This window comes from Argiope bruennichi, chromosome 10 (assembly GCF_947563725.1).
Source record: "Argiope bruennichi chromosome 10, qqArgBrue1.1, whole genome shotgun sequence".
Classification (NCBI taxonomy): domain Eukaryota; kingdom Metazoa; phylum Arthropoda; class Arachnida; order Araneae; family Araneidae; genus Argiope; species Argiope bruennichi.
Genome location: NC_079160.1, coordinates 50,030,938 through 50,160,537, shown reverse-complemented (window position 1 = coordinate 50,160,537; position 129,600 = coordinate 50,030,938). Strand labels below are relative to the sequence as shown.

Here is a 129,600-nt window from a genome sequence, read left to right as displayed (position 1 = left end):
GCAATTGAAATTTAGGATTAAATGTTGCTAGTTCAGTAGCCTTCCACAACAATAAAATAAATAAATAAATAATAACACCTTTTTGTGCAAAATTAATATAGTGTAACTACAGCTTCAGGTGTATAGCAACTGGTGTGGTTGCAGTTTAAATTAGGTGACAGCTCTTGCCAACTTAATAACAGATACTTTCTTTTCTTAAGGAATCTAATAAATTAATTTGAGTTGTCGATATTAAAATTTCTAACATTTCAGACAGAATAAATGATTTTGAGAAGTGTTAAATTGAATAAAAACATTAATTCCTTCTCCCCCTCTTTAGTATGGTTAGCTCTTCCTGTGATGTTTCATTTGAATGGTGTATAAATATTATAAAATGAGTACTGTAAAAACGATAATTGAAGGGAAAGATCATTTCTTATTTAAAGCTCAAAACATATTTAAAGTATGATTAAAATCGAGGGAGAGAAATTCCAAATACTAAAAGACCAAGAAAGTGTCTTATGGTTAATGACTAAATGAATCATTTAACTAAATGCTTGCATCCTCAAAAGAATTGTATCTGCTTAGAAGAAACAAAAATTTTAATAATGAACCCTTCTGTTTAATATAATCTATGACATAATTCTTTTTATCATAATTTTAAGTATATACAGAAAATAAAGCACACAAAAGAAATAAAACTAATAATAATATTGTGGACGATTAAAATTGTGGCAATTAAAATAAAATAATTTTTTTTAATATATATATTGAAATTTAAACATTTTCTCGAATTTTGAACGTTTAGACTTGGAATTTTGCTATGATCGACAAATTAGAATTTTTTTTCATACGATAACTTTTCAAATGTGACAATTTAGACATTTCCAGTTGCACCCTGAAAAACAAAAATTATTATTTTTAAATTTTAGATAGCGGAGTCTGATAAACTTGGCGACAGATTTTTGTGTAATTCAATCTGGAACAAATATACCATTGTAATATTTAATTTAATTTTAAAGATTTATGTTGGAATTCCGCGAATCGTTTATCTTCCTATTATTTTAATACTTGTGTATAGATCCCATGACATTGGCAAACATTGCTATCACTTTATTCATAGCAAAATTCGTTAAATTTTAACTATGAATAAAGTGACATCTTTAGCGTTGTTTGACGTATAACTTTGGAATGCAGAAGTACCTTTAACTTTTATTTAATTATTAGAAGGAATGTATTTATTTAAATTTATTATTTATTTATTACAAAAAGAAAATCAATTTATTACAAAAAGAAATCAAATATATTCCCAAAGAGGCATGCATTAAATGTACTTATTATATGCTGGAAAAAGTTATCTCTAAAGAAATATTTTCATCAACTTTAATAGTTTTGAATCTCGCTGTACATGGTGAAGTAACAAATTGATAGATAATTTATAATTTGTTGAAAATCGGTAGACTTAGAAAGGAGTACAAAAAAAAAAAAAAAAAAAAAAAAGTTAAATTCGTTTCTTATTGATTTATTTTTGAAAGTCCATTTAATTAATTGAGTAATATGATAAATGATGACCACCGACTATAATGGATAGTCTGTATATAATGGAGATCATAAAATGTTATTTATTTCTTTAAACAAAAATGCATGTGAAATTTTGGGACGCATTTTTTGCTAAAAAATTTGATATAATGCATTTTCAAAGCCCAGCAGTAAATAGTTTATGGAAAATTAATCGAATCGTCCATCCACGCTATCTAACCGAAATCCTTTACTTCCCATGAATTTTTTTTCTTGCTTCCAGTTTCTCTCCTGTGCTTGTTAATATGGATTCTTTAACAGGTATATAATATTCTAATGGAAAGAGTAAATAAAAAGCAATCATTTCGCTGAAAGTGAACTTTCATTTATTAACTAAGAAAAATTCTTAAAATTGTCTAGCAGGCACTGTTTAACCTCTCTAAAGAAACCTGATTTTAACGATAAAATTTTTAAAAAAATGTTGAGAACACGATTTTTAGTAATATTGTTAAATGATGTAAGAAATAATTATTGTTGCGGAAAATTCCTTACAAAATCTGTAAAACCGACAATCAAATAGGTTTAATGTATGATGAAACAGTCCACCAGACTCAATAACAAATAAGACGATTATTAAATAAGAATAATCAAGCAACAAAAACAGAGTCGACACGAACAATAAACAGTAGCTAATCAGTAGCACAAACCACAACAACATAAATCGCAAGACAGAACTCAGTAGGTAGAGAGATTTCACATAACTATTCACGCCCCTCAAACGTCTGCTATTCTTTACTGTCTCCTCGCTTTAGCTGTACTCAACTGCCGACTCGACTATACGATTGGCTTCTCAGCACACGACTCGAAGCTGCTTCAATACTTGACTCCAAGATTCGGCACATGGCTCAATCCTCAACTCACTAATCGCTTCATTTCAGATTATTCAAAGCGCTGAATCAGCTGACTTGCTCATTTGATTACCCGCTTAATACTGCTTCATTTTCCGGCTTTTTCTAGTTTTCAAGGCAGGACAGAAAAGGTTCTTGACAGATCAATATAAATCACGATCTCATGGACCTGATGATTTCAAAATCTTTTAGTTTGCTACCATGTCTGTCGGCGCTGCCGAGCCTTCTCAATTTCGATTTCTCATCTGGAAAAATAAGTAAGGCAAAGACTGCCCTTTTCATTAGCAAATGTAAACTAGAATAATTAATATGACGCCAGATTCAATTTTTTAACAACATTTAATTGACATTCACTTAGGACAACACATAACATACAAGAACAATATAACCGAATTTAATAGAAGAACAACATCGAGCTCCAAACATCAATTTTTTCTCTCAGCACCGTCTCTCCCGCGGTTCAACTCCTCCACTCTCTTCCCTTCAGTTCGTTTTCTCATTCTCATAATCATCAGCGCCCTCACAATGTCACCGAATGTTCGCCAAGCCCGGGGATCATTGATCCGGAATCTGTTCAGCATCCAACAGAGCTGTTCGTAAAAACATCTTTACGATGGAACTATCTATACTAGGAAGCAACATTATATATATATATATATATATATATATATATATATATATATATATATAATATATATAAATTGAAGAAAAAAAAAACTGTTTCTATATTCTGCAGTAAAGCTACAAAGTTTGGAATATCACTATTTTAGGACAATCAGCAATTTTATTATCTATACTTATAAAAAAGCTCAATGTGTGTGTGTGTGTGTTGGCGCTCTACAGGCAAGGTCATTTGACATACAGCTATCAAATTTGGTACTTGTATACCTTAGAGGTCGGGAATATGCACCTGGGGTCCCTTTTTTGAAATTTTAATTAGAATTTTAATTATTAATTAAAAACTAACTTTCCCGCCAAAAAAATCTTCCATTTTCCCCACCGCCAAAAGAGTAAGGCTTCAGTTTTTTTTTTCTCCCAACAGAAATGAGGCTAGGGTTAACGTTTTTCGGCGGATTATTTCAAAAGATTCTGCTTATTTTCTTAATGTTTTATGCATTTAAAATTAAACATTGTTAATTAATCCATGTTTCAGATTCATTCTGAAGTACTTTTGAATTAAAATAACACAGAATAAAGGAAATTAAAAATGTATAATCTGCATAGCGTTACCCCAACTGGCGTAGAAAAATTCACGCATTTGCGTTACCGTAATTGGCGAAGAAAATTCACGCATGCGCATTCTGTTACGATTGTTGCCATGACAACCATTATCAACGGACGATTTAAATTATTTTTAGATTAGTTGCATGCTTTTGTAAGTAAATTGTATTTATGTTAGTTATATATTTTTTGTATATGCTTATAGTTTTAAGTACATCGTTTTTTAAGTAGTTTTTTTTAACCTGTTTTCAATGATTTAAATTATTTTTTGGTTAGTTGCATGCTTTTGTAATTCAATTGTATTTATGTTAGTTATATATATTTTTTGTATATGTTTATAGTTTTAAGTACATCGTTTTTTAAGTAGTTTTTTTTAAACCTGTTTTCGACCGATTATTTTAAACGATTCATTTTATTTTCTTAGTGTTTGATGCATTTAAAATTAAACATTGTTAATGAATCGATCTGTTCATGATGAATCTGAGAAAATTTTGTTGACAAATTCTTGAGATAATACATAAATTAAGAAAGATATTCTTTAGTGCCCATAAAGTTTAAACGGTCAGTGACTCTATTATCAGTAATCATATTATTAAAAAAAATGCTTTGTTTCAGTAAAAAATATTATTATATTAATTGCAGATTAATCATTTACACTTTAATTTAATGTAAAGCATAAATTCTACGGGAGCTAACAGAAAATTAGAGAGATACAGATTACGTTATGACTGAAGGTCTTTATAATATTATGAGTGAATTGAAATTTGAAATTTTGAAATATTTTAATGAAGAAGCTATTAAAGTAGGAATTACATAAAATATTTAACTATTAAAATTTTAACGAGCATTAAGATTGGCGAACCGGCTGGTCGCCAAAGGCGGCTAGTTATTAATAAAGATAATCAGCTTTGGTGAAATTTCGGGCGCTGACTGGCATATTTTCTTTGAGATAGACAAAGGAATGGTCTAAAATGGCGCGTCTTTAGAAGATAGCGAGATTTAAATTTTTATAACTCACCTAGTTTTAATCGTAATGGAGTGGACCTTTCTTTTTATTTAAAATGTTAGTGTCTCAAGAACGTTTTACTAAATGTGATTTATTGAGTAGAGGATCTGTATAAAAATATAAAATTTGTAATTTATCAGAACATTTATTGACTCAAACTGCATAAAATAAAATTCTTTATTCCATCCAGGCCATTTTTTTCTACTGGATTTATATGACTAATACTAACTGTTTAGAAATTAAAAGCTGCGACCCGATTAAAGTGGACATCCTGCACACACACACAAACTATGTTTGCCTTAATTGTTACAATTGAATTTATAATATAGATATTCTAAAAGTTTATAGAAACTTTTTCCTTGTATTTGTCTTTTAGAAAACATCCATTTCATGTTTATTTCATTTTTTTACAGACATGTGCTCGAAATTACGCTTTTCTCGGATAAGTTTGCAGTAAAAGTTAATTTGAGCTTTCGTCTAAGTGAATAACAATACGTTGATAAAAGCCAATTTTTATCGTGCATGTGTAATGTGCTCATACATGTTAATTTTTTTTGTTTGTAAAATAAATTATGGGAAAATAAGCTTACAATATTTTTTAAAAATTGATTTAAAATAGGAACTAAATTTTATGTTAAAAAATTCGTATCAATGAAAAGATATTTTTTTGAATTTTAAGAAGATGCAGAAATCATTTTTGTACTGCAGAATTTTCATAAGTTACCTTTGAAAAACGCAAAAATTTCGCTTAATTTTTAATTAATAAAATTCTAAGTAAAATTAAAAAAATAAGTCTGAATTTTAATTTGCACTAGTTTTCCAGATTTTTAACATGGAGTTACAATTACCCTGCCACAAATTTTTAGTTAAAAATTCTATGAATTGAATATTTATTAATTTTTTATATAATTGAAAAAAATAAATTGTTATTGCAAAATATTGAAGCATACAGTTTTTGAATTTACAAAAAATGTATACGATCAAATAAATGAATACATTATCGTTACTGAAAAGTCACGAGATGAAATACAGTATCACGAATCTGTAATAGTGCTTTCCTGCGCAATTAGTTTGTGGTAAGTAAGAGAATTTTACAGATATTTTAATGAATTATTATTTGGATCGATTCTATTTCGATTACAAGAAATTAAAAAAATTAACGAAAAAGCAATTACCCTCTAACTTGATTAGATTTTGAATGCTTCGAGCGAAGGCCAATGATTCCCGACCAATGATTTAAAAAGCAAAGACTGGCAAATCGAGATCCGATCGGAAAATTAAGAAACGACAACGTTCACCACGTGACAATGACTTTGTCAATTTAAGGTAATGAATGCTTTTTAGACGTGTAACACCCGGCCACATTTGAAAAATTAATGGAAACAGTATTATGTGGACTTCCGCCTGATACCTGTTTAGAATATCTAGATAATATTATAATAGGAACGAATATTTGAAAAGTATCTAAATAATATTTCGTAAAGTATTTCAAGGACTTCAAAATGCTAACCTTAAGTTAATCCCGAAGAAATGCGGATTCTTTCGAAAAGAGGTTGCTTATCTTGGATATATTTTATCAGTAGAAAGATTTAAAATCAATCCAGATGAAACAAAGGCAGTAGTTGATTTGTATCAGCTTGAGAGTGCTTGATTTTCATAGTTTCCTGGGTTTTCCATCTATTATCGTCATTTAAAGTTTCTTCTGGAACGAAACTTTTCAGCAATAGCGAGATCTCTACATAAATTAATCAAAGTTAAAATTAAGAAAATATGAAAAATCTTTCAATTATTCAAAAAAAAAAAAAAAAAAAAAGCTTTGACATTTTTTGCTTTTTTGACCTATTTCCGAATTAAATAAGATTTTATATTGAATACGGATGTCAGTTGTTGCGTTGTGACTTATGACACTTTACAAGCCCGTTGACTGTTATCTGTCAGCGATTTAAGCCGAGTGAGCGCCAACTAGGGCCAAGAGTATGATTTAGCTACTTCATGCGTCACATTCGCTTGCACAACCCTTTTTTACAGAGGGGCACATTCACACACCTCACAGATAGAATACAGAAGAACAACCATGCCCGAACCGGGACGCCCAGATCACGGGGAAGACGCGCTACCCCTACTCCAGGACGCCGGCTACGGATGTCAGTAAAAAAGAAATAGGAGCCATATTCTCCCAACTAATCGAAAACGAATAACCTGTCATAATTTATTTCAGTAAGAGCATGGGAAGACCTGGAAGAAATCATTGTGTCACACATAAATAGTTGTTAGCCATGCTAAGTCGATAAAACATTTTTATTATTATTTGTGTAGACGAAAATTTCTACCCCAGGCCGATCATGCTTACTAGGCTTTTGAATTTTAAGGAAACTAAATTTTTTCCTTACATGCACAGTGATTTCCGCATGCAGGTTCTGTTACAAGCAAGGTTCTGTTACACAAATATCTGTTGTGCTCACGCATTTTATACATGTAGACATTGTTGAAACTGACTCTTTTAGTGCAGTAATTATATTTTTTTAAAAATCACTAAGATCCCGAGAGAAATCTGTTTCCTTGAAACTAGTAGACTTGAGCAATTAGCGTCTGCAATATTCAAAACAGATATCGTATTACTTATTTATATGCTCTTTATTATGTCTATAATGAAATTTCGTCTACACAAATAATAATAAAATGCACCGAGTAATCTACGTCAATTTCTGTTTTATTTTTTTATTGTAGGCCATATTTTGAAATCAATAAATCAGTGCATGGGTTTTGAGGGGGTGGACTTGGCTCACAAATATGACACACTTGCTTTTATGAGTCATATAAAATATTAATAAGCTTAATGGATCACTTTTCTTAAATCTGTTCTCAATCTCAAAGATATTTTCATATAAATCAAGTAATTTTAAAGGGTTTATTATTCCGAAACAACAGCATACTACTGTGAAGGGATAATTTACTGGAATTTTATAACTGTCAGATTGGTTTATAGAATAGAACATTTCATACACTTGCATATGCTACCAGATTAAACTAAATGCTTCATGGCCGATAGAAATTATCAAAGTAAGAAAATGTACTAGAGTTTAAAGTATTGATGGGATCTGCACTTTTGTCAGAATATTCTAGAATGTTTTCTTACGCCGTTCTGGTCATGGTGATATGCATCTCCGAAATTTTCTGTCATCTCATTTCAAATTTGAACTTTACTTTGAAGCAGTAGTAATTAAAATTCAATTAGTACAATAACTTTCTAACTAACTTTAACTAAATATAATCATTAAAATTATAAAGATAAGAAAAAATAGAATCTTCCAGCAATGAAATTTTATGTGCTGCAGAATTTGCTGCACAGTTTGCATTATTTCTTAGAAATATATTTGATTGTTAGTTGATATTAGTTGCAAATTAAAAAATTTTTCAAATATCTTCAATGTTGTAATAATCAAGACATCCGCAATCACACTAAAGACATTATGACATTAAAAATTATTGAAAGAAAGGGTTGAAGAGATTATAGTAAATCATCATATTACAAGAGCAGTCTTAAGTCACTCATTCTAGAAATATAACATCCAGAGGCGGCCATCTAGGGTGTGTGGCGAGTGCTATGCACCCGCGACTGAACGGGGCCCCACCGTGATTAAGAATTAATATAGTGTTCTGAACAATAATAGCGTTTACATGTACTGAAAGCATACGTTTGTTTCCATTTGGCTGGCTGAGCTTCGACTGACGCCGTTATTACGCAATGATCGCAGTGATACATATAAAGGAGGAGGGAGGAAGTTCATTTATGAATAAAGAAATCCCCTTCACACATGTTAAGACAGGACGGCGCAACTTCTGGGGGCTGGCGGCGGCTAGAAGTCGAGGCTGAGGCTAGGTTCAAATGGACTTGTAAATCATCAACTATCTACTTTTTTTCTATATCTAATGCAATATATTTTATGTGTGCATCTGTGCATATTTGTTTATATTAAGTTGTTGAAACAAAAAGTAAAAAGAAGATAAATTAAACGATTAAATCCCAGCAATGCACACTGCATTACTTCTTTACCGGACACGACGGGAATAAGAATTAAGGAAGAAGTTTAAATGGAGCAGTCGACAGATTTGGAAATATACGAAGTTTACAGTATATATTATAGTCTAATACAAGTGTGGAAATATTATTAATGTAGGACTCAGAAATCACTACTATTTTAGAACGCACATTTAATTACATTTAGGACATTTAGGATATATATACATTAACATAAAAGAATTGAACATTCAGTAGATTTCGTCGAATACGTCGCGTCTCGTCTTTACTTTCGTCCAGATCCGTCTGATCTGACACGTCTTTACTCTCGTCCAGATCTGTCTGATCTGCTCTCCGTCTAACAACCAGCAGATGGCGCTCGCCAATACGCGTTCGTCACTACATTCGGCGATCCTGACGTCTCTTTCGTCCTCGAAAGTTAAATCAAAGTAGAAAAATCTGAAAGAATAAAAAAAAAAAGAAAACAGTATCTGGATAAAACAATAAACATTTTTTTTTCTTTTAGTCTGAAGACCATGCTTTCATGAAATCAGCTGCTGTGGAAGTTGTATTTGATCCGTCATGACATCCAACTTTTTCAACGTCATACGGATCCTTAGGTTTAACCTTAACAATCCGATACGGTCCATGAAACTTTGGTCTTAGTTTGAGTCCAGTTCCAAACTGCGTCCGTTGTATGGCCACTAATTCACCAAGTTTGTAGATGCGCGCCACTTTTCTTCGTTTGTTGAAACTTTTGCGATTCTCTTCTTGCATCTTCAAAATGTTTTCCCTTGCTTCTTCTCTCATATTATTTCGATCTTCCATCATTGCTTTTGTGTATTCTTCTTCCAATATTTCCTTTAAATGTAAATCAGTTGTATCTTTTAATTTTACTCCAGTTAAAAGCTCAAACGGGGTAAACTTTGTACTCCTCGAGACAGTACTATTGATTATTTTTTGCACTGATGCAACATGTTTATACCATTTGGTAGGGTCTGTTATTGAGAGTTTTGATAAAATGGGTATTAAAATTTTATGCATTATTTCAATTTGCCCATTTCCGCGAGGAATTCCAGTGCTAATTTTGAAATGTTCAATATTTTCATCCTGATAGTATGTTTCAAATTCTTTTGAGGTAAAAGCTGAACCTCTGTCTGTTATTATTCTTGTCGGATTTCCAAAAGTAGATTGTTGAAGCTTAAGTTTAGTTATTGCATCCTGAGTAGATGTTGATTTAACCGGATACAACCAGACAAATTTTGTAAAAGCGTCGACTATTGAAAAAATATGCTGATAGTTCTTATTTGTTGAAAGCATAGGGCCAATGAAATCTATGTGATATGTACTTAAAGGCAAATTTTCTTTTGGGATGGGATTAAGGAAACCTTCACTTTTCCCACGTTTCTTATTACAAAGAATACACTCCACGCAATTGGCAATCACACTTTCTATTTTTGACCTCAACTTTGGTATGTAAAATTCCTGTTTTAAAATTTCTTCCGTCTTAGCCACAGTGTAATGTCCTTTATTATGAATTTCTCGAATAATTTCTCTTTGTAATGCTTCTGGGACTATTAGCAATTCTCTACCATTATCGTATTTGTATAAAACTCCATTTCTCACAATGTGTTCTTGCCGTCTTCTTGCTTATCTATCAAAGCTTTTAATTTCTTAAGGAATTCGTTCTGATTTTGAGCATTAGCTATTTTAGTGGTCTCTTCACTATATGAACGAGTGACAACAAGTACTGCGTTTCGACTAAGAGAATCTACGTGTGCCATTTGTTTTCCTGATCTGTGAACAATTTGGTAATCAAATTCCTCTAACTGTAAAGCCCATCTCGCGACTTTTGGTGTAAGATCTCTTTTACTCATAGTTTGTTGAAAAGCGGAACAATCAGTCACAATTTTAAATTTAGAACCCAGTAAATAATGTCTAAATTTTTTCAATGCTTCGATTACAGCCAAAACTTCTAACTCATAGCTACTATATTTTTCTTGTTGTGGAGATGTTTTTCGACTAAAATAATGAATAGGATAAAACTTATTGTCGGTTCCCTGTTGCAGCAGCACTGCTCCGAATCCCTGATTGCTAGCATCTGTATGGAGTTCTAAAACTGATCCCTGTTGATAGAGATGCAAAATTGGCTCCTGAGTTAAAATATCTTTAAGTTTTTGAAAAGCTTCCTTTTGTTCAGATTCAAACTTAAATGCAATGTCTTTTCTTAGTAGATCACTAAGCGGTTTTGCGATTTTTGAATAGTGGGGTATGAATTTCCGAAAATAATTAGTAAGGCCTAAAAAGCTTTGAACTTGTTTAACAGTTTGTGGTTGTGGAAATTTTTGTACAGCTACCGTTTTAGATACAGAGAGCTGTATAGTTCCGTTTTGGATTTTATAGCCTAAAAATTCTATTTGTGGTTTTAAAAACTGACACTTCTTAAAATTAAACTCCAAACCGTACTCTGATGCAACCTTTAGAACACGTTGTAATTTTTCTAGCCCTTCTTCTTCGGTTTTGGATGGTATAATAATGTCGTCCATATAAATCAGTACAGTTCCGTCTAGCATCAAATTCCTGAATATCACATTAATGTAACGCTGAAATACACTCGGACTATTGGAAAGTCCAAATGGTACTTTAAGAAATTCCCACTGGCCATGATGTGTTACAAAAGACGTAAATTTTGTGCTATCTTTCTCTACGTCTACATGGAAAAATCCGTTTTTCAAATCCAAAGTAGTAAATATTTTTGATTGCTCAAGTTTGTCGAGCAAATCTTCTATGAGGGGTAAAGGGTACCGATCTTTAATCATCTTTTTATTTAGCTTACGGTAATCAATGCATAACCTATAACTGTCATCCTTCTTCTTACATAAAACCACAGGTGAAGAGAAATTTGAACAACCGGGTTTTATTATCCCTTCCTGTAACCATTTATCAATCTGAGTTTCAACGAATTTTTGTTCTTTAAAAGGCAGCCTTCGAGGGTTATGACTAATCGGAATATCATCGCTCAATATTATTTTCATTTGCAAATCCGTACTTTTTGTTTTGTTTGGCGAATACTTATTTAATAGACGATTTATTTCCTGTCTCAAGGTTTTTTTTACATGACTCATGTCGATTTCATCATAGTTTATCGAATCCGCTAAATGAATGAAGAATGGGAGAGGATGTGTATTTATTTTATTGCCAGTCTCAGCAAAAATAGGTGCCTGATTGTCTCTTTTCAGCTCCGAGGAACGTAGTGATACGACCTTGACCTCGTTTCTCACCAGCCGGGTGTAATTTATTTGGGCTCTTTTTTCATGAATGATAATTTGATTTTCTTGGAATGAAAAGCTTAGGTTATTTAATACGTCCATGCCAATGATTATTTCGTGCGGCATTATTTCTAACACATACACATTAGTTGATATTACATATTCATCAATTAATATATCACAATAAAAAAAACCTAGAGGAGTAATGCTATCTCCACTTATACCAGCTAATTTCACATTATCAGTCGTTAAATTAGGTTTACCAATTTTCAAATAAAAATCATAATGAATCATAGTAATATCACTTCCAGTATCAATTAGTGCATCACAATTTACACCATTTATTTCAACATTTTTACTAAGCTTATTTACAGTTTTTGGAGAATTACGAGTAATACTTTATTAGAGAGAGACACTTTAAAATCTCTTTGCGGGCAGTTACTGGCTTTGTGACCAAAGTTACCACATTGGAAACATTTTAATCCTTTGTTTTTAAACTTGCAATTAATTGATTTATGACCAGCCTCATTGCAATTAAAACATTTATTATTACTCTTGTTATAGTAATTATCATCAGCATAATTCTTTTGAGCACGAACGAACGGCAATGGTGAATTTTTAGCTTCTTTCGCGATATCAAATTTACTTCTGTTTTCGGAAACACGCCAATTTCTGTTTGTTTCCTTTTTAAGGTGACTTCGTGCAGCTTCATATTCGTCCAGTTTATTAACCAAATCTTCTACTTTCTTTATTTTGAGCAAATCGTCGAGAAAATGATCGCGTACATCATTTGGTATTTTACTCTTTAACTGGTCAACGACCATTAGCTGCTTTAAATCTTCAAAATCGGTCATTTCTAAACAATTTATCCATTCCTCGAAAAAGTTATTCAGTTCAAAACCGAAATCCCGCCATGAAGAAGAAGAATCACGTTTGTGAGTAAAGAACTTCTGCCTGAGTTGTTCGGAAGTTAATTTAAATCTTTTAAGCAAGAATTTTTTTATGTAATCATAGTCATTAGCTGATGGACCAGGTTCGCGAGCAATTAAATTGACTATATCCAATGGTAATAACCCGAGTAAATAAGAAATCCAGTTTTCTTTTGCAATGTTAGCCCTACTTATTTGTTTCTCAAATAACGAAAGGTAAACACTTATGTCTCCGCTATTATCATAATTCTTTAGCAATTTTAATATATCAGTCTTAGGCATATCTGATACAGTTAAAGTATTTTCTCTACTTTTTAACTCAAGTTCTAACTTTTTCAAAGTATATTCACGCTCATTCTTTTCGGCTTCGGCTTTTTCAGCATCTAACCTTTCGCGCTCCTCAGTGATAGTTAAAAGTAAGTTTTTTACGAACTCTTCGTCATAGTCTTTCGACTCTGTTATCATTGTAACTAATTGTCGCACTTTGGCATCCTGTGGTGCCGTTAGTTCTAATTCGTCTACTAAAGTTAGTAAGTCGCTCTTTCGTGCTCGTGTAAGAAATGCCATACTTGAGAATAAATCAAAATTGTACTCACAATTTCTTCAACGCCGATCCACACTGCGTCAGTCCACAAGGAGTTGGTATCCAAAAGGTTTATTGTAGCACGTCAAATTGCTCTACGTCAAATTTCACTCCTGTTTGGCTCTTCTTTCGTCTATGTGCCGGTCTTCATTAATATCTCGGCCGAACCCCCATATTTGTAGGACTCAGAAATCACTACTATTTTAAAACGCACATTTAATTACATTTAGGACATTTAGGATATATATACATTAACATAAAAGAATTGAACATTCAATAGATTTCGTCGAATACGTCGCGTCTTTACTTTCGTCCAGATCCGTCTGATCTGACACGTCTTTACTCTCGTCCAGATCCGTCTGATCTGCTCTCCGTCTAACAACCAGCAGATGGCGCTCGTCAACAGGCGTTCGTCACTACATTAATATAAGGTAAGTGGTTTTACAGTCACTTATCTCATTTACTAGGTAATAGCGTATACTATAGCATATATTAATTTAATCATTCATTCTATAAACTGCTTAATACTGTTAGATATAACCATGTCCATGCCAAGGAAATATCGCTCTGGGTGTCAGAAAAGAAAATTATCAGAAAAAAAAGAAGAAGAAAAGATAAACTTCATAAGAAGTCACAAGTAGATCACTTTACTTGGTTTCAAAGTAATTCTGGAAAAGAAATTGCTTCAACTTCAGAAATTACAATTCAAACTTCAACTGGGGAAGAAATTTCTACTCCAACTACACAGTCTTGCAATGAAATGTTGAAACGGTGAAATTTGTTGAAAAATTGTGTGTTTATACAAATATGACCGAATCAGAAAATAATGACAGAAATGACAATAACAAATACAATCAAGAGAGTTTAAAGATTCTGGTTTATGGCCAGGTATTATAACTGATAAATTTAGAATGTTTTGTGTTAAAGCAGACCTGTACAACATAAGGGATTTTTTACTAAAAATGCTGAGGGTAGATCATTTTACACTACGTACTACTTTAAAAAAATGCCAAATGGTGAAATCCAACTTCGCAGATGGTTAATTTATTCAAAAACGCAATACACAGTGTTTTGTTTTTGTTGTATACTGTTTTCCAAAAGAAGAAGAGATAATCAAACTAGACCATTAATATGTGGCTATAATAACTGGAGGAAGCTGTCAACAGTAATCCAAGATCATGAGCGTTCTAGTTGTCATTTAAATTCATTTATTGCTTGGGAAGAATTTTTAAAATGACTAAATTTACGTTCAACTATTGGTGAAACAAATCAAGTTAAATGTTTCTATTTTTCTAATCTTCCACTTCGAGGAAATCGCGAAATAAAAGAATAGCCTATTAATGGAAATTTTTTATGTTTGATCGAATTATTAAGTAAATACGACCCTGTGCTAACGGATCATATAAACAAATAATAAATTCGAAAAATAGAATTGCGCATCATTTAGTACATAGTCCAAAAGAACAAATTAGGAAATGAATTCCTTAGCAAAATTAAACATGATAAAAAGCAGCCATGTACTATAGTATTCAAAGGGATTGTACTCCTGACATTTCCCATAAGGAACAAACTTCAGTTATTATTAGGTATGTAAAATTTGAAGAGAAAAGATTAACTATAAACGAGTCATTTATAGGGTTTATTGAAGTAACTGATGTGACTGGAGAAGGACGAACAAAAACTCTATTAAAAAGATTTATTGAGCTGGATTTAGATATTATGAATTGTAGAAGGCAAGCATATAACAACGGTAGTAGCATGAAAGGGAAATAAATAAAAAGTAGTGCAATCTAGAATACTTTCTCTAAATCTGCATACAATTTATGTTTCTTGCCTATCACATTCCTTTGATTTATTAATTTGTGATACCACTTCCACCAGTATATATATATATATATATAAACTTTTTGGGATATTATAACGTTTATTATGGTTATGGGAAAAATGGGATGGGAAATTCTAAAAAAGCATTTAAACATTACTCTTAAACCATTATGTGATACTCGTTGAGAAACCAAAATAGATTAGGTGAAAAGCAATGTATACGCAGTTTGAACAAACTTGCAATGCCCTAGAAGAATTTATTGATGTAAGTAACGATAATGCAGCGGCATTCGAAGCTAAAAGTTTATTAGATGCAGTACAAGAAATGCCATTTATTTTATGTTTAACAGTATGGTTTGCAATACTGTCCAAAATTAACACTATCAATAAACTATTTCAAACAAAAACAATTGTTCTTGACTCGGCTTTTAATTTAGACAATAAAATTAAAACTGAAATCCAAAATTTAAGAAAAAAATTTAACTCATTTTTAGACGAAGTGAATATTTCAGAACATTTTCCTGTAAAATGAATTCGAAAAAGTAAAAGATTATATTCCGAATTAGCGGAAGACGAAGTTTAAAAAACCCGATAGAGGAATTTAGGTGTTATTTTTTTAACACTGTAATTGATACTTTTATTGTACAAATAGAAGACAGATTTAAAAGTATACCAAATATTATTTCTTATTTCAAATTAGTCACTGATATAAAAATTTTAGAAAAACATAAATTAGAGAAATGTTCCAAAAACTTTGTAAACTTTTATAACAAAGATGTACATGAAAATCTAATCCAGGAAATTTGTTTGATACGGAAATTGATTTTGAATGAAAGAGATGAAAATAACGCAAAGACATATTGCAATGCATACTAAATAATAATTATAATGAGTTATTTCTAAATGTATTAAAAATTTTCTTTACGTTGCTAGTTTCTACAGCGAGTGCTGAGCGCTCTTTTAGCAAATTAAAATTAATAATTATCTTCGGTCAAGATGTGTTCAGAACGCTTAAATGCACTTGCTGTATTAAGCATCGAAAAAGAAATGGCAACAAACTGTAATTTTTCTAAAGTAATTGATGTATTAGATAAAAAAAAAAAAAAAATCATGCATTAATAATGTGTGTTCGTGTTTGCATTTTTTTTTTTTACTTCACAAAAAATTCGGGCCCCAAATGGGTTCTTGCATCTGGGACTCTTTATAGAGAAGGCCGGCTCTGATAACATCAACCGAATGTAAAGGAAATGAAGATTCGACTGATACATTCAATCCTTTCTTACACATGAAATTTGCAATAATTTTCAAAGCTAAATTTTTCACCTTTATTGCTGAGCTAATTATTCTGTTTCATGCTTTTAATTATTATATTGTTAAGTGGCATTATTTGATCAGAATTTTTTGTTTTTGAAACTGAAATCTAGATCTAGAAAAGTACTAACAGGAATTCTGATCCCATATTGGCTAAGATGATATCTAGATATTTTTGAACGATAAGTTCATATTATACGAATGATTTGAAAAACCGGATTCTTTGGTGTAAACAAATGTAAATAAACACATGATCATTGACCTTTCAGTAATAAAAATTGACCCCTGCTTTAATGGATCCACAAAGCTCATTAAATAAAAGAAAAACATAAAAAAGATAATTTTTCATATAATCAATTAAGATGAAGCACCATATTTTTGCCCTTCTCAAAATTCAACAAGAAAACAATTTTAATATATAAAATTATAAATAATGATTTAATAATTTACAGAAACAGAAATATTTATAAAATAAAATAAATAAAATAACAATTTCATTTGATTTTCATATAAAATTTCCTCCTGAAGATCAATATAATTAAATATTAAAATATATATTAAACATAAAATAGTTATTGATCTGTAAAAAAAACAAAAAAAAAACAAAAAAAAAAACAGAAATTTAAAAGATTAAAATTCAGTTTGTTCTTGTTTGTTTATTGTTTCATTTGTCTTACTTTCTCATTTGTCTTAATACTTTCTCATAAAGGATTATTAATAGGATTTTAGAAAAATGAATATAAGTACAAATGAATCTGTTAATAATTTTCAAAAGGGTAGTAATTTTCAAATTTTAATATATGTAGATACTTATAATTCTTTCAAGGATTGTACATTTGAGTTAAATAATCCTTAGAAGTAGAGAATATCAGGTTTTTCAATTTTTTTTTATGATCAAGTAAAAAAATCACGTAAAAGCTTTTTACCAGATTTGAAAAAAATATATGTTTATAAAGCAATTAGATTAAAATACATCATATTATAAACACATTTACATGTATGATAAAACCATTTATCGTGAAATAATTATAAAATTTAAATTCTACAAACTTAATTTCATTGTCTAGTTTCACTTTTAAGAAATAATTCAGTAGCTAGTCACAGCAAATCTTTGCTGACTGAAATAATATTTTTATATCATTACAGAAAAAAACTTTACTGGAGCATTAAATTATATAATCTACTTCAATTTGCTCTCTTTATGCTTTGATCTTCAAGAAGTGTAATTGTACTTCTCATGCATCTAAATAAAATAGCTCTTTTTAAAGATAAAATGCTGGATGAATTGCATTTCTTTTATTCCATAGATTAGTATTAATCTACATAACAAACATATAAATAAACCTAAGATAAGTAATCAGAAATTTGATACAACAATATCAGTATTGTTAAAAATGATTAAATAACTTTTGAACCAATCCGATAGCTTATTCTAGAAATATCATATTATATTTAAAAGAAAAGCAGAACCCAAAGAAACAGAAACACAAATTGTTAAATAAGGTAAATTTCATTTACAAGAATAAAAAACAAACAAACAAAAAAAAAAATAGCATTTCATAAAAATAATGGTATAGGATGTAAACCTACTATCATACATGAGATTTGCTAACATACATTATAGTTACAAAATCACTCATTAGTAAATTACATGACACAATTTTTTAAAAAAGTATAATGCATGGAATTTTGATAAAATATTATTTATTAATGCTATACTGTAAAGTGTATGTATAAAAAGATGACACACGGCAAATAATTGCAGAATAATTCATTTTCTGAATTAAAAAATTACAGACAATTTAATATATTGCAAAACGTCGTTAGTTTAAATTATATAACTTTTATATTAATTAAAAAGACACAAAAAAAAAAAACATTGGTACAATCACACAGGCGGAAATTGTATACTAAAGAGTAGAGAAACAGAAGCAGTAGTGGACTCGACCGAAGAAATGAACGTATCGTTCTATTCGAACACGTGAATTGATTCTCTGGCATCTTGCTACATCTAGTCGTCAGTGAATTGCCCATGGTTGGTCGGCTTTTTTGTGTTTTGAGTTTGTTGTACTTGAAAGGATTAAAATTTTGAGCAGAAATTTTTGAATTATATAAATATTTATTGGTGTTCATTTTTAAAACAGTAATACAGACTAGAATGTCTCGGAAAAAACCTAGAATTGATCTCGTAGATACTCATGTTGTTAGGAAGTAAGTAGTTTTTAACTTTCTTTTGGAAACATGTAATAGGCTTAGTTCACATATTTTGTAATAATTTCGTTATATTTTTCATGGTATATTTTTTAGAAATATAGTTTTAAATATTAAATTATTTCATTTTATGATGAAAATTTTTATTTTATTATCTCAACTGATTGCTTGAAAATTACCCGCGTGTTCTCAAAAATACGCAATTAAGCTAAAACTGAAGGTAATAAAAATGTTATGAATTTTTATTATTCCTATATTTTGTGACTTTACTTATAGTAATAAATGTGTTTAAAACTTGTATTCTAAATTTTGATGACAAACCAGCTTTGTTTATCGGTTACAATCGTGATGAATTCTTATTTGTGGTTTTTTTTAACGATATTTCTTTTTACTGCAATATATTCTGAGGAATTTCTTTATGTATTAGTTATTATGTTTTGACTTTATAAAATGATTCTGCTTATATCCTCTTGAAAAAGAATGTATTTCTGATCGAACATGGATTTTTTAAATATGAATAAACACTTAAAATGTGTTTGAATATAATCAAACTGTTGAATATATTTTAAAAATTTATTTGCATGTATAGCAGTTTCATTAGATGGCAAATTTAAAGAACACAGTACAAATTTTTGTACCAATCTCAGCTGAATTGTGTGAGAAAATAACAGGTGAATGTAGTTTAGATATAATTATGATTTAAAATTTTTTTCATGATTTGATTTAGAATTTTCCAGATCATGAGAAATATATCACTTGGGGAGCAATTAATTATACAAGTGATATTTTTTTATGAAATGTCAAACGTCATAGAATTTTAAATGTGTAGATGCTAGGCAACCTTTTGAAGTATTAATTTATCCATTGAGGAAAAGATATATCAAATTTATAGATCAATTATTTCTTCAAAAATTAGTAGCTGAAATTTTATTTATGATTTTATTTAGTAACTGAATAATTTATCAAATCCTTTTTCACCTATTTATTTTTCTGTAGAAGTTTCTGATCTGTAACAACTTGTGATAAGTCTAGTCATTATTAAATGTTTGAAGAGTTGAATGTAATAAATATCATTATTTTGATCACTCTGAGCTTGCAATTATTACAAAAAAAAATATTTATGTAAGAATTCTCATAATTTTTACGTTTTACAACTAAGTGATTAGTTGAATCCTCTAAAGCCCAAATTAATTAAAGTACAGACTTCATAATTTCTTTTGAAGTCATGTTATGGACACCTAGATTGATACATGTAAATTAAAATTCTGAATTTTTTTTCGGGAAAATTTATTATAATTGATAAAAAATGTCTTGTATGTCTTTTTTTATACTCGCATAATAAATTTAAAAAAAAATGTAAAATAAAATATATATATATTATTTTTGAATTTTTTGCATTATCTCAACACTAAATTAAAAAAAATGATTATACTTCAAAATCTGGTTAATCTATTGTATATGTCATTTGAAATCGTTTTTAAAATACGTATTGATTGGTTTGATATAGTAAAAAAAGAAAAAGTGGAATGAGGTAAATGTCAGCAATTCTCAACATTCTAATATTGCACTATAAAAGAAAGTTTTTTCATGAATTGAAATAATTTTATCCTGTGACAGATGGTCCATTTTTGTCGACCCCTTTTATATAAAATATAATTTTTTTTTATATAAAACATCCATTTTTTTTTGTAAAAAAACTGAATTAAGAATGATTCAATATCATTATTTTTCATCCATTTAATAACTTTCCATTTTCTCTAGGGATGATGCTTCTGATAAAAATCGCAATGAGATCGATGACTTGAAAAGGTATGCATATTATTTAAAAATTTACATTTTTCAGTCTTGAAGGCAATATCTTTTTATTCTTCCATGAGCTTTTACTTTACAGAGTATTATTCTCAGAATGTTGTAGAATTTATTTGCGATTAATATTTTACTCATTTGTAGTTTCAGATTGATAAGATCGTGAGCAGATAAACATTATTTGAGTTTGTTAAAAGTATTTATTACAACATTTATTTAAAATTATTGGTATTTTTAATAATCCCTTGGCATTAAAATATTGGTACATTGTGATAAAAATACTTTTAAAAAATTGAAATATTAGTGTAATGAAGATATAAGATATTAAAATATTAGTGTAATGAAAGACTTATTACATATTAAAAAAATTGTTAAAACTTGAAAAAGATTCTATTCTACTTCTGCCATTTTGCTAATATATATTTATTCATTAATGCATACATTCCCATACATTTGATTTTTGCATATGCCTTTCATACGATCTCATAATCCATTCGAAATATCATAGAACACAACAAAATATAGAAAAAATATATAACAGAAACTTTATTGACCTAAGTTGTTAACATGTATGGGATGGAGGGAGGAGAATTTTAATACATATTTTGTGCTCAAATAAAATTTTTTTAACCTTATAAAAATATAAATTAAATTTCTTTTATATATTTAGAAGATATTTAAAGTACTTAGTTATTAAGTTTTAAAGATATTTAAAGTAGTTAAAAATGTAATAACTTAGTTAGAATGAGAGAAAAAAAATATTAAAAATTTTTTTAGAGTGAAATTTTACTGAAATTTGTGTTATATAGAAAGAAATAACTGGTAAATTTTCAAATAGATGTTTACATTATTTTTGAAAAATTGGATTGTTGAAAAGAAAGTTATTAAAAAAAGCACTTTTTTTTATCAATTGGAATCTGAGGAGAGAAAAAGAAATGCTATTCTAAGCGTTCTACTACTTCAAATAATGTTGTAATGAATATTTTTTTAAACTGGCAAGAATGAAATTTAAAAAAGAAAAAATAAATCTTTGTGGTGATTGGTACTTGAAAAGCATTGAAATAATCCCAAGCATAACAGGAAAAATGAATTCAGACTTGATAACTAAAAATATATGTTTTCAAATTTAATATCACTTTTTTTTTAAAAAAAAAAGTATTAATCATTATGTTGCCATTTGAAGTTGTAGAATGATTTTTTTAGAATATCTTTTTCTTCGTTTCTTGTATTATACTGATAAAACAGTACTTTAAACAATTTTCCAACTATAATTTTTTTTTCAATTTTTAAAAAAATAATGCAAATATTGATCTGAAAATTTTACCTTCTCTATAATATGTGCTTAAATAAAATTTCATTCAAATAAAGAAAAAAGATAAATATTTTCTCCAATTTTGATCAATTTTAAATTTACTATGAGTATGTTTTATAGGTCTTCACAATAATTATTTTTTAATATCTTATTCCACTAAGTTTTTTTTTAAACATGAAAAACCAATGTTAAATATTATGATTTTTACATTAATATCTCCTGTTACAAACTTTGAGACCAGGTTTTAGACTTCTTATTCATCCACTTAAACCAATAAAATTGCTGCTGTTTATTTTTTTCAAAAAATAATTTGACCGAATTCGTTAGGAATATAAAATTTTACAGAAAGTTCCTTCTTTTTTTTTTTTTTTTTGAATGGATATACAAAGATTTGAGTTCCCAAATTTTTAATTAGAAGTTTGATTAAAAATTTAGAATAAAATTTTAATATTGTTTCTGCCATAACATCAAAGCTTATTGTCATACAAAAATTATTTTTATACCATTTTAAAGGTTTAAAAATGTGACTTTTCAATGATATTAATTTTGCTTGTAGGGATGTTTTTTTTAAATTGTAGTAATTTACTTGTAGGAATATATTTTTTAAAATTTATTAATTTTTGGAAAATTAGTTTTGGACAAAATTTGTTTTATTGTAAAGAATTTTAAAACAATGTCATTGCTTCATCGAATCATTGAGTCTAATTAAACATGTTAACGTTATGATAAAAAAATATTTTCTTTGTTTTAATTTAAAATCAAAAATTTTAAAGCAGTTCACTGAATAATACTCCTCACTTGTTGAGTGTTGTTAAATTGTAAAACAATGGAATATAATATCTTGCATTAGCTTGAAAAAATACTTTAAAAAAATGGCATTAATTGTTATTTTTTTTTATTTTCATTTTACTTCTCCCTACAGAGCTGGCATCTTTTTAAATCGAATATATTTATATATGAGAACTAGAAATTGTGAAATTATTTCTATTTCTTCATAAAATATATAATTACATTTTTCTGTTATATTTTTTTAAAGCTAAAGTAGAAAAATCTTATATGGCTGTAAATAACTTTATATTGCTTCTAAATTGTTAAATAGCTTAGGAGGAAATTTAGCCATTCCATCTCAACGATGTCTGATTGTATTTGTTGCTACATATATAAAAATCAAATACAAAATTTTTCCTTTTACATCAATGTTGACATTTTCAGAAATGATGTATTCATCTAAATTAACAAGTAAATAATTTTAAGAAATGTTGAAAAAGATCCCAGAATTTTATTGGTAATCTTAGAAAAGTTGCCATACTTCTTTTAGTATATATTTTTCACATTTATGATCATTTTTATGCTTTTCTAAAAACCAAAAAATTGTTTTGTAACAGTGCTTCTGCACTGTTGCATAAATAAATATTAAAATTTAAAAATGCATTTTAAATTAATTTTTTACACATTTAAAATTGAAAAAAAAAAGGCATTTAAACATTTTTGTCGATAAAAATAATGCATTATTATAGAACAGGAAACATTATATGCCTAGGAGATATACAGGTTTATGTATGCATGAATATAAAAAAGTGCTGAATTTTGTTGGATAAAGTGCTTAAAAGTACTTAATACTTGTGGCTATTTCTCACTATGCATCCTGGCTAAGAGTTTTTCCAATGTTTGCTTGGGGCTCTATACAGTCTATTACTGCTATTTTTCAGTGAAAATCCATAATAGAAAGAAAAAAGTTTTTGAAAGTTTTGGATTTCCATAGAATATACAAAACATCCGAACAAGTTTGGATGGTACATTGTTTACAACCTCCTATGATGTTTGAACTAAAGACAGTATCAGTTTTTGGGATGATGCTAGATCTCTTCTAAGAATAGGATAATGGCATTTTATTTTAAGTCTTTTAGTGAGCTGGGCTTTTCTTCCTAAGGTTGTGATACCTCACAGCTCTCTTCAGTAGTAAGAGTTACTTTCTTATTGGGCATAATTCAGCTTGTCAATGAAACCTTATAAACCACTTCCTCTGATGATTTGGTGAGCACTTTAGACCGCCATCAGTGGAGAGTGCTTTTATCGACATCAGACTTATGTATGTGTTACTCTCAGTTTAATTTTTTTTCATTCTAACTTATGGAAAACATCAAATCTGTTGTAAATAAGAAAGTAAACATTGTATGTACAAAAAATAAATTTTTATTACAAATTTTTTTTTTACATCTTGCATTGAAACAAAATATCTACTATGATTATCCAAACAGTTATATCTATTAAAGCATTCAATGGATTAAATGAGTCTCATTTTTATAATTTTGTTTTATTCTTTTCCAAACAAATGTAAAAATTACCATTACAAAATCAATACAGTTCTTTTTGTTTGATTTTTTTTCATTTTGATGCCATATCTATCAATATATATATAATATATTGTTTTCTGGTTTAAAAAATATCTATCTGCATGAAAGTCTTAATAGTAAATTCTCCCTCTCTCTCTCTCTTTTTTTTTTTGTATAACAAAGGACAGTTTATGGTAAAAAATGAAAATCAAATCTGAAAATTAATTCAATTGTAAAAGTTTTAAAATTGTCACATTTTCCCTGCCTGTCACAATCTATTTTCTTTCATTTATTTTCATTTAATTTATTTTCTCATTATTTATGGCAACAGCTTTTTTTGCACAATACCTTAATTCAATTCAAAAGTTTTATAAGCAATTTACAAAATTAGCAAACTGAATTATAGTATGAAAAAAAATCGCATTGTTTTGATATATACTCAGAAATTAGCTAATTAGGTTGCTAATTAGAATTATGCTAATTAATAAACAATTTGCATATTTTCTGTCACACGTTTATGCAAACTGTGCATAGTATACATTTTCTATAAATTTAAAATAATATTTGCTTTATGAAGAACTTTTAATTCACATTGATTTTAGTGAGAAAGATATTTTCACACTTATCAGAATGAAATTCAGTCTGTACATTGAAAAAATGCATTTTCTACACTGTAAAGAAATTAAAGAAATGCCAAGGTGGGGAAAAAAAAAATCGCACTGCTCTCGCTCTTATGCATTTGGTATTGTATTTTACAGTCTTACTTCTAAAAAAAAATACTTTGTTCAGTTTCAAATATGGTAACTATATTGAAAATGTCAAGTTGGCAAATGTATTGTACATTTTCTATAAAAACAAACAAACAAACAAAAAAACTGAAATTGCTATATGAGTAGTTGTACTGTATGATGATGATGATGAATTCCACGGCTTGATCACAAAAATAGCTAATGAATCAATGCCAAATAAAGTACTTTGCGGCGACTAAAATAAAAGGAATGCTTAAATTTGAATCTGAAAGCATGTAGTTGGCACTAATGAATGAAAAAAAAGTATCAACTCTCGTAGCTCCTACATTGCTCAATTCTTGAGGATTTTATGAATTTTGATAATTTCTATGAATAATCTAATACATTTTGTAAGTATAATTGTACATCATTGATGAAAAATAAATTTAAAATTAAGAAAAAAATTAGCAAAGATTCAAATTTTTGCATATGTCATGTCTGTTATGCTATTAAATATTTTTTTTATTTGTGTTTTAAACTTAACATTTAAAATTACATATCAGATTAAAGTTCTAATTGTGCAAGCTGAAATTTCCAAACTGTAATTTAAAATGCTATCACATTTTAGAATGATAATGAAGAGTCATTCAAAATTATGTCCCTTTCATATCATGCCAGTCACAATATATTTTTACCTTGTAAATTATTTCTTCTGTGATTGAAAGTTTTGTATTATTTGTATATACATAATATAGATACATCACACTGAATTTCATTTAAATACATCAATATTTTGTACTTAAAATTGGGCAGGAAAGTTATCTAAAGTCATGTTTGTTACAATTGGAATTAAACCACTGGAAATTCAATCAGCTTCTTTCAAATGAAACTTGCAGAAATGTTGACTGTGTATGAATATTTCCTCTTTTAAAAGTGCAAGCAATAAATACTGAAAATATTTGTTTATTTGATTTCTAAATAACACGTAATTTTTATATATTTTTATAATTTTTCAATAGTTCTTTCCAAATTGTTTTTCAGCAAAATATGTTTGTTATAATGGATAAAATATAAATATCTTTAAATTATTTTTTTGTATAAATTATGAAATATATAATTATTTTGCCATTTAAAGTAAGTTTAGATGTTATCCAATATTTATGAAAACTAGCACTTTCTTGTTTTGAAAAATCAAAGATCTTTTTACTTACCTAGTCTTGACTTTTTATCTTTTGATTGACTAATCTCCCTCCTTCCTTTCTCCCACTCTCTTTTTTGCATGTTTTTCTGAATAATTTTCATTTTGTTTTTTATTTAATATTTCTGTTAGAAAATCAAAGGAGTTTCAAGAACATTCTTCTAACAAAGTGAAGTGAGTTTCACTTTTCAACTATATTTATTCTGTTTTTCATTTTTGTTGTTGTTTTTCAGGTTTTTGTCTCTTCAAACTAAGAAATTAATAAGGTTTAATTAATTTCTTGTAATTGAATTTTATGTGTTTAAATCTTAATTTTTTCTTGTCACATTTTGTTCCATTTATGAATTTAAAATTTTATTTGAAAATTTTAGATTTACTGAAGTTTTTAAATATATTCAAATAAATTGTAGAAAGAACGTTAAAAATCATCAGAAATTAAAAGATGTTTTCAATTAAAATTCTAGAAAAGTATTACTTTTGCATTTAATTATGTCAAAAAAAAAGAAATGATTGAAAGAGATATCTTTGTAAAATAATTTCTAAGTTTGTTTGATAATATTACTTTCACATTTATGTTAGAGCCTATAATTTTATATAAAATATCAAAATTTTATTTGAAATTCATAGTTTTTTTTATTTTAAAATAAAACTAGGACACAGTATTTTTAAAAATATTGTAAGATCCTTCTGTACAAGATTTTCTCTTAGTTTTTTATAAAATTAACATCTTATCATGCTGAGTTTCTCCTGATATAAAATCAATACTTAAAATAAATATATGTTGTTTGATGAATTTTGAGATTTGAATGTTACTATGCACTCATTTTCAATACATATTTGTACAATTTTTTAAACTCTTTTGTATGTTAAAAATAAATTTAGAGTAATTCTGTCTTGCCGTATGATACTTGCATGTTTAATTTTGCATAATTTCATAGTTTATTTATACAATTTTTATTTAAATTAACTGAGTTTTGATTGAATTTAGAAATAATTAAAAAAACACCTTACATTCATTTATAAATATTGATTCAATTTCTTAATTTTTTTTTTTTTTTTTAAAAATAGTGAAGGTTAGTGATTATCTATTAGTTGTCAAGAAGCAAATATAGATAGAATACCTGTGATACATGATTTTAAAATATAAGAAATGTTGCATTTTTTACATCAATATTTTATTCAATAATTTTTTTAATTTCTTAATTACTTTTTTTGAAAAATATTCATGCTATCACATTTTAGAATGATAATGAAGAGTCATTCAAAATTATGTCCCTTTCATATCATGCCAGTCACAATATATTTTTACCTTGTAAATTATTTCTTCTGTGATTGAAAGTTTTGTATTATTTGTATAAACCAGAAAATAAAAAATAACCAGACTGTATCATTACCTTTTGCTTGTGCATGAAGCTAATTCTATCTTATTTTTAATGTAAGTTTAACAAACAGGCTTTATTTTCTATATATACAAGTGAAATAGTTAGGGAATTATGAAAAATTGTGACTTCAATAGCACATATTAATTAAATCTTTAGAAAAAATTCTATATTGCAAGAACAGAACATAGGCACAGGAGATTTAACAGCATATAAAAATAATTATGTAGATAGGAATGACTCTCATGATAAATGGGTTCCAGAGTTCGGAAATAATTTTTTTAAGAGTCATTTTTATGCATTGCATTGTCGAATTTACACGAGAGGAAGATGTATAGTAAGTAACGTGTGTGCTTAGATTTTAATGAAACAAATTGGATTTGTGGAAAATTGATTTTCCTTTTTTAAAATTTTCAGGACAGAATATGAAACTTCTGAAAAGAAAGGGCGTGTTGATGTTGATGATTTTAAAAGGTAAGCATTTAGATTTTTTTTTTCTGTATTGTTTTCTTTCTTTTTACCACCCAGAAAAATCTTTTAAAGTCCCCATTCAGTTGTTAACATTGATAAGTAATACTTAGCTCATAAATATCCACTTATTATGTTTCTAAACTTAATGCAAAATTGTTATATCTTTGCAATCTTCATGAGAACTATTGTCAGGTCAAAGATATTACATTCTTCTCTTTTTTACTAAATCATTGCCTTTATCTTTGTTTCTAATATTTTGCTGGGTGGGTATTTAGAAGTTTTAAACAATATTCAGCCATTTGATTATCATTAGAAAATCTTTTCAAATTATGTATTCAAAATGCCAATGACTCCTCAATAGTATGCTTTGCTTCTTTATATAAAATGATGTGTTAAATATTGATGATAATTTCTTTCCTCTTTTCATTGAAATAGTTTTCTTGTGTATAAGCTATTTTTGACTAAGTTACTGCATATGGGTTATTTGCAATTCATGATTTTGTTTGGTGACTTGGTCTTACTTGATTTCTGCTTCTGTCACTGTATAGATAATGATATGCATGCCCCTCATTTGTTAAAATATATGTTAATCTTTTGCATGCTTCAATAGTGCATTTTTGAGTTTTATTTGGTTTTCATTATAAACTTCTGAGATATTTGGTGTACTTGACTGTAAAACACTTGAAGATCTGGTATTTTTTTTTTTTTTTGAATTTGAACTTTGATGTAAAATAAGTTGCTTCCTAATTATATATATATATAATTGCTATTTTCTGTAAATTACATTTTTTTTTTACTTTGCAAGAAATGGAAAGAAAGCTTCATTCTGTGTTTAGCTGTCATCATTTTTGTAGACTAGAATGGTTGCTACTATTTAAAGAAATTTGGGTGTAGTTATCAGATATAATTTGTCAATCATTTAGCATAATTTATTTTAAAATTCATTATTTTATAATCTTTACTCGTAATCATTATGAGAATCCACTTTTAATTTAATAAATTTTATAAAGAATTGATAGCAGTATTTTGTACAATATTTATTGTTAGTAACATAAGAAAGGAATATTGGAAAAGGAACATTTATTTTATAATCAAGATGATTTTTCTATGATTAATGATTATATATTGGAAATTAGTGCATGTATTTGTTATGAAGGCATTGTTTCTAAAATATGTAATCACTTGACAAGCAATATCATTTATTTCAATTTTGTGGTTTTTAAAAGAGAAAGGAAGCTGAATTTTTTTCACCCAATAATGAATATTTGATTTTTTTTTTGTCTGATATGGATATGCAGTTTTATATTCATACTGGATATAGCCTCATATGAGCACAAGACCTTGACATGTTTATTCTGCACATTATATCTTAATATGAACATAGAAATAAGATTTTAAGTACATTTTATAGGTAGTGTATAATATATTTGTTTTTTTCTGCTGAAATCTGCAAAATTGATATAAGTGACTTTGCTTTTTAAATAATGATATCTTGAAGTTGATATAAGTTCATTCATTAGAACCAATTTATCCTAACAGTCCCATAACTTCCTTATAAAAAGAAGGAAGGAAAAGAAAATCATTATGCCTTATTATTATTTATGGAACTTGTATGAGCTTTTAATTAACATAATTAGTATGCATCATCATTGTGAGAAATTTCCCAAAATATATAAAATCAGTTTTTTTTTCAAAAATTTAAATACTATTTTATAAAATTTAGATTTTAAGTTAAATGCAAATAAATAATTGCTTTAAAAATGACGTTTATTTTAATTCCTTTTTTTCCTTATAGGTCTTTATAGTTACTTATTTTTAAATTATATTTATTAGTGAAATACACCTAACATATTTGTATTTTACCCATTTGTTTCATATTTTCTTTCATATTCCTTATAGGAAAAGCAGAGAACCTGATGATTCATATAAAAAGAATAAGTGAGTTATGCAAATTCTAATTCTATATGTCTTTGAATATTATTAAATTATATTTTTTATGAAAAGTTAATATTTGATAGGTTTTGATTCTTTTAACCTCATTCAGAGAATCATTTAAAAATTTATAAAATATTAACTGCTTTTGGCAACCAGTTGATTTGCATGGGATATTTACTGCAAAAATATTTAATTAAATCCTTTATACATTATCAATATCTTTCTCAGCAAAGTATTTTTAAACTTCAAATTTTGATAGAGAATTAATTTTATGCTCTTTATATAGTTTTACTCATTGTGCTATGCACCCATGCTATTTGCTGCAATTTCATATTAAATTCCAACTTTAATTTTAATTGGAATATAATTAAATTTCAACCAATTTAAATAAAATGCTTGCTGAATCAAAGTGCGCTCATAAAAAACATAAAATAGAATAAATTAGCATTGCAATCTTGTGCATTCTGTAGAATATATTTCATGATTTACATTATTTCTTGTAGGATTATTCAGTAAAAATTTCTTTGATTCATTAAAAAAAAAAATCATAATTCTATGATAAGAAAAAAAAAAAAAACTTCAAGCTAAAAAAGTGATAATGTATTTTTATACTTCCATTTATATTATTGGAAAGGTTAACAGTATTTAAAAATGAAACAAACAAACAAAATTTTCATTTTTGCTTATTTTTGTAATTGCATCAGATGTCGTGTATTGGGGGGAAAATATTTAAAGATTGTTTTAAATAGAAACTTATTCAATATTTATATTCACAATTTTTTGTACCTTGATCATCAACAATTCAAGAAAAATCCAGAGTCAATTATTTGTTGCAATAGTAAAATTGATTTAGTTTCTTCGTAGTTAAATATACTTAAAATGACCTTTAAAAACTTATTAAAAGTAGACAAAATATTGTATGACAAATGAATTGTTATGATTGCATACATAATTTTTTCTATTTTAGGATGGTGTAAAAATTGATTTTGATCTATTCTTTTTTCAGAAATTATTGAATAAAATTCTCAAAATTTTGCTTAATTTTCAATTAAAATAAAAAAATGTTCTGATGGGCAATCTTTTTTTTAGAATATATTTATGTCAAATTTGTCAGTTATATGTCTAATAATGTCCTATAGAGTAGTAGCAGACAGGACTCGCTTGCATGCATGTGCACACTTTTATTATTAGTAGAGATCGATAAAGAATTTTATTTTTCTTTGGAACTCAAAACATGCTTTTTTTGATTAATTGAAGTTTAATAAAAGCTAAGGATTTGTCACATTTAGTTAAAATTGCGATTTCTAAAATAAGGTTTCTTTTTTACTTGGATTTTTTTGATAAAAGAGCTAAATTTATATATATTTAGAGTGAACATGAGATTTCCTTTGAGGTCTTTTATCTGTAGAAATTAATTTAGCCAGTAATTTTAGATTTAAAATCAGATATGGTAGTTGCACTCTTCATCTTGCCGAACCAATATATTTCAAGTTTTAATTTTTTTTTACACCTGGTATCATTAAAAAAAAAAAAAATAAAATAAAATTCTAATAGGAATGTATTCGGATTGAAAAATAATATGAGCAAGTAGGAAATCATTTTCCCGAAATATTTTCTTAGACTGCCTTTTCTTTCCTTTTAAATCTCCAGTTAGGTATTGTTTTCTGTTACAAAAACTCATGTTATTTTATACATAGACTATCATTAATGAGTCTTTCCTGTAAATCAAAATAGAAATATATGAACTGAAACAGAAAACTGTATGCTCTTGTTCTATTTTTAGGTTAATCATTAGAAGTGACAAAGCAATATAGGCTTTTATAATAGATGTATTTTATGGTATCACATTTCTCTTGTTGATGCGTAAAAAATATCTTTTATTTTCATCTATATTTAATGCAATATCCTAATAGAAAGTTATGCTTTAAAAAAATAAGTTTTTATCTTTTAAGTTTTGCAAGATTTTTTTTGATTATTTCAGGATTTTACCAAAATTGACTTTTTTTACTGTTTTAATATTATGATATTAAACAATTCATATAATGAGTCAGTTTCATGCTTTTAATATACAACTAGTAACATGATTATTTTAAAATAATAGTGTTATTAACAAAACTAATATAATTATATAGAATTACTGCTTTTTACTTTAGTTAATACTGATAATTATTGTATTGATTTCAGTGACTTATTTCTGTGTATTTTTCTTTCTCATAGAGTTGAAAATAATGGTGAAGATGTAGATAGAAAAAAAGATAAAGAAATTATTAATAACTCAGTGTTCTTGGAACCAACACCAGCACCATCTGCTGGTACAATAAAAGTAAGTTGTCTATTTTGTTTATTATCATTGTTTGAAATTGAAATTAAAACATATGTTAGAATATGAATTCTATTAATATATAATTGTTTTTTCTTCTATTTTTAGTCCCTAAATCCTTTTAATGGATTACCTCATACTGCACATTATTACGAACTTTTTAAGAAGCGAATAACATTGCCTGTTTGGGAGTACAAACCAAAGTTCTTTGAGATGTTGAAAAAGAACCAGATTATGGTACTTGTTGGTGAAACTGGCTCCGGCAAAACAACACAAGTAATGCTCTTTATTATTTTTTTTATCTTTTATTAATAATTACTGTGAGGTAATTTTTACATTCTCTAAATAATATAATAGTTAATTGCTGGTATATCAATGTAAACTTTAGCATTCCATTGTTGCTATGGCCCATTAGCTATGAAAGGTTTTTTCCTAGTGAAATACAAATGTGAATAAGATCTCCCCTTGAAGTTCTCCAGGGTAGTAGCCTACCTTCATATATTGGAGTTAAAATCAGATTTGTATATCAAGCAATGTTTAGGTGCTCCAAAGTCACGTTGACTAATAAGAGTTGTTGCATTTCCTTATAACTAGCCATCTTTAACTTATGGATTTGTTTAGTTATGCTCAATTAGGTGGAAATTAATCATAACGAAATTAACTGCAATAGATATTATATATAAATATAAAATATTAGCTGAAATAAAAGTTAATAATAAAAAATTAATAAAATTTCAAATCTTAATTTGTATAAGTTAAATATTGCTGAAAAAATATGAGATAGATGAAAGAAATATGAAGCTTAAATTGAATGAAGTAAAACCAGATTGAAAAGAAAGGAATTTTCTTTTATATAACAATTTTGCAATACGATTGATACTTCGTATACTTTTTATACAAATTTATTCATTTTACTGTTGAATTAATTATATTCTATATATAGGTAGATAATAGATATAGGAATTCATAGAGTAGCACTGTGATAGAAAAATAAACTTCTGGACAATTTAAAGATTGAAATGTTTTTTTGTAAGAATTGCATTTTATGGTTATCACTATGAGCTACTCAAAGAAATTTCATAATTTTCAGATAATGTTAAAAAAATTTCAAAAATTTGTTCTAATTATTTAAATTACATCAAAGCTTTTTCTTATTAAGTAGAGAAATGTTTCAAATGTTAAAGAAATGAAAAAATTAAAATTTTCACACTAAGATATTTATATTCTTGAAAAAATCATAAATTTTTAGTGTGATTTTGGCAGAATTTGTCGGTTTTTTTTTGTTACATTATTATGAACTGTTCAGCATCATTGTATCACATTTTATTTTCTCTGTCTTTAATATGATTTATCATTGTATGAATCGTTGCTGTGAGCTCTTAATGTGAAAGTTATGCACTGCCATATCACTTATTTGTCCTATTTTTTTTGTTTAGCATTGAATTTCAGCTTCATAGAATAAATATATATAAAAAAGAAAATCAGAATTGTATAGATTTCTCACCCTTTTTCCTGAAAAAAGTATTTGAGCTGGTTGGCTAAAAAAATATGAAAGTGTGCTAAAATATTAGCATCTTTGAACCCTGCTAGAACTTATTATTTATTTTAATTGCTTATGGCATGCAAAATGAAACTTAGTACCAATTAACTAACATCTAACTTGGAACCAGAATTTATTAATTTTCTATATTTATATAAAATTAAAATTTAATTGAAGAATATCTAGTCTTAAAAAATATCTCAAATTAGTTAAGATGGTTTGTTAACAGAATTAATGTTTTTAAGAGTTATTTTGCCAGAAATATGTGTTTTCGGTTACTAGTAATCTCAGATTAAGTAATAATTTTATTTAGCTGTACTCCAGTAGTGTATTGGTGGATTTTAATTTATCCACCTATGTATTATAAAAAAAAGTCTTAATTTTCCCTCCATTATGTTAGTAAAAAGAAAAAAAAATCTTTATATATTAAACCTATGCTTACTATTACTTTTTGTGTTCTTGTAAATAAAAGCTTTAAAAAAGAAATATGTATGTAAGGGAATTAAACTCATTAAACATAGTTAAAGTTTTGGATATTTCTCTTCTATCAGAATTATAAATTATCTTGATAACCTAGTCTTTTGTCCAAAATATTTTTAAAAAAAATATTTGTGCTAGTTTGAATGTAACATTGAGATAAATACTGATGTTAAACATTTCATTTTATAGCAGTTTGATGAAAATCGTTTTTCTGTATTGCTTCAGGAGGAAAGCAGTGGCTATTTTTTTGTGTAGTATTATCAATAACCCAGAAAGAGATGGTTTTTCTTCATTCTTCTATGCTTTTTTGTTTTCTTTCACCAGATTCCACAATGGTGTGTTGAATGGTTGCGAGAGCAAGGATTGAGAAAAGGCGTGGCATGTACTCAGCCCAGGAGAGTGGCAGCTATGAGTGTTGCTGCTCGTGTTGCAGAAGAAATGGATGTCATGCTGGGACAGGAGGTCGGATACAGCATTCGTTTTGAAGATTGCTCATCTATGAAAACAATACTCAAGTAGGATTTAATTTTGTTAAATTAAAAAAAAAAATCTTATGTTTAAAGTAAACAAATCTACAGATTGAAACATGGTTTAATTCTTTAGCCATTAGAGATAAGTGGACAATGTGATTTGCATAATAATTCAAAATAAAGTACTGAATAAGACTGTGTTAATAAAAAAAAAAAATTCGATTCATTTTAAAAAAGTTAACATTTTTTAAATTTTTATGTGACCAATCTAAATAAATTTGGAAAGTTTTCCTTTTAGATCCAACAAGATCATTATTTTTAAAACCAAATGAGTTACAATACAGAAAAAAAAAAATGATTTATACCATTTTTACATTGTGTAAAACGCTATTTCTTCAGTGAAAATAAGGGCTATATGCAAATTGATAATAATAATTTTTAGATCAAAAATTAGATTTTTAGATCAAAAAAGTCCATATTGCCTTTAAATAAAACTTTAATAGACAGAGATAAACGATGGTCTGCCTATGATAGCGCAGAAGCTTTCTAAATGACTAAATTTGTTTAGAGGCGTCACATAAAAATTAAAAGTGTAACTTTTGAAAAATTAATGGAATTTTTTTTTATTAACATGGTCTTATTTCATACCTTATTTTGAAGTAAGTTGTAATTTATATTGCACACTTATCTGTAATTGGTAAAGAATTAAACAGCATTTCAATTTTTTTGGAACACCCTGTATAGTGCTACAAAATGACAAGTTTGGAAAACATACTAACAGAAATAATTTTTCTGGAATCCAAAACATATTGGTTGTTTTTATAAATGCTATAGAATAATACTTTATTATTTTCATTACTTATTAATTATAATTACAAATATTCAATGGATTATCTAATTAATTTTTATGTAAAGTTGGTTAGAACAGATGAACTTAAGAGTGGATAGATTAAGGAATGTATTTAGACAAGTTGCCAAATTTAGTTAATTGAACATTTTTTTAAACACAGGTTTTTTATTTGTTTTATTACATTTACTTAGTTTTTAACTATTGCTTAAAACATCTACTTAAATAATTTTGTCTACAAGCATTGATATTGGACAGTCATGGTTTGAAATAAATCGAGCACTTAGACCTTTTCAAAATTATTAAAATAAAAGAATTAACATAATATAAATCATTAACATTCATTTAGTTAAAAATGTTTTGAAATGTGAAACTAAATTAATTTATTAAAAGAGAAACCTCATTATTGATATCATCTATAGCTGCAAAATGCCTAAATTTGCCAGTGTGCACAGCTACTTTGATAGACGTAAAATTTTTTTGCTTAATATTAATATTTAACTAATAATTAGTAATAATGTTAAAAAATATTCAAAACGAGTCAGGTTTTTTCAGACCAAATACATGAAACTGAATTTCTAGCTTATTTTGTGTTTAATTAAGAAAATGTTAATGCTTCATTCATTTATTTTAATAAACATTTAGGAAAATTATATAAAAAAATAGTTAGTCAATTCATTTTGGCTTGAATGAAGATTTCAATAATGAGTAAATGTAAAATTTGCTACAAACATGTTTCATTTGTACAGTTATTTTTGTTCTTTATATGCATACAAACATTATGTACATGTTCTTTATATACAAAAGGTACTTTTAGAATATTCTTTTGCATTAATGATGATGATCTCTGAATTATTTATTTTTAATAAGATTTAGTTATAAATGCAAAATTGGAAACTGAAAGTCAAACAAAAAAATTTAAATATTAAATATTATTATTATTAAATAATTATTAAATTTAATTATTTTCATACATTAAAATTGTATTGATTACACATTAACTTTTACTCATTTGTGGGCAAGAATTTCCAATAAATTTATTATGGTCTCAAAACATGATATCATAATCATCATTCATACAGAAAAGCAGAAAGAAATTTTTTCCTATGAAATTTCGGATATGAATTTTTCTTATGAATTTTGCTGATAAAAATGTATCATTACTTTCTCATATTCTAAATATACAAAGAGAAAATATGTAATAATCTAAAAATTTGAACTGTAAGATTTTTTTAATGTCCATATTTATATCTTTCTAAGTCTAAAAAGTATATTTTCAAAATTGTCTGTCTGTTTATGTTTATATGAATATAACTAAATATTTGAACCGATTGGACTCAATCTATTAAAATGCTGACTACCTTTCATTGTATATGTGAATAGAATATTTCAAAAATGGAATGAAATTGATGTGTGATATTTGCAATATCTTTATACAGACATTATAGATCTGCATCAGATTTTTTTACAAATTGATCAAAATGAAGAGGTATTCCAAAATGTATATTTGGAATAACTCTTCATTTTGATGTATGGTTTAGTTCTTTATACGTAACTGTATAAAGAGCTAAACCAAAATGATGTTTATTATGGAAGTATGCTAGAAAGTCAAGGAAAAAAAAAAAAAAAATATTGCTGAAAAATATTTTTCCAATTCATTTTGTAATAATAACAATGATAATATTTTTTCTTAGATACATGACAGATGGTATGTTGTTGAGGGAAGCCATGAGTGATCCTTTATTAGAAGCCTATGGTGTAATCCTTCTTGATGAAGCTCATGAACGTACCTTGGCTACAGATATACTCATGGGTGTTTTAAAACAGGTGGTTTCAAGGAGAGATGATATGAAAATTGTTGTTATGAGTGCTACATTAGATGCTGGAAAATTTCAGGTAATTTGGATTTGCAATAAAATCAATATTTTAAAGCATTATAAGATAGTTTTTCTCTATTTTGTGTCAAATCTTACTTAATATAGACTATGATAGCTCAAACTGTAGCACATAGAAAACATTGCTTTATATATATTTCCATACTTCTTAGGAATACAGATGGAACTTATTTTATTGTGCATGATTTTGATTATTACTGTTTAAAAGTATTTTATTTACAAGTATATTAATTTTAATTATTTTCAAAGCTAATAACTGCATAATATTTTTTCTTATGGTCAGTTTGTTATTGCATACAGATGACAAATTGCGAGTTGAAACATTAAACATTGTATGAACTATTGATGACAAGTATCACAGGTTCTCGGCAGAAAACAGTGCTATACCTAAACTAATTTAAGGCATTTCTGCTTCTCTAAATTAAGATTATTTTGGATTCAAATAATAATTTTGATTTTTCATAATGAAATATAATTCAGTTTAGAAATACAAATTGTTGCTACGGCTTTTAATTTTTTCTCTTATGTTCAGTCTGTCAATATCTGTCATAATACATAGTCATCTTTTTGCATACACCCCCTGGAATTATTTCACCTACCCCATAGACTACATATACCACAAGTTGTAAAATGCTGCATTAAATTAAATGCATTATGTTCCTTGTAGATATTTCATTAAATAGGAATTTTTATTTTATAGCATTATTTTGATAATGCACCATTGATGACAGTTCCTGGAAGGACACATCCTGTTGAAATATTTTATACTCCAGAACCTGAAAGAGACTATCTAGAAGCTGCCATTCGAACTGTTATACAGATTCACATGTGTGAAGAAACAGAAGGAGATATTCTTTTGTTTTTGACTGGACAAGAAGTATGCATTTCATTATAAATTTTTAAAGGATTGTAATTTACCTAATTATAGTTTTATATATATAAAAAAAACTTAGTGTGCATTTGTGATTAGGCAGGTTATAATAATTTTTTTTATTATATTCCTAGTTTTATAGATGGTTGCGTAGCTGCACACTCATAAATTACTCTTTTACTAAATAGATTAATAGAGAATTTATTTTCAGTATTTTTTTTTTTTGCTATTTTGTGGTATTACATTTATTAGTATTGGAATCAGAATTAAGAGTTTGTGGAATTATCCATTGTTTATTATAAAATTATTATAGAAATCCATAGTTTGTGGGAGTTATCTATGTGATTATGACACTGTTTTGCTCTGTGGTGTTTCAATTAGAGTGATTGGCATCAGAAATACATGGAGATTTTGTCTTAGTAAAAATTTTGAATTAAGAAGAAAACATGTAATTAAACATTTTAAATCTTAAGTTCTGATATCCAGCTGATTTTAGAAGAATTTTTTCTTCTTTTGTAAATGTTCCCATAGTTTCATAAGATCTGCATAAATGCTGTAAATATTTAAAAATATGAATTTGTGAGGTTAAGATAATAATATTTGTCATAGGGTTCAATGGAAATCTTCATCAACAAGCATTACTATTATTTATTTATTTATTTATTTTGTTTTTTTGTTTCTTAAAATGAAAATTTCATCTGCATCTTGAGCCCATTTTAGTTTTTAATGTAAAAAGCAAATATTTAAATTGAAATACATTAAGTTCATTGAAAATGAAATATATTTAATGTATGCTATGTAATGTTAAGAACCACATATGAATGCTTTGTAAAATTTTGTTGTTTTTATGGAAATAAACATCTATTTCACAGGAAATTGAAGAAGCTTGCAAAAGAATCAAGAGAGAACTTGATTCTCTGGGGCCTGAAGTTGGTGAATTGAAATGCATTCCTTTATATTCTACTCTTCCACCAAACCTGCAGCAGAAAATTTTTGAACCACCTCCTCCTAATAAACCAAATGGTGCTATAGGTCGAAAAGTAGTAGTCTCCACCAATATTGCTGAAACATCTTTGACAATTGATGGTGTGGTTTTTGTGATTGATCCTGGATTTGCTAAGCAAAAGGTATTACTTTGTTATTTGAAAATAAATCCATTTTTTGCATTATCTTCTCACTTTTTATTAATAAATGTATATTTTTTATTATCCATATACAATATTATTTCCTAACATCAATATATATTGTCATAGAAATGGTGGGTATTTAAATAAAGTAATGAGGTAACATAAATATGAGATCACTTTTAAAAACTTATTTTAATGAGGTTCAATTATTAATAATTATTACTTGTCAAAAACAATTAAGGTTACAAATAATTTGTTACATTTTATTTGACATTTATTTATGTGCTAGTTGCTTTGGCGAAGATGGAAATGCATCTGGGGAGAAAAGCTCTGATACTTTTATCTTTTAAACAATCACTTCAATACTAACATAAATTTCTGTTGACAAAACTGCAAGGAAATCTTTACATACACAGATTAATTTAATGTATTTGAAATATAGCAAATTTTATATGTGATTTTGAAATTAAAATTTTAATGCTAATCATTGGTAAAGTAGTTTAAAAAATTATAATCTTTTGATAAGTATTTTTGCAGCACTGCAAATTCTTGAGTTTAACAAGCTGCCACTAAGTTTGCTTTTTATTATTTTGAACAAACATTTTTTATGCTATAATTTATGCAAATAATGCTTTAAACATTGTTATATGCATAACGAACCTACCTCTTACCTCTACCTCCTGCCTCTTTACCTAACGAACCTATCTCTAAAGTAATTTCAACATTTTTAATGAATATTCGACATTTGTAATTCCTATCAAATTTCTGCAAATTTCCTTAACATTTTTCAAAACAGTTATTTATATAAATTGTATAAATTGAAATTTACAAATCTATTACTAAGCATCTGAATCATATAGAATAAGATTGATTTTTTAGAATTATATACGTGACCTAGCTGATTTGTAGAAGCTCGTGTATTAAAAATTTTGTGTATTAATAAATAAATTTTTATTTAAAAATATTTGCATTTTTTGAAGAAAGTGATTTTACCATTTCATGATTATCTGGTGATTTGGTAAAATTATATTTTTCAAAGAATTAGAAATAAATTATCAGCATATCTATAATAAAAATTTATTTTAAATTACCATGTTTCGTCATTCATTGCAATTCCTGATATATCATTATAGTTAATGTTTCATTAAACATTGTATAGTGAAATATTAACCTATCATTTGAAATTGCATATTTTGTTTAATTAAAATTAGTAGGAAATAATTTGCCTTGTACTTTAAGCATAAACCTTATTCTCTGGGAAAACAGATTTGTAACATCCATGATAGTTTTTTGGACACTTAAAAATTTTTTGGGAATTTTTTTGTTTTCTAATTAATATTTTTAGATAAACAGTATCAGTGTATATATATATTTATTTTTTTCTTCATGTTTTCAGGTATATAACCCAAGAATTAGAGTGGAATCCTTGCTTGTGTCTCCCATTAGTAAAGCAAGTGCACAACAGAGGGCTGGTAGAGCCGGTAGAACAAGACCAGGAAAATGTTTCAGGTTATATACTGAAAAGGCATATAAAACAGAAATGCAGGACCAAACTTACCCTGAGATTTTGCGATCAAATTTAGGCACTGTTGTACTTCAGCTTAAGAAACTTGGAATTGATGATTTGGTACATTTTGATTTCATGGATCCTCCAGGTAATTTAACCAGTACAGTTTGTATTTGTATTAGTTCAATATCACCAGAAATTTATTTAATACACCAAATATTGCTGTCTTGCTTTTCTAGGCTTGCAATTTTCTCTCCCCCCCCCCAAAAAAAAACAACCAAACCTGATACTTGGTGATTGTTATTCAGCTCATAGCATTTTTTTTTTTTTACACAAGTTTTTAAGTTTTGGTTGGTTTTTAAATAATTATTTATATATACCTACCAATAGCTTTGGAATTTCTGTAGTTGTATGGAAATTAGGTGCAAACTACATGTTCTACATGTTTACTGATATAAAGTGAAAAACTATGGAAAACTACAAAAAATGCCTAAATTACCCCTTTTTGAAATCCCTTGGGGGGGGGCACCTCGTAATGAGGATGAGATGCTTCCAGCATGGTGGATGGATCTCGCCACCCTGGAGGGTACACTAATAGGTGGGGGATCTGGCTCCTCCCATCCATGGCAGGACGTACTTCCTTCGGGGAGGGTTGTACCGTGGCCGGTGATGGCTCTTAGGACTCAACCACAGTTCCCGCCAATTGCTGTTGTGGCGGTCCGGTCATTCAGTTTTTATGGTTTAAATCCGTGTGCCTTAGGGCGGGTCGGAGAGTTAGATGGTTGACTTACCCCTTTTTGAATTCTCACTCACAGCAATGCTGGTGATTAGTGAATTTTTTTTAGCATGGTGAGGGAAGGGGAGAGTTACATCTTGTTCCAACATAAATACATAATTATTGGAGTCACTTCTCATTACAAAATGCATATGGGAGTTTGTTATGATGTTAAACTTATCAATGATAATTTTTAAAAAGTACAAGTGCTTGCTATTTAATAAAAAAAAGTTGTAGGTGTCTGATAAATAGTCTAAATTTGTTTGATTTATAAATTCATATTGTGTGATTTTTTTTAAATAAAATTATTTCACTTATTTATTCAGTCAGTAATAAATGTTTGTTAAATAATTTTGAGTAATGTTTTAATCAATTGAAATTCTTTGTAAATATTTTTGCTATTTGAAGAATATTTTTAACTGTGAAGTTTTCTAAGGAAATTGGAATAAAAAAAGTTATTATGAATATCCTGACTTGTTCCTGTGGCGATTTAAAACTGAATTTATTTCTCAGTGTTCTCGAAGAGATCAGTGGCTATTTTCATTATGTTTATATAGATAATATGAAAATGTTTAACAAAAATATAGATTCTATTTATTATTTATAATGGCCTCTTCCTCTTTCCCTCAAATATATTCAGATAACTGGAACACTTCAAAATTTTGATTTTATTTTCCTTATAGTATTTTCCTTTCTATTATCAAAAGGAAAAAAAAAAAAAAACAGTCTTTGAAAACTAATCTTAAAAACATGGCATTTAGAGTTTTAACTCTGTAGAATCTTAATTTTTTATTGAAGTTCGATTAAAACAAATGTGAGTTATTTCCTTCTATTTTCAATAGAATTAATAAAATTTTGGTTTCCCTTACAGCTCCTGAAACACTCATGAGAGCATTAGAGTTGTTGAATTATTTGCAAAGTTTGAATGATGAAGGTGATATAACAGATCTTGGAGCTGTCATGGCAGAATTTCCTCTGGATCCTCAGCTTGCAAAAATGTTGATTTCATCATGTGACTACAATTGCTCCAATGAAATACTCTCTATAACAGCTATGTTATCAGGTATCGTGGAATTTTATTTTAATAAAAAAATTTCAGTTTCAGTCATGTTTTTCATTTGTCTCCTTACAATTTAAAAAATTTATTGTAACTCTGAAAGGCATTTAAAATTTTTTCTAAATTTGTAATATAAAAGCAAAGTTTTTACCTTTTTTAATAATAGTACATAATCCATTACTGCTAGTAAAATAGAATGTAAAATGCAATTTTAAAAAAGAAATTTCAATAATAAAAATTTTAAAATAAACTTTGATAGGCTTTTGCTTTGTTTTATTTAAATTTAATGTATTTGTAGTTTCCCAAAACAGAGATTTAAATCTGAAAACAAAATGCCTAAATTGGAGGGAAAAATATTCATTTGTAATAAAAATTTCAACTCCTTCTTAAAATCAGAATGCAAACATTTTATAAATTTTTATTTAATATTGTTCAGTCTTCTAAAAAGAAAATTATTGTTTTTTTTTGGAACTCTAAATTAAAATCTTTTGAAATATTTGATAAACATTAGCTTCTATCTAATATATTAGATTTTATTAAGTTTCTTAAAATAAAGATCTGCACATAAGTCTTTCCTTTGGAAAATTGCAGATTTTTGCATTTCTATCTAGAATATATTTAGTTATGTCATATTTTCTTTTGTGTCCTATTTATTTAAAAAAATAATTTTTTACTTGATCTGTATAGAGATGCATATATTGTCTCATCAAAATATTGTGGAATGATAATTTAATTCTGATTTATTGAATTAATCTTTTTATTCATTGTATTAAAAAGCTTTTATTCAGAAAGTGGGGATTAAAGAAAATAGCTATTTTATTTCTTAAAAATGTTTGCTCCTAAAACAATTTTTTTTTTTTTTTTTTTTTTTTTTACTAATATTGAGGTACAAACATTTTATTTTTATTTTATTTAATTATTTATTTAAAGCGTATGATGGTTTCAATTTAATATTAGAAAATTTATTTTCAAATGTCTATTTACAATATGAAATTAAAAACTAATTATAAAAATGATCTTTTAACTTAACTTTGAAGACAAAATTATTTTTGTATTCTATTATTTGCAAAAACTACCCTCAGATTATGAATTCCCAGGAAATTTCATTTTCATAAAGTTTTTTTTTAAAAACGAAATCATGTTGCACTTCTGCAGCATTTACAAAATTCAAAGAACATGAAAAAAATTTATATGTACTTTATAAATTTTTTAAAAATACATATGTATATTAATATACAGTACACTCCCGATTATCTGCGGAATTGGGTGGCGCGGCCGCCGCGGATAACAAACATCGCGGATAATTCGAAAAAAGCTAAAAACGGGTATAGCAAAAGAGAAAACAGTCATTTCAACTTTGAAAAATCGTTTTATGTACAATAAAACGTAAAATAAACAGCAGGAAATGTTTAACTAATGCTTAATATTTTAGTATATCACTCAAAACTAACCTAAAATGCATTTTGTTAATGAAAACGGAAAAGTGCTTTGAACTTATGAGAAGCGTCAAGGATACACAGAAAAATTAATACATATGTACTGTTTTAATACTGTAATGTATTATGTAATTACAAAAGCATAGCTGTAAAACTACACCTTTTTGAAGAAATCAGTCATTTGTGTTTGCTTCTTGCTTTGGAAGCATTTTCTCTTTGCTTGGAAGCAAAAAAAAAAAAAAAAAAAGTGCGGCAGGCGCGGATAATTGGGAGTCTACTGTATATATATATATATATATTAAGTAAATTTTTTAAATGAAAAATTATTAATACTTATTATAAAATATATAATTTAAATATATTTTTTAAAGCACATATGTACATAAAAATATATATAGAAAAGTACATGGAAAATTTTAAAAAATGTATATATTTATTTTTCCACTTTTTTCTGTTTTACCAGAATACTGCAAAGGAATTATTACATTAATATTTGTAATTATACTGTCAAAATTTTTTTCCAAGTATAGGAAGCTGGGAATTAGATATTTTGTGTGCTTAAACTGTTTTGATAATAGAAAAATTAAAGATTTTTTCTGAATATTTTGCAAATCAAGGGAATGAAAATATAAAATTAGATATATAGAAAAGGGGGGATAGTTCCTTACATTTGTGACAATTGTTTTATTTTCTTAAATCTGGAAAATCACTTAAAAATTTTACAATTATGCCTAATAATTAAATGGGCAAATTAATAAACAATTAAAATTGAATTTAAAATATATGATGTAAGTTGTTAATTAAGAAACTGAAATTCTATAAAGTCAACTTTAATTTTAGAAATATAATAAAAAAATTAATTGGTTGCTTGTATTAAGAAAATGTTATTTTGGTTAGAAATTGGTTAGAATGTTTCTCCATTAGATTTTTGGTTGCATTGAATTTTGCATCAAAAATTGTATTTTTATTAATTTCTAGAATATTAAGGGAAACAAAGGAAGGGATCATGATATAGATATTTCTTTTACTCATCACTCATGTGAAATCTCAGTGCTAAATACAATTTTAATTATAGTTAATTGTACATCTGTTATCTGTTATCTCAGAGGCGGGGGGGGGGGGGAGATATCTCTAATAAGAATTTTCTTTTTATTTTACTTAATTTATTTAATGATGAATGAAAATACTTTTTTAAGGGCAAAATCAGTCATGGAAAATTTGTTATGATATTAAATATAATATCAACATTATGTAAAAATCAACATATTTTAAATTAAAAGAAAAAAAAGGTTTAATGATAAGCAGAAGTAAATGGGTTTTGAAAATTGTTTTTTTAGAAAGAGATACCTGCGGGAATCTCTTTCTAGAAGCCTTAAACAAGTTTGAGCTTGTTTAAGGGCAGTGCATTCCTTTACATTCACATTAAATTTAGTGGATGTGGGGTTGCCTATATTTTTGCGGCCCCCCCACCCAACACTATTTAGTTCCACAGTGCTTTGTGAGACCAAATGAAGCCAAGAAAGCAGCTGATGATGCCAAGATGAGATTTGCACACATTGACGGTGACCACTTGACTTTGCTTAATGTATACCATGCTTTCAAACAAAGTAAGTGAACTTCTGTCTTTTTTTTTGGTTACCATATTTTTTTAGATATTATTTTCTAGAATTTTTAAATTCAGAATTCTGTTACTTTAATCTTTTTGTTGCATGTTATTACATTTTTTTTCCATTAACAATTTATGCAGCAAATAGCTTTTGATTGTCTGTTAAATAATTTTTTTATTAAAAGTGTTTATTCAATTATCCATAAAATTGATGCCAAGTTTCTACTAATGTTTTAAATTCATAAATTTTATTTAAATTTAATAAAAATTTTTTTTATATAAAATTTGTTGCGTATTTATTTAGTTCTTGAAATTGGTTAATTTTGAAAAAAATAAAACTTAAGGGAAAAACAAAACAAACACAATGAGAAACACCTACATTTTTAATCACAAACATGCTTATTTAAAAAGATTACGTTTTTGCTTTATTCATAATTTGTTTCATTATTGTATTTTTTAAATTTTTTTTATTCTTACTATTAAAGACGTAACTATATATAAATATCACTGATTTTTTTTTTTTTTTTTTTAACTTTACTAAATTCTGTTATTGAAAGTGTAGGAGAGGAGGGAAAACCCATGACGAATGATATCCAATATAGATAAACATTGAAAGTTAAATATTCATTTAAATGCATCTTTCTCTAAATATATGTTGGAATATTAATTATTTCAGTATTAACATATGGTATTTACTGTATAATCTGCTTATTTATAGATATTCTGAATGTCTGGTCTTTTTTAATATTTAGATTTTGCAATAAAGAATTTCTTTATCTATGTTTTTGTTTTTATCATCATTTGTTTGCATATCTAATTGGTAAGTTAATATTGAATTTTGCTTAGAAAATAGTGTAGAATGTTTTGCCATCTACCTAAAACATTTTGCTTTTTTTTTTGTATCGGATAATAATTTTATTTAAGGAATGTTCATTCTCGGAACAGTGAGGAATAGCAATTCTCCCGTGTTTTCAGTCGATACTTGTGTATATTGTGACCATAATTCAAACATTATTTCATTAAAAAAAATATGTTCACAAATTTTCACTTTGGGAAAATGATATTACATTGTTTTTTTTTACCAGCATTTTTTTGAGTGATTTATTATAATATTTTCATTTAAGACAATATATTAAAAGTGTTAGAGGAAATCTCTTACAAATTTTTGATTTAAACGTGTTTTAGTCTGATATTCTTTCTAATGATGAATTGTTACTCTTATTCAAGAAAATTTGCTTTTTTTAAATTTTATTTCAAGATAGATCAACATTGTAATGTACAGCAAAAATGCATTAAAAATGGAACATTTGCATAATGGAAGTTTATTTTCACGGAGTTAAGCTGAATTTATATTTGAGTTCTTATTCTGAAGTTTCTGTACCATTGAGCAATAAAAGATACTTTGCATTGATATTTTTATTATTTTATTTATAATATTTTGCAAAGAAAATATTCATTCGAATAATTTTGAACTTGTTCAAAAATTTCCTTTGTTGTCAAACAGCATTACAATTAAAGTATGTTTATTAAAACACATTTTCTTCCGTATGATAATTAGAAATTTTTACCCGACAGTGAGATTTTCGAAGGAATTTCATTTGCTACAGTGAATTTTTTTTTATTGTCTACAATTATATTTACCAATTTCTGTGTTTTTAAGACCATGAGGATCCCCAGTGGTGCTACGACAACTTTGTGAATTACCGTTCTCTGAAGAGTGCTGATAACGTCCGACAACAGCTTTCCAGGATCATGGATCGGTTCAGTTTGAAGAGGACATCTACAGAATTCAGCAGTAAAGATTATTATATAAATATTAGGAAAGCTTTGGTAGCTGGTTTCTTCATGCAGGTATTATTTTATTGAATTAAAAAAAAATATTGAAAGAGAATATTGTTCTCTCTCTCTTTTTTTTCCATTAACAAGGTTATTTAAGCTTTAAATTTTGCTCCAAAACATATGTTGCAATGTATTTTTTAGTAATTATACTCCCCTCCCTCCATGTGTGCATCAGTCTGCTTATCATACCGTACTAGGTAGCAGATTATTTTCCATATCAAACCTTTAGTGGAATAAACCTTCTCAAATTTTATTTTTTGATAGTTCTTTTGAAAAAATTTTGTATATGAAATAGATTTCATTTAGTTGCTCTTGGAATAGATTTTGTAAAGACATTACATTTTCTATTTGAATGACCAGTTATCATTTTGCACTTAACTATATGGCCTACTAACTGTACCAAGCATACAGACTTGCAACATGTATGTAGGCAAGTCAAAAATTACTACACTTTTCATTCTACAGTTTATTAACATGAAGCTAGTGTTATACTAGGCACATCATTTTTCTACGTAATCTCCCTCCTTTTCAATGCACTTGGTCCAATTGTCAAGGAGCTTACGTATTCCTTCCAAATAAAAGGTTTTCAGTTGATTGTGAAGCCACTTTTGCATGTTTAAATCTGAGACAAATCGGCGACCACGTAAAGCATTTATTTTTGAGAACATAATACTTTTGTGGTGTCACCATAAAAAATGAACCATCAACAGTTTTTAAAAAAAATGAATTTTTAGTTAATGGTATTTGAAAATTACAGTGAAATATAGATTTGCTATTTATCTGTACATATAATTTTAATAATATGATGATTATATAGTTTGTTTTTTTATTTCACGGGATTTAACTGCATTATAAGTTTAGAATAAAAAATTAGTGGTAAAAAAATGCAATATTATGAAAAGGGAGGGGAAACTGCTTTGTTGTATGTGAATTTTTTATATCAAGAACATCATTTGGTAATTTAACTCTTCACAACTCTTAGCATTTTGAATTCTATAGCTTTCAGATTAGAAAAATTATCTTTTAAGCTAAATGAACAACTATTTATGGATAATTATTATTAAGAAAAAAAAATGTATTTAAATATGTATTGTATGCTTTTTAAACTGAATGATAAAAACAGAAAAAAAAAAAAAAAAAAAGCTTTACTACTGAGAGAATTAACAACCATGTTCAATATAGTAAAGGATTAAATAAAGTTAGCTGTCTGATGTAAAATTATGTGTTACTTAAAATCTGTAAAATTTATTTATACTATGATTGTAACTTATTTTCAGGTTGCTCATTTGGAACGAACTGGTCATTATCTCACTATAAAAGACAACCAAGTAGTGCAGTTGCATCCATCAACTTGCTTGGACCACAAACCTGAATGGGTTGTATATAATGAATTTGTGTTAACAACCAAAAATTATATTCGTACAGTAACAGATATAAAACCAGAATGGTTAGTTGAATTTTTTTTGTCTTTGTTTATTAAATGTGAAGCATATTGATTAAACTCTTTTTTTTTTATCCAATAGTCGGAATGTCTGATTTTAGAGGGAAAAGAGTAATCACCTGTTGAATTATGTTAATAATAATATATATCATATATATTATTATTATACATAATAATATAGACATATCCTTTTTATTCATCATTTTCTGGGGCGTGGGGTTGTAATTATGCTTTTCTATAATAGAAAATTATCCATTTTCAACTTTAATCATAATTGGAAAAATTACTTCATAAGCCACTATATTAATTTGTAATAATTGTTTAACTTAAGTTTAATTAATATTCTAACATTTATATCTACCTTCGTTATTGTTAATTAACCTCTAGCTTACGACCGGTACAACTGTTGTACCAGATTTTTTTATACTTTTCCTTATGGCTCGGTACAACTGCTGTACCAGCAATGAGTTTGCATTTCTTTCCCCCACTTGAACTTTCCAGCTGAACCCTAATTGCCTCGTAAAATCCCTTCCCTTTTGTGTCGCACCCCTTTGGGTCAGGAGATTTCCTCCAGCAGTTGCTATAATCATTGTTCGCACTAGTAAGTCTTGTGAACCCTGCTTTAGCAGCATTTTATTTAAGTAACATTCCTAAGAATTATGGAATGAGTTTGCATAATTTCATTTGTGGGAAATACTCTTAGTAAACTTTCGTTGTTTCCCCTGTTTCTTAATTTTTTTAACTTTATAAATTCCTTAATATTTTAACTTAATATAATTTTGTAACTTTATAATAATATATGGTTATAGTTGGGCCCATCTATTTGTCTAAATATTTGAACCAAGAATTTACTTGAAAGAATTTACTAATCATTTGAACAAGAAGAATTACTTGAAGTTTCATTTCTGACAGAATGGTATTATGAAGGTAATCGGACCCTAGACAAATTGTTACTTCTTTGCTCCCATTTGTCACAATTGATACAGAAAAACTAAATGGAACCTTGGTTTTTTCCCCCCACTCCGTCATTATATTTTACATTGAAAAGAGATAAAACACTTTGTTTTGTCTTCATGCTTACCTGCCCCTCCCCTTACTGAAATCTTGGGCATATATACTTCCCAGTCTCTAATTTATTAATCTAAAACAGTATTAAAACGATCTACAATTTTTTCAGCTTTAAATTTTAATACTTGAACTGGATATATTCCTGGGTTTTTATTTTTTAGTAAGGTATCGATTTCACCATTGTTTGTCATAATTTATGAAATTGGATTGATTTAATAATTTATAATTAATCTTCATTAAAAGTTATAATTCTAATTTTAAAATATTGAAGGAGGTTCTTAAAAGCTATCAAAATATTAAAATCTTTATACCTTCATTTCAATCCACTGAGAAGTTGCTAGACACTTAAATTATTCCAGAAATATTTGTATTGAAATAAAATAAAGTAGCTGCATAAAAAAGTCAGGAATTCTAGATTTAATTTGAAGCATTTTTGAAAGATAATCTAAATCAACTGCTAGTAAAACTTGTATTTAATAACGAATGCAGATCATTTAGAATGCCATATATATTGTTTTAAGTTTTTAAAAAAAGTTTTTTGCTAACTACTTTTCAGCGTAATATTATTGCAATGTAATCTTATGTATCGAATTCTAAGTAAACCATATCTAATCTTACTTTTTAAAAATTGTCTTAAATCTGGTACCTACCTATGTATTAGTAAATTTTTTTGCAGAAAAATAATTTTTTGTTGTAATTCAGGTATTTATTGTCTGCAAGATTGAGCATAGTTTTCAAAAATACTACACTGCAATGAGTAATTGAAATTCTCAGCAAAAAACAAAATATAAATTGTAAGTATTGACAATAGAATAGGAAAACGTTACTAGTAATTATATTAAAAACCGTTTGAACTATGTTAGGAATAAAAATTATATTCGGTTTCTGTGAGTGCAATATATTAACACTGAAACATTGAAAGATATTTTAATCTACAAAACAGCAGATGTTTGTTATCTGTGTTATGCACAAAGAAATGGGAATATTATTAAAAAGAAAATCTAAACAATTAGGATTTTTATGCATGATATATAAATTGTCACATTTTATAAAAATTGATGAGTTAGAAGAATAACAAAATGAAATTCACAATGATGTGTTCAAGCTTTATAAGAATTAAATTTACAGCTTCAGTAATGCTCGAGAAATTTATTTAATTACAAATATGATCGAAAAATTGACAATATTTTGTTTAAAGTGCTAAATAACAATACAGCAGTTATACTATTTACAATTTATTTAATGTCATAATATTTAATTCAATACTTTCTCCTACAGAATTAGTAAACTAATGTTTCATAAAAAAATAATAAAATAAAACTGCGATAAAAAGCTTTTTCACGGTTCAGACGTGGCAAAACTGCAAAAAAAACAACCTGGTTACGACGGAGAAGACAGATGACCTGTTACCACTACGGGTGGTCGAAATCAGAAAGGCTATTTCCAACAATCGCCTTTAAAAGAAGGGGAAAGCATCTTCTAGTTTTTCTCAATGAATACTCATATTCAAAGTAACTTTACTGAGTTTAGGCTCCCGAAGCTTAAAGGTTAATGAAGCTTTGTTTGTAAATAATGTAAAACTAGCTCCATTTCAGAATTGGGATACTTTGAAAAATAATTTCACAATCAGGCTTTTGTTAAAGTAATTCTGTAAAAGCGGTTAAAAAATATATAAGTAGTAAGTAATACAACATTTTCCTTGTTTCTGGTTTTATCAAAGAGAATTGGAGAAATATTTCAGATATTTTTGTTACGTCCATGTATTAAAAATGCATTTTTGGAAATTTTAATTTTTTATTTAACAAAATAATTTGTTAATTGAATTTCTTTTTTATTGCAGGCTACTCAAAATTGCAACATCTTATTATGACATCAGTAATTTTCCATCCTGTGAAGCCAAACGACAACTGGAATTCCTTGCTAACAAGATGCAAAGCCGTCAATATCAAGAAGGATTTTAACTTTAAATTGTTCATAAATGTTTTTTATTGATACTCATTTCCATAAACATTTGAAAGATTCGTAGCTGTCATAAAAATTTCCTTTTGTATATTACACCACACCATCTATTTTGGATTCGTGAAAACCGATATGGGAACATTTTGTGTATTATATGGAATCACAATAAACTGTATGTTCTTGTTTTGCTGTGTATATTTATCTGTCTCAGTGTCACATTTTGATAATATATCTCAGATAAATAAAAACTGTTTATAAAATCATATTTAAAAAAAAAATAAGTATTTCATTGACTTGATTTCAAATTTGTATGAAAATTGACTTACTTGGATTCTAAAATAAGAAAAATCTAGTAATATTACTTTAACATGTTGACTACTGTGGGGTCAGTGGTGACGCCGTATGAATTACATTGTGAGAAATAAAATGCAGCAGTCAATGTGCTAAAAATATCTTACTTGATAACTTATCTCATAAGCCAGTCCATGTGGATATTTTAAATAGTTAATAGTATCTCCTAAAAATTTCCATTTTTCAACTTGCATGCTTTTAAAACCAGATTGGCAATTTGAATTTTTTGTGATTTGATATTTTTTTAGTAATTATATATAAATTAAAATAATTTTTTTTTGATACTTTGGGTCTAATATGTTAAGTCCAGCAAAATTGCATACAAATAGAATAACACTCACTCATATTTTATACTGACAGAGGACATAGGTCCCCCCCCCATATCTAGATATAATTTTATATCTCTTGGTATCAAAGTTTAACTACTGCACGATGGAATTTGGGCAAAATTTATATTCACTTTGACTTACTAATTGTTTCTTTGCATTTTGAACCATTTACAATTTTGCTAAGTAACATTATTGTGCAGTTATAATTTATTTTTATTGTTCTATAATTGCTTTGAACTATATTTTTGATTATTCCTAATAAAGAATTTTTCGTTTATTTTTGAATAATCTTATATGTGACATGGCAAGTGAAGAATAAAACTTTAGTTAAGCATTCTTTCAAATTGGGAGAGAATTCAAATTTCATGAAGTTATTTTTAAATATATATAACAATAAATATTAGCTGCAATTTATGAAATAAAATAATTTGTCTAACTATGTATTTTCATTTTTCCCTAGATATTTGTGGCAAGAGCTTCCAACCGTTTCTCTAAATCTTATGAGAAGTGGAAACAGTGCCTCTGTTGCTATTAGACAATTTATTTGATCTTGTGCTGTAGCATTTTATAAAAATAGGAATTCAATGGAAAAATATTGAATCAGTAGCGATATAAAATAACTCAACACTAGAGGATTTAATATTTGTTTACTATAACGATTCATTTGTAGGATATGGTACTCTTTGAATTGTAGAAACATAATCCTACATGGAAATGAATGAATTAAAACCCTGCCTGAACAATCAATTTAGTTTAACATGCTAGACTTATAATACTATGTTATTTGATAAGAATAATGCACACCAAGGTTCTAAATAATGAAAAGCATTAGATTCTTAATCAGTCTGTTTTCTCTACTGTTTGACTTACAGCTACCAAATTTCTCACAAATATACTTTGGAATGTAAAACTTGCATGAACAGATTATTTTTAGTTAAAATGGCAGAGCCTCACTTATAATTTCAAGCTTGATTTATTTTTAAAATTTACTTTTTAATTATATAGTAATGCTATATTATTTGATATTTCTGCACATTTCAAGTTATTAAAACAATGAAAAGTATTATGTCCCAGAAATAATAAATGCCATTGTTTGGTTGCTCTAAGTCTATTTTGAAGTAGAATTTCTTCATGTATGCTGCTATTTACAATGAAAAACAACTTATTATTGATGATAATTTTATTTATACTAAGTTAGGTTCCAATCTCTTGTGCCAGTTTATTATACATTGTATCCCATTGTGATGCAGGGAATACTAGCACTCTTCGTTTTCTGTGCCCTTCACTGCTTTCATCAGTCCATCCACCAGCTAAGCCAGAATCTAACTCTGCAGAAACGGAGAAGTCAAAACGTAAGGTAGCCACCTGAAGAGAAAATTTAAAATTTATTTTGGAGAAATTCATGTTAAATTTTATCCCTCACCCCTTATGGGGAATAAATATTAAAAATAAAACAAACCTCGGCAATGAGTTCTTCTTCCCCATTTGCATACATTACACTTTCTTGTGGTTTACCTTCTTTGAAGACAACAATTTTGCAAATGAGAATAAAATATTCAAAATCGAAGGCCTCTCCTTTGGATTTTGCCTTTGCCATGTCATAACTAGAAAATAAACACTGTCTGTGAATTTTTAATTTTGATACACATTAATTTTAAGTAGTTATTAATTATTATTAGGTTCTTTATTGTGTTTTTCACTAAATTTAATTTATTAGATGTATAAATATGATTTCATACTTTTTGAAGTAAAAAGAGAAGGGATTTATCGAAAGATCAATTTTTTTCAAAATACCCCCCCCCCCCCCCCAAAAAAAAAAATCAACCTTACAACACTGAAACAAGAAATAAATTCTAGGAAGAAAAAAAAAATGTTAACTAAATTGCATCTAAATTTTTGATATGTTCTAGAGAATTCATCTATTCTCCAGAAATGGCACGTTGCATGAAGTTAAACAAATAGTAGCGGGAAGGAGAACATCTGATGAATATGGATAATGAGGCAACATATCCAAGCAAAATTATTCTTAAGTTTCTTTTAAGGATCTGATAATATGTAGATGAGCTTTGTCATACTGGAAAGCAATTTTTTTTTTTCTATCTTTCTCCCTATTTGGAATTCTCACTTTTTCAAATTGATATCTTGCTTGTATCATTCACTGTTAATAGTTTCATCAAACAATGCTTCCAAATTTGCATTCGGATTTTTTCGATTGTTTACCATACTTTTTTTGTTGTGTATTAAAATCTTTATTTTTAAACTGATGAAATCACTCATTGCAAGTTGCATTCAATGGAGCATGCTAACTACTAAAGTTTTTTTTTTTTTTCCAGCAGTGAAATAATGTAACATAACCTTTTGAAGTGCTCTTTGTTAGGCACAAAACTCAATATGCTGAAGCAAAAATAATATATATTTTATATACTAATCAGAGGTCATACACTAATTTCTAAAGATTGCTGTTAAAGCTTTCAAATACAACTTTCCTAATTTTTTTTTTCATTTATTAAAACTGATTTGAGTCATATTTACAAACCTGATATTTAAAAATGAGATAAATGATAACAATAATTGTTACTGTATAAAAAAAATCTTATTTGTGTTATTAATAAGTTGAAATATTTCAATTCTTCTGTACTATTCTCTTGCAATGCATTCACATTTCTAAAATATTTTAGAAATTTAATAATGAGAAGGGTTTGATATTATGGATGCCAATTTAAAAACTAACAGCATATTCTTTTGACAGATTCTTCAATATTAGTAATTTAGAAGACCAGCACAACTTGAAAGATCTTATTAGAATTCCTCATATATCATTTGTTTATCATTAATTAATATTATCCACTTGCTTATTTTGATTTTCTACAATTATTATAAGATGTTTGGGATAGTAAAAGAGAAAAAGTTAAACATGTATTTAGCAAGATCTAAGATATCATATTTTATCAGAATACCAGATTTTAAAATTAAGAAATTTTATAATTATAGACGAGACAAAATTTCAAATAACATTTTTACCTCAGTCCTGAATATAAGGGTACTGCAATTTTAGGAGGAATATTAACCATACGTTCACTGATGATTAAGCCAACATGCTTTTTTTTATCATCTAAAATTCTTTGAAACGTTTGGAAATCTTCATCAGAAGCAGCTTTTTTACAGTGACTCAAAAGATATGTTTTAATTTCATTTATGCTGTTCAAATTCTGAAAAAGAAAAGTTACAAAATAAAGTGTTTTTCAATAGCAATTTTTGATATTTTTTTATTAATAGTAACCAAAATGCTTTTCGAGTGAATCGAGGAAGCAACTTTACAGATCAAAACATGAAAAGCGTAATGTGAATAAAAATAAACATTTCTTTTTTTAATTCCTGCCATTTCCATTCAGGCTTTATTCTTTACCAGTTATTTTGTTTGATAATAATAAAGTATCCATTTTTTTTTTTATGTATAAATAGAAATTGTCACTGATTTAAAAGAATGACTTTACTAAAATTAGACAAAAAAAATGACTATGAAAATTATTCTTTTTTTATACGTTTCTTGTGCATGGGTAAAAGTACTAAGTTTGCTTTAAAAATAATTAAATTCAATTAGAATGTAATTTGTAACATTTATGCAGGCTTATTTGATAGTTAACATAAGGACTATTTTTTCTCAAGATATAAACTAAAATTGTATTTATAGTAGTATTAATTTGAATATTTTATTGATGCATTAAATAGATTAAGTGTAAAAGTAAAAAATAACTGGTATTTGATAAGTTTTAATCTGACATATTTATAAAGAAAGAAACTATCAGCTTCAACAGTCATTTGTTTTGATATTATAAGAAATTTACCAAATACGAATTTAACATACAAAGATATTATTTTGAAGAAACTTCCATAAACCTCAAAATTATATCACACAAAATTTTAAAAAAGTATTTATAAACAGTATATTTCCAATTTTGTTTAAGATTTGAATCTTGGAAAGTATACATATAAAAAAATTGTTAAAATTTATTCTTAACTAATTTTTCAATGCAAATTGAATTGATTAAACCTCATTGATTCATCAATCTAATGATACATTAGAAATAAGTAGAGAATAAGTATAAGTATTTACATTTTTTTCTGTAAGATTAACAACTGAAAATACACCAAAGTTTACATCCAAATCCTCTTCATCATCGGCATCAGCTTCCATGTCATCATCAACTGCTTGCTGAAGGGGGAAAAAGAAGCTAAATACTTGTTTAACAAAACATACAGTGAGAGCACTGAGCAGATAAGAGGCAGATTTAAATGAGTAATAATTTCAAATAAATTCATTACTTTAAAAAATTGAATAAATAATTTAACTAATTTATTTATAAATATTCAACCTATATAAAATGGTAGAGCACATACATTACATACATTGCATATTTAGGTAATAAGTAAAATACAATTAAAAATATTGATAATGGTAAAAGTATGGGATATAAGTTAAAATTAAACCCAATTTGTGGCAAGCAATAAAAAACAGGTACCTTAATAACACCTGTAATCTTCCTCTGCTGTATAAGCAAGTCAGTAAGTTCTGAAGTGTTGATGTGTGCTTTGAGAAAAAGCTGGAAAAAAAATATATAATTCTTATATATGATTAAAATGGTTTTAAACATTTACATGAAAAAAGGAAAATTAATTCCCAAGAATCATTCAGTGATTCTTTTGAGATCACTATGTGATCCCATATAGTCATGCATTTCTGTTAGAAATCATGAATTACTAAAAGTTAAACTAACAATTTCTCAACTTAAAAAATTTTGATAGCAGAAATATTTATTTCTAAAATATTCAAATATCAAAACTCATATTCTTTCTTTTTCCTTGTTTTGATAAAATGTATTTCATCAAAACTGGCTGATAAAATGTCAATAATATTGAAATACTTGCTGAAGACAAAGTATTATTAAGATTAATTTAGCCATGCTAATCAACTTTGATGAACTACATCTTGTCACAAAAAAAGATGATATATTAATGCTACTATCCTATTTTCATCATATTTTAAATTATATTTGAGAAATAATGATGGAGCATTATGAGTGATAAACAAAACAATCCTTCAAAGTCGCGAAATTACTTAATGGCGATCCTGTAATTCGGAAACAATGCTATTAATGAAAATAAATAAATTTATGAAAGTCTCACAACTTATATTCCGTATAGTGTATTTACTAACTCTGTGAACTCAAAGTAATATAGAAACTTCATTTACTGGTAATATTTATATGTAGTCAACTATAAGAGATACACTTTCAAATATAGATTTTAACTGGACTAACTTTTTCATGATTAAAAAATAAAGCTATTTGATATACATTTTGTTGTGCATTTTATTAAAATTCCTTTTCATTTTATAAAAATATTTTTTATTCATTTTCAAATCTAATTTTTTTATAAGCAATTAGTTATAAGAACAACATATTTGGATCCCAGGAAGGTTAAGTTTGGTTTTAATTTGAAAGATATATTTATAGCATTTGTCAGCCAACAATATAAGATCAGTATTAATGAGATATGTTTATATGTTAATGAAAAATGATGTATTGTAGAAACGTTTATCTACATTTTTATTAGTTTAAATTTAAACACAGTTGTCACCAAACATATTTATTGGCTAAATGCAATTTTTCTGTAACTAGAAGCTGTAGAAATGTTTAAAGAACTCCACATGCAGAAACATTAAATGGGAAGCTGAATTTTTTCTTTCTTCCTTTTTTCTTTTGAAGATTTTTGCATCTGGTGCTTTTTTTTCACATATTTATAGCAGTCAAATTATTGAAAATGCATCATTAATTTTCAAAATATATATTTTGTATGAAATGTATTAGCAGTAACAAAGGTGCATATAAATGAATATTGAAACAGTGCAGGGCAATTAAAAGAAAACAAAATAAAGTACAATCTTTTTATTTATCAGAAATAAATTTAAAAAAATAATAATTGAAAATTTAAACTGAATGCAATTAAGTTAAATTTAGGGGGGGGGGGTTGATACAGCTAAAATACCAGGATAAGGGGTAACAAAATATAATTTTTCTTAATTATAAATATGCTTTAGTAAGAAATATACCTGATGTAAAAGGTTCTTGATTCCATGAAAATCTGATGGCTCCGGAACTTTGACATCAAAATCTACTTGAATTGTTTCCTAAAATAATTATAGCTTCGTATATTATCAACATTAAAAATACAACATAACATCTTAAAAATACATCTTAGCAATGAAATATTTTGTATTTATTAGTCAGCATTACTGTTTTGGATACTTTTCTTAGGGATAAGAAAGATATAAACCCACATTTTATTTATAATAAATTCTACTACCTACTTTTTATTGGATGTTAAACAAACAAGGATAGTCAAAAATAACTTTATTTTTTTTAAAATATGAAACTGCATCTGTTTAATTGTAATTAATAACAAATTTACTATGTAATTCACCAGCAGATGCATAGCAAGAAAAAGAATATGAAATTGAATAAAATTTAAGTTCTTCTAAATAAGGAATAAAAAAAAAAAAAAAAAAAAAAGACAGTTACACAACATTTTTATTCACTGACTCTGGAAAGGACAAAATATAAAGATCATAAAGGACTATGCAATTATACACATTAACATCTATGATCTTTTAGTTTAAAGAAGTGTTGTAGTCAAGGTAGGCTTCAGAAAGCATTATATTAATTATTTATTAACAAAAAAGTTATGGAAGATAAAGATTGTGAATGAGTCCAATGTTAAAAAAAAACAAGATTTCTAAGGAGCTAGATATGTTGATTTTTCTTTTTTTTTTTGGTACCAGAATTAACCCTCTGACTACGTAATTTTTTAAAATCACTATTTAGATGCAATGTTTGCAAATAAGTTTACATATTTTTCAAAGGAAGTGAACTGTTACCATATGTTACACTATAATAATATGATATAATAAAAATCTACAATTGTAAAAATAAACACTCTCAAATGCGGGATGCAATAGAAAATGGACTGATTGCCAACCCACAGGATAAGCAACTGGAGGGTTATACTAGCACTGCAGCATACATTGAAACCATGCACTTGAATCCATCAAATACAAAAGTATGATTATGATTTGGGTTTAACATGAGATAGAAGTTAAATCTCTCAAATTTATTACAGTATGTTCTCACAAATCTGAAAAGATCAATTTTTGAAGTGTACTTTAACAGATGATAAAAATGCATAATTTATAATAAAGTCAAATGAAGAACTATAATTTTCAACTCATAATTTTTAGGACACTGAGATAAGCATCATAATTTAAATCTTCAATGAGAAGTATTTAAAAGTACTATCATCAAATATAAAGGAGTTAAAATTCTTATAATCTGGGTATTTTTCTCACAAGAAAGGCCCCGATCCCTGTCATGTTTGAATGTTGACATTTTTTGTTTATCTCAACATTCATTACTAAAATTTCACTGGCTTTTAATATAGAGTTTCATTAAACAGAAAAAATATCCTAAATTCGAAACTTATACACTTAAATGCATGCCATTGATGAACAGTAGTTACAAATGAAATTATTAGAATGCCATATTTAGCCATTAACTGCTGGCATATGGTTAATATATATGTACTCTAAATTTGAATTAAAATATTAATTCTGTTTCAGTATCATACTTAATTGAATTTATTAATAACTGTGAGGTTAGTTCTTACTTGTTTACAAAAGCTAATACATAGTTGACACAGTTAATTTTCTTAATTGATTTGATACTTTGGAACAATTTGTGCTATTTTTGAAATCACAGGGATTTTCTTTAAATGTGCACAAATGTAGATTTTTTGTAATGAAACACACACAAAACCATAACTGAAATTAATTCATACAAATATGAATTAAAAAAATAATTATACACGATTCAATCTGATATAGAATGACAATTAGTTTTGCAATGTTTATTATTAGTGCTCCTCAAAGTGCACGTGGCGCCGACACCAAATAATTAACCATTATTTCTTCTAATTTTGAAGTCATAAGTTGTGTTTGATATATGTCTTATATATTTAACAGCCAATCTTTAATGTATAATTAATATTTAATTCAAAACAAAATATTCATGACTAAAATTCTCAATATTTAATTATAGTATATAATTTTGATTTTTAAAAAATTATATGGTTCTTACAATTGGTTCAGTTTGCATTTCTTCAGCCTCTGAATTACTATCAGATTCACTCGAAAATTCTTCTTCTACTTTTCTTTGCTTTCTAAATGGAGCCATGATTTAACTTTTTGAATTATGGTTTCTAAGGTGCGAATATTTACATTTACCAATTTCTTCCCCGTGGTTCTTGTTTGGGAAAAAGGTCGAGTTAAGTTGAGTTGACATAAGTCTAAAACTAAATTTCAGTTGATCTTAAACTAATGCAAATGTTATTTATTTTTAATTCAAATACTCTCAAAATACTAAATGAATATAGTAATATTATTATAATTATGAGTGATATTTACTAGATCATAACTTTATGATAATTTTTTTCTTTATAAGATTAAATATAAAAGTTAAGTTGCATGGGTACTGTACGCGCGGTTTGTTTGTATTGCTTTCAAATTTTCTCACCGCATATGAGCTTCGGCATGGCTTATTTAGTTTTGAACACAAATATGTTTTACTGACTAATATTCTAATTCTATGGTTTTTATGATTCTCCTGCAACTATTTATTTCTGTAAATTTGGTTTTTTGAAGTTTTGCTGTAGAGTAAAATGTGAGTCAGTTTTTAATTTTTTGTCAAATGCTCCCCCAAAATTATTTAGTTATAGTTTACATGTTCGTTTATTTATGAACTGAAAATGTTTCATAGTATGACAAAACTATTTATATTCAAAATCGGAATAGGTTATTTTTGAAGCATAGCCATTTCACTCAAAAAGGGCATATTGTTACTTTCATCATAAAACTTTCGTTTATCTTGAAACGAATACATTATATCTTATATTTATGTTTACGAAATCAATGTGATAGTTTTTTTATTTAAAAGTGGAAAAATACTATTTGAAAAACATCTTGTAATTTAAAAATTACTCAAATTTTAGAAGCTGTAGTTTGAAGTATAAAACTTTTTAGCCCATCTGGTTTAAGAATTCTCTTTCTCTCTTTTGCATCATTATTCTGATCATTACTGAAAATAATTTTATTAGTGTATTGTTATAAATCAGATCAGTTACATTTACTGATTTTTTCAATGTTTTGCTGTTATAATCATCAAGATTATTTTCTTAATTCTTTTTACTATTAGTGAGGAACTCTAACTTTAATCTAACAAAAAGCGTTTTTAGAATGTTTGAAACTCTAATATTTTACTGAAGCATTTCATTTAGGGTCGTGAATCATAGTTTAACACTTTTAACGCTACCGACGAGATATCATTTCAAATATCAGTTCTTTCAGCTGTTGACATTTTTCATACAAACAATAAATGAAAAAAATAAAGGTATTCTTTAGATATGTATCAAAAAGTTCAGTCTATCTAAACTGGTATAAAAGAAGCATTTTAGCCCACAGAAACCTGTAATTAGAAGCATCTGAAAAACGAGATATCTCGTTGGTAGCATTGAAAGTGGTAAGGAATAAATCTTCCATTTTCACTGTTGTTGATTATGTTGATATTCCGTTCTAAGGGGGGGGGGAAGTCAACTTGAGAGCTTAGAAAACAAATTAATTTATTGGTCAAATTTCATTAACTTATAATCAGTGTAAATTGCACAATCTTTAAATTCCATTTTTAAATTTTTATGATTTTTTTAATGAATTAATTAAAAAAGATGAAGCTCATTGAGAAGAATAAAACAGCACAGAATTACAGACTAATTATTTCTATATAGATGAACTATAAATTATAAATGCAGTAAATTGATTTACTTTTAAATTTTAATAAAAAAAAATAAAATTCTTTAATCAAGTGTACATATGCATTCTCTACTTATTATTTTCTAAATCGGATGCCACATTTCTTGCATTTTTTTAAAAGCACTAATTTTTGTTGGATTTAGTTTTAATTTGAATTTCTTAAAATGTATATTAACTTACATTGCATTGAAATAAGCAATTTTATTAAATGTAAATATTGTATTTTTTCCTTTAATGAATTGGAAAACAATTATAATGTTCTGTGAAATACCCCCAGCATTTTATTACAGTACTTATATTAGATAAAAGTATTGTACTTTTCCCTTTAATGAATTGCAAAGTAATTATAATATACTGCAAAATCAATAAACAAACTGCATTTTGATATATTTAGCCTTAGCTAGATACTTTTGATACATACTTAGCTAGACACCTTTGCTCACTAGGATTAATGACTACTAATTTCAATTAAATATTTTATATAGCTTGGTTTCAATGGCTTTATCAAAAAAATAATTTTTAAAAAAATAAATTTAACGACATATGAATCATTCTTTTTAAAAAGCCTTTATTTATTGTGCTGTGTATTTCCCTAATTTTCTGTCTAAATCTATAAATCCAAATATATTGCTTAAATGATTAGTAGTGTTTAAAAACTTGTGCATTTGAAAAATTTCAGAAATGCTTGATTCTGAAATTAAATCTTAATTGTAAGTATAACAAAATTTCAAAAGTTTTATTAAAAGCATGCCTTATACTAAATTCTGTTCCACATTTCACTTCTATAATGAATGAATTGAATTTCACCTCTATAATGAATTACATTGTAAAATATGCTTAAAATATTTTTTTGAAAATTAATTAAAAATAAAAAAAAATTATGTAACAAAAAAAAATTGTATTATTGAAAAAAATAATTTTTTTTTAGTGAAGGAAAATTAATTTTAGTGACATAATATTTTTGGAATTTGTCTAGGAAAAATGCTAACATAATTTTTAATTAATTAAAATTTTAAAAAATTGCTTCTAATTGAACATTTCTATTTTCCAAAGTATATAAATGTTGAGTTAATCAAAGGCAAAAAACTATCTTTTTAAATTTTACTCTCTTCAATATTATAAGTTGTCGTTAATACTTATAAAATTAACTGAACCACCAGAATATATAAAACATTTTTGTTGACACCAGTAAAATTCTTTCAACTATTGTTTGTAATAATTAAAAAAAAAGTTATATTTCACTTCTTATTCAGACATTGCAATATGCAGATTATTAGCAGGCTTCAATCTTAGGCTAATTTTCATAGGAAGATATGATTTATGTAATGCTTGTTTTTGTTTTACATATGAACACACTTTCAAAATGGACTCAAATTGACCAGATGTTAATTTCCTCCATATTTTCCACAGAAGTGAGGTTTTGTATCTGGAGAATCCTTTTGTCCGTTCTATTTTTTTCTTCTTCATAAAGCAATGTAATAAAAATGTGTAAAAATAAATAATATTTGCATTTGTTGTAATAATTTACTAGAGAAGATCTAAATCTGATTTATGTAAATGTTTTTTTTTTTTTTATTATTTTTTTTTATTTACTGAAAAGTTTAAATTTGCATTCTCTTCATCTTTTTTATTTCACTAAATATAAATATTATTTAAATATTTATTTTTTGTAAACCAAAAAAAAATCCTGCTTTAATAATATCATGCAAATATTATACTACTCCTGAAAAGTAAGGATATATATTCGTGAAATTCCTTTTCAGGGATAGTTATCTTCATATACTTACTCAGAATACTCCCCAGAGGAGTGCTGTGAAATCCTCTTTTATTCAGAAATGCATCAGCTTTGGAAGTGCTAAAAAAGGTTTGTACTATTTATATATATTAATTAAAGATGGATGCTAATGGTATTCATAATATGTGTCTGTTTTTGTCGCAGCATCCAAGCAAAAATGAAGTTAAGTCTGCATATGCATGCAGGGAACATGCATTTTGATTTCTCTGCTTGCTGTATTAAAGGGAATGAGACCTAAAAATCAGGTTTTCTTGAATGTGTCTTGTCAACTTTTCCTCTGAAGGATGGATTGAAAGTTGTGGTGCAACACTAATCTACTGACCTTCAATTCAGTCTTGTAGCTTAATTTTATTGATAATTTTAGGAGAATAATAGCCTGGTTTTGTTATTTAACCATTACCATTGTTCTTTTTGTTTCTCTGGACCTGGAAAGATGTTGCATTTTTTTAAAGGATCATCTAAAATTATTTATAAAAATGTTCTCAATTTCAATGTGCTGGAACTATTGGCCAAATAGAAGGTCAGTAGATTAGTGCTTCACCATAGCTTATCTCCAAAATTTTAATTTATTGTTGAGGAAAAAAGTGGACTGGATGTGGTGTGAGTAACCTGTTTTTTATACTTCCTTCCTTTTAGTAAAGCTTAAAGAAATAACAAAATACAAATAACTCACATGCATATGTCGACATCACTTGTTTATGAAGTTTCATTTTTGTTTGGATGTTGGTCTGATATTAATTTTTATATAAATGCATATCTTAACATAAATGAATACATATATGTATTCTTTTTTTGTGCTTAAAAAAATTACTATTGCTTGCAGTCTTAATAATTTTAATAATATAAACATCATAATATCAAGTAATTTAAGTTATCAAGGATTTAAAAGCAAAATAATAAAATTTGATTCAGAACTTAGAACTCTGAAAGGTATTGGAAATCTAACAGATTAGAAAATTTTCATTTATTATGCTACAGTATTCATTTTCAGATTGTAATGTAAATACTAAAAATATGTTTTCCCATATCACTTTACTTAGTTGCTTATAAAATATTCAATTTTAAGCTAAAATGAAGCAAAAAACATATTTAATCAATTTTAGTTTTTTTGTAACTCTTATATTAAGCATTTTTTCACTTAATTAATCTATCATATAAAAAATATCACTGAAAACCTTTTGGAATTCATTACAATATGGTTATCAAGTCTTCGTCGAGTTTTCTTAATATTTTTTAAGGTATAGAAAAGAATAGAATCTAAAATTTATGATTTTAATTATAAATACATCTTTTTCCATGTGCATTAAGGTACCTGACAACTGTAATTATTCTCTAATGATTGAAATGAAGTATTGATATATTGAAGTTCTAAAATTAAATATTTTTATAATGAAATTATAAGCTAAGGTAGATATTTATATGTATTTATTAAATTTGGAAGACATGCCTACTATAAATAGCATATTTTTTTTTATTAAAATTTAAATTGGTTTGCAATGAGATCTCTTTTAAAATTTATTGTGTGCAAACATTTAATGAACATTTGATATACCAATTTTAGGCTTATCTTTTGATGATTCAACTACTGATGGAATGTTTCCAACATCAGGTTAGTTATTTTATATTTAATATATCTGCGCCCTTTAGCAACCACTGGCTTATTAAGAAAAATAGTTATTAAATTTCAATGATATATTTTATGTAACTTGATCTTAATGGTTTTTTCAGTAAAATATTTTTAAAGCTCAAATTTTTATTGATATATAACTTATACTATATTTGAAGCTTTATCCTATTCTGTTCATTTTACTATGCATTTCCTTATTTTCAATATATATTTCTTATTTTCTATATATATTCTATATATATTTTCTTTCTTATTTTCTATATATATTCTCTATATATTTTCTTCCTTATTTCTATATATATTTTCTATGTATATTTCTATATATATTCTTTATATATATTTCCTTATTTTCTATATATTTTCTTATTTTCTATATATATTTCCTTATATTTTGAGCTTTGGACTTCCCTTTCATAATACTAAAACGTCCATCTCTTATCACATTTTTTCTGACTGGCAAAAGTCATGGGATCTGCTGATCCAAAATAAGTTACATTCTGTGAAAACTGACATTATTTTGTGGTCTGTACATCCTATATGTGAGATGGATGTTAAATTGACACATCTCTGTATAGGACACACTTGTTTCACCCACAGGCATTTGATATTTGGTGAAAATGCGCCTACATGCAACACATGCCGAGTAAATTTTACTATTCACCATATTTTAATTGACTGTCCTGTTTTCAGTTCTTATCGTGTTCATTTTTTTACCTCATCTTCCTTGACTTGGTGAGTGAAACACACCACCCAAATATTTTTAAATTCTTAAGATCAGTTGTTTTTCATACTTGTATTTAGCATTTTTTTTCCTATTTCGTATTTAACCATTTTGTTTCAACTTTGCATTAGATTTTTAAATTTGGAGGAATCATATATAATTTGAAAATAAAAGATGGTTTTAGAATTTTATTGTGATATTTTAGGCTATTTTATCTTCACATGTGTACTTCATAAAAAATAAATGTGCTTTTAAACCTATTCTAATGTTACCACATGATTGGCGCAGTATAGCCAAGTGTGGCTTGGTCAATCTTTTGCCATCATATCTAGCCAAATTATGAAGCTTTAGATATTGCTATTTTTGGGCAATCATTTCATTTTTTTATTTATTATTATTATTATTTATGGCCAATTTATTTTAGAAAATCTCTGGTAGTTGATTGGCATATCATCAAGACAGTTGAATGATGTGTTCTAAAATTGTGCAAAAATTGTGCATTTTTATAAAATTGTGATATTCAAATTTTCATAACTCACTCAATTTCAAACACAAAAAAGTTTTTTTTTAAAATTTATTTATTTAAAAAATTTAATGTCTTAAGAATATTTTATTAAGTGGGTTTCTTCTAATCGAGAGTCTGTATAACAATTTAAATTTTGTTATTCATCAGAATATTTATTGATTCAAACTGAATTAAGTATAATTCTTTGTTTCATTTAATCCATTTTCCCGATTCAATGTGTATGCCTAATCCTGACAATTTAGAAATTAGTTGTTTGGCTCCATTTAGAATAGATATTCTGTAAATATAAGTCATGTTTGGTTTAAATAATATAGAATTTTGAATTAACAATATAGATATTTTGAAAGGTTACAGAAAATCTTTTCTTGCATTTATTTTTCTAAAAAAAATTCATGTTTCATTTAAATTTTTTTCTTACATATTTATACTGAAAATTACACTTTTTTAGGTTTAAGTTAAAGGGAGAGTTAATTAAATCTTTTAATCTGAGCTTTTTTTTTATGACAGCAATATGTTACTGAAAGCTAATTTTTCTGATGCATGTATATTCTGCTCATGCTGGCTAAATTTTATTGGAAATATATTGTTAGAAAATGTGTTTAAAATACTTTTTTAAATAATTGATTAAAAAATTTAAATTTTATGGCATTTATTGGTATTATTGAAAAGCTAATTTTTGGAATTTTAAAATCATGTAAAAGTCATTTTTATGCTGTAACAGTTTTTGAAATTATTGCACATAAAATGCCAAAATTTTGATTAATTTTTAATTAGTTAAAATTTCAAAAGAAGTTGCTCTGAGATACGCATTTCTATTTTTCAAAGTGTATGTGTACCAAGTTTGCTATCTGTAGGTCAAACAGTTTGGCTTATTTTGTTTGTAACACACAACAGTGTTCATAATATACATACTTTTATTTTTACATTCTCGTATATGACGCACAGAAAAATATTGCTGTTATCAAAAAATGTGATCTGGCAGTTTTGATAAATTACTATGCTTTAAATCTCTTGGAATTCAAAAAATGCATCTTCAGCATTATGTATGCTAAATAAATGCTTTGAAATTTGTATGCAGTAATGAAATTTGTATACGGTTTTTCAAAAATTTGTATATTTTTTATCAAATTTTGAGTAAAATTCACTGAGAGGAAATTTGTCTGTCTGGCTGTTCATATAAGATTTATTACATTTACAAAATGAAAAAAGCTAGGTAAATAAAAATTTGGTACACAGATTCAAGAACTAAATTGTAGACATCTGTCAAATTTTGAGCGAAATGCAACAAGGGATTGATTGTAATTTCTGTAATTTCAGAAACATGTAAACAGAATAACTTAGAAATGCAGCGACTTAAATCTATCAAATTTGGTATGTGATTTTGTTACTACACTTATAATTTTTAGTCCAAGTTGTTGTTTCAATTAATTGGCAGCAAAGTGTGTAAAACACAAATTTGATTTTCAGGTACTTATTGCTAAATGACAATGATTAATTACCAACAATCATATGAGAGATTTATTAAAAATACTCAATTCTCACCAAGGATCTGTATTTTATAAATGTGGCTGTACAAGGCATTTGCAGTCTTACCCAAAGTCTGCAATTTTATGTGGTGGTGGTGGATAACCCCTTAATTAGAGAGTATTTGAGAAAGGTTTAGGGAGATCATTCCTGTTGGTTATTTATTATAAGTGAAAATTATGAATAAATTAATAGATTATTGTATATTTGAAAAACTGATTAATCTTCTGTTTGGATGTTTTTTTCATTGTATTTTACATCTCAACTATTGCATTTTAAATAGACTTAGATAACTTTATTCTTTTTAGGAAAAGTACAATAAATATAAAATAACTTTTTGAAAATAATTGCCCCTGCTTAAAATTTTATTCCAGCGCAAATATTCTTTCATTTAGATTATGCGGTCTTTCTCTATCTAATATTTAAAAAAAGTAAAAGAAAAAAAAATCTTCTACCATCTGCTATTGTATTCAGTTTAAAGTATAGCCATTAGATTTTTGTTGTTCCATTTTTATTGGTATTGTTTAATCTCACTTTAATAATAGATACTTTTGATCGTTGAGTATTTCAATTACTTTCTATAAAAATTTTAAATAAAAAAGTACTGTCTTTCAAAATATTGATATTAATGGCGTTTTGCACTTACAGTTTGTTTATTCATATTTTGTTTTCATATTATAAGAATTGAGTTTAAAGGGGACTGACCAATACAACAAATAATATGAATAATATATATATATTATGACATTGACATGAATACAGCAATATTTAAAAAAAAGCATAAATTCTTTTAATTTATTTAAAAAAACAAGCACACTGCAATTTTACTACTTTGTTTTATGAGAAGGCAAATTAAAAAAAAAAAAAAAGGTAGCTGACAAATTTAATATTAAAAAGTGATTATTCATTTAAAAAAAAAAATGCATTTTTGAAAATTTTTCTGCTATGTTTATTTAAAAATGAGAAAGCATTGTGGAAGAATGGTCAATGGAATTTTTTTTTTAGTTATACAGTTTCAATTTCTTATAATAGTTTTTCTTTAAATATTAGAGGTAAGAAATTACTGCAACATGAGGAAATTAATATATGCCTGCAGAAATTAGTTTTTTTTTATATTGTTATATATATTTATCATTATCAGTGATTTTTTTTATATTTCATTTTTTAAAACAAGTTATTTAATATATTTTAAAATATGCCCCTTTTTTTTTCCTACTTTCAGAAATATATATACACATTATTCTTTTGCCATAAAGTGATTCCCTTCTGTCACATTGGTAATCAATTCAAAATACCAAATTATATTTTATAATTTCTTTAAAATTATATTTTTCAAACTCTTAACTATTTATTTTTTTTATGGTGAAAACATAAAAATAAAAGAAATTTTTATATATACAAAATTTTTTCCATTTTAAGTAGTTGTATGTATAATGATGTGTAATGATTATATATTATACATATAATTAATATGATTTAAATGTCAATTTTAGGTGTTTTGAATGCCATAAAAGAACTTATAATTGTTATTGTATAATTAAAATGTATATCTTTCTTTTTTTATTAATAGAAGATCCATCAATGTCTATGTTAATACCTGAAAATGAGTCTATTTCTGAAATGAGTGAAATGTATGAGGTATGTATAATTGTATGATGCCTTTTATTTGATACTTACATCTATTCTATTTATTATTACAAATTATCAATTGTAAAGCAATAAAGAGCATATTGAATAAACATTGTTTTAAAATTCTTTTTATATGAAAAATTATTTTTTTGCTGAATATATTAATTATTTTCCCTGTATGATAGGGTCTTAAATACTTTATCTTAAGCATCTCCTTAAGCAAACAGAAATTCAGCTTATTATGTCCTTTAGAAAAATTTTGTGATGAAAGCATATAAACTTTGATTAAAAATTTTTTTTTTTGTATTACTTTTTGTGTTATTGTATATTTTAAATGAAGGATTTTAAGTAGTTCATTAAATTTCTTATCTTTAATAATATTGAGATTAAATTCATAACAAAAAAAATTGTTTGTCTTTAAACCAACTATGCATATTTATTCTTTAGAGTAATTTCACTAATCAAGACTCTCGAATGAATGCATCAAGGGGAGAGTTTGATACCACAATCGTTTTGGATATGGATTCTAACTCTCATGGTATGTAAAATTTTGGTTTTATAAATGATAAACTTTGTTTCCATTATAGTAGTGAAAAATATATTTAAAATTTTTCTATTTTTCTATTTTTCAGTTATTGATGCAATGTTTCAAGATTTCTTGTCTTTTTTTCAAAGTTATTCAGGAGAACAAGAAGTTTTTGATCTTTTATTGAATTATGAAGAGGTTAGAAATGATTGCATAGTTTGTGTTGACTGTTTTTTATGTAAATTTTTTTTATTTGCATCTTGTTTTGTTCCAGTGTAAAAGTTTTGATTCTTATTCTTTCTTTCTTTCAGCTTTGTTGTACTAATTTTGCAGCTGTTTCCAAACTATTGATGAAATCTAATTCAACAGATGTGAAGTATGTTATAACTGATTTATTATGCTTTGTAATATTACTTTTTTTCACAAATAAATTATTCTTTCAAGTATAGAGAGAAATCTAATAAATTTTGTGAAGTCTCACAAAGAATTTGCTCATTACTTTTTGCTGTATTTCACATCTATTAATGAGAAATTTTGTTTGCTCAAACTTATACGAAAAGAACTTAAAGATTGAATTAACTGAGTATATATCAGCATGTACAACTCAGAAGTTAAAGTGATATATATATATAATTTAATGTAAAAGATTCTTTTATATAAAATATTGCAGTACACAGAAGTGCTGCTGTGTTATTTTCTTGTGGAATATTATATATACTTAATGGAAATATAATTTTAATTATTAAAAAGTAAACTATTTAATTTCTTGTCAAAAAATCTTCACTAAATTTTCCTCATATTTCACAATATATGAACTTTTTATTGGAAAAAAAAAAGAAAGGTTAACGTTTTATATATGTCATTTGTTTATTGTTCTATTTTAAGATTTTTCTTTTGGAAATGTAAACGATATTTTGCTCTTCCTGTTTACCTCTGATAGTGTAATCCTTCTGAGTGACTGCTACTTTCTAACGTTTGAATTCCGCAGCTCTGCTATTTTGTTAATCACATTAAAAAATTGAAATAAAGAAAAAAAAATTGGGATTAACTACTTTTTAATATTATTCAGAATTATGCTATACAATTTTGACATTCTAAGAACAATAAATTAAAGTCTTGTAAATTCTGAAAAGTTCGATTATTAGCTTATTATTAATTTAATTCATTGATTATATATTATACTATATATATTCAAATTATGTTAATCATGGTTTATTTATTAAAACATTTTATAATTAATTAGATTTAAATTGAAGATTATTTTGAGGTATTTAATATTTTTGAATATTTTCTATAGTAAATTAATGCCTCAGCTTTTTATATAGATAGAATAATTTTTTAGCTAGACATTAATTTATGAATGCATTTGATGCTTGTTGGACCTACAATTACTAAATAGACTTATTAGCTTATATCTACTATTTCCTTAATTTTTGTCAAATATCTAGTTAATATTTTTATGAGCTGATCTATAAAACACATTAAAGCATTTAGAAATAGTATTTTTAAAGGTAAAATATAATATTAAACTTTCAGAAAATCAGAGGATTTGTTTAATAAAAGATTGACCATTGCCAATATGATGAACTAAATATTGTTCAATTGAATATTAAATATTGTTTTAATAAAAGGGTTTGTATTTTGAGCTAATAAGTCTAATAAGCATTATTTAAATACATTATTATTTATGTCTTTTTTTTAAAATTATAAATGTAATCTGCAATCAATAATATCTGTCTTATTCAATTTAAATTTCTAGAAGTCTGTGATTTTTTAAAAGTTTTGATGTTTGTAAGATAAGGCTTACATGTGACATAATGCATTGTAGTTGAAACTTTATTCTTTCAGCTTAACTTAGAGCTTATAATATTTTTCTGTACAAACATTTATTCTTTATTGAATACACTATTTAACTGTTTTGAAGAACAATATTATCAAAAATCTTTATATGAAATGCAATAGTTATTTACATTGTTTTTCATAAAAAAAAATATTATTTTAAAATATATATATTATATATTGGCTATCTTGTTTGAATTTTTTTTAAACTAAGAGATATTCCGAACATGATTCAATTTTAGTTGAAGTACATTAGGATTTCTTACTGCATTATGTTTATGTTTATATCCTGCCTAATGTTTCTTTACTTTTTGATTTCCAGTTTCAGTAAATTATCTTCTAAGCTTTCTTCTCTTCAAATGGAAAGAGATACTTGGAGACTTCTTCGAATTCTTTTCCGAGATAGGCTTGATGCAGAGTTTGAAGATGAAGGAGATATGCTAATGTCTACAGTGGTGTGTTCTTTTGTTACACTATTCATTTATGCTTTATGATAAACTGAATTTTACTGTGAAATGTGAAATCCCAAATGGCCACTCGGTGAAACTTTAGCAGGCACCCAAGATGTTTGGGTGTCGCTGAGAAATCTCACCCCCCTCCTCTTTCATTAAATGTGATTGATTAAATACCTCTGATACATGCTTTGCTTTTTTGAGATGCTCCTGTAGAGGGGTTTAGGAGACAGGAACCTACATTTTCTTAATAACTATCACCTAAGTGGGGATCCTCTTTTTTGTGCATCAAACCCTAAAAAAAACACAGACTGTCATTGAGCAAGAGAAACTTGAGCATTGTAGTATTCTGAGGTACTTGGACTTGATTGATCTTAGGGATGAAAGGGTTAAATCATGATGATTCCAAAATGTTGTCTGACTTTTTGTTGTTGAAATCTATTTTTAATTTTAAATTTATTTTTTAAATTCTCAGTTTATACCTAATGATTTTAAATAAATTGTTGTACATTCTGAAGGTCTTGCCAATATAGTTATTGTTTTATTTTTCATTTTTAAATATTGATTATTAAAATTTTGTGGTAAATTTAATTCTGGCTTTTTAAAGTCTTGAAGGCTATTTGTTCATGTTTGTAGTTTGGTATTGGGAAGGTAAAGATAATTTGTGGTTTGAAGGTTTCTTCCGAGATTGCTATCACATAGTCTTTGAAAATCATTGAAATTTATTTATTTTTTTCTACTTGTAGCTCTAGAAAAGTACTTGCTTTTTTCAATTTATTTTTTATTGAGTCCGTGAAAAAGAAATTGGAAGGCACATCCAAAATTTTTTGGAAATTAATTGCAGCTTGGTATTGCTTTAAAAATTCCATAAATGACAAAAGTTCTTTTTTTATGATAATGCTATTGGTTACCAATTTTTTTTTATTCGTAGTTTGGCAGAAAGGAAGAATTGGGTCAAGTAGGATTACCCTTACAACTGCCAAAAATTTTATACAAACCTGGCAACTAGAGATACTACTATTACATTATTTGTTCATTTCTTAATGCTTCTGATGCAGAACTGAAATGGATTTTGAAGAAATGTTATTCAAATAATTCTTGCAAGGATATTTCAAACATTTTATAAGATATTTTCAAAGTCAGCAAAATTTCCAAAAAGTTCTGTAAGCTAATAACATGTTCTTACTTAATTTCATTTAACATTTCCCCAATGTAATCTTTTGCGAACAAAGCTAATGGATTTCTACAATCTCTTTGGAAATGAAGAATCAAGAATGCTGCAGTCAGATATAGAGCTTTTACTTTCTTGGACCATTTCACAATCAAAAATATTTTATAAAAATTTCATATTTCTGCAAAAAAAAAAAAAAAAAAAAGTTTTAACGAAGGGTGTTTATCTATCTTGATGAATAGTCTATCTGTAAATTGGAAGTTTTTGTTCTATGAGGAAATGCAAAAAAGAATTTTCAGCATTATTAATAAATGTAGTTAGTTGTTGTTTGTATGTTGTGAACAATTAATTTAGACATGGCGTAATAGTATTTACTTGGGATCCTGAGTTTATTTGTATATAATATGTATTATTTATTTAAAGATTCTCCAAAAAAAGGGTGAACAACATATAATTTTCAAAAATTTGTTAAGAACCAGATATCTAAAGATTTGTAGATGCTACTAAGTAAGAGATTGAAATATGGAATGATTTAATGTTTTATGTTGATATTGTTGAAAAGAATAAGTTTCTTATACAAAAATCTAAACAATATAAATCTGTTGCTAAGTGTAGTAAAAATACAAAAATATTTGTCAAATGGAAGGTTTTCCTTCCCAACAACCCAAATGTTCAAACTTTTTTTTTACTAAAGAGACTGCCCGCTTTGTCATTTTTTTGCATGTGTTATGAAAAAGATGTTTATCTATTTGAAAATGTTTTGTATCATGAAAAATGCTCTTTTAAATTTTAACAACTGAAATTGCAATTATAAGTTTGATTTTCTAACAGAAATTCATGGGCTGAAATCAGTGAATATAATACTGAATTCTTTGTGCACAGAATACTAAAAAGGCATAATAAATAACATTTTCTTTTTGAAAAAATGCCTAGAGATTACAGATACCAATGAAAAAAAAATAATTTGAATACTTTTTCATTAATAGAATCTTTGATAAATTTCCTGACAAATATGCACTTGCAAAGGGTACGAGTTGTCAGATTTAAAGAAATTGCCCAAATAAGCTCATTCCTGCTATGACAAGATGAAAGCCATCGTTTTTGTTCTATCCAAATGGAAACAACTACAAGATAAAAAATATGAATGACTTTGAGTGATGTTAACTTGTAATTCAGTAGAGTTTGAGTATAAAGTATTAAAGAATTTAATGGCAAGTGTTTTATCAAAATATTTAGAAGATCAAATGTCTTATAAAGAATTGTTAGAGGTAATTAATATTCTGGTTGTACTATCCCATGGCCATGCCGTAGTTGAAAGGCAATTTTTCTTACATAAAAATATTGAAATTTTGAAATTCAAAGAAAAAACACGAGTTTCTTATGAATTCTAAAAATGAGGTGGAATAAAGAAATTTCAAATAAAAAGACTTAAGTTAAATATAAAAAAAAATGGTTACTTGAAATATAAATATGTCAAAAACATAAATGAGCAAATATTATAATCTCAAAATGATGAAAAGAATTTTAAAATAAATTATTGCTAGTGAATTAATTGACTTAAAAACAAAATAGTGAAAATTAAAGAGAAATGAAATGAAAGAATTCTATGCAGCTGAGGTCTAAGAATAAACCTGTTGAAAAGTCAGAAAATAGAAATTTTAAAGCACTATTTAGTAAACAAATTTAAAATATTTTATGCTGCAGTAACTTCAGTTTATTTGTTTAAATGTAAATGAAATTTTGTTGATTTGTATCTCATTTGCATTTTCTGCTTTATTTTGTCTAACACTGATCAAAAATAAGATTAGAGACTCTTGTGGGACACATTTTGCACATTTTTCACACTCTTGTGGGATACATTTCTTAAAATTTCTTTCAGCTGTTTTTAAATGAATGTATTTACAAAAGAAGCATTCAATAATAGTTTATGGGAAATTAGCATCTAGTAGTTACTGTGCTGTGCCTAACAGTAAGGGCACTTATGTAATGTTGAAACCTGCTTTGAATTGTAAATTTTAACTTACTGACTGTGAAGTGAGTACAATGGATGTCTATTGGATGCACATTTGAATGTCAATAGTAGTAAAATATTTGATTTATCTATACTTTTATGTATAAATATGTTATTTTATGATATTTTTATAAATGATTCTTTATTTTTTTGGGGAAAAAATCAATCTTTTCTTTTCAATAAAAGTAAAAGAATTTTTTTCTTCAATAAAAGTAAAAACCAATATTAATATTATAAAATTATTACTTTACTGAAAAATGAATGGAACATTTTTAGTTTTTATACATAGAAAATTTCCTTTCATATGTTGCTGTTAGAAAATCCAAATAGAAGTTTGCAATTTTTTGCAACTGTACACTGAGTTGTGATATTGTAATTTAGTATTAATTGATATCAATATTTTAATTTTTTAGGGTAAAATGACAGACAGACAAATTGTTGAGAATTTATATCAAAGAAATGCCTATATTAGGCAGTGTCAGGTGTGTAGTGTTACCTTTTTTTAAACGTTTAATAAAGCATTAAAATTTTGTAGAATCCTATGTTGTATAGATACTTAATTAGTTAAAGAATAATTTCATATAATTCTAGTTTATAGATTTTTTTTTATATATTATATATTGTGTGAAGTTTAAGTGTTGCTTTTAAAATAACCGAATTTGGAAAGGTGTTTTGTCCTCTTATTTATTTGTTTTATTAAAAATAATTATCCTCACTCAGAGTTTATGGTTAAATTTTTAGGTATCATTTTTAGTTGTATATAATAGTATTAAAGAATATAATAGTATTAAAAATTTGTTGGAGGAAATTGTTTATCCATTATTTTTTCAAAATTTAATATTAAAATTTTACAGTGCTTTATCTAGAATTTTTAACATAGAAATTTTTTTTTAAAATTTCCTTTGTTAGAGAGTATTAACTGTGAAGGAAATGTATTATATTTCATTTAAGAATCATTTTTCATTTATTATAAGATGTTTCTTTCAATATGAAAATTTTCTACATTAATTCTAAAATTTTCTCATAAAACCATGCTGAATTGTTGCATTTTTTAACGATAATTTTTTCTAAATGCATGTACATTATTTTACAGCTCATTGTTGATTGTCTAGAGAAAAATGCTGAAGAAGATTTTCAGTTCACATTTTTTGACAAGTTCCAGTACTTTACTGATAAGTGCATGGCTTTGTAAGCTATTATTAGTATAATTAATATTTTAGATTTTTTTAAATTTTAGTTAATAATTTAAATATCCAATGTTTTAATTGTGGAAATTCATTTGTTGACTTTTAGATAAACATTTTATATAAAATTTAAATTTTTAAATTTTTCTTTTTACAGAGAACATTCATTGAATGAATTGATTACTTCTCATTTCAATCGAAATCATATGGGGATCCGAGAAATGGACCCAGATGCTGAATTTAGACAAAATAGCTATCCATTACACGAAGCTGATAAAGTAAGCTTCATTTAATCACTGTTTTATTATTACTGGTAATATTTAATAGTTTGTTATGTACCTAACTTCTATTAAATTTCTGAATAAATACATATGAGAGTGAAAAAAAAAAGACTAATTGCTAAATGCTTTCCATTTTATCTTTTTGAAAATATTTTAAAATTATGTAATTTAGAAATTTTCTTGTGCATGGTTTTTTTTTTTTTTTTTTTTTTTTTTCGAATGCACAGAAGTTTAATGATATAAAGTAAATGAAGATAAAAATGTCTTATTATTAAATTTATCTTTAAACAACATTTTAACACTTTTTCCTGTTGAATATTAAAATGTAAATGTTTTGTTATTGTTTCTCTGCTTATTTTTCAAAAAAATATTATTTGCTGTTTCTTTTTGTAGGAAAATGAAAGCCGGCTTTTTAAATTTATGTTCATTTGCATTAGGTCTGGAAAACTAGATGAAGTAAGTTTTATAATTCATTTATGAATATATGCTCATTTATTCTAAATTGTTTATTTTATATATTTGATAAATGTTAAAATGTTTATTGGTTCAACAGAAATTTCCAAATTGATTAAAGCCACAACTGATTATTTATGTAGAGAAGATTAACAATCTACCTATAGTATAGTAATGAAATATTTAATTTTAAAAGAATTTTCTCATAACTTTATATAGAGCTCAGAATTTTCTGTTTCTAAAAAATAGCTGTTCATGAAAAAAATTCTAAATTGTAAATAAATATTAAGTATTTGTTGAGCTTATTAATTTTAATGTTTATGTTCAGCTCTTGAATGGTTTATGTCTGTCACAACAGTCATGGTCTTGACAATATTTTTCTTTCCATGATAATGTTTTTTCTTTATAAGTCTTATATGATTTTTTTTATTTGTGTATTGAACCTTTGCTTTTATATTAACAAAGTCATGTATTGGAATATGCCATGCTCACAGAATATTTGTATGGAATATATATATATATATGATGTATTAAAAACTATTATGTAAAAAATGTATTATGTATTAAAATTATGTAGAATTTTTTTTTTGATGACCTTGTTTGACAGATGGACATAGCAGTAATAGTTTTGTTCTTTTTAAGTGAAATTTTAAATAATTTTTAATAATTTTAAGTATTTTATAATTAATAATTTTGTAGATATTTGCTATAGTAATTATTCTTGAAACTTTACTTTAAAAAAATGATAAAATGGGCCCCTTTCTTCTTTTTTCTTAGAAATACCTCATTGTGTTTGTGAGACTAATCATTCTTTAAAATTAAAAAAAAAAAATTTCACATGAATAATTTCGCATTGGTACTATAAAGATTGTAAATTAGTTTGACTATGTAAGGATTGTTCATTTAATAGTTTTAAAATGAGCAAAATATATCGCCAGGCTGTGTAATATCATTAAAAAATTCTTAAAAATAGCTTATTTTTAATGGTCCTTCAATAGGTGTCTATCAAGATAATGGAAATACCACAAATTCAAGAATCTTTATTAATAAGGCATAGGGTATGTATTAATGGTTTGATTCACTAGGGAATTATATCATACAATTGTTGAATAACATTTAGAGGGATATTGTACCATTCTTCATGGAAATGTTTCGAAAGTTCTGCAAGAGATTCTGGTTTAATATATTGATTTCGTATTGAACTGTCTAAAACAGACCGTTATGGTTTGATTATGGAGGACTGTTTGGACAAAGTTAGATATTTCACTTTATCTTCCCACTGTTCAAATAGATGTGATATCATTCTGGAAAATTCCATCATATGGAGGAAACAAAGTTTGAAAATCATAGAATAGATCTGGTTAGTTGAAACTTCTCTGTACTTCTCCCATTGATCCTTCTTTTCAGGGTTACGATTCAGGACTGACCATAAAACTGTCTTCCACTTATCAGTTGACCAGGTTTTATTGTTATGGCACCACCGTAGACAACATTTAGCATTAATATCTGTGACTAATGGCTTGGGAATTGTTGCGTTGCCATAAGTATTCTGTTTATGAAAGTTAATAAAGATTTTTTATTCCAGATTATGCCAGGTATATTAGCTGATATTTGTATAAAATTTGATACTTTCTTGACCAGCTTAGTTAATTTCCTCATAATGCATACTTCTCTTGGAAAAAAAACTATATTAATATTGGTTCTAATTTATAAATACCTAAAAAGTGCATATTTAAAAAAAAATAAAATTTGACTATTCACCCTGATGGTGCATGTGATGATGTGTAGTATGCAGTATCAGATTTCTATTATGAGGAGAAATCTGATACTGCATACCATATTATAATGTTTATATAATAATAATGTTTGTAAAATATTGTTTAGCAAATAATATTATAATTCTATTTTGTGATATTATAATATTTTTTATAAGTTTAAATTAATTGTGAGAATTTTATATAGTAATATTTAGAATATTAAATTTGCAGTAAGGCTGTATTTTTCAAAATGTATAATTGAAAATGATTTGGTTTTATTGCTTATAGTTTTTGTAATAAGTATAAATTTTTTTATATTCTAGGCTCAGCAATTAGCAGAGAGATTTGGCGAGGCTTGGTTAGCTGCTGCATTAGAAGGTTGGAGATTGTTTCATGATCCTAATTATGAAAATGATCTGATGGAGGGGCAAGAACTATTCGAAATTGAAGGAAATAAATATCGAGATTTGTGGAAAGCAGCATGCTGGGAAGCAAGTCAAGCTGTAAGTCAAAATATCATTGAGAGAAATATTAGAAATTTATGTTATCAAAAATTAGAAGATATTATTGAATTTTTCTATTTTGATTATAATGTGAGTTGTAATTTTTCACTAAATTAAGCTTTTTCAAATTAGTAAATTAAATGAAATATACTAGCAAATCATTTTTCAAAGAATATCCTACTTTTTAAATTGTGACGTCAATGTGTGTGATTTGCAGTTTATTAAAAAGATTAGTGCATTATGTGTAACATAAATTTTTGAAGTTCAGATACATCACTTTCAAATTTACATTGTAATAATGCTCCTTTGTACACTTCTGGTAACTAAGTTTAATACAATTTTGATTTCTTTTTAATTATTTTGGGTGAATTAGCATTTTTAAATCTTGAAATAAGAATAATCATAAAAGATTTTCCATTTCATCAATTTATTATTGCATTTTTTGAAAACATTTGATTTGTGATGGTGCACATGATTATAATTATTAAAAAGTAACTAAAGTAAGATATCATGGAAAATTTAAATAAAATTACATGCAATGTAACTTTTTTAATAAACTCAAAAAGAAAACTCAATTTTCTTACAATGGTTTTGACTATAAAAACCACAAAATGCTTTTCCTCTTTTCTTGTTATTGGAATATAATATTTGTGATCTCATTTGATCCCTTGCAAAGCTACTATTCTTACCTTCCATCATTAACAATCAAACTAAGTAGAACAAGAGAGAGAAACAATCAGTTAGATGATTTGAGCAGATGTAGTTTAGTTCAATAAGGGGAGTGATTCCTAATTATATATTAGCACATCATTTATATTATACTTACAGATATATTAATTTGAGAAAAGCTGCAAAAGCTACAAATTCTATCATTCCTTTGGGTAAAATAGTCCTGATATGTTCCTACTGTCTTTTGAAAATAGCTGATGTATTTGAATAAAAATTGGTTTAAAATTTTAATAATCAATATTTTCTGTAACAGTTTCAAATTGAAAATTGTTTAATTTTCTAAAGATTTTTCTCTCTCCTTCTTTTCTCTGAGATGATGCTAATCAATATTTGATTAGGTACATTCCAGAAAATACAAAGCAGTTGATTCATCATTTCAAAATTTGGCAAATTTTTATCTTTTGATGCAAACCATTGTTTCAATTTATTGAGAGCACGTTTTTATTTTTTGATTTCTTTTTTAATCATTTTTTGTATTGCAATTTCTTCAATACAAATGGTTTTGAAATATTTTTTGATCTGATATAAAACTATACACAATAAAGTAAATAAATCTAAAAAAAGTGATATGAAAAGAGAATATGAAGTTTCTGCAAGAATGTAAAAGAAGTCAAAACAAAATATTATTTCAAAATAAAGCTGAAGTAAAGGTATGGAAGTGCAAAAAAAAAAAAAAAAAAAAAAAAAAAAAAAAGCAAGATACAGTACACTCCCGATTATCCGCGGAATCGGGTGGCGCGGCCGCCGCGGATAACAAAAATCGCGGATAATCCGAAAAAAGCTAAAAACGGGTATAGCAAAAGAGAAAACAGTCATTCCAACTTTGGAAAATCGTTTTATGTACAATAAAACGTAAAATAAACAGCAGGAAATGTTTAACTAATGCTTAATATTTTAGTATATCACTCAAAACGAACCTAAAATGCATTTTGCTAATGAAAACGGAAAAGTGCTTTGAACTTACGAGCGGCGTCAAGGATACACAGAAAAATTAATACATATGTACTGTTTTAATACTGTAATGTATTATGTAATTACAAAAGCATAACTGTAAAACTACATCTTTTGGAAGAAATCAGTCATTTGTGTTTGCTTCTTGCTTTGGAAGCATTTTCCCTTTGCTTGGAAGCAAAAAAGAAAATTTAGTGCGGCAGGCGCGGATAACCCGCCCGCGGATAATCGGGAGTCTACTGTATTAAAAAGGTGAAATAGAAATTAAAAGCTGCTTTATTAACGTTTCTTCAATTTCAAACAATTTTTCTAACATTAAAAAAAAAAAAAAATCCAGAATAAATTTTTATTAACCAAAACTCTATTTTATTAATCCACTGACAACTGTTCCTTTTTGTTTTGAAAGTAAAATTTCAGATAAAGCAGTTGTTATACCAGTAGTTAAAAAACTGATCTGCTGTTAACTGGTAAAATCTAACAGAAAATAAATCTAAGATGCATAGTAATGTGAACTACATTATTTTTCATTAAGGTGGTGTCCGTATAGCCTTTTCTATATTATTAGGATAACTTGTCTGAGAATATAGCTTGTAAGTATAGATAAAATTTTCGCTGGTATGGCATCTGTACTACCTGTAAAAAAAGAAATAATTTTAAAATTTTTGGCAAATATGGTTAATGTTGTCTGAGCCAAGGTAATAAACTAACTTGCATGATTTTCAATTGCCCTGAAATGCATTATTTTGAATTTTTGATTTAAATATTAACTAACACAACTTTTTCTTTGAGTAGTATATCAATTTATATGGCACATAAGATTTCAGTTATCTTCAGTGTAATTTCAATAAATTTTTAACACAGTGATTTCTTTTGCAGTCTTTTTTCATATTTGAAGCTTTTGTATTCTTATTTTCTTTATTGATTTTATCCTATATAAGATAAATAACATTTCACAAGTAAAGTGTGAAGTAAAACAGTACTTTTTACTTCTTTTATTAAAATTCTTATCTAGTAAAAGTGGTGTGAAAAGCATCACACATTAATTGTTTTTGATGTATCGTTTTTGTTTCGTCAAATCAATTTTCATTCATTTTCAAGTCAGTCATTATTTTTATTTCATCAAGTAGTGTATTTTTGTTTAATTTTTGATACTTTATCTCTGAAATACCATTTTACATTTTAAGGTTTTTGTGATTATATTACATGATTATTCATTCTTTTTTAAAATGCTATAAAAATAGATTCTTTTGCATTGCTTGGAAGTTAGCTGATATGTTGCGTTGCTAGATTATTAAATTTCACACCTATCAAGCTGCTAATCTGTTATGTCTAATCACCTTATAGCTTGTATTATTTTTTTGCCATATCATGGCATTTATTATTAAGAAGGAAGACAATATTAGACAATCCCCTTTTTGAGGTAATCTACTCTTACCACTTACTTCCTATGAAAAAAGGATTGATTTCTCTTAGATATAATCTAAAAGTTAACTAAACTATATGCATAATTTTATCTTAGACAAAATTATTGATTTCTTTTAATGATTTCCCCCCCCCCCTAGCCTGTTGTACCTATTCATGAACAAGCTGTATATGGAACTCTTTGTGGTAATCTAAAAGCTGTATTGCCTGTATGTAAAGCATGGACAGATTACTTATGGGCTTATGTGAGGACTTCTCTTGATAAATTAATTGAACAAGAAATTCGTAATTTGACACAACAAGATCGAAGTTTAGAGGATCTTCCTGTTGAATACTGGGATAAAGTGTAAGTTGTCTACAAAGTTTTTTTTTTTTTTTTTTTTTAAATAAGAATGACAAAAACATAAAGAAAAAAAAAATAAGATTTTGCTATACTTTTGTTTGACAAAATAAGTTTAATATAATAAAATTTATTGTTTGCTTTATACTTTTTAGTTTGGATCTGGAGGAAATATTTCAAGAATTGACTGCCAGTAATTCTGAAGTAAGTCTTTTCCCCCCTAATATATTAGAAGATTTTTTATTAGTGTTATAAACTAATATCTCTATTTAATTTGGAATTTTGTAGGAAGTGCGATCTGGTTCTAAAATTCCTTACCATGTTATCCAGAAGTATATAATTATTGATGACATTGGTGGTAAGTCCCTACTGAATAGCTTTTTCTCTGATTTTTTTAAAATTGTACATTTTTATGTTTAGAGTTTTAACAATTTAAGAAAGTTATAGATAATATTTGTATGTGGAACAACCACAAATTTAAAATCATATTTTATTTTTGCTGTGCTGTATAGATGTGAATTCTGTTTTATTTGTGTTATAAAAAATATCTGAATACTTCATGTATGTGTTAAAATCTCAACATTTAATTCTTATGTACTCTTTAGGCATCCACAATATTATTATTATTTTTTGAAGTAACTTGATGAAAACATTTTAAATTATTTTACTAAGACATTAAAGTTTTAATGCTTTAATTACATTAAATATTTTATTATATCATCTCTTCTAAAAATAGACTTTGCTATAGTTTGTTGCCGTACAATATAGGTGTCTAATGATATCAACTTAGTTATTTATTACAACATTATTTTTTTCCTTCTTAGCAAATGCACTCACTTATATGATGTCAAACTTAGTCTTTTTTTTTTTTTTTTTTTTTTTTTTTGTGGAATACATACCAAATTAAAATTATTCACACTTTTAAGCATAATTAATTGAAATAATTATTTCTAATTGATTTGATGTTCATTTCTGATTTTGTTTAGCCTTTTGTATTGAAATGATTAGTTTAAATAAATACAGCATTTTTCTGCACCTGATCTAATTAACTCTTAACTCTTTCTACTTTGCATATAGTCTTGAGGTAAAAATTTTGTCTTGTTGTTTCATACTTGCACTTACTAGAAATAAGCTTTAATTAATTTTTTTTTGATGACACATTTTTAAAAGAATTTCAGTTGGTTGAATTTGTAGCTTTATTCTTTGATTTTCTCTGTTTTCATTATAGCGAAATTGAAAGTTGTTGTGGTAGCATTATTAAGCATACAAAATGGTTTGCTTTGCATAAAATTTATGTATGTTATATTGAGCATTATATATATATATATTATTTGATTTTCTTTATTATAATATTTTTTATTTATTTAAAGGCTTAATAGAAGAAATGTATAGCTGGCTAAATAACTCTAATCTTGATGGTCATCTATTGAGGTGCATGGCACATATTATACTTTTCCTACGAGTTATTGGACGTTCTACAAAAGAAGAATTGTGTGTCCCTATTTTAGAAGCTTATGTACAAGTAAGAATTAATTTTATATGTATTCAATATGTACTGACATATTAGTTTTATTTATTTTTCTCACTTAGTGATCATTTTAGGAGACTTAAATATTTGGAATTTGCATTTTTCATTTTCTTGATCCAAATTTTAAATTTAAAAAGATTTTTGAGCTTTTATCTAAAATTGAGCCACAACTTTTTCAATATTAAAGCATTTTTTTTAAATAATAGGGACAAAGTTAATGATAATTTTGAAATATCAGTATCATTTAATTGTGATATATTTTAAAAAGAAGGGAATGTTTTTTTTTTTTTTTTTAAGTAATAAAAAAGCTGTATCAAGCAATTTTTAAAAGTGCTGTATTAGACTGGTTTAAAATTAAACAAAGTCCATTTAGAAGTCTATAGAAATAATAAAGAAATAAAAAAAAATGAATTGGTCAGTACTAAATAAATATTGGTGTCAAATCTGCTTGCATCTTCTTTATTTTTTTATGTCAAGATATTTGTGAAAGGATATTTTCAAAATTATTGAAAGATGCTATAATTTAAATTTTTGTTTGAAAAATATTCATCATCTTTTTTTTCAATTGCAGGAACTGATAAAAGCTAGGAAAACAAGTCTTGTTGCTCCTTATGTCTCAACTCTGCCAAAAGAACAACAAATTATTTGGTATGCTAAATTTTTAGAAGGTGAGTTTTTATTGTAATCCTTTTTTTACTGAATGACTGCTGCTTTTGTTAATTTGATAAAGGTATTTTATAATGTTACAATGTGTAAATGTATTTTTATAGCAGTTATAATATCTTCTTAATGACATTAATGAAAGTTTCATACCATTAATCGAGTCAGATTGTAATTTTTCTTTATATTGTTAATCTTCTTCCTCTTAGAGTAAATAAAAACAAACACAAATATCTGTACAATGACATTAGTGAATGTTTAATGCTTTTAATAAAATAGAATGTTATTTTTTTTCATATTGTTAATCCTTTCTCTTTATGTAAATAAAAACAAACAAGCAAACTAGAAAATGAGACGTTTCTTCAGTTACCTGTTTAGCTTCATTTAAAGCAATGTACTTAATCTCTTGTGCTATAATGATGTTTTATGCACATTGCTATAAACACATCTACCAATTAAACTGTTGAGAAGGGTTAATTTTTTTAGCTTAAACCTTTTATTTTCTTAGAGATCCCGAGAATTTAGAAATTATCTGAAAGTAGAACTTGGAAAAAGTAAATCTTTATGATTAAATATTTATCTAAACATAATATTTCATTTCATGTATATCATTAATGTTTGTATGATGCACATGCTTGTGATACTAATGATTATTTATTAAGTTTTTATTTTGATAAATAAGTTTTTTTTTTCTTTCTAATATTTGAAAAACTATTGGATGTTTTTTAGGTATTACTGATAATGATGAACGCCAAAAGTGTTTGCAATATGCTGAAGAAGCTGGTTTAGATGTTCCACAAATAACAAAAACAGTAGTAAAAAATATTCGAGAAAAGGATGCTGTAAAAATAGAACCAACCACTGATTTATCAGCAGTGACTACTCAGGTATGTCAACTTATACAAAGTAAGCTATTTATGTTAATACTATGCATGTTAAGTTGTTCTTAACAGATATTTAATATTCTATATTTTTGTTTGTTTTGATTTCTCAAAATGAAATTGTCTCTTTTCTTTCTGTCCCCCCCCCCCGAGAAATTCCCTAGATTATCCCTTTGATTAAGTTTTGCTTTATTTCCCCGAAATATATTTATTCAATACCAAATATTATTATTATTATTATTATTATTATTATTATATTGTAGTAAAATGTGAGTTTTTGGAAAAGTTTGTTTAAAAGATGCACACTTTAAAATAGTTTAATATTTCATTTTGTTGTATTGAGTATTATAATAAGCCTTTTTTAAAATTTAGAACTAAGTATTTGAAACCTAATAGTTAAGAATTTTGTGGTTCATGTTTTTAAAAATCTTGACATTCCTTATCATATTTTTTAAAAATATAAATCTTTTAGTAAGCTTCAACATTTTATTTTTACATGGTATAAAATTTTAATTAATAAAAATATCTTTATAATTAACAAAATGGTAATTAATGCATTAGAATCTAATAATGGATATTTACCAATTCATATTGTAAGACATGAATGAAAGTGGATCTAATTTGGGTTTTAATTTGAGGACTGACAGATTGAATTTTTATTTATTTATTTAGTTCATTACTTGGAAATGAATTGCTGTTTATATTTCAATAAAATTAATGATGGACATACCCTTACAATATATTATTTAATTAGTTTGTCCTTTTTTTTAATAACAGGAACTATAATATCTTTAACCATTGATTAAACATTTGATGCTTTTTTCGGAGGAATGTAGTTAGTTTTAGTGTCCCATTTGGCAAAATCATGTGTTGGATGGTGGTGAAATAACAAAATATGTGTTCTAAGTCAAAAAAACTGAGTAAGGAATTTTTCTCCTTTTTTGCTGTGTTCTTTTGGTAATTTTTTCATAACAGGAGACATACCAGTTGCAATTAGCAAGCCATATGACAGCGCTATTTGAATAATATTGGATGGGAAAAAAAGGAAATTGTAATATCTCACTACAGAAAATAACAAATAGAATAGAAATTCTAAGAAATCTGAAAATCTAGAAGCATTTCTTTTAATGATACTCCCAAAATTTTATATTTTCTATTATACTATACTTTATATAAGAGAAGAATTAATAAACTTTTATTGTTTCAGGGGTGTTTGTGCTCCGGGGAAACCCCGGAATTCCGGGGATTTTGAACTTCGATACCCGGAAATTCCGGGGATCGTCGTTCAAAAGGAATAATAATGAATTATTTATTTTGATCTGCGTAATTTTGTTTGCTTTGAAAGCAGAAAACGCAAGGTCAGTGTGTGTGGTGAAAACTTTTCCTTTCTTTCTCCAAAGGCAGTGATAATGCGTGAAAAGGGGGAAAAAACTTCTTTTTTGTTCTTTCCTTATTGCGAGTTATGACTCATTCCCCTGGTTCTCGGACATTCTCTTCTGGATTCTTTTCGGCAAGTGGGTTCAAAGGTCTTCTCTCTCCTGGCGTGGCGCCAATAAGTAGAGAAGGGGAATTTTTCGCCGTATTAGCTATTTGTCATTGATCGCTTCGCAACTTTTTTTTCTCCGCTGTGTAAAATTTTCGTTTCATTTATTGATGCACGTGTAAATTTTTCGTTTCGTTTATTGAAATATTTTTTTATTTATGTACGCAAGAGAATTTCACTATGAAATTTCTCGATATAAATAGTGATATTATATAATTAGAAGAAGGTGTCCGGAATGCATTTAGGTGGAATTGGATTGAACGGAGAGATGGTAATGGGGATACCATCGGCACATGGTGCAAGAAAATAAATGTTGCTGGACAAGCATATTGTGTTTTTTGTAACTCACTGCTGAAGTATGGTAGGGAAGGATTCAAGGCTTTCACAAATCATTCTAAAACTGTGACGCACATAAAATATTCAAAGTGCATTAGACATTCAATGACTTTAAGTAATTATGCTAATTCAAAAAATACTGATGACTTACTGGAGACTGATGCTCGGCCATTGGATATAGTGACAAGAAAAGCACGCCAAGAGGTATTAATAACTTCGTTTATCGCCGAGAATTCTCTTTCTGTCAATGTAGCTCCCAATTTAATTGAACTCTGCAAACAGTTGAGGCGCGATCAGACGGCACTAAACTCGTTGGAAATGTCCAGGACTGCTGCATGTTATAAGATGAAATATGGGCTCGCAAAAACTATTAAGGAAAATATCATTAAAACTTTAAAGGAGACTCCATTTTCTCTAAATTTGGATGAAAGTACTAGCAATGCTCAAGAAAGTATACTGGCAATATTGGTGCAGTTTTATGACAACAATCAAAATGAAGTTGTAGTTCATCATTTTGCATCTCTAAAGATGGAATCTTGCAATTCAGAAGCTGTTTTTAAAGCAGTTGTTAATACTGTTGAAGATAATAATATTCCATGGGCAAACTTAATTAGTGTATTAATGGACTCATGTAACACCATGCGTGGAAAAAAAAAGGGTATTGAAACCAGACTACGATCAAACAAAGCACCCCACTTATTAGATATTGATGGTGACACATGTCACACAGCTAATAACTGTGCAAAAAAATTTGCTTCTTGTTTTGATAGATACTTAGAAGATTTGTTTGATGACATCTATTTTGATATGAAAAGCTGCAGTAAAAGAGAATTTTTTCAAAATCCAGGGGCGTTTGTGCTCCGGGGAAACCCCGGAATTCCGGGGATTTTGAACTTTGATACCCGGAAATTCCGGGGATCGTCGTTCAAAAGGAAGTAGGAATAATAATGAATTATTTATTTTGATCTGGGTAATTTTGTTTGCTTTGAAAGCAGAAAACGCAAGGTCAGTGTGTGTGGTGAAAACTTTTCCTTTCTTTCTCCAAAGGCAGTGATAATGCGTGAAAAGGGGGAAAAAACTTCTTTTTTTGTGCTTTCCTTATTGCGAGTTATGACTCATTCCCCCGGTTCTCGGACATTCTCTTCTGGATTCTTTTCGGCAAGTAGGCGTGGCAGAAAAAAAAGGGAGAGACTTCGTTCGACCAGATGTGCGATCACGTGACCTGGGTTCAAAGGTCTTAATTTTGCAAAAAAAGTAATTCATTGAGCTTTTATAATTAGGTCCTTCAATACTTCATAATCGTAATTTTTCATTTCTCCCCCCCCCCTTCTCGAAACTCCAAAATGTCGGTAGTAAGTCCGTAAAAGTTTCAGGGGATTTTTTGGGGTCCCACAAACACCCCTGAAAATCTGTGAATCCCTTGCCATTAAAAAACTTAAGCCCTTGAAGAGACCAGACCATAGGTGGGTGTACATTTTATGTGTTTTAGAAAGAATCAAAGATCTGTGGGATGCTCTTATTGCATTTTATTTTCACTACTTGGATAAAACTGATAAAGAGGATTATTTTTCTTATGTTGAAACTGTATACAATAAAAGAAATATTTCTGCAGCTCAGAAAAAAATTGTTGAAGGGGTGTATTCTTGCTTGCATTTCCAACAACTCACAAAGGATGCTTTAGCTCGGATAAAAAGAATACTAAATGGGTTATTTGTTATGCAAAACAAAACTTTATTGCATATGGCATTATATTCAGCAGTATTACCAGAGTTCAACACATATATTAAATTATTTGAAACAAAAAAACCAATGCTTCATTTAATACATTCCAGTATTTATAAATTGATGGCAAAATTTTTCTCTTTTTTTTATGAAGCCAGAAAATATAGAGTTCACATCTTATGATGATTTATTAAAGGTTGATGTCACAAATCCAGAATTCCATCTACCTAGCAAAGTAATATTTACTGGTGCAGAAGCTTCCACTCTCCTGAAGAAATTATCAAAAAATCATCCAATAGCAAAAGAATTCCAAATTTCTCTGATGAAAGCTTATACTAATACAGCACAGCATATGAAACAGAAATTACCCCTTAAAAATTCATATCTAATTAGTTTTACAGCATTAGATCCAGAGCTAAGAGGTAAAACCAGTACAATATTAGCTTTTGAAAAATTATCATCTTTTATGTCCCATATTTTTAGTGATAATGAAAAGTCAAAAGTAGAAGCTGAAATAAGATTATACCAGAATGATATTGATATCACCAAAGAAATGCTCTACACATCTGATGAAAGTAGAAATCAAGTCAAGTGTACAATTGATAAATATTGGTCTAAAGTTTTTAATTTAAAAAATGATTTCACAAATGTTTATAAGTATCCTACATTGGCTAAATTGGTCAAAGCCTGCCTTAGCTGCTTCCATGGCCCATTAGTGGAAAGTGCATTCAACTTAATGGATACACTTGTCACTGACTATAGAACCTCTCTTAAGATTGATTCCCTAGATGCAGTGCAGACTATTAAATATGATTTAATGGCTTCTAAAGAAACCTCATGTGAAAAATATGGTTCAAAAAATCCAATGACTGATCCAATTCACAAAGATCTCTTACTCAATATGAACAGAAGTTGGAAAACATATCAAGAGGACTTAAAAACATGTATTTCAGATGAGTCACCTATAAAAGTCTCTGAAAAACCTTCTACATTAGCAGAAAAGCAAACTGCTTCTACCTCTGCATGTGCAGTTCTCGAGGAAATTTCTTCAACTGTAAATGAGGAAAATAAAAGTCAACCTTCCTGCAATTATGAAGTTCACCACAAAAGAAAGACAAGCCCACAAACATCAGAAAATAAAAAAAAGCAGCAGAAATTAGATAATTTTTTTTAAAGAATTAATTCAGGTAATTTAAAATATTTACATAAAATGTAGTAGTTTATATGTTTAAAAATTTATGGTTATTAATTTTGCAAAAAAAGTAATTCATTGAACTTTTATAATTAGGTCATTCAATACTTCATAATTGTAATTTTTCATTTCTCTCCCCCCCCCCTTCTCGAAACTCCAAAATGTCGGTAGTAAGACCGTAAAAGTTTCAGGGGATTTTTTGGGGTCCCACAAACACCCCTGTTGTTTGAAATGGTACATATTTTTATAGTTCTCTATGTAGCTATTGGTTTGATTTATAATTTGATACCATAGTAAATTGTTACATTTTTTTAATGTGAAGCTATTTATTGTATTTTTTAAAATGCATTTTTGTTTCTTATTTAGTAATTCTGCACCGATTGTTTGCTGTGGCAGACATCTCTTTTATTTATATTTTTATATTTTGTAAACATAATTGGATTCTGAATGTGGTATTAAACTGTCCAAACTATTATACATGATGTTTTTCATCAACTTCTTAAAATGTTTGTTAGAACAGTTTATCACTGATTGATTCAGTTACTTTCTCCAATATAAATCTCTGAATTCAATAAGAAGCATAATTTAATACTAATGTATTTTATATTTCTTTTAAAGAACTGAGCTGTTCAATCTCACTTTATTATTAATAATTTATCATTTATTTATTGTAGGAAGATTTACAAAAAATACACGCTATTGATTGGCTTATATTCAATCCTACTCAGCGAGCAGAAGCTATGAAACAAGCAAATGCCTTAATGAGAGTTTTTGTTGGTAATTTTTATTTTTTTATTTGTGTGATGAATAGTTAAATAATTTTTATAATAATACTTCTATATATTATTTCTATAATAATATTTTTATCTTATCATATCTTTGTAAAATTTTTTTCATTCTTTTTACATAAAAGTCCAAAGGAAAATAGATGCTGCTAAATTGTTGTTCAGCAAAATTCCTGAAGATTCTGTAGCTGTTATGATGCAACTTTCGAAAGCAGTAAGTGCATACATTTGAGTATAAAATAATACAATTTTATGTTAATGGAAATTGTGAAATTTTTTCCAAAATTGTTTAAATTCCGTCTTTATTTCTTCACTAACCTCTCGATGATATTAAAAGTTGTTCCAAGGTCCATGTTTCTAGTGCCAGTTGATTATCTAGAAACATCTCAATGTCAGATACATGCTTTTTTTTTATTTTTATAAACACATTCTGAATTTGTTGCATTATTCAATCCAAAAAGGGATTGTTTAATGCAACAAATTCAGGTGACATTAAAAAAGGCAAATATTGATCGAGACGTTATCAAGTGATACTAACGTCTCAAATTTGCAAGGTCCGTAATGTCACTTAGACACTCATTTCGTACAACCAGCACACAGGCCCTTCAAGTTCTTGCGGGCATCTTGCCTCTACACTTAAGAGCCACGGAACTTTATGCGAACTTTCTCCTCAAAGTTCAAAAACTTCTGGTTAAATACAATGACATTGTCTATGACCCACACTTATACGAACGAACTCAAAATCCTTTTGACCAACACCCTTGTGAGTGGGTTACATTTCCCTTCCGGCAATCTCCATCTACAGGCGATGGAGTCAAAATTTTTACCGACAGTTCCAAAATTGATAACCATGTGGGTTCAGCAATTGCCTGTTACTTCTTCCTCTGTCAATCCCCATCGACTAGAGGATCATACAAAAGTATTCCAAGCTGAGGCCTATGCTTTCTTCATGGCCCTGGAATATATTGATAATATGTACTTCTGGAGCAAGGCTTCAATCTATTCTGACTCACTATCGCTTCTCTCAGCTCTTGCTTCACCATACCACAAAAGGTGGATTCTGAAGCAACTAGCGGATAAGATTCAAGCGGTTAATATCCACTGCCAACTCTCATTCTTTTGGGTGAAAGCTCATATCGGCATGGAAGGTAATGAAGAAGCAGACAAACTTGGCACAAACAAACAAAAAACTCGGCACTGCAGACCATTATGTATTTGATTGCATCTATACGCAGTCCTTCCGACTTAACTTTAAACATTATCAATCAAAAGATCAATTCATACTTGATCCAATGAATATTCACATTATCCATCCGATAATCTCATGGGTAAATGACTTTATTCCGCGGCTCTAATTAGCCGCTGCTGTTTGCACTGCCAAACGGATGATTGGGCGTTTCCCTTGATTAAGACCCATGTGGGTAGCTGCTAGTAGATAATTTTCGGTTTCCACCATTTCACCAATGATGTGCTTCGTGCACGGTATTGGGGTGGAAGTACCGTACTTTAATGTCACTTCGACACTGCGGGCAAGTTGTCTTATCTTGTTCCCCGACCCAGCAAGCAATACAAGATTTGTGGAACCGATGAGAACATAGGGCTCGATGTAAACGTCGGACGAGAAACAAATCCCGCACACTTCTTTGTTATTGGATTGTTGGAGAATAGTCCACTTGTCCAATTTTTCTATACTTCTTTTGCAAGCGAAGCACTTGTTATCTTGCTCAACAAACAGGAAGTATGAAACGAAGCACCACAACATAAAAGATTATATTTCACAGGATAAATATCGTTCGAATTAAATCTTTCGTTACAAATCAGACAATTCATCTTTATTTACAAACCGGTATGATTGATTCGGTGAGTAGAATATTAATTTCGAGCTCAAACACGATTGAACAAGACGAGGGCAATGTTTAACCGATGGCATGCTCAATGCAGAATGAGCTCGCGAACCAACCACAGCGACTTTTTTTCAAACTTACCACGTGATTCTATCGCACATGCGTCTTTTCGTCGTGCATCAAATCGCACAAGTACCCTTTCGTCGCGGTGCACGTTTATCGTTTACACATTTTGCAACAATAAAAGAATGTGAGCTTCTTGTCTGGGGCTTAAAAAATATTTTTTGAAAAAAGTTTATTGAAAAATGAGTAGATGTTAATTTAAAAATTCTTTTTTATGGATATATAATGAAGGATTTTTAAAATACAGTAAAGCATCAAAAATAAAGATTGTTTTTTAATCCCTCCCATTATCTTGAAAATAAATAAAAGTTTAACATTTTTAAATGATGACACTTTGATTTTGTAAAATATGTGATGCATGTTGTTTGAAAATTGATATATAAAATATTGATTTTTTTAATCATTTGTTCTAACTGGAAGTGAAATCTAACTTTTTATATCTAGAATGTTGTGCATTGATTTAAAATTGATATAGATTCAAACTGAATATTCTGTAATGAGACTGCATGTTATTTGGGCAGTAAACAAGTCCTTTTAATTTTGTATACTAACTTATTAGTAAACTTTAAAAAAAATATTTTCAGAGAGGACTAGAAGAACTATCAGCTGAGGATGATAATAGTACAAGAGAATATTTATGCTTCAAAGCTTATCTGGTTTGTATTAAATTCATTATTATTCTTTTTAATGAAAAATATAAAATTTTGTTAAAAACAATACTTTTTTTTGCAATTGTCAAAAAAATTTTTCGAAATGATTTTTAGAAGAAATTTTTTTAATTTGCTATAAATGTCGTTCTTTTTTATTTCAACTTTGATTCAATGTATGCTATTTAATTTTTATTAAGTGGATCATTAGTTGATCATCATATTATTTCTAAGTAGTTGATCATTATATTATTTCTAAGTCTTCTTAATATTATTTATTTCCACTGAAATATAAAATTAAAATCTTGCCTTGATGGAGTGCATTCATTTTTTTTCTTCATTCATGCTTATATTTTCATCAAATTTTTTTCTAATGTAAGATAAGTTATCAAACTGTTGCATTGTCTCCTTTTAATAGAATAATTTTTAAAAAAATTAAATGAAACTGCTGCTAAATGATTTGAATTTGAGGCTGTTGCATATTATTAGTCTTAATTATTAGCTTTTTTAAAAATACACTACAGTCATTCACATCTAAGTTTGGCAGTACTAGAAAAAAATAGAGCATCATTTTGTTAAATAATCCTGAATATGATCCTAATGTATTTAGTTAAAAATAATTAATAGAACAGCATCTAAACATAAATATGAGAAGTGATATTCCATATATTTAAACAATTTATTTAAAATGCTCTTTTATTTCTTGGAGTGTTACATAGTTCTATATTATTCAGAAATATAATTTTGCCATTCCTTAATGATATGTTAACTTTTTATACTTTATTATGTTACATTTTCTTTGACTGTTTTGAAAAGAGCACATTTTTTGTTTCTGCTATCATACTTTTAATTTTAGTCCAGTAATTGTTACATTTTTATTTCTAGGAAGCAATGGAAGCTTTTGATGCTTGGTTTCATCATTCCATTCACGCTAAACCAAAAACACCTCCAGCACCTTCTGGGGAACATGTTACTTTTAAAGAAAAAGTGGCTTACGAACATGAATTGCAGCAGTATCAGAAAGATTTAGAAAGATGGCAGAATGTTGTAACAAACCTTGGTTCAGTAAGTTTCATTTATCAACAATTCTGATTTATTTAAAAATAATTTCTTTGTTATAATTCCCAGCACAATAAAGTATGTAGTTTCTTAATAAGTAACACCATCTATTTCTTTGTTTTTTATATCAAGGGAAAAAAAAAAACTCACTAATAATGGATATTTTCCTTTTTTTTTCCCACCTCTTGTATGATGGGGCAAAAAAAAAAAAAAAAAGCTGTTGTTTCTTGTTTATATCTTATGTAGAAAAAAAAATGTTCATCAATGTATGTGAAATTTCTATTTATCCCCCCCCCACTAAAATTAAAGTAATTGATGTGGTTGAAAATTTGTTTCTTTTTGAGATAATTATAAACCTTTCATTGCTAATACTGGTTATTACATTCATTAAATTACATGCTTCATGCAAGTTAATGCCAGATATATTTGGCACACATTAAATGCTTCACATTAACTAAAATTGGCAATATTCACTAAATTTGTTATATCAATTGTGCTTAAACTATAGATGATATGCAGGTTGAAACTATATCCTTTGTGTCTACATTATGCATATATAAACTTGATACCAAGTAGGATCACAAACATGAATTTGTGAGTCATGAAAATACTAGAAGCAATTGCTTCAGTCAAATTCTTCAAACATTAGTTGTTTAAATTATTTCAATCATTTGAATTTGAAAAATGACATTGGATCACATTATAATTGCACAAATAAATACACCAATTAAATTAAAAAGTTAATGCCACATTTTCTAGTTTGCGCATATATTTGAAATCACTAAATATTTATGACAGTCAAAAAGGATTCGTGAGTGGAAAAAGTATAAAAAGTTCTGCCCTTATTATTTCCTTATAGCTAGAGTATATAGAGTAAAACTCTGATTTCTGTAAAACAACTTTGACAAATAAATGGCAGCTATAGCTGCCATTTCTAATGCATATCTGGTGGATAAAACAGCAATTATATCCAGAACTAATGAAAAATCATAGCAAAAATATGTGAATGAATGACTGTGGTTTTTTTTATATTAGTTAAATTTAATAAGAAAATAAATGTGTAAAATTTTTAAAAAGTTGTAATTTTTTAAATGGAGGCAAAAGTACAAATAAATTAAATATCTAATGCTGTTTTAAATATTGTTCAATTATTTATTTGTATTATATTATATAATATTCTATATATTATCAATGCATTGAAATTGATATCAATGAAGGTATTCAAAAGTATTACGAAATATTAGCTGGAAAATGTCAGGAATTTAATTATATAAGAAAATATATGCATGAGGAACATTTATTATAATTTCAGCACTAAATGCTATTAAACATTATTGTTTCAGTCTGCCCTGGATTGTCTTTATAACGTTCTGTTATTTGTTGATGGAGGTTGGATGATCGATCAAAGAACAGTAAGTTATCTTTCAAATTATATGCGAAACAAAAATATATTTGGTATATAAATGAAAAAGAAGTATCTGTGCACCATATGCTATTAATATGCAGTTATTGAATTATAATAAATGAGGTGAAACATCATCACATTTTTGTTTTAAATAGATACAGCAATATTATGAAAATATCAAGTCTTGTGTTAAATGGATCTAATTAGTTTAAAATAAATATTCAATGTACTCTTTTACATATTACTAAAGAATTATACCAATATAATTGTTGAAAATCTGTATTTGATTAATTTTAAAAATTTACACATCTTTATAATAGATTTATTTTATGAATTTAAAAAATGTTATGTTGTTAATAGTTTAAAAATGTTTTACTTTTGCAAATATCATTTCATGCTACTATGGCTTTTAAAATTATTAGGTATTTAGAACGCATTATATCTGATATTAAAAAAATATTTAATTTGCAAATCATACTTTAATTGCTGAAATTCTTTTTAAATAATATTAATAAAAATTCACCTGTGATCATTTTGTCAAATTTTAAAATATTAAAATGTCATAATAATTTTTTAAAGGAATTATAGGAAAATAACCTATAAATATATTAGGGGATGCTGTTTTGTGAAACTAATATTTCAAATTTTATGTAATGAAGTTACAATATCTTGATTCATATTTTTATAGCTCTATTCAAATTTGGTAAATAAAACTACTTTGCATATAAAGGGAAATTTAGTATCAAATCTACAATTCTCTCAATTAAAGTATTAACCAAAATTGTTATTCATTGTAATTTTATAGATTATAGTTTTTGTTACAAAATTTATTTAAAATCCATTGACATTTCCAATATTAGAAAATATTGAACTATTAATAGAAGTTAACAATAGTAAAATTAAATTGCAGATATTTGAAATAGATTATAAACCACTGTATTTTGCTGTACTGATCTGTGAGTAGATTTTAGCTCTGATCTTATGCATCATGTTTTTAACAATTTAAACCTTGTTTTCCATGATCTAACTTTTAAGATTACATTTACCAACATCCACAGAATGATTTTAATAACAATACATTAAATTCAGTATTGTTGTGTGAATTGAAATGTGTTTATCAATAAATTATGATATCTTTAATGTACTTGGTGCAAATTTAAGAATTAAAGTGAAATGGATGTTGAAAAAAGGGTTTATCAATTTCTCTGCTTTTCTTTCGAGTTTATTATAGAATTTATAAATGCTCAAAAGTTTTTTAAAATAAAAATATTGTAATATTAATAATTCATATTTAATTATTTTTGAAAGGATGGAACACCTGATGAAAATCGCCAACTTCAGCTATCACATCTTCGAAAACTTTGCCTTCCTCATGTAGTTAGGTTACTTCAAGAACTTCTCTTATCAGAAGAAAAGTACAAAGAAACCATTCAACTGGTGGATATTATTGCATCTGAAAGATATCAACTATACAAGGTAAGCTTACAAACCCCCATTCAAAACATCTCCAAGTTTAAAAAAAAAAAAAATTATGCATTCAACAATAAATACAACATTTTATATGCTGATTGTTTGATATTTGTTTTATTGTAGGCCAGAGATTCTAAAACTGAGGGTAATAATTTTGAGATTTCAAATATTTCTAATTTTCCTCTTTTCTCGGATGCTTAATTGTTTCTAAACTAAAATTGCTGGTTCAATAATTTTTTTGCAGAATTTTTTAAAAACTGCATTAATAAGTATCCATTAATTTTTTTTCTTCCAATTCACAGTATCACAGCAAATTGATGGATTAAATTCAGAGTTATGAAAAACATCTATTCAAATAAAGAATCATAAATGCTAAAAACTTAAATAAAACATTTTGTTGTACATGCATAGAAAAAATATTTTTTAAAGAGGGTAAAAAAAAAAAAAAAAAATCCAGTAAGAATAATGTTCAAGAGAAACATTGCTATTATTATTCCATATTTCCAAATTAATTGATATGAATTAATTTAAATGATCATGCTGATTCATAAAAAGATTATCATTTTGATTTGCTTTTAATGTGTGTTAGTTATTTCAGATTGTATTTGAAAAATATTTTTTGTCTTCTCAGGTTTTTACCCAAGAAGATATCAAGCAAATGCTCAGAGTTTCTACTGATTCATCATTTGCCTTATTAGACAAAAACATGGACCCTCTTGGATATAACTGCCAATAGAAACTTCATTTCATGATATAAATAACTTTTTGTAATTATAAAACTTTTTTAATAAAATTATCTTTCAATTTTATAAGTGAAGAAGAAACAAAATATTATTCATTGCAAAAAAAAAAAAAAAAAAGAGGATTAGTATTTTTTTTAATTATGTTGAAAATGGCATATTAATTATTATCAAAAGGTTCTAGTTTAGAATATTAAATTCTCCAAGATTTTTGTTATCATTTGCCACTATCAGACATCTGTAAATACAAAATTTTAAAAAATCAATGAGCTGAAAGAGAATTTAGAAAGACGACATATATAAATCCAATATGTTAAGTTAGAATCAACATAAAAATATTATCTTGTAATCCATATTTCATGGAATAAGTAATCAAGGCAGTCTTGCTAAATGTATGCAAGTTTATTTTTTTTCCAGTCAAGGAATTGCTTACATGAATATTAACAAATATGCATAAAATACAACTTTGGTAAAGAGTATATAATATTAAATATATAAAAATTATAAAAGATATCGCAATAGTAAAAATTGTCAAAAACTTAAACATCACATTGTTATATTATTTATCAAACTAAAAACATAATATAAAAGTTTTTTTTTCAGTAAATACCATTAAAAGAAAGGATAAAATTGCATTTCCTGAAGTAAATGAGATGCTTTTCACTCTAAAAACAAGAAAATTTTTTGATGTAATGCCTGAATCAAAATGAGAACTAAATACTCAAAAAGGTTTGAAGTATGTCTACAATGGGCTTGGTGTGTTTTACCCAATAAAGTTGCAATATTTGATATATTTGGCACATACCAAATTCATCCTTCTGTCATGTTAACAGAAAAGTATCATATCTTTTAAATGGTATATCAAAATACGGCTAAAATTAGGCACTTATGGATTATTAAAAAGGCCTGAATTCATTCTAAGTGTACAGTCCAGTAAATAGTGCCTTAAAGCTGATTTTCTTTGGTGCTTTAATTAGCCATTCATTGTCTTTTACCCTACAAACTGTAGTTCCATTATTCAATGTATTAAAACAATCACTTGTAAATTTATCATCAACATCAGCGGCAAATAATATGGACTTCTTGAATTCGTTTCTGAGTTGTCCAGCATCAAAAACATCTTCATCCTTTTGGGCCAAATGAATGAAACTACACTGCTTAGCAAAAAATACTTCTCCCTCTTCCCATTCTTCTAGAGCAGCTGTTGCACTCTTTAGTGACTGAGGGCTATTTTTGAACTTGTAGGTTTTTCCATGTTCAGATAAGTTATCATTGATTCCTAATCTGTTCATGTAATCACTGAATTCATAATTTTTCACATAATTGTGAGAACCCTCAAACATAAGAAGCTCCATTTTGTCATCTACATACACAACTGCATTCATTGCAGAAGGTGTGATGTGATAGCCTAAGACTGTAATTGTGAAGCATTTGCCATATAAATATTGTACCTGCAAGTAGAAAATTATAAAGGTTATTGGAATAATATTATATATGGAGTACTCTAAAAAAGTAAGGCTTAAATTGATTGATGTTGTTTTCTGTAAGGTTTCATGTTCAGAAGCAGAAGATATTTGTTTTAGATTAATCTCTTCGGGTGTGAGGGTGTATGTGGAAATACCAGACTTATGGAAAAGAACTCTAATTTTGCATCAATGTCAAGATTAGGCAAATAAGAGGGCCATTCCATTAAAAAAAAAAGTGAGTAGGAAACAAAATTAATAATGTCTGTATATCACTTTTAGTAAAAAATTCATTTTGTTCTTTACTCATCCTTTTTTTAATGACATAAACATATACACAAAATAAAGATTATTAAGTCCAAAAATTAGTCTGCAAAGAGAAAGCAATAACAACATTTAAACTAAAAATGATCGAATTTCAACAGTTTGAACAATCTGTAATACACAATAAGCAGTAAGTACTTTTAATAAACAATCAAATGTGGGAATTAAAAAAAAAAAAAATCGAAATAAACATTACAAGTTATACATCTTATGTAATTTAAAATAAGGTTATTTTTTTTAATTAATTTTTATTGTATCATAATAAATGCAATCCAATTATATACAATATTTTAATATTATGTTAATTTGAATAATTACTGGAATCTTGTTAAAAACATTTGAATTAGTTAATGACCAATGTAATTAATTTAAAAACTGTTCATGCAATCAATTTAGAAACTGTTTTGTTTCAAGCATTTCAATTAAAAATTAATAAAATACGCTAATATTCTGTTTTTTGAACACATAACTATTTATCTATGATTATGATATTTTCTTAATAAATTCTATAAAAGCTATAATCTAAATTTTAAAAAAATTAATTTTAAACCAGGAAATTCTCAAATTAAGTATATGTTTTCAAGAAATAATGTCATAATTCCAATTTCACTATTTGTTGCTTGAAAGTCATATATTAATGAGATGAGTAATATAATAAACTTAAACAAATAACAAACATTTCAATTGTAAATTATCATATCACAACAATCTTTCAAGTGAATAATATATTGCCCTATACTTCATCTGCAAATTATTGACTTAATTTTTTTACTAATACAAAAAAAAAAAAAAAAAATGATGCATTTAACTTTTATTTTAGATATTAAAAAAAAAAAAAAATGTTACCTTATTCAAGAGGAAAAAAATATATTTTATCAAAAAGTCAAAATTTTGATGGAGTATCTATTAAAACTAAGATCAGTCGCTTCATAAAATTTTTCTTTTCAATTTAGTATTTATTAAAAATAATTTTATCTGGAAAAAAGAAATTTTTTGCCAGTACCAAATCTTTTTCCACAAAGCATTTTTTAAAAACAAGTACATAATATACAAAAATGCTACAATTTTTCACTTAATATACATATATATATAGAGCAAAGTTATAAAAATCATTAAAAAGTTAAATATTTGACTATTAAACTCAAAAGAAGATATTTTAAATTAGTAAATTTATATTTAACTGCAACTTGAAAATGAATATGCTCTTACTATATCTGATAAGTAGTGGTTTTTCATTTCATAACTGTCAGTTGCATATGCTGCAAGGCAAAATAAAAGTCTTCGGGCTTTGTAATAATGCGCAACTTTATCTATAAAAAGCAAACAAACTATAATTAGATTTGATAGAACAGTTAAATTTCAGAAATAAATAAACCTAGGAACATTTTTAAAAATCTGGATCTACCAACATGTTAGACTAGGTTTTTTTTAAATTGTGAAGTAGTCCAAATATTAGGATTGCAAAATTTATCACAAATACCTTTTTATTTTGGCATCCCAACATTTGTTAGTAAAATTAGTTAACTGTCTAGTTAAGGTTACATTTATTAAGGATTTCAGCAAAACTTTTCAAATATTTGTTTTTACTTTAATATACTTTAATATTCTATTTCCTAATTTGTTTCTCAGAAATGGTACAATGACAAAATTTTTCTGATGAAGATGGAATTGAAAAGTTTCTTCCACCTAAAAAGGGAATGTACAAGAAAAAAGTATAAAAAGCCCAGACTTGGATGTAATCTAAGACAGAGCTTTTCACATTATAGGAAATTCCATATATAGTACAACTGAATTTCTTATAATGTATTAGATGGTTTAGTTATACACTATCTACCAATAAGTATGCAAATCAGGATAACTGTGGTCCTAATCTATATCATGCCTTCTGTATTTAAATACCGTGTATCAAACAGTATTGGAATTAGTCGCAGGAAAGATACCATGAAATTTAGAGCTGTTGGATATCAGAAAATGGACAATCTTTAAGGGACATATCTAGTGAGTTAAACATTCCAAAATCGATAGTGGGTCTTGTGATACAGAAGTGGAAGGTGAGTGCTGATTGTCAGAATGCGCCTTAGACCTGGGAGTCCCATGAAATATTTAAGATACAGAGACCGATGAGTGCTATCTAAATAAAATCGAAAAACTGCCCCAAAGAGATGGCCCACATATTACAGGAGTTCCAACAAGTATCCAAGACAGTTGTTTCTATAAATACCATCAGCAAGAAAGCCCATTTGCTGATTTTCCATGGTCGTACTGCCGCTCATAAGCCTTCAATTACAAAATCCAGCTATGCCACTCGGTTGAGGCGGTGCAAGGCAAGTCGAAATTGGATGCAAATGAGTAGAAGATGGTTCTCTGAAGTGGTGAATAAAGGTTCAATCTCTACTATTCGGATGGCAGAGTCTGGGTTTTGAATAAGCATGGAGAATGCCTTTTGCCAAAATGCATAGTGCCAATAGTAAAGTTTGGCGGAGACGGAATTATGGTCTGGGGATGTTAATTGTGGTATGGGCTGGGAACTTTGATCCCAATTCATGGTAAGCTGAATGCCGACTCCTACTTCATTATTTAGAAAACAATGGGCTTCCTACGCTGAGGCAATTTTACGAGTAGGATCATTGTTATTTCCAAGATGACAAAGCTAATTGTCATGTTACGAAGCCCAAAATGGATGGGTATGATGATAATGGTGTGAACCGACTGGACTGGTTTGTCCAGAGTACAGACTTGAATTCTATAGAAAACCTCTGGAACGTGTTGGATCATAGAATTAAGAGGTGCAGCAACTGTCCAAAAATCAGTGAAATAACTTAAATGTCTTCTCCAAGCTCAGTGAAAGAAATTACCATTGTCCATCATCCAGACACTTGTGGAAAGTATACCCCAGAATGTTAAGGCTGTAATTGCTTCATAATTGTTCTACCTCTTTTATCACAGGAGTCCAATTACTTATTTATAGATAGTGTATATTATTAATATCATCAGACAGGTATGCCAACATTTATGAAAATTATGATAAAACTGGGATTTCTATGATCCAATTCATAACTGAAATTTCAAAATACATTTAAAAAAATTGAGGAGAGGGGACTAATGCGTATTTTTATTAGATACAGCTTTGGTTGTCAAACAAATTATAATTTTATATTGACATAAAACAATCAATTTGTAAAAAAAATACAGGCTTAATTTACAAATTAATATGGTGATTAATTTAATGCATACTATTTTAAGAATTGTAAAACAAGCATTTCTATAACCTCCTTAAAAAGACGATTTCATTTATATTGCTACTTGATAAATATCAATGCAGAACATCGAATTTGAACTTACTCATTCTTTCAAGATAGATTTAAATTAACTGTGGGTTTTATTGATATATATGTATATCCCAGGGGGAGTGTTAAGGGTTAAATTCATTTCTCCAGTGAAAGCTAAAATGGTTATTGTAGCTGTTTTTAGAATGGGAAGTTATTATATTTATGTATGACATGGTCATTTTCATTTAATGATCTTATGTTATCCAATTAACTTTTAAATAATATGTAGTTAATGTACAAAAACCATCGTTGATTTTTTCAAAACTTACCAGAACTATACAATTCAAAGATATGACAAAATTCTTCATCTGCGGTTAATCCTTTAAGAGATTCCAAAGCAAGACTTTGCAAATATGAAGCATCCTCTGGACACAAGAACCAACCTGTTAATGCAGGTGGAATATCCTCCCATTGACGTAAACGTTTCCGGAAGTAAGTAATATTGAGGCCATCAGTATTATTAGCTAGAAGAGCCTAAAATCAAATCAAACAAATGGATATTGTAAATTTTTCTAGTACATTTATTAAAGATATCTAAGTAATTTTCAATACTGTTATCATTTATTAATATTTTTACCATTAGATATTTTCATTATTAACATAAAACAGAATTTTTAACACTGATGTATGAGACTAACAAGTTTTAACATCTTACACATCTTCATTCAATATTCAACACTCTTTCATTTTAAAAAAAATGTCAATAGTAAGTAAATAAAATAATTTCAACTACAGACATTTAATTAAAATTTGATGAATAACTATTGGAAGTTGTTTTTATTTACTCTTCATTAATGATTAATTCTCTCCTTTATATGCATATATATTAGCTGCATGACTTAAAATTTTAATAGTCGTTTTATGTGAATTAATTTAACTTGATATAGTTATGTCCATTGTGCTGTATATATCACAAATTTTTTGTCATTTCATCTAAAATTTGAAGTTTAATTTTATATAAGAAATGATGAAACTTATGTATAAGATTAGATAGAAAAATAATTCAACATTGAAATTTCATAAGTACTACAAAATATATTTCAATAATAATTTATCTGATTCAATAAAAAGAAAATAGCATATTATTATAAGAAAATAAAACACCAAGCTAAAAGAGTGATAATATAAAAGCCTAAAAATAAGAGCTGAACTTACATATGTGAATTTAACAAAAATTTTATAACTGCTTATTTATGAAGAAGGAAATTCACTATAATTGCTACAATATTCAGAAATTTTATTAAAAGCATGTTTTAAACCCATCAGTTTTTTTATGCCTTATATAAAGTACATATGTATTAAACAAAATTCTTCTTCCCTTGCTTTCAAGAATGGAAAAAAATCACATAGTTAAAAGTTAAATGAAACAATCAAAACAGTGTAAATTTTTTTACACTGTTACCAAAAAAATATTTTTTAAAGTTTGCTAAATTTCAACACAGTAATTAAATTGGTACAATGAAAAGAATTTTTTGAATTTTAAGATGACATATAAATCCTTTTTTGATGTGACACTTTCAGATGTTATGTAGAAAATTTTTTAAAGTTTTGACTAATTTATAAACAATTAAAACTAAAAAAATATTGCACCGAGGAGCACATTTTCACCTACCAAAGTAAATATGTATTAAATTTAATAGTTCTAGATCAAACTATAAAGCCAATACACATAAGACACACACATATATCTTCACTATTCGTTGCTCTATCTCTCGATGACCAATGACTCTGCCATCAATATTAATTGTCTTGAATTGCTATTGATATTCATGGTTCCTTCAACAAATTATTTTTAAATTGTTAACTATAGATCATTAAACTAAAAAAACAATTTTTTTTAAACCTAAATATGATTTGTTTTTAAAAATATATTTAACTATATAAATATATATTTACATTTAACTGAAACCTTTTTGCTTTAGGAATATATTGTTGCATTGATTTAACTAATATTACAAAGAATTTACAAAAAATGCCCAAATTGTTATGATTATTATTGTTTAATATTTTACATTCAAAGTATCGAACATGGCATATATCTAGTACCTTGAGCAAATAGGGATACTATTTGCATGAAAATATAATGCCTGCGAATGAGTTAATCACAATAATAATAAATTTAGATATTTAAAAGAGAGATAATTCAACACACTCATGATGTATTGACTTAAGAATCAACAGATAGTTAATAAAATTAAGAAGTTAATACAGGCAAATATATCAAATATTAATATGAATGAGATATTAACATAATAAGTAGTAAAAATATAGTAATCAGCATCCAAATATAAGCTAATTTAGCTCAACTGGAGGAAGATTTAATCACAGAGTAGCTTTCACACAAGAAATTCTATAAATATCTACCTCTGGAGTTACTTCAAATCGATACAGCGTAATGGCCATTATTACAACATAATTGTTAGTAGCTGCCAAATTCAAATAATGTTGCATTTCCCATTTCCGCATATGAGTATTTTGAATAATTATTAATCTTGAATCGTTTGTGCAAGCAGTTTCTGCTCTGCAAAAGAAAAAAAAAATTACACAAGTATTATAACATTTTAGGTATTTGTGTATTAACCACATGACAATAATTAATCACAAAAAAAGAAAAGGGAATTATATTTATTACAACCAGTGATTAATTGCCAACAAAAATCTCTAAAAATATAATTAGTCTAATGACTATCCTTGTAAACAGTTAAACTTCAAATCACTAATGGATATGTAGTTAACACATGAGTATTGAATTATATTGAAGAATAATTTTTCTATAAGATTTCCACTGACAAATAATTGAACATTATTACGGAAATCCATTTTCAGAATTGAAATCTTAGATGGTATAAAACAATTTTTTTTAAAAAGCGAATTATTTTTTTTCATCAATTTTTAATTAAAACAATCTGTTTGGAACTTAAGATGTAATATTTCTTAAAGTCTGACCAGATATTTTAAAAGAATCTTTTAATTTTTATTTTTAGCTGAAAGTTTATAATATTTAATCTATTTTTTGAAAAATTTAGTATTCATATCTTATGCCAATCAAATAGCTTAGAGAAAATGATTTAAATGAGTTTGCATAAAATTAAAGCATTACAAATAAAATCTTCGTTACTGCAAAACATTTTAAATATTGTAAAAATTTAAGTAATTGAACTTATTAAGATTTATAAGTTGATTAAAAATGCAAGCAAAGAATTGTAAAAAAAAAAAAAAAAAAAAAAAAAAAATTAAATGAGACAAATAGGTTTTATCACTAGAACAGTGCTAAAAATTATTTTATCTAGAATGGTATTAATAAAATACTGTTTTACATAAAATTGTTAACAATTTCATACTCATAATATAAGACATTAAATCAATACACCTCACTATCTTAGATTCTACTTTTTCTAGAATGATATTCCTTTCAATTTGAAATTTACTGAAAATTGTCTGTACAGAAAGTTCAACTGTAAATAGTATAAATTTTTTCAATAAAAATTAATGTTTTAGAGAAAAAAAAATAGTTTTTGATACATACCTACTTGCACAAAATTCATGTGAAAGCCTAAGAGACTCCTTAGTTCGGGAAGGAGAGTTAAAAGAATTCTTAAAGTAAAGATCTGCACAGCAAAATGTAGCCTTAGGATACTTCTCAATAATCATTTCACTCAATGTGGCTTTTCCTGTACTGGGTGGACCACGAATTAAGAACATTACTTTGCCATGTTTTTGGATATAAGATACAGTTTCTTCATTCATAAGAAATTGAAAATCGAAAACAAGATCTTTATCTACATCAGAGCCTAACATAAATTTTTTCCGTAATCTTGCCAGTTTTCTTATAGTTTCAGCTGAAATATCACTCTTCTTATAGTCTTTCAAACTATCAGCCATCTTCAATCAATGTTCTGAAAAGAATATTTTTATACAAAAATAATTACCTTGTTATTTAAATATAAAAATTATTTTAATCATAATGATAATTACAAGATATATTCTTCAAAATATAGCTATAAATTATTTAGATGATAAAAAGGCTTAGAATAAATTAGGAATGCAATGGATAAAAAGAGAAAGCTAAACAAATAAAGTATGATTAAATAAATAGAGAATTTTAAATTTCAATAGGCAAATGTAACTCCTGTATAACAATTTATTATAAAATATTTATCAAAGATTTACAATTGGAAAACATCTTTAACTACTTTTGACAATATTTTCATAAATAAAATGCATGCTGCTTTATTGAGCTGATATGAACTTCAACAAAACCAATGGGACCAAACATCTCAGATTGCTTGGGATAATTCTAGTTTTTCACTCTTTGTCCTATATTGAGACAATGCCTTAAACTTCAATTAAATGTCCCACATTGTCATAATTTTTACTTATAACTAGCTTACAAATAAAAAAATAAAAATATCAAATCAATTTATGCATTCATCTCGTATTACAGAAAAGAAAGAATTAATAGTACTACCTCAATCTGAAGAATATAGACTTGGGTAAAGAAATTTTTTGGAGAGGTAAAGAGATCAATTAAAAACATCAAATCTGTTGAGATTAAGTTGTTTAGATAAAAGTATGTTGTTAATTTAAATGCAAAATTAGTGCTGATATTTTCAAACTTTAATTCTAAAGGAAATAAAAGGAAAAATTACTTACAGAATTTGATGAGAAAATGTTTAAAAAAAGTTTAAGAACTTACTATCATTACTTAAATTGAATATAATGCATTTTTGAAACAATCCTAGGAAATGTTGATTAAGATGCTAAATAAACAAACAGATAAAAAATAAATGTCAATAAACTGGTCCTTATTTATATTTGGAATATAAAACTGTTTAAAATAATTATAATAATAAACAATTACTGATGTTTAACAAAGTTGTATGGATATGTTATTAATCTAAAAGAACTCTTGATAGTATTAATAAAAGTATAAATCTGTTCTGGTTTACAATACAAAATCTTAGTGCCTCTGAATTTTAGTGAATCCAATAATAGTGATTTTTAGATTCAGTAAAATATTTCAATGGGCAAAAATGAAAAGAAGTCTGGTGAGTTTGTTCATCGGTACCTCAAAGCAAATTATTCAGACAACGGAGGGTAGAAAAACTGTGTTCCATGGCTGCTACACTGATTGGAAGAGTAGCAAGAATATCCAGAATTTCATAAATCATAGGATACATACCAATGAAATAATTTTCCAAGGTTTTCAAAACTGATTATGAAAATTGTTCTTTGTTAATAATGATTCACTTTCATTTTTGAGCCCAAAATGAAACTCTTGTACTATAGAAGTGGCACAATATTTGTTGAGGTCTTGTTTGGTATTTACTATTTCCATCACAGCAGCTTCCTGTTCTGTAATTATGTCTGGTTTAGGCAGGATGACACAAAGCTGTACCTGATTCATAACCTCTAAAGAAAATCTCTCTTATAGGTCTTTACAAACATGATCCAGGAATGGTATACAAACAGATCTTTTAAAATATTCTTCACAAGATTCAGAAGGATGGTTTGTTTGTGAGGCCATAAGCAGAAATAAATCAGCCTTCAACTTTTCAGTTTTTAATAGAGCCCATGTACATAATAGAGTGAATTGAAGACAGATTCAGCTTTAACTTTATTTTTTTTCTTTCTGTTGCATTTTTTTAAGTATGAAGAGGATCTTATATTGTCTCAGTATTCTTTTTTAAATCAAGGTAAATGTTTCAAGGGTTCTAATGTTCTAAATAACACAGTTATTGCTAAAATATCACTAAATTACACAATTACAAAAATTGGCAATTCTGCCTCCAAATAGATTGTATGAGAGAAAAAGGATAGGATGAGTTTTGAAAAAGAAACTTAGAGTGCTCATCTATACATACATCATTTATACTGTACAGAATGTATTATACCTAGTGTTCATAACAATGACATTATATAAAAGTCTCCAACAATGAATTGACTGTTCAATAATGAAGTTTGTTTATTTATTTTTATTTTTAAAAAAAGACACGAAAAGATATAGAAAAAAGAATTATAAAAATAAACACTGTATTTAATTCTTTTATTTAAACTTCTCTGATCAAAAGTTTTCTTTATCAAATAATAATATATAACCTGATCAATTACACAAATACAATCAAGTTTACAGCAGCATTTCTTCGTAACTTCAAAATAATGTTTAAGGTTTGGGAGGGATTATGACCTCCATAACTCTTTATTAAAAGTTATTTATAACTTTTACCACATTATCAATTTAAATATGATGTACATACACACAATTCTATAAAAACCATGAGAATATTTTCATGATTCCAAACCACCAAAAGGAAATTTTGTTTTAATAATATAAAATGAGTAAAATAAACATATTATCTACATCAGATAATTAAAAAAAAAACTAAACTAAAGACATTTTTGGGTCATGAATAATACAAGTTCTTGCTTCTTATACTAGGGACATATATGCAGTAAAGACAAGAACATAAAAGATAATATAATATGAAATGACAGTAAAAAGGCTATAATGTTCATTCGAAGAAAAAAAAATTCAGTGATATTGCAAAAAGGCTTTTTAATTAAAAAAAAACACAGATTTATAGATTCCAGCTGGTCAAATTGGGTGATGCTATACAACAAAATCTAATGAACTTTGGTGGGTTCTTAACCATTTTTGTTGAGGGCTTTTTCCTTACACTCCAAATTGGATACTTTGGAAAAGGAAGCTCGCATAACTTTTGTATACTTTTATAGATCTTTATCAGAATATTTCCCATTGAGAATAAATTAAAAATAATGATAAACAATGAAATTTAATGAATTTTTAAACAATCTGTAAAATTTTAAAATTGATTACCTACTTAGAACTTTTCCCTAAAGTGAAATATAGAAATGTTATTACTTGTCTGAAATGTTTTATATTGCCTGCATGTAATTATGCAGTAAAACCTATCAACAATATGTACATCAATAATAATAATATTTAATTGATCAATTGAGGATTACATTTTTTGAGGTTAAAAGTATCATGTAGATCTGGTTGTTAATTACCAATTTCATAATGTATTTAAGGAGAAAATTCCACTAAAGATAATTTTTTAAATCCTACAATTCATTTTGTTACAATTTTTTTACTCTTTACAATTAATGAAATATATTCTTCCTATAAAATAAATTTTTGAAAAATTTATATATATATATATATATATATATATATATATATATATATATATATATATATATATATATAACAGTTTATGAATATTTATAAACTTCTGTCAGACATCTCTGAATAGTAAGGTATCAGTTTAATTTGATTATATATATATATTGGTTTACATTAAAAAAGGTTGATAAGCATCATGAGTTTCATATAATTAGAGAATTTCATATTAAACACTAAGGATTTTTTTTTCAAAAAATTTAGAACATTATTCAAATATTTGGAAGATGCAATAACTTATTATTATTTTTTTTAAAAATTCTGCACAGAATTTTATACTTGAATTTGTTTGAGTAATTTTCTGAAAAAAAAAAAAAAAAAAAAAAAAATTGAACATTGAAATGCAAAATAGTATTTTGAAATAATTAGTTAACAAGAAACAGATCACCTTGAAATTCCTAGTTATTTCCAATGCATTCGACAGTATTAGAGCAATTTAAAAGAACTATTAAAACTCCAGAAAACAAACTATTTCGATCGTTTATCTGTAATAAATAAAATGTACTTACGACATTAAATTGAACCCAACTAATGATGGCGGCACAGACTTTACAATATCTCTGCCGATTACGAAAGGGAGAATACCCTTTCTATTTAAACACAGGCACTATTATCAACGGAAACGAAACCGAAACATTTTGCACGTGACATATAAGTTTCAGCTTTCATCAGTTTTGTTTCATGTTTACGTTTGCTTAAATGATTGACAAAATTTAAACGACATCAAATAAAGGAATTTATTAGAATATCTAGCTTTTATATGAACTGAATGATATTGTTATATTAATGGTTTAATTGAGAATCAATTAAGAAACTTTCAGTTGAATTCTGTTATCTTTCATCGGATATTTAACCTTCATTATGCATTTAACCTTCAGCAACTTTAGGAGTATGATAAGTGAAAAAAAAAAAAGGTATTTATTAATATATTTTTCAACTTATTTTGATGCTAATCAATGGAAAAATCATTTTTTAAAAAGTTTTCTTTCGATTTTCTCATTAGATTGTTTCATAAATCAAAATTTTGTTATTTATTTCAAGGACAAATTCATTTTGAGTAATTTAAGAGAAATAAGTAATCACATCAAATATGAAAGATTTTTTACGATTTGATTTCATTTGATTCCGACAGATATTCAATATAAACAATTAAAAAGTCTTTTTTAAGCAATATTTATCATGATGGTATCACACTTAATGATTGGTAAAACCAAATTTCAACTTTTTTTCTGCAGATTCTGAGAATAATATTTGTAATTTAAAATAATATTTCTAACTTCTTCAGGAAATTAAATTTCATTATTTAATTTAAATAAAATATTTAGCATGTAAGTTTCATTTTATTGGTGGCAACAATGTGCGACTTTCGGTTTCAGTTCGGTTTTTGAAGTTTCAATTCGGAATTCCGAATTTGGAATGATTGTTATGTTGATAATGTGATAGAGGTTGTATCACAGGAAAACTTACTGAAGAATTTCTATAAGGTAGATAATATTTTTGTAATGTGCTATTTTATGATCGGTTAGAGATTTAAAATAGCATATTTCTTGCATTCTTTTTGGTTTAAAAATTATTTGGAATTACTCTTTGTATTTAAAGTAAGTCCATTTAAGCATCTTGTGTAGTATGAGAAAAGTATCATTGTCATTTCTTAAAATACAGTGTTCATTTTAAATGAGGACCTGATGCAGGTTTAATTGAAAGGACTATGCAGATTCAGCATTTAGAATTTTATTTAACTTATTATTAATTTATTATTTAGAATAATTTTATAACTGGAAATAATTTTATTAGTTTGTATTATTTGATATAGTAAGTACAATATACCTTATATGAATTTTACTTTATGTAGAAAATATGAAGATGGAATTTTATTTTATATTTAAATTTTAGATGAGATCTTTGAAAATTTCTTTCATGCATAAAATTTTTTCTAATATGGTTTAAATTTAATGGCATTAATCGATTTGTAAAAATTGCTGCAGCAATATTTGTTTATGAATTTAATACACTTAGGTACTAAGCAAAAGTGATGTAAAAGTATATATCTTAGTTTTTCGTCATACACTAACGCTAACCATTATCTTTGTTTCATGCCATTAAAAAATTTTCAATTTTGTAAACATCTTTTAAGTTATAATTAATTAATTGGTTACCTATTATATCTTATAAATGTTTATATTTAAAGTTGTTATTTTATTTTTTTAATTTTGAATGATCTAATATTGCAATTTAACCACCGACTCAATCACCACATTTTAAAAGAGTGTTTGGTAAATTTTCTTTTTTATTGCTGATATTAAATGCAAGCTCTTAAGATTCTGCATATATATATATTTTACTGTAAATTTTTATACTGAACCATTGTTTGTTAATTTAAAATATTTGTTGAATCTGATATAATTGTAATTTCATTTCATTGATTTTTTTTTTGCATACTTTAAAAATTGACATATTTGGAGTTTATAATCTTTGATCCAGTTAACTAATTTCTTTCCATAATAATTTTTTAACCATTTAAATTATGTTTCCTTCTTATTAATTTATGATAATATCTAGTTAATATTAAATTTTTACTATGGATTATGAAATAAAGATCTTAATTTTCTTATTGTGTATATTGAATTTCATATTTAATGTTGCAGAGTAATTATAATGAATTTTGAACTATTTATTTGTTCGTATTTGTTCTGTAATAGTCATATTCTTTTTTATCTTAATACTTTGTGAATTTCATTAAGTAATTATATATTTTGAAGTTTATTTATATGATTTTAATTTATTATTAATGTTTTGCACTGCATTGTTTAATGAAGACTTTGTTTTTTTTCCAAGATAAAGAAATGGATAATCCATCTTCTTTTGCTGAAAAATATGTCCCTGGTTCTGACGCCGATTCAAGTGACATATTTAAATTCCCATATACCATTGATAGAGAAACTATAGACTTCCTTAGGGAACATGGCAGAATAATGTTTATTATTCGAGGTCCTCCTGGTACCGGAAAAGATTCTTTGAGTAGTATGCTGGCTGACTGTTATAAAAATGCTTCAGTTTTTTCAGCTGATTCATATTTCAATGACACATTTGCTAAATCTAAGAGAGACAGCTCAAGCTTGAAAAAGTCTCATGAATTTTGCCAAAAGAAGTAATGTATTTCAAATCGTAGTTTATAAAATTCTAATATTTGATTAATTAATTATTGAACTTTTTTGTATTTTTTTTCATTAGATTGACAATAATCACTGCATGATTAGTATTGGAAAATGTGAAACTTTTTATTTGCATTAGACATTAAATTGATGGGTTAAATTCTATCATTCATTTTGTTTATACAGTATCTAATCATTGCGAAATTATCAGTACTGTGATGCCAAATACTTTAATGTAAACAACTCATTGGTTTGAATTGATAATATTAAAATTTGTAACATCCTTAATGATGCAATTCTTTTAGAAATTTTATTCTAACTAATACAATAAATGCACAGTTTGGGACCTTTTTGCTATTAGGAAGTGAATGTACCAACATTTATATTTGACTGCAATTGCTGCCAAGCTAATATTAAAAGGTTTTTGTTTTTAAGGGACAATTAGAAATAATATAAAATTTTTATTCATTGTTACTTGGGTATTAACATGACTGTTAGAAACTGTTTATTTGAAAAATAATTAGTGTTGGTGATGTATTATTAATTAGCATAGATATTTTCAATCTTAATTAAATATTATAGATTAGAAAGTAGTTCATCTCTTCAAAATATTGTAAAATTATAATATATATATATATATATATGATAAGTTTTCTTAGTTTTAATTTTATTCATGATTAATTTTTTTTGTTAGTTTTGTAAAATTTAACTACATCTAAAAATGTACAGTTGTGAACACTGTAGCATGTGGTTAAAAATGTTTTTCATAATTTATTAATATAATATACCTAATAAATTTCATAATTTATTAATATAATTACCCTAATAATACACATGTCAATACCTAATTAAATTAGAATTTGGTATTGACATGTGTATTATTAATTATATACCTGAAACTCTTTTCCATCAATTTTTTTATTAGGAAAATAAGTGACTAATTATGCTAGTTAAAAGCTTAAAGAACTACTCACATTTTTAAAAAAAATATATTATTATAAATTTACTATATATCTTATAATTACAATACTTTTATCTTTTCTATGGGTTGGAGTTCATATAATTTTTGCCATTGTCTCTTTAAGATTGCATTAGCTATTTTCATGATTGTATTATTGAAAAATTCTAGCATTAAATGCAAACAGTGGATTACTTCATGATAAAGAGAAGTATTGAACAGGAATAGTAGCTCAAATTAGGCCAGAACTGTAGGAAAAATTTGAAAAAATAAAATTATCCTGAAACCAATGATTATGTTTTACTTGCAGTAATTAAGATATTTAAAAAAAATTACAGCACAGTTTCTTTTAACAGAGTTCATAATGCTTGCATTAAAGGAATCCATCCAATCATCGTGAAAAATACCCACATAAAGAAATTTGAAGTACAGAAATATGTGGACTTTGCTGCTGAGTATAACTATACTATTATCATGGCTATTACAACTCACAAAATGAAAGTGACTCCAGAGGTAATAAAATTTCAAATAATTAAAAAAAAATTTCTTAGAATTTTTATGTATTCTTAGTTATCATAATGAACCAAAAATAAATTAATGGTTTTTTATTGAATTACAATTTTTGCTATAGCTGTTTTGAAATACCAGAACAAATGTAAATTGAATATAACTGTGCCCGGACAAAATTTTAAATAAAAAATTAATTTTTGAATCTTGTTTATATAATTTTTTTATACAAATAAGCATTTCTTTCTTGACATTATGTTCAACTTGGAAATAAAATAAAAGTTTTAAAGTGATTATTTATATTTTTTAACAATAGAATAATAAGTATATGTATATAAAATATCAAAAATTTGCAAAACAAAATTTATTTAAAATGGAGCAAACAAACAAACAATTTAAAACAAAATTTATTTAAAATTTAAAATAAAAATAATATTGTTTTTCAATTTTTACTGAAAATTTTAACAATTTTAATTTTGTAGAAATTATAATAATTCATGTTTCTTAAAAAATTCTATTATTATATAAATTTTTTCTGCAACCAAAATATAATCATAGATAAAAACTAATACTACCACATGAATATAAATAAAATTATTAAAAAAGAACATTGTTTTTGAGTAATTGCTTAATTAATTTAAACTGCATTAATGTAGCTTTTAGCACTTTTATATATGAAGTAATAAGAAAGTATTATAATTGACAAAAAATTGAAACTCAATTTGAATTTGCATGTTTGAGACTTCCCTTTGTTTGAAAATATCCTTTGGTATTATGTTTGCCTGTCCAACCATGAGCATGATAACTTAAAAAAAAAAAAGGGGGAAAAACTCTTTAAGTTAGATGGATGAAATTTGGTATATGAATTTTATACTAAATTCAAAGTTTTTATTAAATTTTGAACGAAGTCTATCCTGAGGAAGTTTGTTCTGTCTTGCTATTTGAATGTAAGTGAACATGATAATTACAAATGTAATGAATTAGATAGAAAAAATTTATACACAAGTTTAGCATTGAAAATGTCAAATTATCAAATTTTGAATGAAATCTTTTAAAGGGCTGACTTTAGCTTGCATGTATATACAATGACATAAATCAGTGCAATTTGTTATGTAATCTTGTGACTAGAACTGTAGTAATATGTCAAATTTTTATTTTAATTGGCATCCAAATACATATTTACATGATAGATTCAGTAAACATACTAGACTCATGTCAATAATTTATATTTCATAACTATGTTCACCTTTACCATGTAAGACATTTGTGACCTTAAAAAAGGGCCACAATTTTATGCTGGTGGAGTAAGCAATAAAATTTCTGAGAGTCTAGTCCTTTTGGTTTATTTAAAATGAAGTGAAGAGAAATGGAGAATGTAAAGTAAGAATGAAAAAAGACATACATAGAGTTATAAGACGTAAGTCAACAGTCTTTTCCCTTGTGAGGAGCATTAGTGTCCTGTCTGTAAAGTTTTTTTTTTATTAATATTATTATACCAAAAACTCATAATTATTTTTTTTATCTCATGGCCATTTTTTAGGATATTTTTATTATACAGTATATTATTTAACACTGCTATTGTTTTGCATTATATCATAAGTAAGCTAAGGAAGAAGTTTAAAATTAAGTAACTGTATAAATAACTGAGAATTCTACCTTCCTATAATTTGAAACAGGAAAAAGTGTTTCCTAACTTCATTAAAATAACTTTTTAAAGTCATATTGTAGTAATATTTTTTCCATTTTTATTCTAAAAGACAGAAAAAAAAAGCCTAAAATTTTTCTTTTGTCCAAATGCTTTGTTTCTGTCATATTACTGAAAAGTTATTTTTTGTTTTTATATAACTTGGATGTAATTATGCTGAATATTATGAAATAACTGCATTTTTTTTTCTTTTTTTTTCAGATTCTTGCTAAAAGCAATACTAAGGGATTAAGTGTGAGTTATTTCCAAAAACGTTTGAAGCAGTGGGAAGATTTCATTCCAGTTAATACTGGTTGGTTTTTGAATATACATGATTCATCTTTCCTTCTGAAGCAAGTGCAAATTTATCTAAATTCTTTATTGAGAGACGGAAAGTTCTGTCGAGTATTTGATATTTTTGATGAAGGTAATTTTCCTTTTTAAGTTGGATATAAATTGAAAACTTGAAATTTATGTAATTCTATCAGTTATTACAAAATTTTTATTAGATAGTCTTTATATACAGTAAATGATTTTTAATTAAAAAAATTATCCTATATAAAATTATAACAATTATTATTTTTACCTAATAATATATTTCTTTGAAATTCAAGCACTAAATTGTGCAAATTGTTTTATAAAATCTTAACAGAGCTCAAAATAATCACTGATTGTAAACGAATCATGGGGAACAACATTTTAATTGCAAGATTAAGAATTTTTAGACTGTGAAATGATATTATTATAGAATTATTTTGATTTGTTTTTGAATTTTAGGAGATGTTTCATAATTTTGCAAATATTCTATAGTTGCTTTTAACTAGTAAAAATAAAGTGTCTATAGTTTTTTTTAACATTAAATAGATTTAATCAATACATTAAATGTAGGTAATATGATTCATATTCATTTGATATTGTATCTTTATAAAAAATTTTTCAGGCCAATTTCGAGGATATTTCAAACCCAGAAAGTTGCTGTACTGTATAGCTGCTTGTGGAAAGAATAACACACCTGATGAAATAAGACCATATTACCAGAGTGATTCTGTAAGTACTGGCCTGTATCCGATGCAATAATTTTTATTTCTTGATTGAAGTAAAACCTTAATAGATCAAAGCTTCTTTTAAAAAAATCGTTTATGATAATTTTTTTTGGTGGAGGTCAGGGATGGAGAAAAAGATTTACTCAGTACTATATCACAAGGAAAATTTTTGAGACATTAACATTAAAAAATGGAGCTTTAAATAATACAATATGTTAAGTATAATTGTATTATTACTTTCTTTTCTAATATGTATTAATATAAAAAAGCATTAAATGTAATTATAACCACAAGTCATGCATTGAATTAAACATTTCTTTTGAAAGGCGCTTATAAATTTTATTATCTATTATAGAAATGGCCAGGGTGAAATTAAAAATATTTCTGCTTGAATGATCTGTGCCACAGTCAGATACACAAATCAAAACTTCTGTTTTGTCTCCAATCAAATCAACCAGGTTTTCTTCAGTATATAAATTGGTTGATTAATCTATAGAAAAGACAGAACTATGTATAAAAATTAACTATGGTATCATAAACTTCCCATTCTATTTACATTTTAAAAAAATTTTGGATTGTAGCAGAGGTCAATGAACTGAGATCTGCAATTTTTACCATTTTATATTTATGCTGATTCGTTATATTCTCATTTCATGGGCCAGTTACAGATTATTGCTAATATTTTTTCAGCATTTTCTTTTAACATTTTTTTTCCTTTTCCTTTAACATTTTTTTCTTTCTTATTTATTTCATTTGGTTTTAATGATAAGTTTTGATTCAAATGTTGTATGCATTATATGTGAAGAAGACTCCACTGCAAGGAAATAAAAGAACAATAGAAAAAATTGCATATGGAGTATGAGACAAACCTTTAATAATATCTGAGAATTATTAATAGAATAACAGCTCATTCAGGCACAATGTATATAATAAGCATTTCTAATAAAAATTATTCTAAGAAACTTAAAACTTATTTTTTCATTGAAAAAAAATCATAATCTAATGAGTATAGAAAAAAAAATAATGAAAGCCTTAATTTTCCTTATTCTTTAGTTTTTTTCTAGATGGTGTCAAAATGGAAAGTGAGTAATTATAAAAATACCTGAAATAATTAAAAAATTATAAAAAATAGCAAATAATTTTATGCAAAAGCTATTATATGGCATGCCTCTTGTATTATTTATTTCAATACAATTAAGTATTAATTATTATAATACAATTATGCACTTCCATCAAGGGCAAATTTTAAAATAGGCAACTGCCCAGGATTTTAACCTGCATAAGATTTTAGCAAGATTTTTTTTTTCTTCATGCATTTACAGAGTAATTTATTTTTGTGCTTCACTTGATTTATGACCATGTATTTGAACCTTATGATATCAAAATTATATGATATATAAACCTTATGACATTAAATTTTAATTTCATAACACTATTCTTGTAAGTTTTTTTTTTTAAATTCTTTTGCTATGGCTTAATTGATATGCAAATAATTACTCTAGAAAAGTTTATATTTATGTAGATAGAGTTTCTTTTCTTTTTTTTATATGTGGATAGTGAAACCAACATGAAGATGCTCCACAAAAGTGTGTGTGTTTTTTTTTTTAAATTCCAGTTTGTTATATTTGTCAATTGAAAATTATTTAAATATATATAAAATTTATACCCCCCCCCCCTGGTTTTGGAAAATGGGGAAGGAAAAGTAAACACCAAAACTTGTATTACCTAAAGATCCTATAATGTTTAATGTCTATCTATATGTGTGTATTAGTAAATTGCTTTTAATTTTTTTTTTTAAATTTCACTTTTGAAATTATTGTGGTTCTTAAATTTCAAATTTAAGAAATGAGCTGAAAAGTGTATTAATCGTATATTTTGACATTCTTTTAGGTGAAGCAGCATTATGGTGAATGTTTCCCAATAGTTATACAAGGATATATTGTAACATTATCTTATGTTGCAGCTCTGATTTATTTAAATAAAACAATGAGAAATCTTGTGTTCATGAAGCATAATGATTTTGTTTCCACTGAAGATGATGAGGTTGACATGCTTACATCTGCTCTAGCCTCTGTTCAGATATCAAATGACAATTTCAAAAAACATTGCTCTACAACAAAATTTGAATATTCAGCTAAATCTACTTTTCACCAGAAAGAAGATGAAATAAGAGAAGATATTGATATCAATAATTGTAGCTACTTGATCCTGGCTCAACATAATAAGGATGAAGCCAAACCACCAAGGGAGCTGATTAATTTATTTTCTGAATTATTAAGCAATGAAGCGGATGGAGATGGAATAATAGAATTAAATAAGATGAGATTAATGGAGGGAAGATTTAGATATTGTAGATTACCTGATAATGCTTGGCTAATCAGACCTTCTACAGATTTGTATTTCAAAGCTGTTTTTACTGGATTATATGTATAAATCATGCTTGTTATGTGAATAATGAAATTGTTTTAATATTATTAATTGAATTTTAAATATTTTACTCATTAAATTTCAAGCACATCTTTTTTGTTATTAAAATTTTGTTTATATATATTTATTAAATAAATACTATTTAAGTTTAAACAATTGTTTTTCTCTGTTTTATATTTTGATTATATATGAAATGCAATTTTTGACATTGAGCCAATAATCAACTTCCTAATTGTTGTGACCATATATACATGCAACAGATTATTGTATTTTTTAATTTAACATATTCAAATTAAGTCTTTGTGGGATCCATAAAAACCTGAAATATTCTGTAGATACTCAGTAGAAATCTTTGATATCCTTTTAAATAATTTTCCGTGTGAGAAAAAATAAAGGATAATACAAATTTTTAATTTTTTAAAAAACTAATAACAATATTTCAGTGGCATATAAAATAAAAATTTAATATTCTTTTAAAAAAAGGATGAAATTTTAGCAATTTAGATTATTTAAATATTATGATTTCTAAGAAAGTGAAGTTGACACAATGATTTTTCAATCTGTTCTAGAGAAGATTTAAAAAAAAAAAAATTTAAAGCCATTTATAAAATAAATAATTATAGTAGTATTAGCAACTTTGACTCATAGTACATCTTGAAAACATTTCTTATCTAATAATATATTTTAATACAAAACAAAAAAGCTTTGTATTTATATTTCCTAATTATTTTTTTAAGTTGGAACCTCTATTTTATTTTTGTTCACTTCTCAAAAAGAAATATCTTAGTGTTTAATTTTATTTTGTGTTATAACTTTATTTCATTTTTAATTATATAAAGTATTAAAATTTAATTGCAAAAAGTTTTCTGTTCCTCAACACACTTTAAAATAAACTTGGGGGGAGTTAGGAGGAATGGGGCAGCTGCATTTAAGTCTAAATAAAAGAAATAAACTCAAAGATAATTTGACTGTTAGTTTGTAAACACTATAAGCTTAAATGTAGCATACTTTCTGTGATAATCATTTTAAAAGAAAATTCTGCAGAGGGAGGAATGCAGCATGCTCAGTTACATTTCAGTACATTTTTAAACAACTAAATATGCTAACGATGAAAGTTTTTAATTTTTCTTAAATGTTTTTTATTAAAATTAGTTGTTGGGGTATTATAATGCAATTGTAAGGTGATGATTTTAAATTTATTAAAATATATGTTACATTATTATGTTATATATATATAATGTTAGATAATATATGTTAAATGATATAAAGCAATAATGTAAACAATTAAAAACCTGAACTTCCATTAACTAAAAATAAATAAATAAATAAAATAACATTTTATTCTTTTTCAAAAATTTACTTAAGAGCACCAGTATATCTAAACATGTTTTTTGAAACTGTATCTTATAAAGTCTGAATACATATTATACATCATTCTGTATTATATCTCTTAAAATTATTTTCTACCTAAAATCTTATTTACTACTTAATTTCAGTTAAGGAAAATTCTACTGTAAATATAATAAAGTGATAAGCAATATAATAAATATTATAAGCAATGAAAATAAAAGCTAATATATGAAAGTTATTTATTAAAGCTTTTGTCACTCTAAATTAAAAAGGCTTTATAATTTTATCCTTTTTTATGTATAAAAATACCACAAATATGGAAGAAAAAGCATCCAACAAGAGAAAAATATATTAAATAATAACATATTGCGATCACTAATAATGGTTGCAAAATGTGGATGTGTGATTTCCAAGATGTGGCATCAGCAATGAAGATTTCAAAATCAGCTCTTGTTTGACATGTCCAAAACCATAAATCATTAAATAAAAAGAATATCAAAATACAAAATTTATTAATTTTAATTTTTTCAAATATTGTCCCATTCCCCCCTTAAATATGTTCCTTACCTTCTTCATAAGAGAGAAATATGGAACAAAAATGTTGCAATTTTTAACTATGCAAATAAAAGTTAATTGTTTGCATTTTGCCTGTTCTTATATTCTTTTAAAGTTAATTAAAGAACATACTGTTAGATTTTTTAAACTACACTAATGAATAAAATAAATAAATTAAAAAAAATGTGAAATCTGTTCCACTCCTCCCAATTCTCTCTCATATTGTAAGTTTTATATTTTCACTAGCCATATTATTAAATAACTAGAAATTTAAAATTGATAAAGTTTCAATTCTAGTATCAATTTTAAATTTAAATATAATCTAATTAAATTATGCTTTTAAATATCTGGTATTTTTAAATATATATTTTGATTTGAAATTAGTGATGGAATAAAAGTTTGATATAATCTGTATTGTTTGTAAACAATAATTCTGCAACTGTATGATTTGAATGCTACAAAATGCTTACATATAGCAATTAAAAATTAAGCAAGCTTTCACCAGAACATTGAGTTTAAAATAGGTGAAACAAAAATATCATACATTTTTCATCAATGTATGAGAAGAATTCATATGAAAACAAATGACAAAATATTGTTAAAATTACAAAATTTTTTACAATCAAATGGAATGCACTCCCTGTAGCAAATATAGCTTCATGCTTTAAGCATAAAAGATTTTGAAAGAAAATGAGTTTGGTGATGCTATTATATCTTTATATACACCATAAATAGATTTTGATAAATGGAGCATAATAGCAAAAGAGATTCAAATTTACAATTTCAAAATATATTAAAACATGGTAAAATTAAGCAAAGAAACGGATGCATTATTAGATTTGACAAGGAATTACCATAGAGGTATCATTTTTATAGTTCTTCAAATACTTGAGTCCCAGAATATTATTACATTTCATAGTATTTATAAACTGCTACTGCTAATTTATAAAAAAATACATTACAAATAAAAAAAAAAATTGGATGTGCATTTTAATAAAACTAGTACTAAATAAAAATGAATAAAAAATGTCAAGCTTAGTCTATTTTAACATTATTTATAGTAATTTTCTATTATAAATTCATAAAGGGAAATTTGTAATAATTACTTTTTTATTGTAGTTATAGACTGTCTTTATAATGGATTTTTAGCATTTAATGTGGATAAACAAAAGTTTTTGATTAGTAATCAAAATTTTATAACAAAAATAACTTGAAAAATTCTTCATCACTTACCTGCTTTGGAGATAAACATGACAAGAAAAATCTAAATCATTTTTTGTTTTTAAGTTATTAGATTTTAACACGAAATAAGCATACTGATGAGCATTGGAAATCAGCGATTTTTAGTAGGAAAAGAATGGGTTTTAGGGCATAAAGAATATAATGAAGTAGTTAAAAAATTGTTTGTAAAATTTTTTGAATAATTTTGAGATTGACTATCAGATCAAAAATATCATTGCAGTTTTGTATAATGAGAATGAATTGAATTCCAATCTTCACAGTATAAAGAGTAGACAAGAATATTCTGTATTTTATGGTAATGTTACCAATACAGAATGATTTGTGTCATTGATTCTGATTGATGCATTTCTTCTAAAATTGTAGGACAGTTGATAATTCTAATTAAGATTTAAATATTGTGTCATTTGAAAAAATAAATAAAGAAAGAAAGAAAAAAAGGTTCAGTTGTATTTAGATCACAATTAATTCAGCTTATTACCTCTGTTTTAATCAAAATGATTGATACGGCTCATTTGAAACTGAGTATAAAAAAGAAAACTGCATTATTTTTTTAGGATACAAAAGTTTAAAAAAAAAAAAAAAAAGATCTAAATTTAGCAAATTATTTTATAATTTATTAGATTTTGTATTAAGAGTTGGTAGTTTTTCTGCATGATGAATTCTGATCACCAGAAATTTAAATGCAAGTATTTGTATTAATTTAGTGTTAACCTTTTTAAAAAAAATCACGGAATACAAATATCAAATAAAAACGATTGATTTAGATGTCTAATCTGGCTTAAAAAGATTAAATATTTTCAATTGTGTCAGTTTCAAAGCTTAAGTAATATATAAAATTTAAAAAAGACTAAATAATTATGAGTTAATTTTTATAAATAATATTAGATTTGATGAATCATTAGGGCATGGTAGTTTTTCAACAAAAATAATATTAAAATATTCATTAAAATATGGTTAAAAAATGCAAAAAAGAAAAAATAATAATATTTAGACAGTGTTTAGTTGAGAAACATAATGCATCAAAATTTCAAATCTAATAATACTAGATATGGTAGTAGTATCTTTTTACTCGTATAATATTGTATCCTATGCGAAAAAACTTTGTTCCAAAACTAGATAGTTAAAAATTATGATTGTTCTCATGAATATTATGAATATAGAAGGAAAAATGCATATTAAAAATTATTACTTATTAAAAAATGGAAGAAAAAATATTATTCTATATGTTTCAAGCAAGACCAGAGAAATATTAATTATTCAATTTCTTATAGCCAGGATTTTATGCTTAATGGTGTATCAAAATAAGTTGTAATTTCTGATCCAAAAAACTGTAATCAATAAAATAAAAATAATAGTAGGTGAGACAAAACAAGAATACGTAAGATAATTTTTTAGACTAATAATGAGAAGAGCATATCAATTTATGAGTGTGTCTTATATATTTATTTTAGTTCATGAGTCATGGAAAAGATAACATATCATTTATTTCAATTGGGATGTGGTGGAGATTACAACAAAATGGAAGATGAAATGATTTATACATAGAAGGATTCACATTCTTTCTTAACATAAATAATTTGCTATAAATGAATGAAAAAAATTTTTTAGCAAAAAATTAATTTCATTTGAAAGTCCATTTTATCTTCATTTTCAAGTATACAAAAGCATTAAAACTATAGATTATTTCATAATGCTTTTTAAATTAATGCTTAGGGGGAATGGGAAAAATATTTAATGAACATATAAAATTTCTCTTCAGCAATTTAATCATGAGCACAGAGTAAAGTAAAAATGTATATTTAAAAAAAAAAATGGTAAAAACGTACAAAAATTGGTCAAAATATGTTCCAAATTAGAAAAGTCACATATTGAAATGAATATATAAAATTCTTGAATGAAATTCAAGAATGAGTAACTCCCTTTCTTGCTACCAACATATTTAGCACTGGGCTTTTCTTAATATATTCAACAGCTTTGTTATGAGTTACCATGGTGAAGTCATAACCATTAACTTGTAGAATCTTATCGTGAATTTTCAATCCACATTTGGCAGCTGGTGTGTTGGGACTTACTTCAGTGACATAAATTCCACTGTCTTTATACCCATAAGAACTCTTGTTGAAGTCTTGATCAATTCCACCCCCAATCTTAAAGCCACATTTCAAGATTTCTCGACCATCTGGATCCATTGAGGGTTCTTTTGTGAGCTTTATAGGGATGCTCAAACATTCCATTGCCATTCCTGGTTGATGCTCGAAAGCCATAGTTCCGCTTATTAGATTTCAGATAAAAACCAGCGATTGAATTAATAAATTAGCTCGAACTGGACCAGAATTTGCGCAGATTTGAGTTCAGACAAATGCCTCACCCACTTGCGGACTGCGGCATTTTCTTTATTTCGTTCCCCTTTTTCCAAAAAAGGAGAAAGCGTTAGCGTAGTATGTATAATAATACTCAACGAGTACCGATCAATGAAAAACAATAAACAAAATGTTAAAGTATCGTGCTGCCATCTATGGAGAAATGATTTTGTAAAGACCTGATTTGGCGTGGGAATATAATTTTAATCTGTATTAAAATATTTGCTTACAATATATTTTAGTTTATGCGTTAAATTTTTGATTTTGCTTGCATTTTTGTTTTTTCTTTCCCATATAGTATTTTAGTTTTTTTTTCCCATATAGTATGTATATGCTAAAAAGATATCAGACTTAAAAAGGCAAAGCGTTTTATTAAAAAACATTTAGATCTAGAATATGAACTCCTCTATCTTCATTTTTAAGTACGTGTTGTTGTGGTTAAATACTTGTTTCCCTTGAAGCTATTGCAAGCTAATATTCCTCCGAAAAAATTATTTTTATCCTCTCAGTTGCATACATTGGTTTTTCAACCCCTTCGTATACAATGACGAGTCTGGATCGCGCACCGAATTACTAAATTTTTAATCTACAATTAAGTGAAAGTATTGAGTAATTTAAAATGCAAAAATCACATGAAAACTCATCAGTGCCTCAAATGACTTTATTATTTTAGGAATTAAAATAATAATGATTGTCCTTAATAAGATATATCAGTTAAGTAAATTATGTCAAGGTATTAATATATCATATATGAATTTTCTATGAATAAATATTTTAATCAAGGCATTATCATTTTATCAAGATATCTTTATCTAAAGTGTATTAAAAATTTAGCTTCACTAGAAATTATATAGATTTTACTGTAAAGAGTATTTAAAAGAAAAAGAAAAAATGAAAAAGAAGTTTTAAAAAAATACTTTTCCCGATTACATAGTTATAATACGAAATACAGAATCTGAAGAATTTAGGTAGTAATTTATTTAACAAATTTAGTACATACTTGGATAAGCTCTTAGCGTAGCTAAAAAGCTACCATAATATATATATATATATATATATATATATATATATATATATATATATATATATATATATATATATATATATATATATATATTTATTTATTTTTTTGTCGTCATTTTCAGTCGGTAATATTTTTTTAATAAATGCAGCCAGTAAATTAGATTGCATAAAAAAGATATTTTACTGCTAAATAATTTTCTATAATACCATTTACTTATTCCAGTGATTTATAATGAATTCACATAACCTGGCTACAGCAACCTAACTCTTCTTAGCATGCATAAAACACAAGAGTATCGAGAGAAAAGAGTGTTTTATTAAATTTAGTTTAACCATAAACTAGATTTTAACCAGAGAATTCTCACAGTGAAGTAAATAAAATAAATTTACCAATTCATCACCAAAGAAATAACAATTAGATAAATAAAATGATTTATTTTATAATCTAAAATCTCATAAAATGATTCATTGAATTCCGAATTAGGGAAAACTCTATTGCCCTATTCTTGTTTATGATGGCACTTGCCACGGACAAGCTCGCTGACGAAGTCAGTGATTTTAAGCCAAGGGAGCGTCTCTTGTTTTATTAGCTCCAACTAGGGTCAAGAGTATGTCTTAGCTACTCACGCATCACATTCGCTTGTACAACCCCTTTTTATGATAACATCTTGTACAATACCTAACTTATGGAAACATCTTAGCCGAAAGACAAATATTAATCGCAAAAATGTGACTTCTTACTCACTTGACACATTGTTGGTTATGCTGCCAAAAGTAAAGTAAATTATAAGCCGAATGAACGACATTTATATAAGATGTCTGAAAATTAGCGC

The 129,600-nt window shown here is 26.5% G+C and overlaps 6 protein-coding genes across 10 annotated transcripts; 3 read left to right on the top strand and 3 right to left on the bottom strand.

The window, feature by feature from the left end:
- Positions 1-18,586: 18,586 nt before the first annotated feature.
- Positions 18,587-52,364, top strand: LOC129987951 (putative pre-mRNA-splicing factor ATP-dependent RNA helicase PRP1). Of its 2 annotated transcripts, XM_056095971.1 has the most exons (17): positions 18,587-18,777; positions 20,539-20,586; positions 26,287-26,328; positions 27,951-28,007; positions 29,904-29,942; positions 32,157-32,262; positions 32,368-32,535; positions 34,604-34,794; positions 37,291-37,492; positions 38,192-38,368; positions 39,235-39,489; positions 40,886-41,144; positions 42,643-42,834; positions 45,749-45,871; positions 47,531-47,721; positions 48,987-49,156; positions 52,059-52,364. In XM_056095971.1, exons 1-17 carry the CDS (start codon positions 18,725-18,727, stop codon positions 52,177-52,179), a joined length of 2,394 nt encoding a protein of 797 aa, XP_055951946.1. In that variant the 5' UTR covers positions 18,587-18,724; the 3' UTR covers positions 52,180-52,364. The 2 variants fall into 2 exon arrangements, with proteins under 2 accessions (XP_055951946.1, XP_055951947.1); XM_056095972.1 differs by lacking the exon at positions 26,287-26,328.
- A 1,655-nt stretch (positions 52,365-54,019) lies between these two features.
- Positions 54,020-61,240, bottom strand: LOC129987955 (protein BCCIP homolog). Its single transcript, XM_056095978.1, has 7 exons — positions 61,047-61,240; positions 58,967-59,044; positions 57,378-57,458; positions 56,972-57,070; positions 55,879-56,066; positions 54,317-54,461; positions 54,020-54,222 (listed from the first exon to the last, which is right to left on the bottom strand). The coding sequence occupies exons 1-7, from the start codon at positions 61,140-61,142 to the stop codon at positions 54,052-54,054; spliced, it is 858 nt and encodes a 285-aa protein (XP_055951953.1). The 5' UTR covers positions 61,143-61,240; the 3' UTR covers positions 54,020-54,051.
- A 227-nt stretch (positions 61,241-61,467) lies between these two features.
- Positions 61,468-100,194, top strand: LOC129987950 (nuclear pore complex protein Nup107-like). The gene is made up of 26 exons (XM_056095970.1): positions 61,468-61,628; positions 64,534-64,634; positions 66,127-66,174; positions 70,534-70,601; positions 71,040-71,130; positions 71,225-71,316; positions 71,430-71,494; positions 73,280-73,412; positions 77,005-77,073; positions 77,685-77,779; positions 77,933-78,053; positions 78,450-78,512; positions 80,590-80,769; positions 84,012-84,217; positions 84,367-84,415; positions 84,500-84,569; positions 85,582-85,733; positions 86,311-86,407; positions 87,129-87,286; positions 92,748-92,850; positions 92,987-93,072; positions 95,410-95,481; positions 96,358-96,537; positions 97,875-97,943; positions 99,245-99,412; positions 100,038-100,194. Coding segments are annotated over exons 1-26 (2,643 nt in total). The 5' UTR covers positions 61,468-61,626; the 3' UTR covers positions 100,143-100,194.
- Positions 100,195-100,644: 450 nt separating this feature from the next.
- LOC129987953 (2',3'-cyclic-nucleotide 3'-phosphodiesterase-like) lies at positions 100,645-113,292 on the bottom strand. Of its 3 annotated transcripts, none has more exons than XM_056095974.1 (6): positions 112,855-112,971; positions 108,789-109,158; positions 107,627-107,783; positions 105,532-105,736; positions 103,143-103,243; positions 100,645-101,597 (listed from the first exon to the last, which is right to left on the bottom strand). In XM_056095974.1, exons 2-6 carry the CDS (start codon positions 109,142-109,144, stop codon positions 101,064-101,066), a joined length of 1,353 nt encoding a protein of 450 aa, XP_055951949.1. In that variant the 5' UTR covers positions 109,145-109,158; positions 112,855-112,971; the 3' UTR covers positions 100,645-101,063. The 3 variants fall into 3 exon arrangements, with proteins under 3 accessions (XP_055951949.1, XP_055951950.1, XP_055951948.1); XM_056095975.1 differs by lacking the exon at positions 112,855-112,971 and adding an exon at positions 110,445-110,975; XM_056095973.1 differs by lacking the exon at positions 112,855-112,971 and adding an exon at positions 112,976-113,292 and having other exon boundaries at positions 100,646-101,597.
- Positions 113,293-113,831: 539 nt separating this feature from the next.
- Positions 113,832-122,342, top strand: LOC129987954 (2',3'-cyclic-nucleotide 3'-phosphodiesterase-like). Of its 2 annotated transcripts, none has more exons than XM_056095977.1 (6): positions 113,832-113,950; positions 115,302-115,614; positions 116,933-117,089; positions 118,990-119,194; positions 119,708-119,814; positions 121,701-122,342. In XM_056095977.1, the coding sequence occupies exons 2-6, from the start codon at positions 115,310-115,312 to the stop codon at positions 122,241-122,243; spliced, it is 1,317 nt and encodes a 438-aa protein (XP_055951952.1). In that variant the 5' UTR covers positions 113,832-113,950; positions 115,302-115,309; the 3' UTR covers positions 122,244-122,342. The 2 variants fall into 2 exon arrangements, with proteins under 2 accessions (XP_055951952.1, XP_055951951.1); XM_056095976.1 differs by lacking the exon at positions 113,832-113,950 and adding an exon at positions 114,012-114,064.
- A 4,549-nt stretch (positions 122,343-126,891) lies between these two features.
- LOC129987956 (tax1-binding protein 3 homolog) lies at positions 126,892-127,841 on the bottom strand. Its single transcript, XM_056095979.1, has one exon. It carries the CDS (start codon positions 127,646-127,648, stop codon positions 127,286-127,288), a length of 363 nt encoding a protein of 120 aa, XP_055951954.1. The 5' UTR covers positions 127,649-127,841; the 3' UTR covers positions 126,892-127,285.
- Between the last annotated feature and the right edge of the window lie 1,759 nt (positions 127,842-129,600).

What these genes read in the sequence shown, in the direction of transcription:
- LOC129987951 (XM_056095971.1), top strand. Translation starts at nt 18,725, where the DNA reads ATGTCTCGGAAAAAACCTAGAATTGATCTCGTAGATACTCATGTTGTT. An exon ending in CATCTGCTGGTACAATAAAA is followed by an intron (nt 32,263 to 32,367) that starts GTAAGTTGTCTA and finishes TTCTATTTTTAG; the next exon opens with TCCCTAAATCCTTTTAATGG. An exon ending in TGATTTCATGGATCCTCCAG is followed by an intron (nt 41,145 to 42,642) that starts GTAATTTAACCA and finishes TTTCCCTTACAG; the next exon opens with CTCCTGAAACACTCATGAGA.
- LOC129987955 (XM_056095978.1), bottom strand. Translation starts at nt 61,142, where the DNA reads ATGGCTCCATTTAGAAAGCAAAGAAAAGTAGAAGAAGAATTTTCGAGT. An exon ending in TTAATCTTACAGAAAAAAAT is followed by an intron (nt 56,067 to 56,971) that starts GTAAATACTTAT and finishes TTTCTTTTTCAG; the next exon opens with AATTTGAACAGCATAAATGA. An exon ending in AAGAAGAACTCATTGCCGAG is followed by an intron (nt 54,223 to 54,316) that starts GTTTGTTTTATT and finishes TTTTCTCTTCAG; the next exon opens with GTGGCTACCTTACGTTTTGA.
- LOC129987950 (XM_056095970.1), top strand. An exon ending in ATATGCTAATGTCTACAGTG is followed by an intron (nt 73,413 to 77,004) that starts GTGTGTTCTTTT and finishes TTAATTTTTTAG; the next exon opens with GGTAAAATGACAGACAGACA. An exon ending in AAAGATATCAACTATACAAG is followed by an intron (nt 99,413 to 100,037) that starts GTAAGCTTACAA and finishes TTGTCTTCTCAG; the next exon opens with GTTTTTACCCAAGAAGATAT.
- LOC129987953 (XM_056095973.1), bottom strand. Translation starts at nt 109,144, where the DNA reads ATGGCTGATAGTTTGAAAGACTATAAGAAGAGTGATATTTCAGCTGAA. An exon ending in GATTTGAAGTAACTCCAGAG is followed by an intron (nt 105,737 to 107,626) that starts GTAGATATTTAT and finishes ATTTGATTTTAG; the next exon opens with GCTCTTCTAGCTAATAATAC. An exon ending in CTTTGAATTGTATAGTTCTG is followed by an intron (nt 103,244 to 105,531) that starts GTAAGTTTTGAA and finishes TGCTTTTTATAG; the next exon opens with ATAAAGTTGCGCATTATTAC.
- LOC129987954 (XM_056095977.1), top strand. Translation starts at nt 115,310, where the DNA reads ATGGATAATCCATCTTCTTTTGCTGAAAAATATGTCCCTGGTTCTGAC. An exon ending in CATGAATTTTGCCAAAAGAA is followed by an intron (nt 115,615 to 116,932) that starts GTAATGTATTTC and finishes TTCTTTTAACAG; the next exon opens with AGTTCATAATGCTTGCATTA. An exon ending in CATATTACCAGAGTGATTCT is followed by an intron (nt 119,815 to 121,700) that starts GTAAGTACTGGC and finishes ACATTCTTTTAG; the next exon opens with GTGAAGCAGCATTATGGTGA.
- LOC129987956 (XM_056095979.1), bottom strand. Translation starts at nt 127,648, where the DNA reads ATGGCTTTCGAGCATCAACCAGGAATGGCAATGGAATGTTTGAGCATC.